A 143633-nucleotide genomic window follows, 5' to 3' on the forward strand; every position below is an offset into this window, starting at 1 on the left:
ATTGCTTAAGGAATCACAGGCTTTACAGTGCAAAGCCCTTTAGTTCTGCAGCTTTTCATCGTCTGCAGTCTGTTGTTTCTGTCAGTGATTCCCTGTGAGGGAGAGAGTGACAGGATATCATTACTAGAGGAGAAGGTGAGTGTTGGGTCAGGGATGGAACTTTAAACAAAGGAAAATACTCTTCAGGAAGTCTGTTTCACTGAGTCAGCTGGACTTAAGTCTGGTATTCCGAGCAATCCACATCATCACCACAAAGTATGAGGCCATCAGGGACTGGGTCATCCAGAGTCACACGGGTCAAACGCTGTCATATACGTCATCTCAGCAGAAAAGCTGACCTCTTTAGAAAAAATAATTATTGCACTAGAGCTTGGGTCACAAGGTAGCCATTTCATGTTTTCCCTGTGCCCATATGGTTCCTCTTCAGGTCTTCCTGTTTCCTACCACAATACAAAGACATGCAAATCATGTTAATAAGATGTGCGCATGCACAGTTATGTCTCTCTACGTTGGTCCTATGACGGGCCAACAATCTGTCCCTACACCTTACTTCACCCCAAAGCCAGCTGAGAGGCTCGTATACTCAACAGTCTTATTTTAAATCCAGAGGTGAACATTTTTCTTGTGCTAGACTTGTGTAGAATCATTGAATTAAAGCTAAAAGTCTACATTTCCACTAAGTCTTGATTGCTGAGATCCACTGTGGTGCTCTACAGAGGCAGTATTACAGAAATTATGTTATTAAAAGCCTCAAAGCCTAGCCGCTGTTTTAAAGTGTCCTTTTGATTTTGAATTGTTGTATGCCACTAAACTTTCTATCAACTTATTATCTTATTAAAATCAGAAATCCTATTGTTCAATCCCACAAACCGTATTAATATCACTGAGAGTTCTCTTGGCCCCTTGTCCACTAATGCAAAGCTCATTGCCAAAAACACAGGAGTTCAATTTGGTTAACTTTGAACCACAATAAATACATTAATAAAACCAATGTTTTCAAACTCAAAACTGGAGAAAGTCATTCCAACATTTATTTTCTCAAGACCTAATTACTGCAGCTCCCTCGTCTTTGGCATGAATGAAAAATCTCTCTCTCCTCCATCTGGGTCAGAAAGCAGCAGCTCAGCTGCAAACTGATTTTTGGAGACAGTGTCACATTTAGGCCCTTCTGGCAAAAGTCAAGAGCATGTTTTTGCTATCAGAGACCCTTCACTTTTAAACAAACTGCCTGAGGAGATTAGGCTTGGAAATTAAATAAACTCCTTTAAATCACTTCTTAAAACACATTTTTAAAGACTTGCTTTGATGTGGTTCCACATGTTTTACTTGGGAAGGGGATGAAGCAGCATGAAGCTCAGATAATGGACGAAGTGGACAGTTTTCAGTGATTTCAACAGTAGGTTTCAAGTTTCAGGTTCTGTTTTAAGTAGCAAATTTTAAAACAACAGACGTTAGACCAAATTGCTTTATAATTACACTCTCATGCAAACTAAAATGAGGAACAATAAATCCTTAAAATCTATTTAAAACTTCACACATTTCCAGGAATAAAGAAGTTCTTAATCTATAAAGAAGATTTAGAACCCCACAAGGTTGACCCTACAGTAATACATACAGGGAAAAACCTAAAAATCATATGACCCCCTATGAGCAAGCACTTTGGCAACAGTGGGAAGTAAAAACTCCCTTTTAACAGGAAGAAACCTCCGGCAGAACCAGGCTCAGGCAGGTGTGGGGCCATCTGCCACAACCTGTTGGGGTGAGAAAAGGAAGACAGGACTAAAGACATGCTGGCTTATCACAGCACACAGCTGCAACATGTACACAATGGTCTACAAAACATAATTAAATAGCACCATACCTCTGCTCAGGTGGTCAGTGCCTCACCTCATAAGAGCTGTAGTGGTTGTGACATCTCCTCCAGACCTCAAAAAGAGGAAACTGCATTTGTAGGTCATGACATCACTTCCAAACAGCTGCATAAGGTTGTGGATTTATCACCAAATACCTACGGTAGGTAGTGGCATCATCTCAAGACAAAGTGCTGTGTCAGTTTGGGCATCATCTCCAGACAGAGGCCACTGCTGCAAGAGATTATGGCATTTCCTCTAACAGAGGCAGCTGTGGTGGGTCATTGCATCACCTCCAAACACCAGTAGGTTGTGGTATTATCACCAAATAGCTGTGGCAGGTTGGGCATCAATTCTGGACAGAGGCAGCTGCAGCAACAGATCATGGCATCGCCCCAAACAACACTAGCTGGTCATGACATCTCCCTAAAACAGAGGCAGCTGCTGCGGGAGTTTGTGGTATCACTGCAAACAGCCAACGCAGGTCTTGGCATCATCCTCAAACCACAGCATGCACCAAAAATAATTGAGGGCTGTCCTCTAAGTGCCACAGTCAGCTGCCGCTGCCACGTTTTGACCCCAGCTTTGCTCCTGCAAAGCTCTGTGTTAGACAAACATACAACCCTGGTGGTCCCTCAAGGCAGTCAGATAGACGGCTCTCCAAGTCTCTAACTACATTTCCAGGGTTTGAATTGAGTTGCTGTGCAAAATACAGGAGGTTAAATATCTCCGGGCCTTGTTCACAAGTAAAGTGACATTGATGTGTGGATAGGTGCAGCGTCAGCAGTAAAGCGGAAGGCAAAGCTTTCCAGCTGCCGTCCTTGTTCCAACACTCATATAGTCACGAGCTTTGGGAGAAAGAATGCAGACGCCAAGCGCCAAAATAAGCTTCCTCTTCAGGGTGGCCCTAAGAGACTCTACGAGGAGCAGAGTTATTTCTCCTTTTTGCTGAACACTGTCAGTTCATGCCTCTTGGTTGCTTTCCATTGGAACTTGATCCTTCCAAATGGTCAGATACCTGCGGGTAGACCCAGAAGATAATGAAGAAATACTACATCTCCAAGGATGTCTTAGCCTAGATATTTAGAATAAAATGTATGAATATGGATTTGATGTTATGAGAGCTCCCCAACGAGGGAAGGTTATACAAACAAACAAAATGAGTGCTTTTCTGTGTACATTTTGTCTAACACACCTCATGACATCTCGGTCAGTATATTTTGCCCATTTCATCAGTTCTGCTCAGCAAACACGCCTGAACAATGTTTTTGTTTTTCCCTGCTTGTTGTTTTGGGGGGAAAGTAGGGCAAGAAATGCTGCAGGCTCATATAAGTCCCCGGCCTTTGAACACACACACTCACACACGCACGGATCAAACAAACACGGATACATGAGCTCTAATAACTTCACTCTGATATCGTCACAGTGGAATGAAGTAAAGGGATGGCTAAGCAGGTTATGTTAGTGGAATGATTTATTTTTTTCTTCCATCTCTGGGACTGTTTTCACGTATTCTGCTCTGAGGACATCAAAAGATGGATTTAATATCAAATGACCACATGGGTGTGAGTGTGTCTGCAAGATTTTGAGGAGACAGGGAGGCTGGTGTTGCTAGGTGATGGCTTGGCGCTACTGAGGGAGGCGGGATGAGACATGATCAGAGGAAATTCTTGCTATTGAAGTCTGAGGCTCTGACTCTCCAACACCTCTGCTGGCTGATGTGCCCATGAGGTGCTCTTAAGAGCAGACAAGATGCACTTTATTTATCCAAAAGTCAGGTAATTCCTTTGTCACAGCAGTTAAAAATGAACCATAATATGAATTTATATACAAATTTTGAGTAATAATAAATGAAAGAAAGAAAAAAAAAAACACAATTTATATAATGGCTTACTAAAGTTAGTGAAAACAAAATAGCAAATATAAAATGAAATTAAAATTGTGCTTTTTTTCAGGTCAATTAAGAAAAAAAACTAAACCTCGGACTTGTTGAATGATTTAAATTTACATACATTAGCTTTAAAACAGCCCTGAGTTCAGGTCTAAGACAAGTGGTTTCAGGTAATCAATCTAAGCCAGCTTTCCTCTGATTGGCTGTTCCTTGCAAACAGAAGGTTGGTACAAAAAGTGGGTGGAGCCTCTGTTTTCACAGTGAGAGCTGTGCGCCTTAAATGGAATCCGCTCTTAGTGATGTTCCACAGATCTAAGAGTAGGTTTAAAAGAAAAAAAGGACTAATGGCATTCATAAGTGCAAACTCACATACATCTATCATAAGATATAACAGTTCAAACACTGAGCTGCTATGTCTGCTCCCAGATTGACACTTTAATGTGAATTACAAATATTTTAGACTCCCAGAGACTGGCTTCAAAGTTTTTCAGTTCACAGAGTTGTTGCGTCAGACACATGAAACCTTCAGACACCACCACTGAAGGAGTCATGGAGATTACTTGTACACCCACTGACCTCGTATTTGCAATAAACAATATATGACAGGAAATAAGGAAAAGCATAATATTTCATCTTAAATCATTAAACCATTGTCTTTTGCTTGACATCGTGAGTCAAGCTCGACTATTGGGGACTAATTTATTTATTTAATTAGAGATTCACAGTGACCAGAAGAATCCCACTGACCTTTAATATCCCATGATTTCTCCTTCAGCACCATCATTAAGTGAACTGTCAGGACCACTACATAAAGGTTACCCTCTCAGTGAATTGTAATAATCTTGGGGTGTCATGTAACTTCATAACCACAAGGGGGCATTGTTGCCTCACTGCTGCTGTAAAACTGGTTTCCTTTGAGTTTAAAAGCTGGTGAAAGAAAAGTGAGGAAATATTTTATTTTTAGCATAACTGTGGGTTACATATTAATCCACGGGTGTGTTTGTAGAGTTCCAGCTATGTCTGGTATTTAACTCGGACTGATTAGGTCTTTAGAGAAGACACAGAGGCAAAGAGCTGATATCTGTTGGACTTTTTTGTAAACTTTACCTCAAAAGGTTTGCACAGTTTTTCTGTGGTTATGAAGTGCCCTGAAAAATATTTGCCCTCTTCCTGATTTCTTAGGGGATTTTTTTCACACATTTGTCACACTTCCATGTGCAGATCATCAAACAAAAGCTACCTGGTTGTATCTAAAAAAAGTAATTTTCTCCTAAATCTAATAATTTGTCGCCACTCTTGTAACAAGAACTGCCGTCCTGAAGCCATGAAACAACCCCAGACCATCACACTACACATGTTTGACTGTTGCTATGACATTTTTATTAAATCATGTGTTAGTGTTAACTTTTGTCAGTCCACAGAATATTTTCCCATGTCTTGGGAATCACCAGGATGTTTTTTGGCATACGATGAGCCTTTATGCTCTTTTTGATCAGCAGTAATTTTCACTACTCTCCTATGGATGGCATTTTTGTTCAGCAGCTTTCTTATTGTTGAATAATGAACTTGGAGCGAGGTCTGCAGTTAAAACAAAACCAAAAAACAATAGATAATGAAAAACGTTTATTGAAAGTTTGGGGGTTTTAAAAAACTGTATAGAAAACAGCTTCCCTGAAAGTTGAACCACCTGGGCTGTACCAAAACTGTAGCCTCTTGCACTTAGCTCAGCAAATACAATGCTGCCACCTTGTGGTCACTTGTAGCACCTGGGTCTTTAATGGCGATATCCACACTCTGGATCCAGACTATTCTAGATTTTGAGAAACGTCTTCAGGACCTGAAGCTGTGTGATCGATGTGATGTTAAGACTGAGGCTCTTTCTTCATTTCACAGCGTTAAGCTGTATTTGTGGTAAACCATGACTGAAGAAGATAACAGCTTCAAATGTTTTAAGTTCTCAAACAGATCAAACAGGATTCTAGTGCTTGTTTTTGTTTCTTCACATGTGAGGTATCAATTCATTTCTTCAAGGGAGCACAATTAGGGCCTAACTGTAACATCTACTCTTTACTTGTAGCAGTTTATAAAAAGATGAAATTAATATCGAGCAGAAATGATTTCAGCTCATTGGTGCAACCCTCCACAAAAATCCTAGTTTGTTACGTAGCAATTTGGGTGGATGGAATTGCCCACCCCTGCTCTAGATCATAGACTGGTGCAGTATTGCTATTTAAACTATGACATATCCCACGATCTAGCTACTCAGAGTTTGTCGTAGAGCTAGAGATAAATTATACAGATTTGAACATTAGATTGTGACACTTAGAGAGGGTATAAAACAGATATGGTCTTGAAGCATTCATGTGGTTCTTTCCTGTACTTGGAAAATTACGAGGGGTCACAAATACAGTATTCATAGTATGAATTTTGCACAACCTCATTACTGTACTAAAAGCTGATTCTGATCAGGTGAGACGGACCGACTTTTCTTCTTTCACTTGTCAGCAATGCAGAGTTTAGGCTGCACGTTTCCTCCTCCCCCTCTTTCTGCTCTTTATCTCTGAAACATACATTCGCACGCGTTATACAAGCAAATGTGAAACTGTGAGTCTTCGTATCTCAGTACTGACAGTTGTTTACTTACTGACTGAAGTATGGCTGCTTTCACTCTGATTATGAGCTTTATCAGTTGGAACTGGAGGCTTTGATGCCCTCAGCAGATATTTTGGTACATGCTGAAAAATAAGAAACATTTACACAGAGTTCAAGAACAGCTTCATGGGAAGATTAATTTATGGTGTGGCAACTTATAATTACATGAATGCAGTTTGACATCCTCCTCTCTGATGCATGACTGTTTATAACAATGTCTTAATTGAAGTCATGCACCATGAAATGTTTTATAGCACATTAATTCTTTGTAATTTTTTTTCTTTTGCATATGAAATGTGCAAAAGATGGATAGTGGATATACTGGACAAAGGATGTTGACTATGGAGCAGCCAGGAAAGAAAAGAAGCTTCATGGATGTAGTGACAACAGACATGCAGATGATCTGCTGTGAAGATGCCAAAGCGGCGCAGCTGAGAGAAGAAGAGACAAAATAAAAATGGAGAGAAAAAATGGAGACAATCCCACGCAGTAAACAGTCAGGCCAGCTGGGAGTGAAATCGTGGACTCGCTGCCGAGGCCGATCGAGTTACCCAAGCAGAATAATCTTTGGTATTTTGTATTGTTTTAGTTTGTTTTATGGTTTTAAGATATGTGACAAAAAAGATATGGAAACAATTAAGCTCAATTTCAGCTCCACATGTTTTTCCTCTACTTTAGTCCAAGGATCACAGTGCACAAACTTATTTATGATGTCCTGAGCCTCAGTTCATCCTTTGCCTAAAAAAGCGGTTTTAGCTCCTCCCACTTTAAGGCCAACCTCTCTTTAAGCCAGATTTCTTGTGATTGGCTGTCAACAGAAGGTTTTAACAGCAGGGTGACGGGGGCTTTTTCAGAACATGTAGAGCAGTCTGAAGCTGGGGCTCGGCTGACTTAACCAGCTTGACTTGGGGAACCTACTTACTAGTTACTGTTGGGAAAACCCACAAATAGTGTCACGCAAAAGTTAGTGAGAGGAGGAAAAGTGCACCCGATAGCTGACATATTTACTCTCCTCTAAGCCCATTCAAAGTTGAATCAGAGTCCTCAGCCTGCCCACAGACGACGACAATGAGCTTGTCCTCCATGTCTGATTGCTGGAATCCTGTTTTCAGCCTTTATTTGTTGAATTCATACTGAATTATGTCGCTGCAATGACTACGTCTGCTTTTTCCTTGGTTTTTTATATTACTTTTTGCTTGCTGATATTGCAGAGACTAAATCCTACACCAATACCAGATCTCAGTTTTTCTAAAACTGAGTAAGTGCATCAGCAATAAAATTAATTGGCAGTATTTAGAAGTACTGTAGCATATAACATGAGGCTGGGAATTACCAAGGAGGGCAGCAAGAACATCAGCAGGTGCATGGGCGGATGTGATCAAAGGTTTCCAGTCAGAGGGTAGGTAAGCAGGACTTTTATAGATACTTGCAAATTTGTGATTATTTCTATAAAAAGGTTCAAGGCCTCAGCCCAAAAGAGAAGAATTCATCACACAGATATTCGCTGACGCATATACTTCTGGGTCTACTAAACCTACAAGGAAACTGTACCATAGCATCACATCACTGAACAACTACACTGCAAACTGTGAAACAATGATGTGAGAAAGACATAAATGGTAAATGGATTGGTTCTTATACAGCGCCTTTCTACTCTAAGCTGGCAGCAAGCAAAAACAAAGGAAAACATTAAACTGCACGTACAGTTGTGAACCGCACTGCTAAACTGTGCCTTACAGTACTCTTATCTTTGCACATTTTTTTTTATTTTCTTTTGCAAGTCAGGGGCTGCCAAAGTCATTTCGTTTTGTTTTTTCAAAGCAAATTGTCAGTACAAATTCTGAATCTGCATCTCCATACCCTGAAACAGTTAACATATTCTATACATCTCAACAAAAGCATATTTTCCATTTAAATATGCAGAAGTTTTCCCCCTTCTCCTTTTAGAATGCATAATCTTGTATTGACTCATGCTGTTGTTCTGTTTCTTAATTTGTTTTTGTTTTTTGTTTTTTTTGCATTGTAGAAAAAGCAATTTGCAGGACTCTGAAGCTTGAACTTTTGGGATATAAGGCATATTCGTACATACTATTGTAAATGAGTATCCAGTATTCCAACAATATCTTTTTTTTTTTTTAAATAGGAACAAAATAAGGAAAATAATGATAGTTCCTTCCTCTAAACTTTTGTTTAGATGGGACAGCAGCAGCTGCCCTGTTCTTCACCAACAGGCCTACTATAGACGTGTGTGCAGATGCTTGACAGGTGGAAACATCTTCGTGCACCAACATTAGTGGCATATCTTCAGGAAAAAAAACAGTGAGCAGAGTAGAAAGTGTGGTTAAACACCGCTGCGCTGCTCATACAGTAACAAGTATGCACTGCACGATTGTTAACATCAGAGAAACCACGATCGAGGTCTTCTCTTCCTGAGTTTTTAACACCTGGTAACTTAAGTTAAGTAAGCATCCTTTGCTCTTACTTTTATTTTGGAGTCCTTCAACTTTACAACAAACCATCCACAGACACACAAAGAAAACCTAAACATCACATTAAACAGGGTCTAGGTGCTAGATTTGTGTGCATCTGTACATCCTGTTTTAAGGGTCACATGCTTCAGATATGAAGTCCTTATTTAAAGTGCACTGTTATTAAATAACTGTGATGAACTGCTTGTGAGACAACAGCTTAAGTCCTAACGAGGACTTCAATTATCTGAATCTTTTTCCTCAGTGTTTATAGGATGAATGTCGTTCTCTTCACTGTAATAGTGACAGAAAATGTGCTTCATTTGTGCAGCGAAACTATAGGGGACAATGGAAACGAAATATATTCAGCTCAATTTAAAAGATGCCTATGTCTTTACTTTTTTAGAAAAATGATTCTTATCTTTGCAATACACGATATTTACTATTTAGCTTGTAATTTGCATTAAGCCTCAATCACACAGGTCTAGGAACCAGTTGGTGACCCTTGGCAATCGGTTTCTCCTGTTGCCAGGGAAAATATGCATTCCCTGATTAGCTGGTGAATGGTTGCTGGAGGTTGCTGGTAGTTGCTGGGTAAAACTGGCTGCAAAGAGAGTGCTGCAGCAAAAAATGAAAAATTGTGTTTTTCCCAATTCCACAATAACAACAACAGTTCTTTGAATAGAAGCAGTCTGCGTAATACTGAACCCACCCAGGAGGTTTGTGGTCCATAGCTTGGCCTGCTGCCGCCTCTGTTCTGGATTCTTGCGCTGCGTCGCCGTTCGGTGGAGCTGCTGGGCCGATTTGTGGAGGAGGGCCGAAGACGACTGCTGGTAGAGGGAATTTCTTCCACTTCAGCCAGGAGATCTGTAAGTTCTCCATCACTGATCTCCTCCTCTGTCGGGGAGCTTTCTGTACAGCAACAAGTTCACAGAAATAAATGCGCTTTTAAAAAAAAAAGGAAACACTGAAACACTTTAACCTTGTTAAGAAAAGTGGTATATAAATAAAGTATTTATATACTTTATTTATACTTAAATAAAGTAAGTACACCCACGTCATGTGATCATGCCTGAGTTTTTGGTGCATTACATTGTACTTACAACAGGTGTCTTACCTGCTGTTTCTGGGTATGACTGGTCGCTGTTTTTTTGGCAGGAATGATACATCGTTTAGCCACAGTTCAGTTGTGTGTATGCAATCTGCTAATGGCCAAAGCAATTGCAAGGGGTTTTTGGTGCAGCACCGTATACATTTTTGGGATTAATTTCACTTATCAACAGCTTAAACCTCCAGCAACAAGCAAGTTGGGTAATTTTCTCCTGGTGACTGGTGCTTCCTGAGTGTGGCCTTTCTGAGATACCTGTCCAGATCTGATTTCAAACTGACAGCTGTTGATATTAACAGCATCATAAACATAATGCACTGATGTACATTTTTGCCCTCTTGAGAGGAAAAACTAGCATTTCTTATTACTGACACTGACCTTTGCTGCTCTTCTCTTCTGTTGCTGATTTTGTTTGCTATTGATAGGGCTGTGCGACATGACCAATGCACAAAACCATACAGTGTGTGTTTGGTGATCATTTTCTCCTGCTCTGTAGAGAGGAGTGCGTGTCTCTTTAATTTAACCATTCTGCCTCGCTGTGTCCTTTTTTCAACCTGGACACCTTTTGTTAGTCTCCTTCATCCCCTGGACCTTTTTAGGGGAACGTAACACATATATTTATAAATATATGTTGTAATGGCTGCTATCTCGTTATCTTCCTGAGTCTTTATTAAATGGCGTGCCGCTGGGAAAAGCCTGCTCTGACATTTCTGAGTTTTATTTTGAGCACAAAATAAACGACAGAGTGAAAAGATAAGCATTTTAATATTGTTAGTCGATATATTTCATCACATTGCACAGGCCTAGTTATTGGTTTAAACTTAGTAAAAATGTCATGTAAGTGCATATAAGGAACATAACATTTTTAATGGCTCATTATTCTAGCCACGAACCTTTAACTACACACTTTTTACCTGTAACATGAGGAGTCACCGCACACTCGGGACAAACCCAGTCACCTTCAGGTCTCGTGTTTAAAGTTGGTCTCAAGCAGTGCATATGATAACTGGAAAGAAAAAAATGTAGTTCTGTACATATGAGCACCAGCTGGGACACATGCAAAACACGAGTGGCGCTATTCAAAAAGCATCACAGGGTGGAATCATACCCTGAATCACAGAGTATGCACACCAGAAGCCGGTGCCTCCGGTCTCCACGACCACATTCCTCACAGATAACCGCAGCACTGCTCCCCTCCTCTTCATCACCACCATCTTCATTTTTTCGTACGCTCACTTTGATCTGGGGAAGCACAAATACCTCAGCCCACTGTTCACATATATAATGCTGGATTTCCATATGCCACCTCCATCAAACCTTCTTTTGAACGTCGTCTCCAGGGCTCCGTCTCTGGTAGATTAAGGTAAAACTGATGCGATCCACTGGGCAAGTGTTAGCCGTCTGAAAATCAATAGAAAGAAAGTAAATCTGTGAACACAGCAGTGTCTTAAAATTTCATTCACATATGTTTGTAACTACTCACTCACTATCACTTTAATCCATTATCAGGGCTGGCTATAATATGTCAAGAAAACAGTGGAAAAAACACAATTCTCAACACATTACATTACTTATATTTGGCCAACAGCATAGAACTTAATTTACAACAATTTGCAAAAATTATTTTATCAATAAAAAAAATAAATCAAATCTAAAATTCTCACCTTTAAACTGTTAAAATGATTAACTGCATTAATATTAAGTTCAGTCTGTGTCAGAAGAAGCCTTTTTGTTTATACTGTTTTTATGCTGCACATGCACCCTTTTACCCAAGCGAAATTTCCTATTTTCCATCAAATGAGCTGGTGTGGCTCTTAAAGAATGTTAAACAACATTTACGACTTTAAAGTATCTCTGAAAGGTGAGGCGAGTTTACCTGGGACCACTGGAGAATACACTCAAGGCAAAAGACGTGCTGGCAGTTCTCCAGAGAGCCCACAGTCTGCTTCTCAAAGGGATTCAGGCAAATGTAGCATTTCACTGAATCACACATCAAATCTTCGCTCTCTGCACCAGCTGTATTCAACACAGGGGATCTATCCATCTGTTTGTATCAGTTGAAACCTTTACTATGATATAAAATCAATATGACTGATGTCCGCAATACCTTACTGCCTACACACCGTTAAAACGGAACAGTTATAACCAAACTCCATTTCAGTGGTTTCTTACAAAGAGTCACAGATCGACCACAACAGCAGGTCAGCTAGCATTAGCCGCTACTATCATTTCCTGCTGCCGCGTTAATATAAACATATATCAAAATATGTGTAGCCTCATTATTAAGTGATTCGATCTTTACTTAACTTGTGTGACAGGATATCAATTATATTTAGCCCGTAAAATTAAATCTGTAGCTTCTTTACTACTGAACTATTTTCATGTTCCCCGCTACCCGTGAAAACATCCGGTCCTGTTCTTTCAGAATAAGAGCGGTTAATCGCGCTTGGTCTCTTTTACTTCCTGTAGTAAAGAGATGGTTATCTTAGAAACCAACGTTTACAAAATAAAAAAAATAGTAATTGAAAAAACCGGAATGATCAGTGATTGCCCCTCTGAAGTTTGAAACATATAGAAAATATTGTGTTATATTCTGAATCCCTACTGATTCAATTGACCCTGCAGAAACATACAGCATGCTCAATCCCGCCTATAATAATAATAATAATAATAATAATAATACATTTTATTCGAAAGTGCCTTTCAGAACACTCATGGACACTGTACACAGCAGAATAATAAAAGCAACACAAAAACAAGCAGTTTACACAATCATAAAAGCATAAGACATAAAACAAATTTAAAATAGCAGAGTGGGGAGGTTATGTGGGGTAAGCTATTTTGAACAAGTGAGTTTTGAGTCTGGACTTAAGGAGAGAGAAGGAAGTGATATTTTTTTAAATCAGGAGGAAGTGAATTCCAGAGTCGAGGAGCAGAGCAGCTGAAGGCCTGCTCCCCATGGTGGCAAGACGGGCAAGACGGGGAGAGGGGACAGATAGAGAAAGAGAAGAAGAAGATCTGAGACACCGAGATGGGATGGTGATCTGAACCAGATCAGAGTTATGGAGGGGAGAGATGATGAATAGTACCATCTACATTAGTCAAAGAGGTCTGCAGTATGCATCAGTGGGCAAGATACTGAACCCTGAGTTGCCTCTGATACATCTCCCAATGTTTCAAACTGACAGAAAAATAAAACTGTATTTTGGAAGTCATTATTATTCAAGACAGAAACGTGGGACTACCTTGCACTCTCTTTACTGTGTTTTGATAACTGACTCAAATCAGTCATTGGGCTATGAGTCCTTAAGGTCATGGAAAGGAGAGCTCTTGCTTTACAGTGCGTTGGCTGTGTGTTTGTGTCTGTTCATGCCTACTCAGTGAAGAGGAGCTTTGGGCCATTTCACCTTCTGACTAGCTTTCATTTTGTGACTAACTTCTAGGGTTTTCATCTGTGCTCTTTGGTGGGTATAGTGGCTTGACTGTCTCTTTCAGTTTAATAATAACAAAAAGAAACTATATTTCAGTCTGAATTTTTCCTAATTATAGTCTGCAGTATGTATCAGTGGGCGAGATGATGAACCTCAAGTTGCCCCCGATACATTTGTGTGACTGAGGGTATCAGAATGTTGTGCTTGTTATGCTTAGGCATAAAACTGGGTTCTTAATTAGAGTACAAAAGTACTCTATAATTATCCATTAATGGGTAAAGGTGGACCCCTGAAGTGTGTGAACAGTTACTTTTTAATATTTCACCCACTTATGGTGACTGCAGACAAAAATGTGTGCTTCACACAAAGAGATGATATGAATAGCAGCACTTATACCATATATTCACTTCCTTAAAAAACCCCAAAACACCATGCTCCATCACTTTTTGCACCCTGTTGTGATACAGACAGTCTGCAATCATCTGAAACGAAAAACAAGATAAACTTGCAACATAAAGGTGCAAAGATGTCATTCTTACCACTACAGGGCACAGCAGATTACTCAAACCTTGTTAATGAGAACTTTCAGTTTACAGTTTGCAAGAATGACTTAAATCACGTTTTTCCTTTACCATCATGAGTCACTGGGTGTATAATGATGCAGTTTCATTTAGTCAGTTTCACCTATTCAACAATGAAACTACTACACAGGCTAGAATGGATGTGTGTAGAATGGTTTGATTTGTCAGAAACGTCCATTCCAAAGGTTGTACAAATAAGTAAAATTTAAAAACACACACACAAAAAAACTGGTTTAACACCACACTCTGATTTTATGTTTCTATCTGCATGGCAAGCTTTCAGGTACAATATGAGAGAAAGTGAAAGATGTTTGTGTGTTTTGCAATATTAAAAGAAAAACCACAACACCAATATAGCAACTCTCAAAGAATGTAAAAACTCCATCCAGCCTGATGGAAATGTTGTCAAATTGTGGGGGAAGACTGAACAGCAAATTTCCATTCACTGCAACACTTTGTATATTTTTATAGTATGTAAATGATGCTTTTGGACTGACGCGAAAATGTTCTGCTTGTTTTACACATGCAGTACTAAGCTAACGCATTAAAAATACAATCAAAAATAACCACAAGCTGTTAAGCTGTATGCATTTACACTGAAGGGGGTGGGTGATAAAAGTACACTGTAGACTGTCATGCTTTGGTTTCCTGTGCCTGTCTCTTTGAAACAGGAAACTACACTGTCTGAGCAAAAACCAGCATGTTACATACCCTCTGTAGTCAGAGAGAAGCAGCACAAACAGGAGGTTTCATCGTGTTTTTGGTCTGCACTTTCTGCATGTGGATAGCAAACGGAGTCCATAAACGACTTGGTGAGCAACTTTATATATTAATGATAATATTCCACAAATATACATAATTTTAGTAATTTATCTATCAAAAAAAAACTTTAGAAAATGTTTCATGAAACCTGCCGAGATTGTAAAGAAATCACTCAGTTCTCTTAAACTTTACAGCAGAAAAGTAAAAATTATTAAACATCTAAGAACACTTTGTCATCGTTTATTATTAAAGATGATTTACTTTATTGGTTTAATTTGTGGACGGTGACTTTCTGCCTTGTTATGCTTCACTTTTGTTAATTCCTTGAATAAGTTAAATATAAAATCCTACATTACTCTTTGTTTTAATAAACCAGATGAAAGCGTTTTCTGGAGCAACAATAACGTGTTAAAAGCAGAATCTACTTTAAATGTTTCTGATCAGCTTGTGTTTGGTGTTGTGTGGAACTGAAAGTGGAAAAACTCTGAATGGAAATGTGTGTGTGTGTTTGTGTTGCAGGAGACAAACTGTGATGCTTCATTTTTGAGAACCATCCTACGCTCCTTTTGATATGACCAAGAAAAATACCAACCTGCCATGATGAATGTGACAAACGATGACTGCAACATCCAAACGCAAGAGTACGAGTATCATCTATTCCCGGCCGTCTACATCCTCGCCTTGCTTGTGGGTTTGCCGGGTAACCTGGCAGCCCTTTTTGTCTTCACCTTTAAGATCACTCACCGCACGGCCTTCAGTATCTACATCAGCAACCTGGCGGTGGCGGACATCATCATCCTCGGCGTTCTTCCCTTTCGGATCCACTACCACATAAACAGGAACAACTGGGAGTTCGGGGATTTCACCTGCCGCCTCACAGGGACTCTCTACTACGCCAACATTTACATGAGTATCTGCTTCATGACATGCATCTGCGTGGACCGCTATATGGCCACGGTGCACCCGCACAATTACCTGAGGATGCGGAGCCCCTGGTGCGCTCTGATTGCGAGCGTGGTGCTCTGGTGCATTGCCGGAGTGGCCATCCTGGTCTTCATACTCATGGGGCCTCTGAAAACCAACTCGGACAATTCTCAAAACCTCAGTTGTTTTGAAAATTTCGCCAAGATAGAATGGGACACTCGTCTGGGGCCATACAGCATACTGGGCCTCGTCTTTGGCTCCTTGGTGCCCTCCATAATCATCCTAGTGTGTTACCCGCTGGCCGTGAGGCGCATTTCCCTGATCCGAACTAGAACAGCCCAAAAAGCTGTGAGGGTCATCTACACCATCCTAGTTATCATGCTGCTCTGCTTCCTGCCTAACCACATTGTGTACTTGCTGCACATCCTTTACCGCTGGGAGATGATCCAAAACTGCTCCTTTGGCAGAGCCATCTACAACACCCGGCGGGTCACCATGGCGCTCATCACCCTCAACACATGTCTTGACCCTGTGCTCTACTATGTCACCACCAGCCACTGCCACTGGGAGCGATTAAAGATGACATGGCTGTGGGGAGCGGTGAGCCGGAGGAGGGGGGTTTATACCATCGCAGTGAACTGAGGACGGTGACAACAACACACTTACTGTAAATACAGCTGTAAATAAATAAGACTCTATATAAGCGTCATTATCACTGGACATGTAACTGGAGGACTGCAAAGACTTTTCTATAAAAGTGTTTATTTGTACATCAAAATAAAGGGATAAAACAGAATTCAAATGGTCTTTTTTTTCCTCAAAATGAGTCAATAATACGAAAAAAGCCTCTGTGTGGTACATGTAAATAAAGGCAGCAGCTCTTTTGTTGAAGTTTACATGTAGACATTTAAGTTTCTCTGCACTTGCATGGAGATTTTAACTAAAAATGAGCTTCTTCTAGTGTGAATGTCCTTTGAGGCTAAAAGTTGCTTCAGCAGATTCCAGATGGAAGACCCTTTTTCAGCAGGGATGAGAGGAAGCTCCCCAGGTCCTCATCCTGACGAAAGATAAGAAAACAAACCAAACATTTTAGGGAAATAAGAAAATTAGCATCATGTTTGTGCTTGGCACAAATTAGATTTAAGGAATTAGCTCAGGGGTTTCCAAACTTTTAACCTCATCGGGGTTTTCCAGCCTCATAAAGGGCCTGGCTATACGTGAAAGTATGATTGGTCTGCGTACAGTTAAGCAGAAAATCTACTTTTTTGTTTATCAAATAGCCTGAAATACAGGGAATTCACATACTTCTATCAGGTAACACGATGCTTTGCAAATCAATAAATAAAAGCCCCAAATATTTGAAATACAATTCTCATGATTTTCTTTTGAAGAAGGCCAAAACCTCCTTCACAGATGGAAACCTTACTTGTGGGTCCTTAACATTAGAGAATAACACCTGCCACAGATTTTTAAAAAAAAGATGAAAATCGCAATTAAAAACATAAATTGTTTCTTACTCTGGTCCATCTTATTATGACTAACTCCTGCTAAGCTCCACTGATAAATTACAGTGAATTTGCTCTGTAGCTAATGATTCTTGTTTGTTAACAATTAATCCTCAATTATATTTTATAATAATTAGATTGTTAATCAGACCAAATGAAAAGAAAAATGCTCATCAAAATGTCCTAAACGCCAGAGTTGTTCAGTTTTAATAGACATTACAGGCTGAAAAGAAAACCATTACATTTGAGAAGCTGAAACAAAAACATGGTAAAACATATTATTTTACAGACTATTTAATATATTTACCATTCAAATTATCTAGTATATGTGTATTTATCCTTTAAATGTCTTAATTTTAGTTAACCTTTGAAGCACACCTCATTGGATTTCATTTCATGGATTAGTAACAACATTCCTACAATCAACTTTGACAAGACCACATTTTAAAAACACTCCAAAGGGAATCTAACCAATAATTTACATTTTGGATCTTACATTAATACACTGTCGACATATCTTCCACTTGTTTTTTAGAGGGTGGTATCTTCATAGGAATTATTTGGCTTCAAACCTCCCCTGCACGGTTTGATACTTCATCTTTACTGTGTTTTCATGGAATGTGCAAATAAGTAAAATTAAACATAAAATATTAAAACAGTAATTTTACAATAATTTTGCTGTTAGTCACTCAGGCTTTATCTATATAACACTTTTAAAATAAAATGCAATTTAGAGCACTTCACAAGCAACTGATTCATCGTCTATAACGAAGTAAGTGGAGGTTACCACTACAACTCACCCGGTTGAGTTGGTAACCCATTATACTGACGACTAGAACCCTTACTGCAGATACCTGGAATTGAGTCTACATGTCTTATGTGCCATTTCTCTTCCATTTGTCTACTTTTTTCTCCGGTTTTGTCCTGTCCTGTCAAAATGAAGGCTAAAATTCCCCAAATCCCCCCCCCTCCAAGACCTGCTGCACATGAGCTTTTGCAATTCATAAATAACATTAATTAATTACACCCATACTTTTCCTGTCATCAAAAGGATCCTTCAGCCTTCTTCCTTGAGGTTCTCTAAAGTTCTCAATTACACCTCAACTACTAATCAAAGAGATTCGATATGTTAAGTCATCAAAAACTGTAAAAATAAAAACTTTCTTAGTTGAACCTGTGCAACACCACTTGAAGTTGCAAGACATAAAAGATATAAGAAAGAGGCATAAAATGCACAGTAGAATATTTTGGTTTTTTACCCTCTGCTCTTTGCACGGAACGCACAAAACCACAGAAACCTCTTTTCTTCTTTCCACTGTGACGGAGTTTAACAGACTGGTTTCCCCACCTTCTACTTTCCCCTTATTCTCACTTTCAAAGCCCCTACTCTCATACTGTCCACCTACGCGACGGTTTTCACTCCCCCTGGCTGAACTGCTCACCATCGGGCCTGTGTAGGCACATCTTAACAGAAGAACTGTCATCTCCTGAGCACTGCGGTCCCAATTTTACTTGAGTCCATCACTGATAAGAATCTAGGACAGTAAACCATGATATTTACATTAACCTTTATCCATCTTCTTGCACTCATTGCACAATGGATCCCTCTCTGCGAAGGTGGTTGTTGTTTCACGTGCCAAAATAAATCACATCTTGCAAATACAGTTGGCCTCGTTCTTGATATGAGCTGTCGGACTGCACTGTAACTCTTTGAATATTTCTGCTGCGTGCATTAGTGTGACCCAGCTTTAATTCCCTTGTACACCTTTAAAAAATATTTACAAAATTCACAGTGTAGCCTTCACCAACTTGAAAAACTGGAAAAATCCAGATAAAGTTACTAGAATTTAAAATTCCTTAGGAGCTGTACAAGACTATTGGAAAATAAAAGCAGGAAATAAATTATACCAGAAGCAAAGAAAACGTCCCTCACAGAGCTCACTGACTTCAGATCAGGAAGATTAATGCCAGATTTAGACCAGATCCTTTAGGTGTGTTTTGGTGGTATTTCATAGCGAACCGTTAGCCTCCACAGCCCCACACATACAAACTAACACACACACTTGGTGTTCGACAACAACTAAATCCAACCTTGACTTGCTTCTAATTTTATCAGATGAAATCCAAACACACACATTTAGTTCTACCACATCACATTTGTTGGAATAAACTTGTGTAAACTTCCCCGAGTGCAGTGAGTCACCAGTTCTATTTAACAGGAAGAGTAAAGTTTAATATCAAACACCTCCAAAACTACTGTGTTTTTAACACTTGCAAAGGTTAACGTTTGAGACCAATCTCATCCAAAAACCCCGAGTGTGACATTTACGTGCTCACTCTTTGGACCAGAAGACATCGTGATTTAGAAATAACTTGTAAACACATTTGTTTTGCATCTCTCTTTCTTTTTCTAGCAGTCTTTCTACTTATTGTTTTATTTTATTTTAATTTATTTATTTTCTCTAAATGATTTTTTTTCTTTCAAAGAAAAAAATAAATAAAGCGAGTTTACATTAACGTTTAAGAGGAAACTGGTAACTCACAGGTTGAGCATGAAGTTAATGTACAGTCATGATTCATTTAAGAAGGTGCAAAAAGGCATGACTGTATAAACTCTAGTCAACTGCAGCATAAAGAACAGAAATATGACATTTATATTTGTTTTTTGTATTAATTTCAGTGAAGGTACTTTCCATGGCACGACACCCTACCAGAGGTGCAGAAAGGAAACCTTGTTGCCACTTTCCACTGCACTTTGTGACACTTACTTTTGCTTTTCTTTTGGATAGGGCAGCTCCAATATTCAAGTCCTTACTATGTATTTGTGACTATATTATGTACTGAGCTACAGAAAGCTATCAGTCTAATCATCTTTAGCTGATTTTAGTCTGTGTTAGGTTTGTTTATTGGTAAATTACTACATGTTAATGGAAAAAAAGAAATTATAAACAAGGTTACAACTAAATATAATGTTACCCAGAACGAGAATATTTACAGGTCAGAGCAGGTCATCCAAGCCTTTATGTCTTCAAGATCTGCTGTTGTTTAATCTGTAGTTTAAAGTTTGGAGTTGGCAGAAGTAAAATTGTAAATATTTATTATGCTTGAGTTTTGCACATCTAATTCTGTAAAACAATAAGAAGACCGGAATTACCAAAACGTTACAACTATGTCTAATCCACAGAGCTGGAGGATGCTCAAGTTGTTTTTCAAATATCACACGCAACTTCTTTCATTTCCCTAAAATGTGTGTCAGTGCAGCGATGATTTTAGCCACCATTAAGACCACATTTATATTTGTTAACCTATAAAGAAATAGACCTTAACACTAGCACTCTCGGGGACTGTCATTTTTACCCCCATCCTGCAACTACAGGAGCAGCAAGAAGTTATTTCTTGAAGAAGTTGGTAATTTCTATCTAGTTTTTGTAATTGGAAGCAGTATTTAAGACTATGTTTTAGGGGTTTTACTAATGATTTTGATTATTTCACTACAGACTGCAAAGTTATATATCCTAACCAAAGCTCTGTAGCTAGCCACCTGGTAGCACACCATTATATATTAGCGTCTTCATTTAAATCCAAAGTGATACCAGAGCTGTGCGTTTTAGTTTTTTAGAAATCCCTCAGTCAGAACATTGCGTATCATCTCTAGATTGAAACAATCGAGCTAACACCCTGCTAACTTCTAACTCTGTTACTTTGTAAATCCTCTTTTTCATGGATGCCTGGATGATAACTTTGTTGTAACACCTGGAAGAGCAGCCGCTCTGATCATTTTACTGAAGATTAAAGAATCTGGACCGTTTTTAACTCTCAGTGATGCCACAGTGTTTGTTTGAATCTGGGAACTGAAGAAGAGTTTGGACCCAGAAACAGCTAATGACTTCAGACTTAAGAGGTGGATTAGCTAAGACAGCTGGATAAAGGAAAGATTTTTTAAGTAAAGGCTCAATTATAACCTGTTAATAAAGATCAAGCGATCATATATAATCTTTCGACATATTAAGTCACTATAACTTTTTTAAGTGCACTATGAGCCCCTATTTGGACCTCTTTAAAATGTTTAGTACCTCCTCTCAATTTTTAAGTCCAAAAAAATGGCATAAAATCTCCTGTACACTATATACATTATATCTCATGTTACATGTCTAACTTCTGTTTTCCAGCATCCTGTTGTTCCTTCACAGAATTTCATTGGAAAATTATTTCATATCTCAAAACAGTGATTCAATAACTAGATGATTAGGGGAACTACCAGGCTTTGACTGCATAGGCAGTCCTCTAATGTATCTTTTTACCACCCCACTGTATGTCTATCAGTTCTCTATCTTGTTGTTGTTCAGAGCATTTAAAAGAATAAATAATAACGAAACGCTCCAAAAATAATGTCCATGTTTTCACCTGGTAACTCCAGGAAAGCAGCAGGACTTTGGTGTTGGAGTCTTCGGCAGAGGAGGAGACTTTGATGACGATAGACTCCACGATGACTGTGCCATCAGGGAGGTGCTGGATGGTGTAGCCTTTTAACTCACTGAAGCAAAGAAAAGCAAAATGATCTAATTTGATAATTATACTGAGAGAAACTGAAATCAAGCAGACTTTAGAACAAGCAGATAATAAGGCCGACACATTTGCATTAATCATTAGCTAGTGGCAGATTAGTGACCTCACTCTCACCTCTTAAGGTGCGTGTAGATTCTGTGGAGCGTGTCGGCGTCGCTGTGCGGATCCTGGAGCTGCACGTGGCAGGTGAACCGTAACTGATGCTCATTGAGGCCCAGCTCCTTCAGGGCCTGCTCTGATGATACCAGCTTCAGACTCTGTGTAGTGAAAGCCACAAGGGGGTAATTATCATTATACGGTAAATTATACTGAGCAACTGCACGCCACAAATGAAAGGGATACAGCTGCCAGTTTATTAGGTACACAGATCTAAAGTTAAACCACACAACGTTAATGAAATATATCAAAGCAAGTTCTAAAATAACTAGACACAAAATTGAGTCCTGTTAAAGGTAGATCTTAATCTTCATGTATATTTTGGCGTTTCAAAAAAATTAGAATCTAAAAACGTGTTATAAACCATGAAGCTTACATTTTCCTTCATGATGAGCGTTCCGTGCATGGTGCGAGGTTTTTTGGGATCAGGCAGCGGCCCTACAGCACAGCACATAAGATACATCATTGTATAAACTGCTACTTATGGTCAAAACGAATAAAACAGTGAACAACAATACAAGTCCTGCAACAAAGGCTGTCAGTAGGGTGAAGTTCAAGAAAAGTGAGCAAACCTATATTAACCTCTTTGAACTAGAGAGGTGGTCTGCTAAGGAAGTTTCATAGGTTAGTGAGGTAAACTGAGGCTAAAGGGTGTCACAAAGGTAGTTTTAACATGGCTAGATCACCATGGTAATTTATGCTGAACATGTAGACTGGTCTGGAGAAGGTTACGTTCAGCGTTTCAGTTAGAAACTGTCTGGAAGCGCCACATGAATTCACAAGTTTAATGATTTCCTGCCAGCCTCTTCATTATTCTTTTATTTGAGGTTCCAGGGCTGACTTTTTCTACTTTATGTTTTTTATTGTCCGTCACCCATTCCTTTGATAATGTCTGACAGATGCAGGCGGAGCGCAATCTGTCAATTCTGTGTAGAATTAGAGCAAAATGGTGCGTCAAAGGCCCCTTTTCCATGTGATCTTTTGTGCAGAAAGCCTGGGTTAACACAAAAGGTTGATAGCCAGTGTTGCAACTGGGGTTTCAGGTATCATCAAGCCAGCAAACACAAAGAAAGCCTGGTTACGTTGAACACCTCTCTGGAGGCCAGGCACTATTGCTTATAAAACCAGTGTCATTTTAAAAGGTTTACCAAGGAGGGTGCTTTCACTGAACAGGCACCTTCTATAACTAAAATGAATGTGGCATTCGTTTGACTTCCTTTATAATGAATCAAATTGTGTTAAATTGTAGTTTAATATAAAGAATGTTTATAGCATTTAATGTATTTATTTTTTTTACTGATGAAGTAAAATTGTTAATATTTGCTTCAGTTGAGCAGTAACCTCACTCTATATTAGTGGTAAGATGAGTTGTCTTAATAGAAAATCCTCCCGAGTGTCCACAGAGCTAACTGTGGACACTCGGGAGGATTTTGTATTTACTCACAACACTTTTTATTTTTATTCCAGGTGGACATTAGAAAGAACAGCCTAAGGCTTATGGGGCGAATCATTCAACATCTAATTGGAATTAGATGTTGAATCTTTTAATATGACAAGTTGTTTTCAAATCTCATGAGCTACGACAAACAGATTGGCCACCATTAATCCCACATTTCACATTTTAGAAAATGAGTACAATGATCATCTGTTTCTTTTTTAATATGTACAGATATACTTTTAGTTTTTGTGCATTTATATATTTTACTCTTGCAGAAGTACTCATATTTTTTTGGGTATAATGTTTTAATGAATGACCATTTATGGCTCGTAAGTCTTTTACCTCGTTATCACGATATACTTCTGATCAGGAACTGAAGATTTACACTTACTAACTCCAAAACAGAAAATGCACTATAGTCTAAAATACCAGGAACTGGGACAAAATTCAGCAGTTCTTGGAAATCTTAAAAACTAGGTGACAGTTATACAGTCATAAAGCTGCTGCTGTTGTAATGTCCCCACTTACATGAGCACTCATCCTCTGAATGTCACATAAATGACATTTGCCATTACCACAGCTAATGTGGGTCACAATTCTGAATGGAGGTGGCACAAAAGGTGAACAACTATTTTCTGCCAACCAATCTCAGGACAAATAAAGCTAAATCTGAAGTGAAACTAAGTAGGCACATTGCACCTAAACCATTATTACCGCAGAAAACCTTTTACCTCCGAGAGCCATCTCCCTCTTCAGTAGGTTTAGTGAGATATCAACGGGCACGCTAGGGTTTGTGGTCACAGTCGTTGTCTCTCCATTAGCGGGCATGTAACAGTCGATACCTGTCATTAAAAGAAGGGAAGCATTAAACGTGAGCATGTTTAACAGATTTTAAGCTTTACTGATGAGTGGACGGTCTGCACTCACTGAACTCCTGCTCAATCTTCCCCTTTAGGAACTCCATTTTTACTGCCTCTCCGTGCACAAGCAGCATGTTGCGAGGCTCTGCCATGCGAATGAGCTGCATGATTCCTTTGGCGTCTGCATGTGCACTGAACGACATGTACTCAACCTGCAGCTTCACATCCAACTGTAAGAATCACAGAGAGATTTAGAGGCAATGTAGAGCGTTGGCTATGCTGATCAGAGACCTTACAGGATATTAAAGAAGACATTATTGCCTTCAGGTGGTGCAACTAAGCTTAGTTTAAAAACTAGGGCTAGTTTCAAAAAAATATTTAAAAGAGGTCTAACCCAACAGAACAATCTTTCTAATGCAACTTAGTTTCTTAGGCTAATCTAACTTAGTTTACTCAAAAGCAATAAAGAATGGCTCATTTAACCTAAAAAAGACACATTTTACTTCCATGCTAACTTTAGGAATGGTAATAATGAGTGACATTTATCTATAAGCAACAGTCAATAACAAAACAACAAAAACAAAACTTTCGTGGAAAATGTTATAGGTGTATCATCCTTGTAACAGTGGAATTCTTCTAAATGACAGTTTCTGCAAAGATAAACAGATAATCAGTAAGATACTGTCACCTCGGCAATCATTTTTTTCACCTTTAAAAAATAAAATCTTATTTATGACTATGCAGTTTTCTGTAATGGATGAATTTAGGTATCTATCTGAAGTCTGACTATTTGGTTAAACTAAACTATAGTCAGTCAAGGTCTGCTGTTGTAAAACCAGATACATGACACATTACCAAAAAACTCAGTCCTTTTCAATATGGTTATTGATAATAACTATAACAATTAAAAACTAAAAATATATCACATTATTGTTGTTTTTTAGTATAGTTTTCTAAAGGTTGAACGTTACTCTCATACTAGAGTAAATTATTTTCCAAGAAAAGCGACAAAACACACATTATTTTAAAAAAATTGCCATTAAAGAACAAAAAAAACTCCCAAAAACAAAATCCTGTCATTAACAGGAAATATTTTTTTATATATTTTGTCCCCTAATAACTGTGTAATGATGTGACAGGGCTCATATGTAACACAGCAGGCTTCCTCAGCCTATTAAAGTGATGGCGATCTGTTACTCAGGTCAAGGTCACTTAAAAGTTTATGTGGTTTAAGCCTTAGAGCTCAGTACATATTCTATGCACATGATAGTGCTGTGCCATATAATATTCTCTGCAATAATACCAGTATAAACCTTTATGGGATATAAAAGTGTCATATTGTTATGTGTTTACATTATCTGGAGAGCACAACAAGAAAATCTCACAGATGTCTGACATCTGTATCAGCCCCGTGTCAACTTCCAAGGACAATTAGTAAAAAGGGAGCTACTTCAGCGATCTTTAACAAAGCACAGGGGTTTGTGGAACACGTAAGGAAAGTCTTCCTGCCAAAAGAGAAAACAACAAACTTCTTTCACCCAAATAAACGTTATAAAAGCTACCGTGGATTTTATGAAGGAACACGAGGAGGAGATGCAAGCAGGTGGTGATGAACAGCACCGAAGTAAACAAATGACTCAGCCGAGCAAGAACAAACAGTGGATAGAAATTACTGATGCGGTTACATGGAGCCTCGATCCAAAAAAACATCGACCCAAGTTACAACACCAAGGGTAAAAAAATAATTTTCAAGTTCAGTTTTATTATGTTGCTATGTTACACTTGTCCACTGAAAACACTTCTACTGCTTTGTGCTTTCATTTGACTTACGGTCTATATACTGCTGCACCACTCTATAATGCTGCTGCTGGCACCTTGTGGCAATATCTTCACACTTTGAATCAGGCAGTCTATCATCAGTGACAGGCGCTAAATGGAAGAGGAGGATGGAAAAATGCCCTTCGTTTTTTATTTATTTAAATACTGCCACCTGCAAGCTGCACTCAAACAAATGTCTTTCTCTTTAAAGTAGTATTGCATATTTCCTTCAAATATTGCGATACACTTTTGAGGCTATATCGCCCAACCCTAAGATATGGCAGAGACAAACATGAGTGTGGCCCAGTAAAACTGTCTTTTCATGCTACTGTTGAAGGTTTTGTGAGAAAAACAACTGAAATGAAAGACAGACGTGCAAACAACAGCATTAGCCACTACACTCACATGTAGTGCGAAGAAGTGGTCAGAAAATATAATCGTGTGCATGCTTGAAAGGGACCATAACGAGCTTCAGATGTTTTTTCCCCCCAACATACATATATATATATATATATATATATATTTATCAACAGGCCAGAAAGAACAGGTACATGTAGAGGCCTTTTTGTGTAAGGTAAAACTGACCAATTGCCTTAAATATATGCAGACTAGCGGTGGTTATGTTTACAGCTACTGGCCAGAGGCCCATTTTGAACCTTTAGTGGTTCTGTTAGACAGAGACAAAATAGCAAGTCCAGTTTTTAATCTTTAAGCTAAACTAACATCTTCCCAACTAACATCTTCCCAGCTGTAAATGACTATTTAAGTGGTAATACTTGCTCATCTAAACTCTCCTCAATATAATGGAAAATTTGGAGTCACTCGTTTTAGGATGTTTGCTACAACCGAGTTCACAGAAAAATGAGACTGGATGGAACGACTGAGGAGGTTGTAAATAAACGATTTGACTTTATCTGCTCACCCCCTAATTTTTTTTTCCATCTTGAGAATATAAAGTAAGTCTTACCGTTGCTCTGCCTTCCATCTCCAGTTTCCTTTGCCCATTTAGGATTTTGTGACCGATTGTTCCCTGTACACAGTAGCCAGGCATGATAACCTAAAAAAACACAAAAAAAAGCAAACCTTTTAGGTTTTAAGTGTTACAGATTTCAAAAACGCTGTCCACTTCCTTACAATACTCACCATGTTCTTCTCATTGCCAGCCCATTTCTTGAATATCTGCAAAGACTGACCTGCATGCAGCATACCCGGTGTTGCAAACACCACCTGAAAGTGTCCACATTATTTTACTTCACTGCACTTTGACCTCTTGAGTGAGAAACTTCGCATACTTTTGATGTACAATGGGACTCACCATAGGACCGGGATTATCGGCGTAGGAGCGATCAAAAGCCTTGATGTGCTTAAATTCAAACATGTTTCTCTGTACAAAGGTTTTTCGAATCTTCTGGTTGGTCCACGTTATGAAAAGCTTGTAGTAATGATTAGCTTTCTCTGTCAGTCCAGTGGAGAAGTAGATTGGGGCCTTCAGGTTCATTCTCTCCCTGTGTGGTCAGAGGGAGCAATTAGAGCGTCTGTCCAAAGAGCCAGTGAAGAAGTTAATGTGCCACATTTATTCTATCAAGCTTAATAAATTGAACACCGCTACTTTAGGGAGCTGTCCAGACAAATATCAGCCCTTTTTGTATTGTAATCATGTGCAATTACTCCACACTGAAAGGACTTTTTATTTAATTGGAATGTCAACAATTATGTGCTAGAAAAATTGCCTTTATCTGATATCATTCAGCCAGAGAACAGACCGTGATTATCTTCACGCATCACTGTCTTTGCTCTCTTCTTTCTAGCTTTCACAGAGACTTCCTCCCTTTTTAATAGAACCCATACAGCAAACAGATAAAAGGCACACTTGCTAATGTTTCTGAAGAGTCTTTTAAAACAGATCTGTACCAAAACGTTTCCAGCAGGATGCAGAGTTCTTGTGCTCGACCGAGGGCGAAAACTGGAATAAGAACCTGGAAGGTTGGGAAGAAAAAAAAGATCTTAGAAAATATATAATACTAAGATGAAGAAAACCCGACTACTCCCAAAAAATGCAACATTCAATAAACTTTAACCGTTACCTTTCCTCCTCTTTCTATGCTTTCATGAACTTTCTTCAGAAAGTCCCGCTCTCTGCACCTCTTTGAGTCACGGATGGTGGTGGCGTATGTAGACTCAGAGATGAGGATGTCTGGGCGACACTTATCGATCCACGCGGCACTGTGAATTTACAACACCAGCATTATGAAACTGTCACAGTCAAAAGCTTGGAAAACCCTAAGAATTAAAAGATGTTTTAATTATAATTTCCTATTTTCTAATTGGGGGATAAAACTAAAGACATCAAAAAACATAAATGAAAAAATGTGGATTTATACAGTCAGCGCTAGAGGTTTAAACAAAGTGTGTATTTAATGTATGTGTAGAAAAAGTTAAGGCAATGGACTTAAAAATTCTCTCTAATGGCCAGCTATACAACCCAGACATTCAATGTCCAGGAAAACTTTCTTTTCTTGTTACTGCTGAATGTCTTGTAAGCTAACCAACTGAAACAAAAAACGAGACATGCAGACAACATCACCCACTCATCTGTGCTATTATCTTGTGGTCAGATGATGTAATCATATGCATGTCTAATAGCGACGTCGGTGCTTTCCTCCCTTATATATATAGTTATTAGGCCACAAAGATACATGCACAGTTGTTTTTTAGGTGAAGGTAACAGACATTTGAATCATTTTGAGCTTTTTTGTAGTGCTGCTTATGCTAAACTAAGACCTTCCTGGCTCCAGGTTGATATTTAAGTAGTACTGATTTGGTCATTTAAACATCCTTGAAGACAGTGGAAAGTCTGGAGCTACATCTTTCATAATCTATGCAACCCAATCCTAAAGATTACATTGCTTTATACCCCTTTTGACTACAGCGGGGCTTACACTTTACAAAATAAACAAGCTGTACTCAGTAAGACTTTAAGCTAACATAGAAAGGTCATAGATCAAGTGAGCAGTAAGTATGTGTGACTGCAATACATTGGTACAGATATATGTCCTTTAGTGCTGAGTAAAAGACTAAAATAATAAACTTTTGTTGACCAAAACTGAAGCATAAACATCTTGGACAGTCTGTCCCAAACAGGAAGCCATAATATTTTGTCAGATAGTTTAATCAAAATGCCGTGGCAGCCGTGCCATTTTTAAATATGTCACCAACAGTGTCCCTCACTCGGCTGTAACTAAAATCTGACATTGGGACCCATTCAACCAAAGTCATGATTCTGACTCAGCTAATGCCTATTTCTTGTATTTCTTAGTCCAGGCAGTACTTTTCTTCTAATTAGTCTCCCTCAGTAGTATATACACAGTCTCCTCCCTGCAGCTTATGTGGAGATCTGTCGCTGACAGAACTTTGGGAAGCATTGATGTGCCTTCTGATCTGAGCTGCTGTTAATTGGTGAAGTCTGAGCCCCTAATGAACATTTTCTGCAGCAGAGGTGACTCTTAAGTCTGTCTCTCCTAAGGCAGTCCTCACAAGAAACCGTTTCATCTGGGTGTTTGATGTTTAAAAGTTGTTTATATTTTCTGGTCTCACTCACCTTCATGTCTTAAATACTTAAAAGTGACTTTCTGTTCACTTTACTTGTTTGAGTTGGGTTGCTATTAATACCTGCAGCGGTCAAATAGGGCTATTTACCCACTCACCCCTCTGTTGGGGGTCCCTTTCCATGAATGACTGCATCAATGCAGCATACTGTGCAAGTGATCAGCTTGTGGCACTTAAGCTCATCTGCATTTATGAATAAAGTATTTCTCAGCTTCCTTTCTCAAGTCATGTAAGTTGGCTGGCCAATCAAGGACAGTAATGTCATGATTAGCAAACCTTTTAGTAGTAGTTTTGGCACTGTGGTCAGTTGCTAAGTCCTGCTGCGAAAGGAAATCTGCTTCTCCGTAAAGCTTATCAGCAGATGGAATAATTCATTTACCCTTTAAATAAGCTCAGTCAGATCCCAGCTTTGATTTTTTTAAACACTGTTTAGAACAAACAGACCGGCCTCTATGGAATATTGAAATTTATTACTGAAAACCTCCCCATATATTTGAATAGTTGAGTACTTGAGTACAACTCTAACACGTTCTTTAATAGTTTTTATGTTTTCAGTAATATTTTAAAAAGTGTGGCCACCAGCAGGTGAACTGCAAGAAATTAAATAATTATTTTTAATTTTCTACTCCAGTTTCTTCTTCAAGTCCACATGCAGTGAAAGGGTAGTGGAGAAATTAGGGAAAGGATGTTAAAGACTGAGCTGCAGGTTAAGAAGAAAAGAAGAAGCCCAGAGAGAAGATTTATGTATGTAGTGAAAGCAAATGCAGAGAAGAGGATGGAAGAAGATGGATGGAGGGAGATGAGTTGCTGTGTTGACCCCTAAAAGGGTGTAGTCAAAAGAAGAAAAGGATTCAAGCTTAAAAAAGAAACAGAATTAATAAAATAAAGCCATGGGATTCCAAAATTACAGCTTATTTTTCAACTTCTGATCAGTTTTTTGATCCAGAAGTTATTTTATTTCGCATCACTTGTGAAAAAAGCAATTTAACGGATGTACAATCAGTTAATGGAGGGTCAACCTCAACAAGCAAATTGTCAGAAGAATAAAATTACTGAATGAAAGCAAGAAAAAAATACTGCATCTTAGGCTTTTGCGCAGATCAGAGTTAAGATTTTAGGAACGACTCAAAGTAAGATTTTAAGAAATTCAAAATGGGCACTGGCAGTCTTAAATTTGTAAATGTGTTAAATAACTAAAAGAAAAACCTCAAACAAGTAGGTTTGTCCAACTTTCTGCTGACTGTGTTGACATAAAGACCAGAAGATTATCAAGAAACACAGTGAAGTTCACTTACCCTAAATGCCTGTCCGGTGTCATGTTATAGTCACCCTAAATTAAAAAGAAATTATTCTCAGATTGCAGTTGATAAATTCACCTAGTGTGACAGAGCACACACTTGTTTACACTCACAGTGTAGACCACAGACTCTGATCCCACTTTGATGTGAACCATAGCAGCTCCCAGGACATGGCCTGCATAGTACGCCTTGATCTCCAGCTCATCATCCACCTGCCACCAGCACAAAACAGCTTGAATTGCCATCAAAAGAGAAGAAACAGCTGGCGCAGAAGCGACTATTAGACATGTGTGCGTGTGTGGTCAAAAATGATGTCAGCACTGCACCTGGACAGTCTGGTGCAGGTTCAAAGGAATCACTTTCTTCATGCAGTCCTTGATCATCTGCGAAGTGAAGAAGTTGGTTTCTCCCTTTTTGTCAACGGTGATCTTCCGGAAATCTTCCAGTAAAATGGGGCAAATGGCTTTGGTGGGATGGGTCATGTAGATGGGTCCATCATAGCCCACCATCTCACTCATGTAGGGCAGAGCACCGCAGTGGTCCAAGTGGAAATGGCTGAAAAATGTAGAAAGGTGTACTATGTTCCACACATGGTTGAGATTATTTAAAAAAAGGTGCAATATGAAGAACATAACAAATAAGACAACAAACCTGATGATCACACAGTCCAAGAAATCTGTCAGACGCCCGTTCTGCGTTATATAAGAAAAGTCTGGGAAACGTCTCTGCAATGATAAAACAATCTGTTATAGGACTGTTACTAAATGGAAATCATCTTCTTTCAAAGGTAGAAAACAGTGCATTTAAAAAGGAGAGTCTCTTTTTTAGAAGGACTGTTTCATAATAGCTGTATTTTAAAATTCAGAATGTACAGAAATACCAGCAGTTTGCACAGAGAAGCCCAGCCCACCTCTGCCAGCTTGGTCACACCTTTACTGCCAATGTAGGCGCTGAATAACAGAGTCCCACGTCACCAAGTGTCTGGGTATTGTCATCTGTCATTTAGTGCGCAGACACAAACGATAGTCACTGTGCGTTCCCTGACTCAAAGCTGCAAGGAAGCAACCCTCTCATCCATTGGGGAAAACCTCAACGCACAGGTAGGGAACACAAGCTGTCTGCTCTCACCTACTGTAGGGCAACTCAAGGGGTTCCATTGCCTGAGCCACTCGCTGAGGTGAGTCCAACTATATCAAGTTTGAATCTCTCATCCTCACACACCAACTCAGGCTCCTTCTCCACCCAAAAAATGATGTTCCATATACCACAAGCTAGTTTTGGAAACCAGGGATCGTCAGACCTCAGACCACCGTCTGATCCACCAACTCCCTATGGCCCCACTTTGTCCTTTTATTGCAATAAATTTGATGGTAAGGATTAAAGACAGTCCAAGACAGTAACAACTGTGTTATACTGCTAACACACCATTGGTTCTTTGAAAACATCCCGCAGACAGCAGGCTAACACAAAAAAAAATGAAGAACCCAAAGTTATGTTCAAGCTGAGTGAATGCAGACCCAGGCCCAGCAGGTAGAGCCTGATCTTCAACATGTAACGAAAGCATTGATGAGCAGTCAGACTCTTCTCTCCATCTTCTTAAGTAGAATCACTGTGGTGACCCCTTTTAAGCCTCTTTGGGCTGATTTTCAATTTTACTTTGCGTTATTGTTGGTTTTAAATAAGAAATATCATTAGTGTCCTCATTAGGATAGGTATTTGCGTCAGTGTGTGGGACTGTAGTCTCAGGTTTATATTAAATGATAATTATGTGACACTGTATTTCAGGTCAAGTTACACAGGAATGTGAGAGTGATGTTTGTAATTGCAGTGTAATGAATTAACTTCTCCAATGAGTAATATAGAAATATACTGCATTCATTTTACAAAAAGTAGACAGTAATGTGTACCACATTACTTTTCTGAGTAACAACTCCAAAACTGCATATAGATATCTGCTGGCTCCCCAAAAGACCCAAAACATTTGCCAAAACCTGTATAGCACACATCAGCAAAATAGATGGGTTGGAAATTGCGCTTCAGCCCTCAATGTGGTAAAGGAAAACTATATGTTAACAACAACAACAAAAAAAAACCCCAAACACTCCAACATGTCCAAACGATCTCAGCCTTAGCTCTTCAAATCACTTAACATGAAATGTCTCTCAGATGTACTAATTTCTAATCCTAATGAAAATCTTAACTTCTTCAGACCTGCCTCCTATCTTTTTGTCAGCAGATCTCACTACAGTCTTGTAAACCTTCCCAGTGTAAAACAGCCTAGGTAGTGTTAACTTTTACTGTCATATTTGAAACACTTTAGAGTCTTTTATTTTGCCTCATGTAAGTCTCATGTAGGGTTTTGATTTGGGATTCTTGTCAGTATGCTATGTGCAGGTTGCTTATAACTACCAATAAGATAAAGGAAACCAATAAGGGTAAAAAAAAAAAAAATGCCATTGTGTTTAAATTACATGACTGTAATGTTTGCTATAACAAATGCATTATGTCACTCACATCATCGTTGTAGCCCATGTGCATCCCACAGTCCAGCATTATGTTTTTGCCTCCGATGGAGACGAGGATGCAGCTCCTGCCCACATCCTGTCCAGCACCTTGGAAAGGCAGGACAGAAGATAAAAGTTCAGAATTACACTCCTTTAGTAATGGTAGTAAACACACAAGTGCGCAGCGGTAGGATTTAAAGGCTAAGTAGCATCACCAAATACAAAAAAATCCCGACGTGGTTTCTTTTCATAGCAAGGCAAATGCTTAAATAGATCTTAAAAGTTTTCCAGCTCATGTACAATATGAATGTTGACGGAACTGAGGCGCTAGCTAGCTAGCATCTGTACTCACCGAGTGGCGTTACTTTTATTTCAGGCATGCTTTCTCATTGGGCAGCCTTTTTTTTATATACACAGGTAAATGACACCAAGGTGACCTAAACGTCCAGGCTCTGTCAGCTGAATAACTTCTGAATTATATGAGAAGGTTTATTGTGTGTAGCTTTAAAACATGCAGCTAATTTCATGCACTGACTTTATTTTTTTTAGCAGCGTTGGGCTAACACGCAGGACTTCCGGCCAGTGCTTTCACAATAAAACCCTCTTTGCTATGAAAGCCTGCAGAAAACAGGTGGAAATGACCCGGGTAAGGTTTTGAAGACTATTTCCATATCTCATTTTGATAATCTATACTTCCTTTCAAGCAAACCTTGAAAACAAATTCAACTATCTATATTTCTTGAAAAATACTATGTCTTCCACTTTTAATTATACTGAACTGATAGATGCGTGAATAGATTTTCAGCACAAGGAATATGACACCTCTAAAAATGATTAACCAAGAAAAAGTGGCATCACGTAGTCTGGATAGCACTAAGAATGAAAGGGAAGGTTTACAAGATGCTAATAAGACCTGCTATGGTTTGGAAACTGAAACAGTGTCACAGGATAACTGGCCACAGTAATATTTAAAGTCCTCTCATTCTGCCTTGCCTCTTCTTACTCTTTGCTTACTTATTATGCGTCACTGCCTACACACCAGCTACCATTTCAAGTGACATTCCAGGTAGCAATTCACCTGTCTGGAGCTCTTTTTGACCTAATTTCAGCACTGCCTACAGGGATTTCAGGTGCATTCATTTATAAAAGTTTATTTCTGGCATACATAGGCTATGCTGTTTGTCACTTTTTATTTTTCACACATCAGTGACGTTTATGCAACAAAACTATTTGTTTAAGTGCGGCGGGATCATGGTTTGGGTTATAATAACTTCTTTCTACAAGTCCAATAAGCAATCAAGATACAAATTTCCCTCGCTTTTATTTTGAAGATAAAGTCGCCAATTTAGAGCCTGCGCAGTAGAACCGGATAAGAACAGACAGGATCTGTTGCTTCACGGTGTCGAGAAAAAGAAATGCGTAATTTTCCTTTCAATTTTAACTTTTCTTGTAGGTGACGAGTTCACTTCTTGATCGTTTACCACAGGGCTTACATTTTTACCCAGTTCCGGTTTGTTTGTAGCCCCGAAATACATTTTTTTCATTCATTTTTTACGTGCCTGTTTGTGTCATTTGCACTTCCTGGTAGAAACCATGGCAGGCTCAGAAGACCAGAAGTTCTCCCTCCAGGAGGTCCTAGACACTTTTAAGTTGTGTCTGTCGGAAAATAAAGAAGTCTATCTAGAACAGTACGTCGCTGGATGGCGTGGGCTTGTAAAGTAAGTGGTTTGGGGGTCCAAATATTCTCTGTGTTCTTACATCAGTGTAGAAGTAAAGTAAGGCGAGCAGATCACAGCAAGGTAAATGTAGGACAGAGTGTTTACTATACGCTAAGATCAAGTCTTGAGATTTATATCTGATCTAGCTGACTCTTCTTCTTTTTTTCTTTTTTTAAAAAAAAAATAGATATTAACTTTCGTATGTGTAATGAATAAATTAAAGTGTCACCTTCATGCCATGAAAACTTTCCAGGTTACAGACCCTCAAAGAACATAGGGATGGGCTAAAATTTGCTGCTTTTTAATTAATTATTTTATGAGTCCTTGCAGCTTCATAATTACAGGAGATATCCACAGGTTTGAAAAACACATTAAAGCTCTGTTCAAAAACAAATAAATTGTATAACCTGAAATCAAATCCCCCTTTTGTTCAATTCTGTTTTCTGACTCCAACTTTGTGCCTCAGTATCATGTCTTCTTTCCCTCAGCCCTAACTGCTTGCACCAGATGGCTGCCCCATGACTGAGCCTGGTTCTCCCTTTTTAACAGGTTTCTTCCTGTTAAAGGAAATGTTCTTTCCCACTGCTGCCAAAATGCTTGTTAATAGGGGGTTGTCTGATTGTTGGGGTTTCTCTGTATTATTGTAAGGTTACTGTACCTTATAGTGTTAAGCACTTTAAGGTGAATTTTTTGTGATTTTAAATAAATGAAATTGGACTGTATTGAAAGTTATATTGTAGTTTCAATTGCAAAACTACAACAGTCGAATGTCTGTGAAACAAGGGTCATATCACAGGCTGAGATAGGTGGCTGATCAAAACAGGTTATAGCATATGAAAGGGTCAACTTTACCTACAGACTGATCCCAGGATCATATTCCTGGTAATAGTGTGCCTTCTTGGCTAGGTCTCTGTGGAAAAAGAGATTTTATTCTCAGTGGACTTTCTGGTTCTTAAAAAAAATCAATAAAATGTGATGACAGAAGCAGGCCGACAACACAAAGTATTTGCAAAACTGGTAATACAAGCATGAGTGTTCCTTTTTAAAGCTCCATGTTTTCTTATATAAGAGCAACTAAAAAATTCAATAGAAAAAAGAAACAAATACCAGAGCCGTATAGTGAGAGTTTTGTTGCATTCAAAAGGCAAACAGTGTTTGTTTATCAAAGAGTCAAAATATCAATAAAATTCATTTAATATTTGTTAATTAAGGTAAGACAAACTCATTACCTTTACTATACATCAATCGATTGTGCTTACGTGCCCTGCCAGGCCCTTTTAAAGGCCTACTCTGAACCACAAAAATCCTGAATGTCACACAGCAACAAACTGTGTGACTTTCAGGGCTGTTTGATTATAAGGGTTAGTTAGTTAGGTTCACTGAAATCCAACTAACTTAAAATTCAACTGACTAAAACACACAACAGCTTGACGGAGGGTATAGTTTGGACTCTTTTCAATTAGGAGCAAAAAATAAAAGTAAAGGAATCAAAGGCAACACAATAGCATTACGAATCAGGCTGAGGCACAATAATAACTGCATCTTGATAATATTTTAGAAATGACTGGAATTTGTAATTGTAATTGAAATTCAAATTGCAGCGGCTTTCATAAATGTTGCATTTTTATTGTAAGAAGTTTGAAATATTTTTGCAGCAGGAACAGCATAAAAGGGAAAGGGTTGAGCTTCAGCTCTGGTCTGTGAGTGAATTCTTGGAATTTCTCATGTGAACTGAACCGATTATAATTTGCAGACATTTACTGCTGTAATAGTAGACCAAAAGGACACCCAGGTGTTAACTGAGTGTGTTTGTACTCCTTGTAATAGGTTTCTGAACAGCTTGGGAAGTGTCTTTGGCTTCATTTCTAAGGATGCTGTCAGCAAGATCCAGATCCTTGTGAATTATATGAATGGTGAGAACGCTTCTCACTATGCTACTGCGCAGTCGATGGTAAAATACGAACTGGACAATAATCTCGTGGATGTGAACAAGAAAGAAAGCCACCCAGAGTCTGGCTGCCGTACTCTGCTGAGGCTCCACCGCGCTCTGAGATGGCTGGAGCTCTTCCTGGATCGCCTGCGCACCAGCACAGAAGACAGTAAAACATCTGCCCTGTGTGCAGAGGCCTACAACGAGTCCCTCGCCCAGCACCATGCGTGGATGATCCGTAAGGCTGCGGGCATGGCCTTCCTCGTGCTTCCTGGTCGCCAAACCTTTTTCGAAGTAATGAATGTTGGCCCACCTGAGCAGGTTGTGGCCAAGCTGGGGGAGGCCCTACCTCTCATCTCTGAGGTGTACCAGATCACAGAGGACCTATATGCTCAACATAACCTGCTTGATTTACCTTAGAAGTAAGAAGTGTTAATATCTGACGCATCATACTTCATATAATTAAATATTTGTAACTTGTCCTTGGTGAAAGGCTGCTGAACAAGATGCTTCTGCTGCTTGGTGAAGGATTGTGTCATAACTAGCTGTAATACCACTAAGATTAATTTTGAAACTACTGTATACATGTTTTAACATAAAATTCTGTACATTTTCCTCCACGTAATGGACCTTTGAATGTATTTTTATTACCTCATCTTTTGCTTTTAAATCAACAGTTCCCATTCTAGGGTCAGAGATCATTTACAGTATATTAATTAATATTAATATATTGTTTGTAGTTAACTCCGATTTTGAAGATTTTACATTTTTAGACATAAATATATAATTTAAAAAGCTGCAACTTTTAAACTTTTGACCATCCACCCATCAATCTTTCTGAGTAAATGAGCCCAGCCATCTCTCAGAGGAAGGTTAAACATGTAGGATAAGATCCTGTTGGTTTAATTCTTATAATATTTAACAGAATAAAATCCTTCTTCTAAAATAACCAATCTTAAATAATAAAAATCTGTTTATTTCTTTTTAAATCCTTCAGGACTTTTTGACTTGGTTTTTAATTTAGTTAAAAATTGCAATTAGATATTTATATTTGAAAAAGAAACTGATCCTGAATTTAACTTAAATCCCTTCATTAGTTAGATTTTTTTTTTTAAAGTAAAGCTGTTGGAGAAACACTCTTAGATGATAAATTAATAAAAGTTAAAATCTAAAAGAGTTTTTAGACAGAATTTCAATTTTCAATTCTCTCCCAACAGTCAAGATTTAGAAAACAACACGGCAAAATAACTGGTCTGCCCTCCCTTGTCTCCTATTATTCAAGGAGTTCCCCAGGGCTCCATATTAGGACCACTATATATAACTTTTCCATTAATTTCCGTTAATTTATTAAATGCTGTGTTCTGTTTTTATTCAGTCATCTATTGTTATAAATTATTTACTGTTATCATTTACTGTTAAACTCCTTCAGTAGTACAGACCCTGGAATTTCTGTACTCATTCTTTATGTTCCCGCTTAAAAAAAAAAAAAAAAATTAAGTTTGCGTTACATGCAGACAATTCCCAAATTCATGTTTTTCTCAGATGACCAAAAGCTCATCTTAAAACTTGCATCTTTGTTTATTTCTTTACTTATGTTTGTATTTGTTGCAATCTGCACTGCCTTCTTGGCCTTGTCTCTCTTAACAAGACTGTTTTAACCTCAGTAACACTTTTTACTTTGATTTAAAAAAAGAAAGAAAGAAAGAAAGAAAATGTGAATTAATGAAATAAAAGGAAATATTGATCTGCTTGAAGTTATCAAATTTTGGATGGAGGATGTTCAAATTACAGTTTTCCATTGTGGTCATGTTTGGGAATAGCTGCTTTGGATTGTTTTTTTTTTGTTTGTTTTTTTAAATTAATTTAAAAATATGAAGGGAACTACAGTGGGTCCCTGAAGTCTTGGGCTCCCGTTTAAAGCTGCTGTTTTTGCAACAACATTTATTCAAAGGAAATAAACCAAGTTTGCATTTTGGATTTGAGATTTCAGCATTAAGAAGTAATGAAGAAACAATGAAATGACAAATTAATTAGAAGTTAACAAGTGTTTGGCTCTCAGATATGAAAACAGGCTGAAGAGATTTAATATCTTAAGAGGATTAACAGAAAAGTTATTTGCTGGCACGATGATGATATTTTGTAATGCTTAAAAGACCAAACATTTAATTGGGGAAACATGACACAAAGTAATAATGAATAATAGTGAGGTATACCAATTATGAAAATTGTATGGAATAAAGTAAACTGTTACGTCAGTTTTTCAGCTGCCATGCAGTATTTAATCCAGTGTTAAAATGTTGAACCTTCTGTTGCTGGTAACCATTATTAATGACTTTCTATTTAGATATATTACAACATATTCCATAAATATGGGATGATGATATATTACAAATGCAAATGGACAAACAGACTTAATTGGGAAACAGCATGTTGTAAATCATTGATTAAAAAGGTTTAACTCTGTACATTGTTGTTTTCCATAAATTCATATCACTTCGGTGTTTTACTACACATCTGATTTAGGTTTTTGTTACGTGCAAATGTTGATTTATGTCCACATGAACAAATGTTTTGCATTATGAATTGATTTATGATTAATGTACAAATATTATGATAGAATATTGCATTGTATTTGGAACAAGCATGTTCTGTATTCTGTGTTATTATTCACTCAAACATGTAATAAACATTGCAGGTGAAAAAAGACAGATGTTCCCTTTTGGCCGTGAAGGATGTGCTTAAGGTTTCTTATTTTGTGAATTAAACTTTGTCATGTGATTTTTTTTTATTTTAGAAAATAAGTCATTGTAACTGCAGCCATCTCACTGTCCTTAAACACCATCTTGAAGGTGACAGAAATGAACACATAGCATTACTATGAGACTAAATACACTCACCGGCTACTTTGTTGGGTACACCTGTTCATCTACACATTAGTGCAAATGTTTACTCAACCAATCACATGGCAGCAACTAAATGCATTTATGCATATAGACAAGATGATCAGCTATAATTCAATCTGAGCATCAGAATGGGGATGAAAGGTGATTTAAGGGACTTTGAATATGGCATGATTGTTGGTGCCATATGGGTTGATCTGAGTATTACAGAAACTGCTGATCTGCTGGGATTTTCCCACACCACAGTCTAGAAAAGAGAAAATTGATGATTAAGGCTAAGGATGTTTTTCCTACATTATTTTATTTTAGGTAGTTTTGTGAGAACACATTATTGTTTCAGTTAGTTTTGGTTTTGATAGTGAACACTTTTTCAAACCTAATTTTAGCTTTTAGCTAACTAAACGATAAAATAAGCTTGCCACCTTCTGTTTGCATTAATGTATGAAGCTGCAGTTGCATATTTCCAACAGCAGGGGACTCCCACTCTCCAACCACAGGTCGTCAAGGCAACCAGAGTGTCATGGCAACGTTGCTGACGCTTGAGAAAGGACTTAATACCCAAACTGGGAAGTAAAGCGCACAAACGCTAATTTAACTTGTTGACCAGCTACGGAAGGGTACATTTATACGTTTAACCAGTGCGATAGTTTTTTGTTTTTTTTTTAAGAAAAAAGCTGTGCTCATAGCCTTTAGAACAACATAAACTTTCTTTACTCCTTTTTGTAAAGCACTTACGCCGAAACACAGCTGGAAATCTTCAAAGCAGCGGATCTTCGATGCATCTAACAAGGCCAAAATCCTCTAAGGGGCGAAGCAGACCTGCTGTAGACAGCTCACTGCATCCAGGGGAGGCGAACAGCATCCACAGGGAGCCGGGGTCTCCTGAGTTCCGCAGGCCGGACAGAAACCTCCGCTCCCGGTCTCAGCCCGTCATGTTGCAAGCTAACCACCTGAGCCAAGAGGAAGTTTTGCACATGCTGCAGCGTACTCCTGCTGCTCCGCCACAGTCCTTAAACAAGTACAAAGTCCTTCCGTCAATAGAGAAGAGAAGGCAGTCAGAGGTGAGCCTGCACAAAGACGTGTCCAACCTTAACCTAGCAAAGGATGGTGATGATGTGACCAAGGTCTGCAGCCCCAGTGATTCAACGGCAGAAGCTGGCAGTGGCAGTTTGCTTCTTGCTGTAAGAGCTCCATGCGGAAGGAGGTTTCAGCAGCCCTTTGACCCCACACACACTCTGCTAACAGTGAAAGCCAGTGCAGAGGCCAGGTTTGGAACCAGGTATGAAGATGCTTGCATTGAGACCATGGAGGTGCCACGCAGGACCTTTAGAGACCTGCGTATGACTCTGGCACAGTGTGCCATTCCTAACAGATCCGTGCTGTGCATCTCTCAGAAAACTGACACTATGGGGGGACAGGAGTAATATGTGTTCTTTGAGGTCTGTAATTGTGCATTTTGTAGCTTCACTTGGATATCTGAACTTCACTGTGCAAAGTTTAAAAGGCTTCTTTCGCACCAATCTGTAGCCTCTAAGATTTTTAATGCCAAACTTCGCCCAATATGCACCTTACTCAAGTAAAATTAAGCTTCTCGTGCTCAGGGACTGTCTGTGTAGCAGAAGAGATGTTTTTCTGCATTGTGTGTTCATGAACCTGCACGGAGTTTTGATTCTTCAGAGTACTTTGAGATTATATACATTTCAGGATGTATAAATAAATGTTTCATAACTCTGGAAGCTCAATGAGCAAATGGGGTTATACATTTGGAAAATAAAATATTAACAACTATGTTGATTCTCAAAAATGATTTAGGTGGTCTTTACGCATGTAAAAGCTCCGTTTTGCAATCTACATTTAATAAATTTTAGTATAGCTCCTTTCAATTTGTTTTCCCAAAGTGTTCATTAAAACTAACTTATCATAATCAAGTTTTATTATTAAATGAAGGAAAGTAATCTTTTGAATCATTTGATTAAATTTAAATTAATAAAATGTATCCTTTTTCAGGCAGTTCATGGCATGGGCAAGCAAGTATAACATCTTCCAAAAAATAAGTTTAATGACAAAATGGTATAAGTTTTACATTCACGTTTGCAGTATGTACCGTTTATATTTAGAGTTCAGGGTGCCTCACATCCCACTAAATGATATTTACTAGTTTAATTGCTTCAGTAAGATTTTGCAAGCTGGAATTGTACAGCCTGGTCCTGAAGGCATCATCAAAACCTTATTACTCAGGTGTACTCATTAAAATGTAAGCTATTAGAACTACGCCAAGGAACTTGGAGTTTTTTACCCGAGAACTTTTGAATCCATTTAAGTTGCTTGTGTGTTTGACTTCACAGAAATGGTAGTCAACACCAAAGTGAGTCAATTAGTCTGCTTAACTGAAAATACAGTTTTAAATTTTAAATAAAATTACGCTCAAATGTGTTTCAACAAACTCATAATACCATTTGTGCCAACTCTGGAAAATTTATTGAAACAATCACACAGTAAAGTTAAAGGGGGGAAAAGCTATCAGGTTTCTCCCTCTGTCTCTCTTTTTATTAACTTATTTTTTAAACTTTAAGTCATCTTCTCAGCAGGCTTTAACAAGATTTTTTTTTTTTAAATCCACAAAAAAACTCAGCAACATCCTCACATGAAATTATGACTCCCGCTACAGTAAGACAGGCATTTTAAACTTTTAAAATGCTTTAAGCCACTCAAGGATAATTGATCAAACTCAAGTCATGCAAACATATATACTAACTACATTAATATTTCACTGCACAAATAAATTAAAGAACACTGCAATTCAACACTCCTGTATGCTTTAAGGTGACGTCAGTGAACAAAGGCAAACAAAATCAAAGTGCAAACTTTCTGTTTTGCACAGTTAACACACGCATGCATCTGTAAACAAAAAAAGTGCAAATAATAAATCCTTGGGGGAAGGGGGGGTCATTAACATTTTAGGCAACATGTCTGGTTGTTGCAACTTCAGCTTATCAGGTTCTCCATTTCCTCCAGATTGGAGGTGTCAAGTTTGATGATTTTCCTGTCTGTAGGTGAAAGGAAAAAAAAGAGGACGCGTCATTAGGGTCTGGATTCTCTCAATTGTATCAAGCTCGAGTAAAAAAAATGGAACATACTGAAATGCATCTCAATCTGTTTTATAATATCCATGCTGTGCTGGCTGTCCACCATATTAACGGCAAATCCACGTCGGCCAAAACGGCCGGTACGGCCAATGCGGTGAAGGTATGTGTCATTGTCAGCATTCCCGTCCAGATCAACTGGGAGTTCGAAGTTCACCACCAAAGACACTTGTTCCACATCAATACCTGCAATCCATGTAAGCAAAATATTAAGTGCTGATTAGGGCTGTTCAAGATGACGATATAAAAACGGCTATTGTTTCATTTTACGCTATTGCTTGTTTTGTGGTGTCGCAAAATAAACTGTTTACGGCAATATTTTCTCATCGTTTTGATGGTCACTGTAGTGGCTATATTAATTTCTTAAAGTTCTCTCTTTCGCTTATATTTTATATAACCACACTACGGACGGACAAGCGCCTGTTTTTATGCATTGTCGTTAGCAACAACGACGGTAAAACCTTTGCGTGTCCGCTTGTTTATTTTCCACATAAACCTTTCACATTAAAGCTCAAGATCCTGTTGAGACTTTAAAAAAAAACCTGAATCATGTGAAAGAGTATGCAGAGTATTTATGGATGAGAAGCAAAAAAGAGCCGTCAGGTGCTAAAAAATAAACCTTAGACTCAAACATTAGAACAGGCTTTTCTCCGCAGCACGCTATGTAATAAATACTCAAAGAAAACGGCGGCCGGTGCAACTTATGTCTAAAAATGCATCCTTTAATGCATCGGTTAAAACACTCGACTCCAGGTACACGACACCCAGCTGGAAACACTTCACGCAAGTCAAGCTGCCCGAGATTCACAGAATTTACAGAAAATGTTAAATCTTTGTGATTTATATCGTTATCGGGACGATAGATGTCTTATATCGGGATATGAGATTTTCGTCATATCGCACAGCCCTAGTGCTGATGGACAATGACTTCAGGGATCAACAGTGGTTAAAGTGATCTACACTGGCTCACTGATAAAGAAAGTTTTTTAGACAATTTCCCCACTGATGGATTAAATAATAAACATTTTAATAAACTGAATCTGCCTCACTTTAAAATAGAAGTGTCCACCTCTAGCTCTACATTAATGGGTGCACACTTACTACCATTGGTATCAATCATTGGCAATCACGCTGACATTCCCTCCCAGAATGAGTTTATTTTAAACTCTCACTTAATAGCCGTCTTACCTCTTGAGCACACATTCGTGGTCACAAGCACTTTCTCTTTGCCGCTCCTGAAGCGCTCAATGACAGCAGCTCGCTGCTCCACTGTCATTTCACCACTTAGCAATGCCACCTGATGGCCCTCTTTGGTCAGACTTTCTGCCAGCCAGGCAGCCATCTTTCGGGTCTAAAGAAAGCGGGTAAGAAAAGAAGTTATAACCACTCATACTTACAATTTAGACACTAAGGTTTTTGGGTTTTTTTGGGTGGTGGTGGTGGTGGTGGGTGTGTGTGTGGGTGGGTGGGTGGGGGTGTTGATGAACAGTGCTGACCAAAAGTGTTGTGCTTGTGTCACATTTCTCCCCTCAATTTTAATAGCACTCTAGTTTTCACACAGTCATACTTACTTTCTACATCTCATTCACTGACATATACCAACATTTGCACCACTCAACAGGTCATTTTTAACACGGACAAGCAGGGAGAGGCGCAGGTGGGTCCTCTACATCCCATTTTCCTACACCCTGCCTGGTGCCAGGTTTGGCTGGATCACTGTTGGCTTTTTTGCTTTTTACCCCTTAGCTTTTATATCTCATCGCTCCTTCAGCCAGGTGAGTTAAAACTGATCATTTATTAAGTGAAAAGGTCACACGAGTCTGCTTTTTCTAAGCTCCAGCTTCCTACCTAGAGCTACAAGCAGCCACAGCCTGAAAAAAAAGGATATTTCCTCTGTCAACAAAAACACCGTGTCTTGCAGCCAAATAAGCTCGGGGCTCATCATGCACTATTGCTCTACTGCTAGTACTGGTGTATTCAGCTACACTTTATCCGTAGATTAAAATTTAGGATACTAACTTACTGACATAAAACCCTTCTTTTTGTGAGCTCTCTCCTTCTCACGAGTTACAGTGCTTTCAGTGACAAATTAAAACCATTAAATCATAGTTTTTGTTAAGCAGCTTTAAAAACACCTGACTTACCTTGCAAAAGATCATGGCCTGTGCAATGGTAAGGGCCCCGTATAGATTGCAGAGTGCCGTGAACTTGTCCTCCTTCTCTTTGCAGTTAACATAGAACTGTTTGATGGTATCCAGAGTCTCCTCCTCACGCTTTAGCCGGATTATATTAGGTTCAGGAACAATTTGCTCTGCAAACCTCCACACAGAGTCCTCAAATGTTGCAGAGAAAAAGAGCATCTGACAGTTCATCGGCAGCTGTCTGCATAAGTGTGGAGACAAAGTGTGACAAAAAACACTTGTTTAAAGAAACAACAAAGAATGTTAAGTCATTAGACTTCTCTTTTCAGTTTATTGTTGTGTACGTTGGTATATTGAGATGGAGGAATGTTAATGTGGCTTTTGATATAACTGATTAACAAGTGTTCCCTGTAGTACATTTTTACATTAAAAGAAACATAAGGTTCCTGAAATAAACCAGACTGATCTTAGTGGAAAGCAGAGCAGCATGCTGGTACTGCAGGGTTCAAAACTGTGCAAACTATTAAATGTAATACAGAGATGGCATGTGTGAATAAAATATATTAATCAACAAAGAAAAGGCTGATGACGCCAGCAGTAAAAAATAAATTTAAAAATGACAAAGTTGTAGTTCATGGTGGAGCTGCAGCCTCTCCTCTCGCACTCACAAAAACACATGCAGCAAATCTGAGGCCAGTGACAAAGGGGATTTCCAGAGTCAAACAGAAGGGTTCATTACTGTGACTACAATTAGAATCAAAAGAGGACTGTAGTGGAAAATTTTACATTTGTGCTTCCATAACATAACACAATTAAAAGAAATCATTTTTTGTATGCTGGTCTTTAAGAGTTCCTTCCTGTGAGAACAAAGTCTCCATGTTGCTTGGCTCACATATAAAACTGTTAGCTTGCTCTTTTTGCTGTGAATCATACTTTATATATGTATGCATGCATGTATATATTATTATCAATTTCCACTTTGATGGGCCACCTGCTCAACAAGTTTAAATATGAAGTGATCTTTTCACTGACACTCAAGCAAAAAATGCTGTTTAAGAAAAAGTTAAAACGACAAGATTGTATGCAGATATAAATATAGCGGATATCATGTTAACTTGGCTGCCAGCTTACATCGTCTCTGCTCGCTCTTTAATGAGTTTTAAATGATGTGAAGTCCTCTCCATGACCCCTTTTAAACTCATCCCTGCATGCTTCAGGTTATCACACAGACACAGAGGGAAAACTGCTGTCAGCTCTTGCAAAGCATTTTGTGACATCAGATTTAAAGACTGCGTTTATCTGCACACAAGGGTTTTTATTCTAATTTGTTCTTTATTAGCTTTGTCGCTGCAAGAAGGAAATCAAAGGTGTATGGGAGGAGGTGAAAAGACTCCTCTACTCACACAGGTGGTTTAATAAACAATACTTATGTTCTCATTGTGATTTTAGGAACAAGCACTGATGCTGTAGACTAGAACAATATTTCTTCTCGTCCACCTTCACTATCATCTTGGTAATAATGCTGGCTCTTTGCATACTGCCATGTGTGTTTAAGAGGAGAAGCTTCAAATACAACAGGATCATCTTCATTCCCGCTGTGTTATGAAACTTTGTTGAGAAAAGCACAAGTTGCCTAAGCCGAATCCTTTTTCCCACATCTCTCTCCCACAAGTAAAATCCACGTGCATGTATATTTAAGTACAAATGTGAGTGGAACGCCTGCACTGTGGCATCAACCAGTACTGTCTTCCTACTGTGTTTTCAACACCAAGAACAGGTTCTGTAGTTCAGAGGTATATCTTTTATTTTTAAAACTGGCAACTGAATAAATTTTTAGTGAAGATTCACTTTGTTGGAAATAAAGTTACTGGCCACAATAAGCCAGAAGCAGGCTAATCTACCTACCTGATGTGCTTTTGTTGGTTAAGCTGAACCTACTATGACTGATAAAATGAACTATGACATTATAGATTATGGCACCAAATACTAAGTAATTAAAAAACTGCTTCAGGTGAACTGTACTGCATGCCATATTTACCAGCCAGTGTTTGTTATTGTAAAACTCTGGAAATAAAAATATGAACATAAAGACCAAAAGGAGTGCACCTGTGGATTCGAATGCTCTGGTCCCGGTGGCCCTGGGTGGCGATCATCACATCAGCCTCATCCAGCACAAACATAGTGATCTTTTTGGGGTCAATGAGCTTGTACTTGGTACACCAGTCGTGGACTGTGCCCGGTGTACCAATGACAATCTGCTGTTGCAACTTGGCTCCTCGCTCCACTGAACACAATGCAGAGAGGCATGTAGTGAACACAGACTGGTGACTAGAAATCTTTTCTTCAGAAGAGAGTACAATTACTATCACATTCTTACTTCTATTTCCCCGAATGGCATATGCCAGCTTCACATCTGGACAAAATTTCCCCATTTGCTCAATGACTTGACCAGTCTGCAATGCGAGCTCGTACGTCGGTGCGATGCAAAGGCACTAAAAGAAAATTTTTTTGACCTAGTGAATACATTTCAGGGTCTGATAAAAGGATACCAGCTGTCTCAAGAGATTGAAAATGCTGTGATACTCTGAAGATGTTCTGCTTACCTGAGTCCACTTATTGTCAGGGTTTACATGGCTGAGCATGGCCAGAGAAAATGCAGCAGTTTTACCTGTGCCAGACTGCGACTGTGCAATCAGATTCTGAGGTCTGAAAGCAGAAAAAAGTAGACATGAAGAAATGAATAAATCACAGAAAAACCTGATGTGCTGAAGCTTTGAAAGGTTTTTTTTTTTAAATTTTGACTGCTTAGATTTTTTTTTATCATTACAACAGGACAAAAGTCCATTAAAAAAAAATAATCACAAACTAAAGTTTTATTAAGTAAAAAAACATACCCCATATCCTCAAGCCTCACCTCCTGAAGCCAGGGTTCCAACACACAAAAATGTGCATAAACATGTGTATTTACTCCCACCATTGTTTCAATTATTTGTTGTTAGCAGATTAGACTTGTGACACTTTCATCGCGTAATAGCTGACAACAAGCTGACTAAACAACAACAAGCTATTATAGGCTTACAAAATTATGCCTGCTAATGTTGGGCTTGAGTGTCCTATAATTCACCATTTCCTTCTGATAAACAGTTGTATTACATTTCCACATTTTATGGGAGATTATTTGCCAAGTGTCCCAGTCCAACAGCGCTGAATTTGTCAACATCGGCTAACAGCATTTATCAGAGGCAAAAAAGCAGTGCTGTCACAATACTAGAATTCAAAGTCAATACCAATACCCAGGAAATTATTCGATACCAATATTTAACGCCACACACCAGATTTTGACCCCATCCTGCAACACCATTAATAATGGGAAAGAGATCATAACTTGAAAAAGTTCATTTGTTACATTTTCAACTAATCTTCCCAATAAATTAGATTTAACAAAATAAGTATTTGAGATTACATTTAGAGGTTTTATTCATTTTCAAAATTATTTAAAGCATTTAATCACAGATCGTGAAGGTAAAATATATTTTAGAACCTACTAATAAACAACAGGTACAAACAACACAATAGCTAACACATCTAAATCGTTTCATTATTGTAGAAGAAGAGCATTATAAAAAAAAAAAGTTACAAATGAACTTTGGATATTAGTTATGCCAAAATAAAAATAAAAAGTAAACATCAGAAGCACTAGCAGCAGCATCAGCCTTCTTTCCTCGCAGACTAACGTCCACACAGCTGTGAAAAATGTTATGCTTTGCTTTACAACTTCATATCAGAAAGATAGGTGCTGCTGTCTTTTAAGACCTGGCTAACTGTGGGGGGTCGGGGGGGAGCTCCTAACATCAGAACCAACAACCACCTTTATTTATAAATAAAGTAAAAACAATATAAAAGACTAATAAGGGCAGAAAAGTATGTATGTCAAGTTGACTATTCACATACAATTATGGTAGCAGGTATAAATTTTGGGGCATTATACACTATATGCAAAAAAGAAAATTAATGGTTGTTCTTTTATAGATAATCGTGAAGCTTTTATGCAGCCATGACACTAAACAAGTATTTTATTCTTTTTTCTCGACTCGGTCATTTAATTTTCCATGATTTGCTGGTTTGGAAGTCTTAAAAATAGAAGCAAACTTGGGGGTGAATTGTCAAGCTGTGCCCTTAATGACTTTTTGCATCTGTATGAGCCTCTCAAAGGCACAGATCATCGTTTTGGAACCTCAGCTTCTCTTACATGTTGAGTTCCAGATGTTTCAATCAGGTTTAGTCTCCCAAAGGCAGCAGAAGTAGATCCAGCCTGTTATTTACTCCATCTGCTCTTGTTTTTAAGAAACATTTTAAACAGTTGTCTTCCATTAATTGTGGCAACAGTGGGAGATATTTGGATCATGTACTTTGTTTTTTTCATGGCCAACTGTATGTATGCATTTTGCTGGACTGTCTGTACAGCATTTGTTAATTTAAGGTTCCTATATGTAAGGATCTTTTAAAGAGTAATTAAATATTTAAATATTAATAAAATAGTGCTAAAACTGTTTGGCATAAGGCACCGTTATAAATGAACACAAGTGTGACATCCACACACATCTTTAAGATGAAAAAAGGCAAATGGTTAATATTTTTCTGAAATAAATAACTTAAAATTGCTGTTAAATACATCTCTTAGAATATTTATCAAGTTAATTGTTTTGGCACAAATTCAAAAGGAGTGAATATGAACTCACAGCTGTGCCAGCACAATGGGCAGCTAGCCAACTAGCATTACCCAGCATGTCTTTTGGTGGTGTAATTTTCTAAGTGAGCAATTATCAGTATTAAAAATAGGTTGTTTTGTTTGTTTTTTTTAAAAAATCACTATGCCCCATGTTTCCCCTGATGAAGTGTGTTAGTTTTAAGTTATTAATTGTTGTAATCTAGTAATTTATTTATTTCATATGATTAGAAAAGTGAGAGAAAAATACATTTAACACAGGACCCCACAGGAACCGTTTCTCAGCCCTACTAGTGGTCAATAATGCAAAATACACAATAATGTAAACCACTTGAAAAACCACAGTGCACGTTTTTTCTGGCCACTGGAAATTATGACTGTAAAAATCTGACTTATTATAGTGTTGCATTTTCTAACTAGTAGTCATTTTCCTTTTCCATTCATTTTCTTCCACTTATCAGGGTCATGGCAGGGCTGGAGCCTATTCAAGCTACCACTGGGCGAGAGGCAGGGTACACCCTGGACAGGTTACCAATATGAGGCAGGGTTAAAACAGCATTAGTCGCATTTTCATTTTGTTTTCAACTGAATTTGCCATTTCAGTATAGTTTTTTATTGTTTTGATGTTCGGATACTTGTCAGAGGCAAGATCTAAGAGGTTCAGAATAGCAAATACAATAAAACAACACTTTGAGAAGGCAGCTTACTCATGATCACTCACGGCCTCATATAATTAACAAGAATCTCCACCAGAGCCTCACCAAGCTCAACAAATTGGACAAAACAAACAGTAAAATTAAATGGAATTCCCTTGTATCTTTGAACTTCATGTAAATCAACAAATACAAATTTGAAACGTAGTTTTTTTTATAAACGGACTTACGGCTGTGCCAACATCATAGGCAAAGCGTTTTCCTGGATCCTTGATGGTCTGTTAAAGCCCATATTGTACACCCCCTTCAGCAACTCAGGCTTCCTATTAAAAATACAAAATAAGGTAATTTTATAAAGGTAACACACAAAGCGAACGAGCATGATGGAAGTTTTCCTTGCAGACTCACAGTCTCAGCTCCTCAAAGGTCTTCACAGAGTACAGTGGAGAGTTGGGGTCCGCCTGCAGGACCTCCACCTGGTTTCTGTTCCTCACCAGTGAGCGGCGGATGAGTTTGTTCAGCAGAGACTGCTCGGCCAGGTTGACTCGCTCCTCTCCCCAGCCTCCATTTCCGGCCTTCACGGGCATGATATTCCCTACACAGGTGGCAATACCAGCAACAACCATGACAGCACAATCATAAGTTAGCAGTTAATTTAGTTAGATGTGATTTTAAGGAGGAAAAACGAATAGTTAAGTTACCGTTTATGTCTCCTATCATGTTGCGTGGACCACGAACTCCACTGACTTTTTTGGAAAAGTCAAGCTGGTGAAAAAAACCAAAACATGTTTGAATTTTTTTTGGCGCAAATAACGCAGCAGTGACAGCGAAGTCAGCGTTAAGCTAGCTAGTTAGCCCGCGTTTTGACCCAACAGTTTGGAAGTTGTTGGGTAACCTTTAAAAGTTACCTGTGAGGATGTAGCCTCCTGAACATCCACTGCAGCTGCCCAAGAGTTTTGGGACATTTTCAGGCAGTTTTTGTGTAGTTTTTTTTCGAGACGAGCAACCTTTTTTCTTTTTGTGCAAAAGTTTGATGTCAGCATGAGCGATGTGCGTGAGCGCGCCGCTGTCCCGACCTGAACCAACCGCAACCTGCTGCTGGACCACGCGTGTCGCATTCACAAGCGTTGGAAATATTGACTATATTAAAACTTCAGCCCACAGACGCAACTAATCAAAGCAAAAACAAGCTGAACAGTGGTGCTTTCGCAGCGTTTCGTTTTGAAGGCAATTCTTTGACGTTTCTTTAGGTGAAATGTGTGAGAGAGCTTTTAATCAAGTTCCATCCACAGATAGTTTATAATGTGATAAATATTTATAGTAACTGCGTCATTTTCATCTTTCTTTTTGTGTGATACAAGAAAGTAATATTTTCCACAAGTTTGGAGAAACATTTCGTTTGTTTGTTTTGAACTTTTAACGCTTAAATACAAGCGACGATACATTTACGCACTTTCTGAGTGATACGTGAATGCACCACACTGAACTTACTGACACACCCTTCATAGAAGACGCAACCAATTACTGCGCATCGACAGGTATTTTACATTTTATCACTTAAACTGCTAAATGCAAAAATACAGCACTTTATAATGTAAACGTGTGTTTACATACGTAATGTTTTAGTGCTAGTTTACTAAATGCGACTATTTTAATGTAAATTAACATTCATTATTTTCAAGCTAAGGTTCGTGTTAAAGTTTAAAAATAGATGACAAGGCACTACATGTTTAAATTTAATTAAAATATTTTCTAAAGATCCATATTTTCTAAAGATCCTTGTTAAATTAATGTTAATTTAATCCGTATAGGCTATTAAGGGCACTTCAAGCCACTTAAATTTACATGTTTCTATTAAAGGGTTTTTTTCACACAGAAATGACCGTAAAGCGAGTCTGCAGTTACCAATTATATGCACTTTGGTTTACAAATTACTTATGTTTTTGATAAATTGATTTTTCACGAGCCCTACTACAGACTGGCAACCTGTACAGGGTGTACCCCATCACTTGTCCTATGGCAGCTGGGATAGGCTCCCAGGGACTTCCATTCAGCCCCAGTGGATGAATGGAAGAGGGTGAAGGGATGGATGGATGGATGATTTCTCATGCGTCTTCAAAAAGTTTAGAAACCACAGAGAAAGTTGTAGCACAAGACCAAAAAATCCCTGTGTCACAACTTTTAAGCTGAAATTAAGGCATTTTGTTTTTATTTCTGCTTAATAAACAGCGAATTAATGCTTTCATCTTTCTGTCGATTGACAAATTCACTTATCACTTACACTCTAATACACAGCAGCTAAATTTGGCAGCTGCTTGTGGCAAAAGAAAGACTTCAGCGGTATAAAATGCATCAAATGTTAATGAGAAATTCCCGTCCAGGAGTTAATAACATGCTTAATTATCTTGTGTGTGTAACCGGTGTGTTCCTGCGTTGTGTCTGACAGTGAAAGGTAAAAAGAAAGACCTCCAAGTAAATAACTTGCCCCCTCACGCTCCTATAACCAAATATAAATAGTTGGGACGAGGGTTAGCTCAACCCACTACACTTTCCAAGCTAGCCAGAATTGTCGCTTCATGCTAGCATTAACGGTGCCTGTACACATACGCGGCACACACGTACCACATATTCACAGCATCTAGTAAAGACAGCGGTAAAATGGTAACAATGAACTAAAACACACAATCAGAAACATCAGGGTGGATACAGATATAATTAATGTTGGGAAAGAAATGACACCAACCTCTCCCACAGGGGAATTGTAGAAAAGGGGAAAGGCCAAAGTGGTACCCCAAATTTATAGGGTTGCACCAAAGAGGAAGAAGAAAAGGATGAGGAGGGGCTCTAACTGATAATGAAGATAATTACAGGTTTGGAGGTCCTAAAAGTCAAGTATACTAGGAACAGTTTGGGGTTTAGAACACATTTTGTGTAATTATAACAATATGTAATTTATGACCCAGTTACATGTGTGAGATGGACGAGTCCTCTAATTCATGAGTCAGTCATTTAAATAATTTTTCAGTGCAAAACTAGAGACGGTTTTATCAGCTTTTCAAGTGTGAGGATTTGCCTATTTTTTGGTATCTTGTGTCTTTAGAAAGTGGCCAAAATAAGCAACCAACATTTGGGATTTTCTGACATCTTATAGATCAAACGATTAACTGAAGGATTAATCAAGTTGAAAGATGACAGAAGCAGTTTTTATTTTTGCAAAAGAAAAGCTCTGGATTGACGTGGGGTTTTCCTTTACCATTCATGCCATGTGGATGTGAGAAATAGAGAAAGAGAGGTCGAGAAACAGATAGAAAGGAAAGCACGAGGGAAGGGGGGAGGAGGAGGGAGCTTTATTGGCTGCAGGTTAATTCAATTTGGAGGCGGATGTTGAGTTTCAGCCAACCCACACGCACACAGACAACGATCTACATGTTTGCAACTATAGTAAAATGATTTTATAATGACATATTAATTGTCATGGTAACCTCAAGCAGAAAACAGATGGATATAACCGAGTGATCGCAAAACAGAGAGACAGCCAAACGCCCACACTGGATTAAAAACATTAAGGGCTTTCCAATCGCACCACAGGAGAGATTCTAGGTGATATGAGGGAGACCTGTAACGCTGTATTTCCCACCTCTCTGCTCCTGGTGTTACAGTACATGTCAGTCACTGATCTCATGTTATTAAAGAGGATACCTAACACACTGTCATCGAGGGCTTGAATGAGTGGGTGGTGCTTTGAATGGGGATGGGAAGGGGGATGTTTGGACCCTGTGTCTCAGACCCTCTCTCTCTTTCTGTCTGTCTATCTCTGAAACTCCAGCGTCCACACAGTCAAGAAGAGGAGGAGGAGGAGGAGGAGGAGAGAATAAATGAAACAGTTTTTGCAACCACATGTTGCTGATTGAGCCGCTGCAGCAGCTACCCTTGCTTTTCTTGTGGCCGCTGCATGTGTAGTTTCCACCACCTGTGGCCACACTCCTATTTCCTCTACGCCACAGAGAGAGAACAAAAAAGGGGCATCTGAGAGAGGTGGAGGAGGAGGATATCTTTCACGACAAGTGGACTTCTGATAGAGAGAAAAAGAGAGAGCGAGAGGGAGCTTACTGCATGCCAAGTTAACGCAAATGAAAGGTAAGATAATGAGAGATCAAAAAAAAAGGGGATCTGCATATCAGATATGTTTTCATGCTGCAGAGTGTCTCTCTGACGGCCCACATCTCAAACAAGCCTGTCATTTGTTTTAAATGAAGAAAAAAGGTCAGCCAGTGTGATGATGATTAAAACTGCCAGTGCTGCATCTCAGTGTAAACAGACTGCGTTTCAACAGGTGGTTTTCCACAGCATCTGCTCTCTGATTCGACACTAATGAGTTCAGAGGACGCTTGCATTGCTGATAGAAAATGTTCAGAGTTGATGGCAAACCCCAGAGTGTGGCAGTAAGATTAATGCGAGTGAGTCAACCAGGAGAGAAGCATCCTGGGACTGCCACTTTTTAGCACTAATTACTATAAACTGAGGACCCTAAAGAGAAAGATGCTCACTAAGCGCACTGAAGTGAAGCTTTTTAAATTGACTTTTGAAGAATAAGAACCTATTCCATGACAGTAATGCTTTATTTCCAAGTAACTTGTGATTTTATAAATATACGTTGATGTGATTTCTCCTTGTAGTGTTTCTTATAATGACATTTCAATAACAGAAAATGAATCTTTTGCAGTCTTGATTTTTCACTTTCTAATCTATAGAGTGACATATATGTATGTATGTATGTATGTATAAAAATATCTATCTATCTATCTATCTATATGTGTGTGTGTGTGTGTGTTCCTTCTCAGTCAGTGGTTTACTGAGCACATGATGGCAGTGTTGAGACAGACGAACAGAAATGCATCTCTGACCTTTTCTTCGCAATAAACAACCATGTGGCGCCTTAAAACCTAGTTGGACAATTTCAAATACTGATCAAATCTGTTTTGTGATTCTCACGGGCGTCCAATGTAGTCAGAGAGTGTGGATGTTGTGCCTGAAGTTTGAATTTACTTAATTTCTATACGATTTTATGGTTTGTGTGACCAAAAAGTGCAATCAGCCCCTCTATCACAAATGAATGCACACTTGGAGACGTTACTGGTCAGTCTGCAGGCAAGCAAGCAGAGCTGTCTCTATGGATATTGCTTTCGTCACAATGCTTCCCATCAAGCCTGTGCTAAGCTCTGGTCATGCAGCAGATGCAGACCCTTCACAGCGCATAACCAAGATTTCTGGTGGAGGAGACACCATTAACAATGAAGCACAGCCCAAAAGAAACACAATTTTATTGAATACTTACTTAAATAATTAGCAGCGCTGTTTCCTTTTGCGAGTATATTTAAAGCACATGAAATTTCTTTTTTCATGTCTCATAGCACACAATGCAGTTCCCTGTCTTCTCCAGCTACAGCGTATCAGTGTTGTGTTGCAAAAAATGATGGTGCTTTAATTGTGTTCTGCTGCTGACCTTTTCCTGAAATGTACTAAACACTTGTACCAATTTACCTTAGGCTTTGTGTTTTTGCATCCTATCAAAAAAAAAAGAAGAAAAAAGAAGAAGCTCCGATCATGTAAAAAATGTGCTGTACTGAACTGACATCTAGATAGCCCCTTTCAGATCTAGTTTTTAGTAAGAATCTGTGATATGTTTTAGTGTTACTGCTGGGAAAGCAAGCAATAAAATATAAGATTAGAACAAAGATAAGAACAGAGAGAACACCAAAGCATTCAAATTTGAGAGATAATACAGAAATATATGTTCTAGCTTCATATTGGTCAAATCTTGGCAGCTACAACCAAATTGAGCTATAGATGTAAGAAGTTTTTGAATTATTTAACAAGGCTGCACATGCTAACTAGCGGTATATGCATTTGCTAGTGGCAGCTAGCAGCTAATTGACTTAATTGACTTGTTACTGTTGTAGCTAACAGAAGCCAAGTTCCTAAATTTGGTAGCCATTATTGAGCTTACTAGCTTGAGAGAGGCTAGCTACATGTCAATGTGGGAAATTCTATCATGACATTAATAATACAAGGGTTTTTTTTTTAAATTTCAACCTTAATAACAATAGTTCAGATTTTAAGTTTCAAGTTTTCCTGTTATATTCACATACCTAAGGAGCCCCGCAGGGGACATGGGAGAAAAAAAAATTAAGACGCTTTTGCGAGATCTCGCAAAACAAACTCGGGATCTCGCAAAACTTTTGCGAGATCTCGCAAAAGTTGAATTCCAACAATGGCGGCAGCTACTTAGTTGTAATATTAGTCTTTCTGGGTCACAAAATACACTTTTAAGATATTTTGAGGCGTGAATGTAGTTGTGTAAACGCCAGATACCTGCTCGGTTTATAAGACATCACATATTTGCAAAAGTCCAAATATGTGATGTTTTCAGAGATCTGACACCCAGTAGCTCGAAGCTAACGGGAGGTCGAGACCTACTACAGCCGGGAGGAACACCGCTTTCCCGGCACATCGTGCCTCGACCTCCCGAGGCAAAACTTTTGCGAGATCCCGAGTTTGTTTTGCGAGATCTCGCAAAAGTCCGTCTTAATTTTTTTTTCTCCCATGTCCCCTGCGGGGCTCCGTACATACCACTGGAATATCATTAGCAGTAATTAAATAGTTAATATAGTTAAGTGGATACATGTCTATGTACATATACATTCCTATATATTTACAAACATTTAAGGGGACTTTGTTTTTAAAGTGACTCTAACCGTACAATGAGTGTATAAAGAATAGAGACTGGAATAAAGGTCAAGAGAGGCAGTGGGCAAGGGTCCAGCAATTTCAGTACAAGTGCAAGGTATTTAGATTTTCAGCAGCTCAGTAGCCAGATGGCTTGCTGGTAGAAACTGTCCATCATCATCAGTACAGGAGTATCAAGCAGATCTTGATGCTCCTGTATGAGTCAGTCACATCCATACCTTGCTAGGGTTTTCTAGCTTCAAATGACCAAAGGGGAGATTTGAAAATGCTAAGCTTCAATGTCGATCTATTTTATTACTACATTGCACATAGATATATGTACACACTTACATACCTAATTCTCCCCATTTGCAAATGTTTTATGATTGATGAATGTTTTCTTTTCACACCAGCATCCTAAAACCACCACAATGCCTGGACTCATTAACAAGGAGAACCGGGGCGCTCTGCCACTCAGTGTGTCTGACATCAGTTCCTGTGTCAGGGGTTACACTTTGGCTCTGACAGCTTCTATGACCTATGAAAATATTGAGGATCATGCAATTGAAGGTGAGTGAGACTCATTTGTCACTTCAGTAATTTGATGGCTCACCACTTTCGGTCAATTTAGATTAACCGCATGCTCTTTTAGGCACTTGTAAAATTCATCATTATCGACTGAATAGGAAATGCCTGGTTGGTGTGTCTGGATAAAGCTCTTCCTTATTTTTGTTTTGTGTCTCTCTCTTACTGTCTTTTAGGGATCTTCATTTATCCACTGGAGGAAAATTCTATTGTTGTAGGCTTCGAGGCTATGATATCTAGTCAGATTATAACACTTCAGATCAAAGACAAGGCAAAAATCGACAACTGTTATGTGGATTGCTGCGGCACTTCTAATGGAGCTCTCCAGAGTGGCAGCGGTAAGACCAAGCAGCTCTAATCAATACTGTTATATTAGCAAAAGATCAAATGAGATGAGTGAAAGTTAAAGGTGTTCAAGTTGAGGAAACCACTGAGAAGCATTACTCCAGTCTGCAACTCCCTGCCAGCTTTGTGGAGTGGTTTAGGCTCGATTATATCTTTGAATTAGTTTCACAGCTGCAGTTAGAGGGTGTGTTTTGTTATCTTTCAGAAACCCCACAGTTTCCTTTTTGGTAATCCCTACCAGATGATGCCAGAGCAGCTAAAAGCCAGATATTTCCCTCAGGAGCTGGTGGAGACCAAAGCAGAGTAGTTATTGGATTCAAGCCATTAGACCTCCACAAAACAAAATAAGATCAAAATATATCAGTCATGTCACCACAAGGGGTAGTGCTTAACCTATCAGGCCCTGTGAAATATGCATGGTACAATATTTGCTTTTGCTCTGGGAGGAGTTTGCTGCCATCAACAAATGGGCTTCAGGTGCATTAGCATGTATGAGGGGATGCAAAATTTACCATGTAACAGTGGATGTAGCATCCAGCTTTGTACTAAGCATGGGAAGTCAGTTTACGCTCCACCCGGCTGCTTCAAGTTTGATCATTCTTTGCTTAGATAACAGAAAAGATTTCTGGTCTCCTTTTTTTCTCCATTGATAATCAAGTGAAGCAAACTGCGTCATTACTTGAAAAAACAAAACAAAACAGAGATACTGAAAGTGACTGACATTCAATTTTGAAGTAACCCTAATGATTTTTCAATGCTGAGCATTAGGATTGTGCTTAAAGTCCTGTTCTTAGGAAAGGTGTACATTGCCCCAGAGCTTGTAAAAGGTCAGGGAGTCAAGAGACATAAGTGAGATTTTATACATCAATCAATCAAAAGAAAGAAAGAAAAAAGAGATAATTCAAGAAAGTAATTTGTTGTAAGAAAACAGATGAACAGTTTTGTTTGATATTTTATACATGCAGGATCGTAGTTACTGTGGTTATAGTTTAAAAATCTGCTGTTTCCCCTTCTAACAGGACACATAGTGATGGATGAGGATTTTGAGAGGACCGTGTTAGTGGTTAACCTTGGGATCATCCCTCCCATGGAGACGGTCCACATTTTGGTCAGTACCTCCTCTGAGCTTTCCACTCTGCCAAGTGGGGGCATCAGAGTCTCATCGCCACCTGTGTGTACGCCCCGGGTGCAGAGGTCCATCAACGAGGAACAGGGACTGTCCCCAAACTTCTCCAGAACGTAAGAAAGTTGAAGAACAGCAGAAATCACTGTCTGGTTGGCTTAAGATGGTATATTTCTAAATGCCATCTGGCACTTTAGGCTCTTTAAACTCCAGTTCTCATACTTCTATATGGTTTTAACATATCTATAATTTTCCCACTTTTAGGCGGGACAGACAGACCTCTGCTTCAAGTCCTCATGACCAAACTCCCAACACACCTCAGCTTTGGTTGGCTTTACTGCTGGAGGAGGAGGCCATCAACTCCATGGACTATGAGTTTAATTTCCAGCTTGAGATACGAGCTCCCTATCTCCTCGCAGGTCCGTCAAATTTCTCTCATGAGAATTTCTTGAAAGTGCATCTGTCTGCAGTAAGAAGCAGCACATTAAGACGATTACTGCAGTGAAGTGTGAAAAACACGTGTTTGCAGAGATTCGATCCTGCTATACATTTTCACCGACTCTTCTAAAAGCGGGGAGCTAGCATGGATTTTTTCTAGTACCAGCAATTCTGAAGCTCTCGAATGAGCCTACAAATATTAAAATATCAAGTGGGCACTAATGCTTGACTAAGCTTGTGTCTCACCATAAAGTTCTGAGATATCTAGTTAAGACTAACTAGATATCGCTGGTTTTGCTGGTTTCATTGTGTTTTTTTGTTTTCTTTTTTTTATTATCCTGGGCTAAACTTAAGTCTCATGAATGAAGCTTCATATTTAATCTACAGATTTGAAATTAGTACAGTTCTCTTATTATGTACTGTAAGTATTAAAAGAGAACAAATTGACCATTATTATAGGCAGGCGACCAAATTAAGCTCTGGACAGTTCTGGCGGATCTGCTAATCTCAGCCAACATTAGCTGATGGCTCAGCAGGTACCGCTGTGCACATCCATTTGGCAAGTTACATAGCCCTCTATTTAAGCTGCTGTAGTCTGCCTACTGTTGCAGCACATCTGCAGGCCTGCTTTCATGCTCTACCTGACTTAATATGTTTTGCTACTGAAGATGTTCTGTTCTTTAGTGGTTTCAGTTTAGAGGACTAACAACTTGTTATTTGATCTGCTGTGGATGACGCTCTGCGCAGGTGTGGAGAGCCCTTCTCATGCCATCCGAGCTGATGCAGATCCTCTGGCCCGCTCTGCTACCAGCATTGTAATCACTCTGGCAGACAAGTATACTTATGACTACCCGGTCGTAATCCTCATCTACCCAAGCGGTAAGTCTTCAACTTAAAAACAGCCCCACAATTTTGTTCTTCCACCCTCAAGTAAAACAAAACCAAAAAAAAGTTACTTCAGCTCTGTGAGACTTTTACTGCAGCCCATAATAAGATCAGTGAAAAGGTGATTCACTGCCTCACGTTGTGTTTGTGAGTGCCTCTTCAGGAAAAAGGTCTTCTGTTATTAATGTATGACATGCCAGTAGAGCCAGACTCTGCTGTGTGGGTGGGTATTGTCAGTTTTCTGGTTCTTGTATTTTCCTCACCGTTGTCTTACCCTGCAGTGTGTGTGTGGGCCGTTTGTCTCCCAAAGGGAGGAACGAGCCCCGCTCAAACTGATCCAATAGGCCTCTTATGAAGGCTTTGTTCACAAACAGACCTGCGGCCAGAGTCGGGCAATTTAATTCATCTCATACGAGTGCTGCAGTTTCAATAACAACATGGACGCTCAGCCAGACCAGAGAGATGGAGGAAACTGAGGTGCAATAGGAAAAGAGGAACAGTTGGGTTTCATCATCAGCTTGGTTGATTAATTGCCTAATTGTGTCAACTTATTGCTGAGTTTCTGAAAGGTTCAACCTTTAAATGTAAGGATTTTAATATTTCATGTATTGGAAATTAATATCTGATTTATGACCAGAGAAAAATGCATATTAATAAAAATTATAAGGAATGAAAAAGTATTTCCAAATGTTATTTTCTATTAATAAACTGAGCTTATCAGCAGCATAAAATGGATGGATGAAAGGACTGGTCGCTCAACCAAGAAAATATCTAATTAATTGAACTTCCTCATGAATTTTAATGTCAGAAGTTTTCTTTAATAACACAAAAGCGCTTTTCTCTCATTGTCTGCAGAAAGCTAGAAAAACATTTTGGGCATTTTAGATATGCTTTAGATAAGCTTTTTCAAGACCTGCAAAGTCTATGCAGAGAAGAAAAATAACAGTTGAAATCCCCAAGATTTGCACAGATGCCTGAGCATCGTTTCTTTCTTTTTTTATCTGTCACCTCTCAATCCTAACAATAACACAATGTGTCTGGTTCACAGGGAGAGGAACTAAACACATATAGGTGCAAGTTTAAAGAAATAATACCAAGCCAACCCATCTGAGAATTGGTTAAAATTTCAGCACTTTAAAGGAATAATTTAACCGTGGAAAGACCTCCTACGTCTATGAACATGTATTGGGAAATTTAGGGATTTTGAAAGAATATACAATGTCTGACCCAGCTATGTGATCATTTCCAGAGGAAGTGTTTATTTAAAGAGTTACAGTTCATCGCTGAAACTGCTCTAGTGAAGGATACTGAAGATCTTTGTGCTCAACCTTGTGCTTGATCTTTGTGGAGCGCATTACCATTGATCACATTTTGCTGCAGAGACAATGAGTCTGCAGGGTTTTGTGCATACTTCTCAGTATCATATTGTGGTCTTCCATTTTTCCCTCCTACCTTGCAGCTTCATATTCAGCATCCTTTGTTTCATATACTGTATTCACTATCCCTCCTCTGCACATGTCCAAACCATCCTCGACTACCAGGCTTTGTCTCCAAAGTTGTCCCTCTGATACACTAATTTGTAATCTTGTCCATGCTGGTGACTCCCAGAGAAAATCTCATCATCTGCAATCCTGCCACCTTCAGCTCAGCCTCGTGTCTTCCTGTTAGTGCAACCATCTCCAAACCAACCATCATAGTAGGACTCACTACCATCTTGCAAATCTTTCCTTTCATTCTTCCCTTTCTATCTTTCTGACTCTCGTCTCCACCTGCTCCACCCTGCCTGCAGTTTCATCTTTATCTCTTTCTTCATTGTGCACTGTCTGTTGCTTTGGTTATTCCCCTCCAGGGATTTAAACTCATCTGCCTTCACTGTCTCCACTCCCTGCCGCTTCTCTGTTACAACTATACCTATAAAAACAAGATGATGCAAATTAATTTGTTAAACTACAGACATGTCTTAAGGATATAAAAGCCTGTGTGACCTGTAATTTTCTACTCATAATTTCCCTCTTTTCATTAATAAGCCACTACTCCACTACTTTTATTCTTTCTATTGTGTGTGTTTGGACCCTGGTTTCTCTGTACACTCCTTTTCTCTCTAAGGCAGAGGGCAGTGACATTGTTCATAGGAAATCATGTGATTGTTGTGTTGTTTTCTTCAATATTGTAGGATTTTGAGACGACTGCTGTTTTGGATTGGTGGTATATAAATAAAACTTAAAGTAGCACTTATCAGGATACCTGCAGTAGTACATCTTATTGCTTATTGTGAGTGATATCCTGGAGCATTACTCTGTAAGTGGTATTTTATGCTTATAACTGTAGATGGTGGTGGTTTACATTTTAAATGATGTGTTGGGCAATGTTGTTGCCATAAAATATGAAAGGATAGGGTGATAGAAAGTACGAGACACAAAAGGGAAGAATGAGGAAAAAAGTAATAAGGCCAAGACAGTGAAAATCTGTATTTTTAGATTTCCGCACTTTCCTTCCCTTCAGCTTCAGACATTGTCCATCTGCTTCATAATCTTGTCTGAGGCATTTATAGTAATGTCTTTGCCATGACCAACTGTGCCACTTTAGAGCCTCATGTGCCGCATGTGCTCATTGAGAACGGGGACATGACACAGGAGGAGTATGATGAGTATCTTCACAGCCGGAGCGATTTCATCAAGGCCACCAAGAAGGACTCCAGCAATGAGAGGAAAGTGAGTGTCCATGACATGAGCACCACACCTGAACTGATAAGCACAATATCACACTGCTTTCATTTTGAGCATGATATCACAAATAATTCCCTGCAAAAAATATTATTTATTTGGCTATTTGTTGAAATTTAGTGTTGTATAATACAATGATATTACGCACTGCGGTTTCAAAATAGGGTTGAATTGGCTCCTGTGTGGCATAAATACTGAAACTTCCTTTTTTATTATGAAACTTTATTGAAGTTGATTTGAAGAAGATTTTTTATTTAAACTGATCTAACGACAGTACACAGTGCCTTAAAACCCAGACAGGTAAAGAAAAAACTCTACTGTGTTCTTTTAGTTATATTATACAGTTTGTTTAAAGAAATTTGTGTGATAATCAGCATTGCTGAAAATCACATTATAATTAAATGTATATGTTAAAACATTAAATTTAATATTTTAAACCAAGCTTAATGCTGAAAAGCTACTACTCCAAAGCTAAGATGCTATTAAATACTACTCAGTTACGCTAGTTAGCCGTAACTTGAACCTTTTTGTGAGACCAATCTGCGGGAACAGACTGTGTGTAGTGTGAATAGTGGACCCAAACGCAGACAAATGAGTCTTTATTACGGCTAATTACATGAATGCAAAAACAAAGCAACACAAACAGTGGCAAAAACTAAGCTAAAACCTAAACTGGAAAAGCTAGGAATTACTATAACAACCATGAACGTGATTTTGAACTATGAGACCGAGAAACATAAACATGCCCTGAACAAAACTCTGGAAACCTGACGAGATGTGGTGGGAGGTAACACAGACGACCTGACAAATACTGAAAGAAAACACACAGACTAAATAGACACAAGAGGGGGTCAGAGTGGAAACACATGGGGAAACAGATAATACAAACAAATAATCATAATGACACCAAAGGGGAAGTAGAACAAAACACAATGAACATGGAGGCACCTGACTCTTCAAAATAAAACAGGAAAACACTGAGAGACATGACAACACAGGCTCGACAACATGAAAACACACAGACAAGAAATACATGAGACTAACATAGAAGACCTAGGTGAAATATAACTACACTACCCTCAAGGCAAACGAATAATAATCCTATAACTCAACATTATCTCAAGATATAGCATAAGAACTCAAAACATAAACTGAAAACACTGACATTTTGTCACTCATGATTACTTCCCTGCCCTTAAAACTTGTACACAGTTAGCTGTTCCAACAAGACAACAATCCCAAATGCATAAGAAATGGATAAAGAAGGCTAACATTAAACTTTTAGAATAGCCTTCACAAAGACCAAAGAATAGGGTTCTATTAAAAAATTATGGACTATACTTAAATGCCAGGTGTTTGCTAGGAAACCAACCAATTTAAATGAATTCTACAAATTCTGCCAGAAGCTTGTTCATGTCTACCAGAAGCATCTGGTCTAGGTGGAATCTGCTAAGGGACATTTAACCATAATAGTGGCAGTATTTGTATATATTTGAACCTGTGTGTACACTTTTGACCCTGTGTGGATTATGGAAAATCCCAAATAAATTCAAATAAGTCCATCAAACTCTTTTTTTAGAGTCATTAAAGATGAAGATTGTACAATTATTCCTTTGCTGGAAAAAGAACAATTCAACTCCAGCTATGTTGAGCTTTTGCCATCCAGTCAGTTAGGAAGCATCTAACTGATGCTTCATTCTAATATGTAATTAAAGCACTGCTAACTAAATGTTTAAAGTAAAACAGATAATATTTTTATGTTAAATAGCAAAAATCTGGGTCCATAGTAAGTAGAAAAAAAAAAGGCTCGTCTTTTAAGTGGCTACAAATAACTGTTAATTGGTAGTACTAAGTGTACCTACACAGTAAACCTCTGGTCAAAAGAAACATGCGATTCTTCTTTTGTGAGCTTTGCTTGGAGATAAAGCACAACACAATTTAGGTAAAAGACAAAGTGTTATTTGATAATGAACAAAGAGAGACTTCTCTGGGCTTCAGCTCGTTAGCTCCACTTTCACTGCTGCGCCCCTGGTCATGCATGTGTCCATTCACGTCTCAGCTATGATGAGGTTGTTAAGTGACCAGCAGCAAACAGGAGGAGGAGGAGAGAGCACTTAGCCATAAAAATGTGTTTCTATGGAAACACTCCAAAGGCTCTGCACAGTCTGCTTCGACTTTTCCAGCACATATACATAGAATAATTGATGTGATTCTTCTACTGACCTGATAACTTGTCACCTTTCTTGCTTCTTCAAACCTTTAATTTAAGCCTGAGCAAAATTGTCAGTCAAACCGAACCCCATTTAATTCATGTTTCTGTTTTGCTGCCTTTATAGGTAGATATAATTCACAAGAGACTCCATAAGGATATCCTCCACAACCCTGTGGTTATGCTTAACTTCTGCCCTGACCTCAAGTCCATTTGCTCTGACTTGAGGAAGGTTCATGGCGAATTCATCTTCCTCATCGACCGCAGCGGCAGCATGAGCGGGGTTAACATCAACCGTGTGAAGGTATTTTAATCTCAACGCGCCATGCGTTGCTATAAAGGTGATCTGCGAGCAAACATTAAGATGCATGCTGATTTACATATAAATTACACAACGTATCACATGCCGTCAAGAGTTTTTTCATTAAAAAGTATTACAGTTGATGTCAAACACATCAATATACATTTTCCAAAGAGATTAAATTCAAAGTTAATCAATCACATGTCGTTAAGCGCTTTCAAATAGCTTTTGAAGCTCAGGGTCTTAGTGTTTCTGCTATCTGTGAAGATTGTATGTGCTTAATCAGCTGTAGGAAGGCATGCATTCAAGGATATTGATCGTGCAAATCATTCACTATCCGCCCATCTTCCAGTTGCTAGGATTTGAAGTCTAATCGGTCTTCAATAGGCTACCTATAAAGCAAACTCGGGGTCATTCAAGGTGGATATATTTTTTACCATGTTTATTTGGCTGCTTGTGCACTGAATGTGTCCTGCGATGTGATGCTGGCAGGTGTGCATTTGTGACTCATACCCTGGGTTTTATTGAAGGTGTTACTACACAGTCTGGGCTTAAGACCAAGGTGAGCCTGACTGCGATATAATGAATATTTACCAAGAAGTACTGCAGAATAGCTTTTAATACATTTATAAAATTGGAACATTATATTTCTGTATTTCTGAAACTGAAAAAATGTTTGATTGGAGATTGTGCAGTCGATGAGGTATTTGTGATATCCACCTGAACAGAGGTTGAGATAAGTGGTATTCTTCTAGAAACGGCTCCTCTCCTGTAGAAGAGGCGGTGATGGACGAAATGATACTGTATGGTGGCTCTCACTCCTCTCAGGCAAATTCTGCCGCGGAGCACTGACAGCTGTGTAGAGCACATGCTTCCATTTAACCACGCATTAAGCAGAGGAGTGTTTTATTTTTTGCTTTTAGAATTTCAGATTTCACATCAGTCTTTGTTCAGGTCAGGAACTAATGCTGCTCTCGGCCTTTTTTTGTAGGATGCCATGGTGGTTAATCTGAAAAGCCTGGTGCCTGGCTGCGTTTTCAATGTCATAGGATTTGGATCTACATTTAAATCACTATTCACGACAAGCCAAAGCTACGAGGAGGTAATGCTGCTCTTTATAACGATAATGAGATAATCATAGCTAGTTTATCGGTCATGGGTTGTAGAACCCAGAGAAAGCCTTCAGGGGCAGGAAGTAGGGTAACACTGTGCAGCTCAGAGTGGACATAAGTATGTGTGCGCTTAAACGCCACATAGCCCAAACTACAGATTCTACCTTGAAGATGGATGTAACCTCTGGATCTAACTCGTTACCCAGCGTAACAAGTCAATTCAAAGCCATAAGCTATGAAGATTTTTGTGGAATATGATTAAAAATAAAAAAGATGTACAAGTTAATGGACAGAATCCCATTGAAAACTCATTACAAGACTAAACAGCAACTGAAATTAGTATCAATAACAGTTTTAAAGGTTCTAACTGTCTTTAACTCTTTTTGTACTTACTTGGTGAAAAAGCTGGTAATGTTGCATTCAGTTAAAACAAGCAAAATGCCTCTCGGGATCAGGTATATGTCCTTCTCACTCATTGTTGGGATTTAGTTGGCCAAGCTTTAAAAACCAAAACTGTTACTTCAGCCAGGCCGAAAACATGTTTGTTTCTGCATTAAAGTTAAGCATTTTAACACATAAGCCTATGGCTACGTTCACACTGCAGGTCTTAATGCTCAATTCCGATTTTTTTGATCAAATCCGATTTTTTTGTCTGCTTGTTCACACTACAAATAAAATGCGACAGCAAACGCTCCCTAGTGTGAACCCTCAAAGCGGCCCGCATACGCAAAAGAAGATGTCACACACAACGCGCTCTGTTTAGAGCAAACAGTATTGTTTGACTGATGGCCCTTAATATAAAGACTTCGGACTTTACGTTTCCCAATTTTTGCTTTAAGTAATGTAAATAACCTAATAATTATCCTTATTGCTGTTTTAGAGGAGCGGTGCTTCAAAGGATAGTTCCAGACTTCTGTCAGAATCTGCAGATTATTCAGTACAAATAAAATGTTCACGTTTCTCCAACGTTGTCTTCCCAACAGTTTCACTGACATCTACATGGGATGGCCAGGAAGTGTTCGCGATGTCTTCTCGGGCGCTGATAATTGGCGTCTGTCTTGTGTCAGTGACATAAAAGACGGATTTAATGCGACCTGACCATTCACACAGCAGTTGCTTTCTAAAACATCGGATATGTATCGGATTCAGTACCACATACGAAAGTGACCAAGATCGGATTTGAAAATATCGGATTTGTGCCGTTCACACTGTCATACCATGATCGGATATGGGTCGCATAGGGTCAAAAAAATTGAATTTGATGCGCATTCGCCTGCAGCGTGAACGTAGCCTTTGGGACTCACTTTTGGATCTAGCTTCAAGCGGCCATTTGAGGAACTGCAGCTTTTAGGACCCTTTTCTGCATTGCCCTTGTTTGTTTTTTAGCCCAGTGCATACATCTTGTGTTTTTTCCCTTCCTCCAAAGGAGCTCAGTGCTGTAGCCACCCACCAGAAGGCTATCAACATATTTTGGCTTCACTTCTAGGAGCTGTCATGTCTTGACAGCTCAACAAAACATCAGACATCCCCATACACAATCCACACAAACAGTGTTTTATTTTAACAATGAATCCCATTGTTCTTAACATTAAGCAGGAGGATATTTTTACATCAAACTCCAAATTAGTTTCTCCGTGGCAAAGTCTAACAATCCCTGAATCACAGCCCTGATTAAGCCTAAGGACTTAAACTGTAGTTTACCTTTTATTTTGAAGGCTTTTATGATTCACTTTGAGCAATCTTTATGAAACAGCCAGCTCATTTTAGCTTCAGTGCTGATTAATAACTGCTCAAATCCTAGAAATAATACAACCCTGTCTTCTTATTTTAACACCTCCATCCTTGAGAGCAGTACAAACAGTTTTTTCTGACTTCAATAAATATACATCTTTGCATTTTGTGTGTTGTGTGAGTACAGCAGCATTATGTCTTGAATTAACATCTTATTTTCATGATCCAGGATGCCCTGGCCATTGCTTGCGAGTATGTTAGAAAGATAAGAGCTGACATGGGGGGCACGAACATCCTGGCACCGCTCACATGGATCCTGAGGCAGCCTTTGATCAGTGGACACCCCCGCCTGCTCTTCCTGCTCACAGACGGTGCTGTCAGTAACACGGGCAAAATTATCAATCTGGTCCGCAGCCATGCACGCTACATCAGGCAAGTATTAATGTTAACACACGCTGAATGTTAGACAGCATAACGAATAGCATTATTAGGGATATCGTCACTGTAAAACCTGTTCTGGTTTCCAGACATATACAAGCAACCCATTTGATGCTAAAGACACTATGCTGTTGTAATAAATCCTAGCTTCTTATACAGATAGCAAATGTGGAGCTTGTCTATACTATAAAATCACATCTCAGGGTTAAATGTAGGACCTGATTCTGCAGCTGTAATCCTTTCAAAATGAAATCTGGCAACATGCAGCCTGTGTCATTTCATTTCAGCTTCGAATTCTGATTAAAAACCAACAACAAGTCAGTGTGAATAAGGAATTAATAAAGAAAGAAAGGAAGCATGCGAACACCGGGTTGAGCTGCCGAGTGAGAGGGAGCACCAGTGGAACAATAGACCTGCAGTATGCTGGGAAATCATTTTATTTTGCCACCTGCATCTAAGTCTCACACTGAAAAAATCCTGTCCTGAGTCACTCTGGACATAATTGACTTTCGTCTACTCCCTTTTAATGGATGCCTCCCCCCAGACGATTGCATTAGGCACACGGAGCTTGGCCAAACCATCAGCACTTCCTGGGCCGTAATCGCTCTATGCTTGCAAATAAGAGCCGCAGTCAGAAACAGGCACAAACAACGATCGATCTACATTTTTGTGAATCCACGATGGATTTTTAACTGTGTCGAGGGAGAAATTTCTTTTTTCAGTCTGCACTCTCTGATTTAATTAAAAATGCAAGCTGGTGCAATGAAATTAGGCAGCTCATCCCTCTGTGGTAAATGAAATATGAATTGTAAAATCGTTTGTTATCAGCCAATCTGCCTGGAGAACTATTTCGACTTCAGTTTCACCAGAAGACATTGTAGGTTTTTACATAAAGCTACTGAAGAATTCTATTACTTCTAGTTCATAAATGTTTTTGCAGCGTCTCGTTAGTTGTCTTTGTGTTGTGCTCGCATTTTGGGAAGACGCTTGTTGTCATGTTCGTGTGTTTCGTGAGCTATCCATGGAGCTGCAGCGTTTAATGTCTTTGTGCAGATGTTTTACGTTCGGCATAGGACAGAATGCTTGCAGGAGGCTGGTGCAGGGGCTGGCAACAGTTTCCAAAGGAACAGCGGAGTTTCTCGCTGATGGAGAAAGGCTTCAACCCAAGGTACTAATTTCCAGCTTTGTGTTGCTTTCCTAACAACAGCCAGCTATTCCGAGGGCCGCTGGAGAGCCATTATGCAGAGGTTTCAAAGCACCGAGTGTCCGCCACTGATACCAATTAGGAAATCATATCTCAGAGACACAATTCACTTTATGTTTTGGTCAGACAGAAGCTGGCTTTTATAGTGGAAAGTCTTTTTTAGTTGGCTTGTTTTCACTCCACAGATGATAAAGTCCCTGAAGAAAACCATGTCTCCTGTACTCAGCGACATTTCCATCGAATGGCTCTTTCCTGAAACCAAAGAAGTGCTGCTCTCCCCTGTGGGCAACACTTTTCTGTTTCCAGGGGACAGTCTGATTGGCTACAGCGTGGTTTGTGATGCCACCCGCTATCACGACAACCCCAAATCCGTAAGACACCTCTTAAAAAGTGGCAAATGACAGCATGCGTGTTGATATTCTGTTTTGTAAACACTTCAGAAAAGGAACATCAGATCACACCATGTTTTTCTTGTGTCTATGTTCAGTGTGATAAATCATTTAATCATTGAAGTAAATCCTGATGGAGATGTATAAAAATATAAAAGCAGCTCTAAGGAAGCTTTTAATCAAACCTTGTGAAAAAGTCTCTTTTTGCATGTGTCACCTACTCAAAATCGAAACAGGATAAGAGGAGGCGATACAGCATGATGCGCTCTGTTGAGTCAGCCAGCTCAGTGTTTTACCACTCTCAAGAAGAGGATCCAGTGAAGACAGCTGGTGACAGTCTGGGTTCACACAGGGAGGGCCATTCTGGAACTCTGTATGATTCCTACCAGGACTCCATGATAGACAGCAGCCCTGTCGGCACAGACCATGACCCCATGGGTAAGAACTTACGGCAGAAATGAGTGGTTGACTCCTGAATGAGGGGATTTCTGTTTTTCTAAACTATAGGTTTGCAGAATGTCAATTTGTGTGCTCCTATTCTTGCAAATTGCTGTAATTTAGGTGTAACTATGATTTCCATCCAAACGGCTGAAGTAGTGCGTTAGTCAGACTAAAACGTGTGTTATATGATTGACAGGGAATTTTGCGCAGGTATTCACAGAACCCACAGGATGAGTCATATTGAATTTTATGATCCTTTGACATTTTTCATCCAGCGCTGCTATGAGGTTTATATTTGTGGTTTTGATTGAAATGCCTTGACAGCTGTTGGATGGATTGCCCCCAAATTTAGTGCAGATATTAATGTCATCCTGAAGGTTTTTAATAGCTGTAGGTGTCCTTTAACTTTCTATAAGGTTAAAAAAAAATTGTCTAGTACTTTGCTTTACCACCTAAAACCTGCAAAACTATTCCCAAACCCGCCAGTCTAATTATACCTCAAAGTGTAGGAGGTGAGTGTGCTGATACGCTAATCTAATGGTCCTCAAATGTTTTCTGGCATGTCCCACTTTGGAAGCTGAAAAAAGGTCATCCCACACGCCACAATTTTTATTGATTGCAATGAACAAAGGATCCATATTTTATTACGTTTTACTTAAATAAAAGTGCAAATCAGCACAGACTCACCTTAGTTTCACTTTATAGATTTTACCTGGCTGTTTATGATGGCTGCCCCACAGTTTGAGAACAACTGCATGAATCCAAGCATGGTAATATTGCCATTTTTGGCAAGTTGCTATGTGTGTGTATTTTTTATTTTTTAAGATTTGGCCTCAAGAATCCCAAAGAGAGATGTTTGTCACAGATATACATTAGTCACTTGCAACAAAATGACTTAGGTGGGGCCCTCTTAAAGATGTGAGATTTATCCTACTATCACTGTTAAATTTGCACATTGATTGCTATGTCTGCTAATCAGATGTGCCTGTGAAGGTTCGCAGTCATCCAGGTCATTGTAGTCTAGGGAGCTTGGAAAGAAAAGTATCTGGACTTCTTTAAGTTTTCTTGAAGATGTTTCACTTCTCATCTGCGAAGCTTCTTCAGTTCTAAGCGCAATTGGTGGAGAATCCTAGATTTTAAGCCTTATGGGAGTGTCCACAAGAGGGTCATGGACCCCCTATTGATCTTCTACCTAACCATGAGCCAAGGTGTGAAAAATGAGTGTAGTTCACAATCAGCCAAGGTTTCAGGTGAACCCATTGTGATGAGGTCAAAAGGCCCAGGATGTTAGTGGGCGTTGAGGTTTCTTGGAAGGGATCTCAAAACTGGATTATAGATGGCAAACAGTTGGTGTCGTAAGCCAACGTTCAGTTCAAAAATGGTCGTTCACAGTGGACATAGATGGCTTCTTTCACTCCTCTTTCAAACCATCTCTCTTCTCTGTCCTAAATGTGAACATTCACATCCTCAAAAGAGTGACCTTTGTCCTTTAGATGCAGATGGACCGCTGAGTCTTGTCCCTTGGAGGTGGCTCTTCTATGTTGTGCCGTGCATTTATCAAGTGACTGTTTGGTCTCTCCAATGTAGAGGTCTGAGCATCCCTCGCTGCACTGTACAGCATACCCTACGTTGTTAAATTTGTGAACTAATCAGATAGTTTTAAAAGAGCTCGGTGTAGGGCTGTTGTTCCCAGACTATGGGGCCTAAAACCTGCAGTAGGAGTTCTGCAGTAAGGCTAAGCAAGAATGATGCATTGCCCTGCACTGCCAGAAAGGCAGGGAGTAGTTTGTAAAAGGAATGCCAGGTTAATATCAAGCAGATGATGAATCATTTTACAAATACCAAAACAAACACTATAGCATATGGAGAGCCTTATCTTACCATTGGCTTACCCACACGGTGGGTAATGAAGAGAGAACACAGTGTGCTCAGAGTCTCAATATATTAGCTTCTGACTGTCACAGTCTGGGGGAGGCAGACTGTATGAATTGAAAAAAGGACCCAAAACGCAGACTCCAAGGAACAGGGAACAGAACTTGAATGTTAACAAAGGCTGGTGAAAAAGGTACAAAGAAAGGGCAAGGCAAACTGAAGTAAATTAACATCAACCTAAAGTGGGAGAACTAAATAAACAACAAGAAAAACCTAGACATGAAACATGGCATGGAAAACATGGCACGAACACAGACAACCTGACAGCGACACACTGAAAACAGAGGACTTAAATACACAGGAGGTGATTAGGGGAAGTGGGAACACATGGGGAAACAGCTGACACTAATCTGACATAACGAGACAAAGGAAGCAAAGTTGACTACGCTGACATAGGACACAGACCTTCAAAATAAAACAGGAACATGAGACACAGACAAGACAATATAACCTTGACGACATAAGACACGCAGCATGAAACACATAAAGGCAAAAGGAGACTAAAACACAGGGGTAGAAGACACAATGGGAATCTAAATAAACAAATAAACTTAGATAATCAAATGAACTTGAAAATAGACGATGAATATCAAAATAAACTCAAACTTAAAACGCTGGGTCAAAAGACCCAGGATCATGACACAAAGCTGAGGAAGGTAGGACGCCAGCTGAAGCCTTTGTTTGTCTATTTTTTTTTCTAAAGTTGTATTTCATTTTTACTTTACAGCGAGTGCTTTGTCTATAAATCAGGGAGTTTGCAACCAGGGATGTAAGTGTGTTTAGGTCCATTGGAAACAAATGTGGTGAACTTGGCATTTTGATTTAGTAATTACCATTTCAGTATGGTGGAACCTACAATTATGTGTTTCACGGTGTTGTGAATTCGTTATCTTTGTAATTTTGCGGGCTTTTTTCATTTTTGAACAAAACATCAGGTTTAGATAAGACATCACCAAGAAGACGTGCCTATAGTACCAACCAGATATCAGACTACAACCCAGCGAAGAAGGTCTACACTCCCAGTGACTCCAGCTCTGTGGCGGTGAAGAATCCACTGAGGAGAGCCAAAGTCCAGGAGCTGATAGGCCAGATGAGCCCTGAATATGATGCACAGTGGAGGAATGACTACCAGGTGAGCTTTAACAGTAACAGCTTCCTTTTTAGTTTGCGTTTTAACTGATTTAACGGCTAAAACATGAGCACAAAAATAAACCACTATCAGCTGTACAGGCAGGAGACTTTGATGATGATGGAGTTGTCATGATGTCATTGTATAGAAATTGATATTTATATTCAGACCCTGCTGACAATTAAACCGAGTCTTGTCTGGACTGAAGTATAATCAAGGACGCACTAATGCGCTCTCTTCAGTAATGAAGGGCAAAATTTATGAATTGCAATTAAGTCCGACTATTACTCAGGGAACGTGTCAGTATAACTAAGCAGAATTCACTGGACTGTAAAGAAATGATCTTCTCTTGTGAATCCAGTTGAGGATTCAATATATTATTGCTTGATTAGCTGAGTAAATATAGCAAATTTCAATTTTCTGCACAAATTAAAAGACTAATATAAAAGATTTGGATCCCTCAGGCTTTTTACACTAATCAAAACTCAATGCTGTGATGGCCATTCTTCCTTTGTTACGCTGACATTTTCTAAACTAGAAAATTGTCAGTTGCCCTGTTGCAATACAACGCATGGTTTGCAGAGTCCTTATGTAATTATTCACTTGAAAGCCCCCTGGAACCTGAGCCTGAGTGAGCACACAGAAATGACCAGAATTACAATTAGTAGGCGAGGTTGCAAACCTTATTAGACCTGTGATAGGACCAGGGTCTTTCGAATTAAAACTCCTTCTATTGTTTTCAGCCGCAGCCGGCAAGTCTGGGTACCACATCTACCAGGGGGCGTTCTGCCAGCTGTCACAAGCCGCTCCTTCAACAGGAGCTCTTTCTGCAGCAGGAAGCCGACTCTGAGCATCATTATCCCGAGCCACAGGACGATCCTCCGCCCAGCGGCGGCAACGTGACGCCTGTGTCTCGCAATGCTGCCAGGGAAGATGGATCCAGATCTTCCACAGACAGCCCATCTCTTGGGAGCATTGGAGACACAGGTGAGAGGGAAAGTAGAACTGTTTTGCATTAATAGAAATCTCTAAAAGAAATTAAACATTTTGAAGTTGGCCTTATTTTTATAGTGTAGCAGCTAATGGGTTGAATGCGGAGTGCATCGTTTTAGAGGGGCTTAATTACAAATGCACTGTAGCAGTAAATTAACAGAGTTAGAGAGCTAGAGGAGAACATAACCTCCATCTGTACACATATATGACTTACAGTGAGAAATTGGCTTGGGCAGAACGGTGGTTAGCACTGTTGCTCTACTGCAAGAAGGTCCTGGGTTTGAATCTAGAGCTGGAGTTAGATAATCAGTAAATTGGCTGTAGATGTGAATGTGAGTATGTATGGTTGTCTGTTTCTGTGTTGACCATGTTAAAAAAAAGTATTTATTTTTTTAAACATGTTTAAAATGTTGATATTCAGAGGGAACCCGTGCCACCTTAAAATGATGGACCTGTCCATAGTTTACTTGGACTGTGGTACACATGTAGGGCCAGCACAGAGCTCCAGTGCTGCATCAACAACAGTTTAAGCCATAAAAAACACAAAACAAACAAACAACAAATCTATAAAAATGTCTTTATTAAGTAATTAACAAATGTGTAAGAGGTCAGTGTGTCACCGCTTCCCCAATAAAGCCACCAAATGCTGAAATGCATGAGACCTATGTTCTGTAAGAGTCTGGGTTGGCACCAGAGCTGGATGGGCGATCGACTTTGATAGAGGGACATTTGATTCAGCTCACTTTGCTGTTTCATTAAAAAAGAGAAATGTGAACACAATTTAAAAAGATGCATGTCATAGTATAAAAACAAGATACTTTTTATGATGAGACAGAAGTAGATTAATGAACTCATCACATACGAGGTCACTGTGAGCACTGAATATACTCAGGATATTAAGATTTGTTTTGCAATTTTCAAGTCAAATCATGCTGTAAAGCCAGCTGCACAAGCTGGTGAATAACCTGTTTTTAGTTCCAAAGAGACACATGAGGGCTACTTCCCAAACTCTTGACTTACATAGGCCCGTCCACTCCAAAAAACTCCAGTGTTCTTGTCAGTTAGTGACCACAATTGGAGCACATGTACTAAGCTGCTATTACCCAAACAATTGACTTGAGCTTGAGCTGCAATACCTAATCAGCCATGAGAGTGTTTTAACTTTTTCATTATCAAAACTGTACTTGTAGTTGCAAAAGTATGTCAGTAGAATTCAACCGAATTCAAAAAGTGACCTTTTTTGGATAGGCTTGGATCCCAAAAGTCCATAATGTTGATGTTGGCAAGAGTGCATTTAAAAAGCTTATGCGTGCACATGAAAGAGAGAGGGATATACATAAATGAAATGTGCTACAAAAGCTGAGATGCTGAGATGTGACATGTTTGCAGCTTGGATTGTTAAGGGCAGCGTCAACACAGGCCAGCAGGGAGTCAGGAGAATAGCATGCTCAAGCATGGCATGAGGTAAACATGATCGTAAAGCTAAGCTCGGACACTCAATTCACGGGAAGAGCAGGAAATGTTTTTCTATGTCTGGGGACAAAGCACAAAATTATCTAGGAGATGAATGATAAACAGAAGAGGTAGAGTTTTAGAAAACAGTTATTAAAGTAGAAAATCAAGCAGACAGAAGAGCTTTGGAAACAGGAAATAAATTAATTCAGCACAAATCCAGTTCCATACGAGCAGCAGCAGGTAATAAGCTTAAGAGAAATAAGAGGTCCTCGCACGGCGGGATTGATAAATCCACATCAAATCTTGCTCCTGTGATGTTTCAGATGGTTATGGACACCAGTTGTGCCGAGCAGAAACCCCACAGGATACCCACGCTGCACATCTGGATGCTGCCAACCAGCACAAAGGTGTCTGCAAGGCTGTGGTGTCTGGACTGCTGTGCGGAAAACCAATGAAGTGGGAGGTTGTGTTTGATATCGAGCCCTTTCTGAATGGCCGTGAACGCGAGGAAAAGGTTCACGAGGAGCTGTGGAACGAGACCTTCCACCACCTGGCCGGCCGCTCCATCATCAACGACTTTGAGCACATGGCCGATAAGGAGTGTGAGATTGAACACGGTGAGCTCTATGGGGATTCCAGTGTTTGGAAGGAGACAGGGGTAAATTTTAAGATCAAAAGACTTTGCAGCAGTAGGCCTCCTGCTAATTCAGATTTGATATTTGGCTCTCTGTCGTCTGGTTTTGGCCTTTTAGATATAAAACTTTTCACAAATAGTTTGACATTTTGGCTTTCTCACTTTCTCACCAAAAGCTTTTAGAGAGGACTAACATCACGGTCGTGTCTATCCATTAGATACAGTGTTAGGTGGTAAGAGGTCCTTTAGAGATCCTGTTATGGGAATTTTTTCCCTTTACATGGAGCCAAGTGAGCTGTTTCTTCCTCTTTCTAAAGCAGTGTAAATTTTCTCATTTACTTCCTAACCAGAAAGTAAATGAGTATATGTCATTTATAATTGACTAATGTTTGGACTGATTTTATTTGATGTTATATATATAATATTATATATAATGCTCATTGTGTTTCACAGGGTCTGGCAGGAAGTACCAGTTATACGGTATTCACACCAGCAAAGCCTGCAATATACTGAGCAAATACACAGCGTTTGTTCCGATTGACCTGGACACAAATGAGTATTTGCAGACATGTATTGAATACTTAAACCCTGGTAAGTAAGACAAATTAGGTGTGACGAGGTTCCCTTAAAAAATGTTCAATCAGCTGGTTATTTTTTATAAGACTGCTGCTGTGCCTGACACAGCAATCTAAAGTGGGATATTTTTAGAAATGCCTTTTCTTTTCTTTTGCACAGCATTTAGAAGAAAATATCAATGTCATTCTAACGTCTCGCTGTCAAATATGAAGCATGAGATGAAAAAAAGGAAACTTCCTATGGCATTTATAGTCATTTTTTTCTAAAACATCAGTCCGAAAGAGTATCTAGCCTTGATATGGGCATTTCAGGCACAGCTCATTGACATAGCCGCATTAACATCACACACTGGTTTCAGTATCCACATTTTGAGGGTTAAGCATTAGTATTTTGGCTGCTATCATATTTCTTTTGGAGCCAGATGCCTGTACAATCCACAGAGACCAAAAACATTTTGTGTACCAAGCTGTAAATATGCTTTTTAGGGCTGTAAACTGTTTAACATCTTCTTCGTCTTGGAGCCAGCTTTAAGTGACACCTGAGGTACTTTATTTTTTAGCACATCTATGGTGGCTTCATTTTTCCCTTGTTTGAACCTTTCGCTTGTGAAAAGCAGTCAGTCAGAAGAAACCTGTCTTAAAGGAATCTTTGCCTTTTAAAGGAAGATGTGCTAACATGACATGTTTCAGACAGTCAGTGACCTGGAGAGCTGCATTAAAGCTCACTATTGGGTTAACTGGGATTACCTTGAAGTTTGAGTTATGCAAAGCTGCTCCAGGAGAGTCCAGAGCTGGAATTCAGCAAGATAGGCTCCCAAGACCCCAGAAGCGATTTGGCAAATTGAGATCATGAAATATAAATTAAAGTAAGTGGCATGTAGCAGAAACAGACAAACAAACAAGACAAACTTGTGATTTAAAGTGGGTGGATACAAAATAACCAGGTAGCCTCAAGCAGTCACGCATCTACCAATGGGAGTAACAGATATCTTTAGTAAACATAGGATGGCATGTAAAAGGGGCTGCTTGCACAACCAGAGTGACGGAACAGGGAGTGAGTAAATTTGTACATTTGTGGCAGCAATCTACTAAAATAATTCAAAACAAAACCACCGTGAGTGAGTGGGGCAATGTATACCATATTATTTTAAACTTCTTGCCTAATTATATATACTTTTTTTCTTAAAATATCTGCATGCATCTATTATACTGATACTGGTTCCTTTCCTTTTCCTGTAAAATGCACTAATGTAATTTGTAATTTACCATTTTCATTCATGTTTATGCAGAGAGGGATCATTTATACTCTATAAATACAGGATAGAAACCCCCAAGACTTCTGCAACAATGGATTTTGTTAGCCATGACTAACTGCAAGACATCGCAATGTAATAATTCAAAGTTGAAAATTACAGTAAAATCAAAGCCTATAATGTTGAAAAACATATTGTTGCCACACCACATTACCAGCATGTCCAAAAAACCCCCCCAAAATCTGTGAAGCAGGTTTAAAAAAAATAATGGTAGAGAACATTTTCATGATTAAATTTCATGTCTAGAGTTTAAATCGCTCTTCTGGTTACTTAAAGGTTACAATGTGTCTATGCAGCTTAAATTATCCCATGTTTATAATAAAGTGCAGATTTCTTTCTGACTGAATTACACATCAGATGCCCACAGCAGGCTTAAAAAATGTCTCACGATCAAAAATTTGTTTTCAGGTGATGGTCTGAAGAGGAACTCACACTCCAGCTCTCGCTCGGGGAGCAGGAAGAACAAAGGTTACTCCATCGGGCTTGGCCGCTCTCAGTCTGGCGGCATGTCGGAGGAAGTCGAAGATGTCCTGCTGCACAACAGTAGGCTGCATTTTTTATTCTTGGCTCACATTTCAGTCCTAGGGAAGGCGCTTTCATTTCTGGATCAATAGCGAGCAAGAGATAAAGTAGAAAGAAATGAGACACGAAGAGGTCTTTTATTCTGATGCAAGCATGGAGTATATGATCAAAGAAGCAGTTACAGGAGCATTATTCATTGAGGAAAGAATAAGAATCATGTTTATTAACTGAAATCTTGGTTTATTCAACAAGGGAAAGGTTTCGATCTTGCTTCACCAGCTCTGGGAGCTGTGAGATGTTGAGCTCGAAAAGCCGAGTGCTACTTTACATTAAAAATAATCCAGCTTCAGCAAAGGGTCACAACATTTTAAACTGATTTTTCAGTGGTGGCATAGCAACAGCGGGAGCTAAGACGAGCACGCCACTCGAGCATCTGCTTGGCACTGCCGGTTATAAAAAGAACGTGCACAGATACAGATGAGTTGCATCTGCATTATTAGACAGATACCACCCTTTTCCCACAAAAGAATGCCCTCTTAGGTTTGGAATGATAAGAAATAAAACTGAGCACAGCTGACAGTTAAAATCTTTTTCATCATCGTCTCAGGTGGAGAAGACGGCGTCTCTCCGTGCAGCACCCCCTCCTCTGCCGGCTGGGAGAAGTGTAGCTTTGCGGAGGGTAAGTGTTACACATCAAACGGTCAGTGAGTTTGCTGTGCCCCTTCAATTTTCCCTCCATGAAGACCTTTGACATGCACTGTCTGGCACTCTGTTGTCGTTTTCTCTGCGGCGCGGCCGCGCTGGTCCAAATGAGAAACATGAGATTATTGACATTTTTAGTCCCTGTGCTTGTAAGTGACGACAGAAGTCGACAGAGTTTGGTGGCTCGTATTGACAAATGCCGTCTGGATCTTTTTTGGAAAAAAATAAAGAAACAAACAAGAAGAGTTTCACCTGGAGAGGAGAGGCAGCTATGTCTTCTGCTGTCACTTAATTATCAGTGGGTGTTTTTCAGCCATTTATTATTTCACACTTAGGAGGGAAAACTAAATAAGGTGAAAAAAAATGCACTCCCTCACTTCTCTCTTTTCACTTGGCTAACTCTGCCTCTCTTTGTGTCTTGCTGTCTCCAAGTCTCCCAGAGGAGTCCCTCTGTAACCTCCGACCAATCACAGAAATCGGTGGAAAGCCTTTTTTCTGCCAGGTGGGTGACTGGAGGCTTGCTGGCTGAATTAATGTGCTGAGGCTGTGCTACCACTACATTAGGAACTAAATGGGTATTACAATTCGACTGCTTCACAGGGCAGAAAATATTCTTAACATCATCTTTATCCATTCCTGTCAGCTGATTTTGGCTTTTAGCGTAAGATGTACTGAGGTTAATGTATCAGTTGAATGCAGGGTATCATTAGCTGTGACCCTGAACTGGTGAGTTACAATTTCTTCTCCTCAACACAAAGAGTCCACAGCCATGCTTGCAGCTCTGCCAGGATGTTTTTAGGGCTAAGACACCGAGGTTATACAATGTGCTGATGCCTGCGCAGAGTGAAACACTGTTTAAATGAATGAAAGAAAGAGGCCAGATGGCATAACTGTTAAAAAATATACAATATTTTCAGCTAGTCTCTAATGGAAAATCTCCATAGCACTGGATGAAAACTGACTGATTGAAATAGCTGAGTGAAGTCTGACTTTTGCTCACCTCGTCACAGGCGGCCAATCATGTTAGTTAGATAAAGTTTTTAAAAAAATGTGTTTGGCTGGAGGAAGAAAGATTTGGAGGTTTGCTAAAGGTGTTACTTCTGGGAGGGTATACCACTCTTGCAGGTAGAACATATGTGCTGACTGATGTGTAGAGAGTATTCTCTGAATCAACTCAAAATGTGACCTGATTTTGGTGTTAAATAACAGGTTAAAAGAGAAAGTTACTTAAATACAACCATACTTAATGGACAATGGAGATTTGTTAAAACGAGCAGTCAAGTTCAACATCTAAATATAACAGATTTAGCCATACGGGCAAACTTTTGTCTGCAGTCGCTTGCAGGTTAACATTATTCATTACTAGTGAAGAAAAACCAAAAGTACAAAAGCATTTGAGCGCCGATAAGAGACAAAATCATGTAAATGTTGAGACATTTTGCAAAGAAAATAATTTGAGATTATGTATGTAAGTCAGATAAAGCCACTGCTACATCACTCACAGAATCTAAGCTGAGCATGTTGGTCTCACCCATATTACTGTAGTTAGATCAAATGTTGAAGCTGATGGGTGAACATGATATACTGCATTCTCAAATGAAATAACTCTTAAATCATAAGGTAGCCATGCCCTAAGGCATACCCTGCATTTTTGTGTCTCTCTTTTTGACCTCACATGGGTACAGTGAGTTATATGTGTTTTTATAAAACACAATATAAATGTTATACAGTTTGTTACATAAATATTTGGACATTTTGGGTAATCTTGCATCTCTACGTCCCCACAGTGGAAATTTAATGAAGAAGTGCTTGAACTCTAAGCTTTAATTCAAGGGTTTAACAAAAGTATTGCATGAACAATTTACAAATTACAGTCACTTTAACACCAAAATACTTTTGGTCTAAATGTAAATACTTTAAATGAATATCCTCATATGTGGCTCTCATTTTTCTTAAAAACAAAAATAAGGTAAAAAAAAATCTGGTAATTCTTTGTTTTTACATTCATCGGGCCCCAATATGCCAAAATATCAAAGAGAAATTAAAAATGCATGCCGTGGAAGAGTTCGGGTCTTAGGAGGTTAAATATAAGGATTGTTTGTAATACTTGAATGAAAATAATTTGCAATCAGTAGATTGCATAAAGTCTAAGACCATGAAAACGGGTCTCTTTGCCTTTGGTTTTGTATTTAATAACTAATAGTTTAATAAGAGGTGGTCTCTTTGAGTGCAAACAGGTGGATATACAATTTCTCTGCTTAGAGAAGCTCCTTGATTGCTTTTGCAGTAAGTTTTGGGTCACTTTCCACTTGCACTGTGAAGCGCTGTCTGATCACTTATGCAGCATTAGGCTAAATTGGAAGGTATATTGCTGTGCTATTTTTTCCAAGTATTAAAACCTTAAATGATGTTAGTTTGCCTAATTATTTTATGGCCTTTATGCATCAAAAAATGTAATTTGTAAATAGTTGTTTACAAAACATTTGTAAAACCCAAAGGTGAGAGCGTGCAGCGTTTGATTTCAAATCCACAATGATGGAGTACAGAGAGGAAATTATAAATTACAGAAACACTTTCACTAAGACTTTAAACTAGTGATTGAGACCATAAACTCATGAGGACAGTGTTTACAGAGCTCATAAAAAGTGAGCAGAGTTGTTATTTTCTCATAGATTTCTATACAGTTGTACTACTATGACTAATGGTCATATAAAGGAATGCCGGTCTAAGGCAATTCTTCACTGATTTGACTTTTTATACCTTGAGGCTAGTTCCCCTTAAAATGTATGTGGTCTGTGCAGTTTCATATCAATCCAATAAACAGTCGTTGGAGATATTTCTGCATAGACGAAGACATTTTCCATCCCTAGAAATGGAGATGCCCAGAGGCTAAAAAAACCCTCATTACCTGTAAAAAAAATAATTTTCCATTTTTTATTGGGTTATAAAACGTGTAAACTTTTACATAAAAGAAAAGAAAGAAGTTGTTGCCATTGTTTTCCCTCACAATCAGTGGATTACACCTAATGGTGGTTTGTGCTTCACATACTTTACACTGTAATTTACTTCTGCACCCCCCTCTCCTCTTTAAGGCTGGCCCTCAGCAGGACTCGTCTGCTAACTCGAGCTGCCAAAGGATTCATGTGTCGATCTCACAGCAAGTCTGGTGATTCAATTGGAGAGAGCGACAACGAGAACAAAGACTACATTCCTCTGGTGGGCTGCAAATCTTTACATGTGAATGTTTTTTTAACGTACACTAACTCGAGCTGACAGAGAGCTGTGAATCTGTCAGAGGCTGTTTAGACAGAGCGAACAATGAGTTCGCTCGTTTAGGCTGCTCTGAAGAGCCCTGAGGCGTAAGGTGCACAGCACGTAAGCATGCTGTATTGTAGATTTAAACGTAGCGTGTCTGCAGTGAGACATTATATTCACTCAGAATAAAAGAGACTTAAATGAAATTTCTTTCTGTGTTGCAAAAGAAATGGGTATGATTGATGGATTAATAGGGTGTTTATAATACGCTTCCACTAACCAAGACCTTAAAGGGAGCTCTAATTGTTCAGCACATGGCACATTGTCCGTATATTGTTTGGCACTTCCCAGATTCAGTGGAATAAAATATGTGTCAGAAATGAATAGCTGTAGAATAAAAGATATGTAGAATAGCTGCCCATGAAATGATTTCCTCTTCTTGTAACAGCGAGGAATCCTTGGTCAGAGCGCCTCACAACAAGCTGTTGATTGGAGCAGAAAAAAACCCACATTGCAGAAGAACAGCATGAATTTGAATCAGCTGTGGACTCGCTCCCTTAGTCCTTATTTTCTATTGATACGCATAAAGACAAACACACAGTCTGCCAACTGAAACTGATTTTAGATGCTCTCCAAATACATGCTGCCCTCTGCTTCACTGCTGAATGATTAAAGACTGCAGTAACTAAACAAATTAAATACTTTTCTAATAACTTCTTCTTCTGTACAGGTGTTGTTGCAGTTGGCTTGTGGTGCATTTCCCCTGGACGCAGCTCTGTGCGATGCCATTAATGTGCCCATGGACAAGCTAAAGTGGACGTCCCCCTTCACCAGTCACCGCACCAGCCTGGGCCACTTGTCTCACTCCAGCAGCCGCCGCGCTGAGAGTGCTGATGACGGATGCAGATCGCCGTTTGAGCAAGAAACATATCAGCAGTCTGCAGATCACACCGCAGGCATTCACAGCCTGTCTCATCTGTCCAGGAGCACCTGGACGGATGCTGGTCCCTCCTCGTTAGCCAGCCCATCTGCCGCTGCCAATCCCCCGCTCTCCACACTCTCCCGGGTGGATAGTGCACAGAGCGCTGGGTCAGGGGGCTTGGAAACACCATCGCCTGTAGAAAGCATGGTGTGGGCTACAGCGGTGGCCCTTGCCTGGCTGGAGCATAGCTCTGCCAACTATTTTATAGAATGGGAACTGGTAGCCGCCAAGGCCAGCATGTGGCTGAGTGAGCAGGACATCCCAGAGGGCCGAGATTTAGCATCAGTGAAGGCTGCTGCCAATCAGCTTTTCATCATCCTCAGACACTGGGATGAAAACCTGCAACTGAACATGCTCTGCTACAACCCTAACAGCGTCTGAGGCCTGTCAGTCCAAGACTGCAAGTACTCAAACCCTAACGATACTATGCTAACTGAGGCCATGCTATTCTCTGATCAGCAGTTTGTCCTCTGGAGTCTGATTTTGCGTTGCAGTCGTGAACAATGTGTGTTTTCTTCTGTTTGTGTGCTGTTCCTCCAAACATATCACAGGCTCTTCAGAGAAACTACAGTGTGTGCAAGCTGTTACCTCGCTGGTGCCATATGCTGTATCTGGATCACTATTAGCAATGGAGCTAACCGAGTTATGCCACTGATTTGTGTTTGAAAGAGAAGAATGCCAGTGTTAAATTTGTAGCATGCCATCAACCATCATCATCTGAGAAAAGCTATTACTGTCATCACATTGATGTAACAAGGAGAATGCTGCAAAACTATGGTAAGATCAACTGTTCCACTAATTAGTACACGCCATTTTTACAACAGTACAACATTTTCTGAATTGTTTGGATTGTGCTGAGGGGAAACAAATGTTGAAAATAATAATCTGGTTACTTGCCCTGAGTACTGGCACTCTTTTCTAATGCTCAGTGCCATTACAGTGTTAGTACTATTTGCCATTTTTGCAGTTTAATTGTAGCAGAGAAAGAAAAATATGCAAAAAGCTAGAGAAAATATGACATAGCTTAACAATTTGTTTGAAAAAATATATATGTGGTATATGTGGGGAAATGTGTGTATCTCTCTAGCATGTGATTTACTGTCTATATTTCATACAGTTTTTATTTTCCCGTACCTGATTATAACTGTTTTAGAGTATAAGATTTATTATTTCTTTTATTTTTACTTAAAAAGAAAAACACAGATGTGGACCTGGATGCACCAGCGGTTTGCAGGTTCAGAATTATCCTCATAAGCTGAAGGTTTGCTAAGTAATAAGGAAATTTACACTAATTTAACTCTAATTCACACAGAGATTTGTTTTTTAATATTAATTCCCTGTAATTTACCAGGTTTAACTGCTGTAAGCTGACATAAACATTGTTATTAATCTGTTAGAATAAAAAAGTGATTAAGCTTTAAGAGGTTTTTCTAAATGAAGCTTCTCAAAAAATAGCACGAAACCTACAGAAATAATTAGGCTTTTAGCACTAAGGACCACACTTGACTTAAAATATATCAAAAGCATTATATAGACAAAAGCATTGGGCCATGCCTCTTAAACTTTGAATTCAGGTGCCTTTTAAAATGGCTCATTCTAAAGAACCCACTGAATTCAAGCATGGTACTGTAACAGGATGTCATATCTGCAATAAGTCAGTTTGTGAAATTTCTTCCCTTCTTGCTGATTCCCAATAGGCTGTAAGTGGTATTATTGCAAAGTGGACGTGATTAAGAGCCACAGCAGCTCACACAAACTGGCAGACCATGTAAAGATGCAGAGTGGGGTGGCTGAGTGCTGAAGTGCATAGTGCATAAAGTGGCAAACACGGTGCTGACTTAATACCTGTAGAGTTCCAAACCTCCACTGGCATCAGCACAAACCCTGTGTGCTGAGAGCTTCAAGGCATGGATTCAATGACCAAGGAGCTCCTGTAGGAGGGGATTTGTATTTCTGCATTAATACATGCATCATAACCGCGATCTGTTCTGTAAACCTACGCTGTAACCTTTGCCATAACCTGACATGCTGCTCCCTGGAAATGTAACTACACGCCCCGTTGATGTAGCCCTCCCTTGTTGTAATTGGTCCGTTCAGGAGATTCCTCCCCTGAGTTTCTGGCGACCTTTTTGCTGTGGTTTTTGAATGAATCAATGGAGCCATGTGCATACAACCACGAATGTGGACGTCGGGCTCTACAAGGATTCACTGCAAAAGTCTAAATCAGTCTAAATCAGCCGTAATGTGTAGTTGGCCCAGTTATTTTGTCCATGTTGTGTTTTTATGCACTACATAAAGATGTAGGAAATACAATAGTAATTGCTAGTAGTATAGTATAACAGGCAATAAAGGAAGCTAAAAGTTATTCTGTGATACTGGCTGGAGCACACCTGTCTTTAAACATAGCCGTCATCTTTATCTCAGTGTTATAGCTCTTAATTTTCATTATTGGGTCTTGCACAGTTGCAAACTGAAAAACTTGCACCATAAAAAGAGAGACAGACAGATAGAAACAGCCAAATTACTAGGAATTAGTTGCACATCCCGCTGACATCATAATCACATATAAACATATCTATCTATATGCACAATTAAATTCAATACTTTTCTTTCCCCAGAAAGAGCTTTACTTTATAAGTTATGTTATTTGAATACAGATTTTTATTTCAAAGAACAACTCACATTTGAAAACACTGTTTTAATATGAAATCACTCCCAAAACTATAGTACAAAGTCTGGAAAGATCCCACTGTGGACTACAGGTGGATGCTGGGGTGTTGTAGAGTTGAAACCAGTAGACATCAATGCAGGGTTAGATGGTAAGTTCTGCATCTTAAATGGGCTGCCAATTTGAGAGCATGTGTTTGGTATATGATGGGAGAGCGAGGCATGTTATGTGTGCACGATGCAATCCTAAATGAGTTTTCAGGATTTAGTCGACTTTTTTTTTTTTATTGGAAACTATTTATTTGCACATTATAAAGCAAAATCAAAAACAGTTAAACCCACTTGTAATGATGAATTTAATTATCACTTATGTTGGACCTTGGATTTGCAATCAGCTGGTGCTGCCTACTCCCCAATAATATGTACAGCGACCAAAAGTCCTGCTCCTGAAATCAAAGATGAATGGCCCCTGCTAATTATCACTGTCAAAGCTTCTTTACCTCAAGTGCCTAAACAAGGTTTAAATCAGCTGAAAATGTAAAACCTGTTCATTGCAGTAACAATTGGTTCATTTAAAAAAATATACACAGTCGATACCCTTCTTTCTGCCTTTTTTATTCTTCCTTTTCAGTCCATTTGAGCATGTTTCAGTATTAATTTTCTATTTTTTCCCCCTCGTTGCAGTGTTGCTTTACTCAGGTATTCCTTTTTCCACTCAGGCTGAGTTGCATACGTCTGTCTGCATGAGCACAGGTGTTTATGTTATGGTGTTTGATGATTCAATTGCCACATTGGAGGCAGTAGTGCAGTATTTCCCTCTCTGAACTGAGAAATACAATGTAGATGTCATATAGTAATATTTTTGTCCTGTAATTGCAGTATTTAGTGCAGCTGTAATTGAAATAAGTATTTTTTATGTACTGAGTCAGGTGTATGGTGCAGTATCTTTCAACTTGCTGTTCGTGCCTTTATAAATGATTGTTAACTGTTTGAGGCTGCTGAAAGCTTTTGCTGTGTCTTTATAATTGTGAATGCTCTGACCAGCTCTGAAGGTGCATGTAATAAAGTAAGTCTACAACCAAAGAGCTGGGGCTCAAGTCATTATTGTTCCTATGCTACCATGAAGGCAGACCTCATGGACTAATACTGTGACCCTTGTCTTTTTAAGGATCTCCTGCTATGCTGATAATTCCAGATTTACCCATCGGTGTGTCTCACTAATCTTCCTCCAAAATGAAGGAAGCACAAATGTCAATTACCAGTGGAGATGTCCATTTTGCATATACTTTATGGTGACTGGACAGTAAGTGCTGTGGGGCAAACAAACATGAACATTTTTTATGTTGATATATTGCCCAGTAATGGCTTTAGAGAAATGTCATCAAATCAAATCATATTATGTAAGTACACCACAGAGAGCACTCGATGAGCTGAGGGAAGCACTGATCCTGTGCTTCCTACCTGCAGGAAATTCTATATTAATAGACATACGATTATTGCCAATATTATAAAAATGTAACCTGTAGTCAAGTACCACAATAAAGCTCTACAGAACATCTTCAGTCACATTGGTCTCACAGCCCTGTCTGACTGTGGCCTGCTGTTTATTTCAGTACATCAGATAATTACTTGGAAACATGACACCACGGTGGCCATAAACCAGCTGTGAAATGGAGAGATTTTATTAGCGAAAAAGGATACGCGTTGCACAATGTGAAGAATTAAACTGGGAAAAAAGTAACTCTGTATGTACCTCTAAACCTATCAGTATATTGATCACCCAGCCTCAAGTAAGAGACCCACAGAGGTGATCTTCAAAAGGAAAATCAGGAGGAAGCTCCCAGAAATATTACCATCACAAAAAGATTTGGAGACAAGACACAAAAATCCTTAAAAAAAATCAATGGTCTACACAGGCAACAACACCAGAGCAAAAATACTCACCTACGACCCTACAACAAGGTTTTACACCTCATACATATGACCAGGATGCTACACCTGATTAGATTTCGTAAATGGAAACAAACCTAGAAGCTAGAAATCTTTCTGATCCTGCACTATAAATGGTGTAATTAGAGGTCACTTATTTAGAATAATGGTCCATGATGGTACTTTTATGTGTTCATCAGTTTTGAATAGGTCTCCAACACCACTGGATGAAATGCAGCCCCAAACCCTGAAGGAGCCTCCACCAAAGATCACAATTGTACCTAAAAAAATATCTAATTTTGGATTAATCTCATGGTTATCTGAGTTCTTGTGTCATTTGGCATACTTCAGCTGTTGGGTCTGTCTAGCACAGGCCCACCGCTGGAACGAGACAATTTAACTACACAGCAAAAGCATTGAACACCAAGTAGGCAAAGTTCTTCGTGTTACTCATGCATGAGGGAGACCTGCCTGGAGCCTTTGGGGAGTCTTCACAAGATGTGACCCTGTGAAGACTCCCCAAAGCTGGTGCCAGGAGTCTAGCGGTCCATCTAAACAAAAGGCTCTTAGCCTAAAACTGACATAGCTACGTTTATCCTACCATAAAACAACAAGACAAGGTACGACCTCTTCCCATGCTCCCAGGATGTAGGTGTGAATGCCAGAACACTCTGGAATGCACACAAAGCCTTTGCAGACTATTAAGGATCACACATCCTATCACTACACAATCGATTATACACCTCTAAGCATATATGGTTAAATATTTCTAAGCATAAATGACAATAAACAATACAAATCTAACATCAGCCTTTTCTCTTCATTTTCCAATTCAGTAGATGGATCAACAGAAAGACCCGATGCATTTCTCAGGTCCCGTGTCAGGTCTTTGCTGTATTTCTCACTTGACAGGAGAAAAATGAGAACGTTTGGAGAAAGGGAGCAAAGTTGTTGGACTTCATGGTAAGTTTGGACAACATGCTTCTATAACTTGGTTCCAGCTGATAGCTGCACTCATCCTGCTGGTTGCTAGGGGCTAACGTTTGTATGAGTAATGATACATTCACAGCAACTGGAAAATGAAATTTTGCTCTTGCTTTGACTATAAAAGCACTCTGTGAACTTAAATTGTGATGCTGGAAAGTTTGGAGAGCAGTCTATTAAAAACTCTTTGGGCTTCACATTTCACACACACACGTCTTACAACATTTTCCCATCACTGAACTGAAGTCAAAGTGACCTGAGCTACACTGGTTGTATTCCTTCCCCCGAGTGACACGGTCTCATTAACAACAAAAAGCAGCCATAATGTGGGTCCTTGAAATCAAAGAGGGTGATAGTAATTAGGATGACAAGGCACCATTTACACCATCCACCCTATTACAAGGTAAAACAAGCCTGGCGTGAGAGGCAGAGGGTGCATGAACGAGAAATGGGGGAAGAGAGGGCCGGCGAACGGAGCACCGGGTAAGAAAAATGAAAGCTCATTACTGTTGCGCTAATAACCATCTTCACCCCTGTTTGAGAGATCAAACAAGACTCAAAGAGTTCCTGACAGTGTGCAGTGCTTTGAAGAGCATGCACACAAAAACCCGTATTTAGATCACGATATTTTCTCAGGTGTGTGATATTACGCAGCACGCCTTGATTCCAACAACAGACACGCACACAAATTAAAATCACCTTAGAAAAGTTTGAACTGCGTCCTGTTGCTAAGCTACTGACTATAATGCATGTGAAAATGTGTTGTTTGAACTAATCTTCTGTTATTTCATTTACAGTCCTATATACAGATTAGAATGTAGCATGACATGATCAGTGAGAACAGTGGTGGGTTTTTGCAAACATAACGCTGATGGGAGCCAAAGATTCATTTAGATTCAGGCTGGAAAGCATCAAAGTGCTCATTTAGCTCGACACGCACATCCATCTTCATGTTTTTTCCCCGCAGGTCCATTTACTCGACATCTTCAGTGACAATTATTCTGTTACATTCCAGCTACTTAAACTCGTCTGGCTTTAGAAAGGAGGCTTATGTCTGATTTAATCCAGGCCACTATATCACAGCAGTTTAAACTGGACATAAATAGCATACAGAACAAACATAAGTAATTGCAGTGTCGGGCTGACCGCTGGCCTAGAGGCAGGTCGTGGGGGACAATAAATGACTAGTGTCTCAGCTTTGGGGTGCAGAACTTAAGATCGCGATTAGCAGTTGCTGTGCTACGTTTTCATTGCATAGCAACTGTTAGTCAGAGTCTATCTTTTTCTCAGTAACTTATGTTTATTAACCTCAATGTAACAGTCAATCCAGGACTAAACTTTGAGCCACAGTAGTCGCGCTGTTGATAAATTATTTAATATTTATTTAATGGATTATTTATTGTTAAGATGACCACATGAGGAAACTAAATGTTTATGTATACACACATTGGCCACTTTATTAAGTACACCTGTTTGCTAATGAAAATATCTAATTGGCCTATCGCGGTCAAGATGACCTACCGAAATTCAAACCAAGCATCAGAATTGGAAAAAAAGGGATTTGAATATGTCATGGTTCTTAGTGCCAGATTGCCTTGTCTAAGTATTTCAGACACCGCTGATCTACTACAACCATTTCAAGGGTTTACAGAGAATGAGTCCAAAAAAATGAGCAGTAGTTCTATTTGTGAAAATGCCTTGTTGATGTCAGAAGTCAGAGGAGATTATCCAGACTGCTTTGAGGTGGTAGGAAGTATATGGGAACAGTAACTCATGTCGAACATTAAAGGAGATGGGTTGCAGCAGCAGGAGACCACACCGAGTGACATTCTTATCAGCTGGCAGGAAACTGAGGTTACAGTTCACACTGACTCACATTCACACTCACAAAAAAATCGGACAAAATAAGATTGAAAAATGATGCCTGGTCTAATGAGTCTCCATTTTTGCTGGCACATTAAGAATTTGGTGTAAAAAACATGAAAGCATGGATCCATCCTGCCTTATATGAATGGTTCAGGCTGCTGGAAGTGGTGCAATAATTATCACTTTGCAAGTGAAGAACAAATATTTTCTTTGAATGAAACTTTCTCAAATCCTCTGCTAGAACAGTATATTAATGACAAAGGTAGATTTTGATTTCATAGCCCTGAAATCCTCATATTTTCATGTTCTGTCCCAATAACTGATGCCAGATGTTTTTCCAGATGATATTCTGTGTGGTAGTGATCCCTGAATTTTAGCAGGAATGCACTGATTGGCACATTTCTTTTGGAAGCACATTTCTCGTGAGATGGGCACGTGCTCTGTCATTTCATGTCATATTCTGCTATGCGCATGATTGAAAAATAACTGTCCATTCTTAGTCTTTATTGTAACTGCTTTTGCCATTCTTTGGGGTGGTTTCTGCTATTTTCTGCGAAACTCTCCTTTCAAAGTCGGGAAAAATGGGTTACAGGTTAGCCTCCACTTAGGCAATGATGACAGCCTTCCCTGCTTTACTTCACAGCCATTAAATAGAAACCAGAATTTAGAAAAATGTCTTTCCTGCAGTCTTGACTCTTGAAAACTAGACTCAATCAAAATATCTGAATGTGGGCAGAATAAGAGACAGAAATGCTGTGTTCCCAGCGATTTGATGTAACCCCGACCCTTCATGAAACTGATCAACAAAAAGTGGTGCAGATCATTTCACTGTTAATTACAAGTACATTAATAATTTCACAAGTTGGTAGTGGTTAATACTCTTTCCTTACGCTTTCTTACACATGAAAGATCCTTGTTTTGAGACCCAAACCCATCCTCCACAAATGTCTCTTAAATTTAGAGCTGAAATATGAACATCACGCTGCTGTAATAAAATCTGCTTCTTATCGAGGTGTTGCCTTGAATGAAAATACATTTTTTAAAAAAGCTCTTGAAAATCAAGTTGATGCACTTTATTGTTTGATCAAAGTGTGTCTGTGGTTCACTATGGTCCAGTTTGCATTAGTAATGCACATCCTTGCACCGCCAGCCTCTAGGCATGATTGTCATTAATTATTTAATACATTGAGTGAAGGGATTGATGGAGAGAACTTTACTTTGGTCAAAGAAACACTAAACAAGGATGAAGAAAAAACGTACATGGGATCATCTCTCTAGCAGGAAAAAGAACCCCCAATATAATAAGCTGTATGTTTCTTTTTCTTGAAAATTACAACCTTTCTACTGAAATGTTATTCCTCATCAGTGGTGAAAAACTGTTTTGTAGCCCATTTCTGAGGGTTGTAGCTTCAGTATGGTAAATATTTGTTTGTTGCTGACAAAGAACAGCACAGAGGCTCTGAACATGGCAGCACAAGAACAGCCCCTAAGCAGATCCATAGGGGTAGGCATCAACCCCAACCACAGGTCCCAAGACTGTGCAAAGGTGCCCCAGAGACTGTCCAGCACATGTAAGATGCAGTTGGGACAGTCTACACCGAGTCACAACCAAAAGTCTGGGATAGTGGTAAGTAAATGGCAACTTCTAATCCATATTTGGCAACATGTGTTCCACATATGGATCAGAAATTTCCAAGCTGTTATGGGAGATGGTACCAAAAATGGCTGAGAGCAAAATTGCAAACAGACAAGCAGCTGGTGGCCAATCAATCAGAAACAGTGGCGACTGACAAGCAGCAGCAGATTTCCAGTTCGCTGGATGTGGAGTCCCAGTTAACTGGAGCAGAAGTGGAAGGTAAAGCACAAAGGGGTCACAAATCACACCAGGAAATAAAATTCAACAAGAATCCAGGAACATCCAAATTTGGGTGCGTTAGTAATAATATGAGCAATACAAGACATAATATAAAGCCTCCATTCACTAGAAAAGTACTTATACTTTAAATAACTTCAAGTTTATTGAGCTAATAATGCTAAAATGCATGAATATTTACGTAAAACTATAAATACAAGACTTCCCTTTTATTTGAAAAAAGTGTTTTTGCATTGTGCTTCTTATACAGTACTACCTCATGTATTACCTGTGAAACATACAGCAGTCCCAGTACTGTAGTTTCAGCTTGATATAAAAAAGGAAGAAATAGGAAGCATAATACAAATTACAGAAATCAGAATAACATCCCAGGCAGAAATGATTAGTAAATCTCTCTCATTTTGAGGCGCAGAAACCGTGAAGGTTTTGATTAACCTTGTTTTTATTGCAATGTGCCAGCCATTTACTGAGAATATTTGATTCTTTTGATGTAGTAGCACTCAAATACGTGAACTGAACAGCGTGTCACCATGTCTGGAGGCTAACCGCATCCTAAAAGAAAAAGAAATCAATCCACTGCCTTCCCAGTTAATAACACTTCTCGGGGAAAAAAGGAGCGCTAAAGCAATTCAAGGTTTCCTCTCTCTAATAAGGCACTAGCAGAGAAAAATGCCATTTCCTCTTATTATAAAGAATAAGATAAGTTTTATGTAGTACAAATGTGATACTCAGAAGTCTACAGTGTAATTTGTCTGATTATTTATACTGTCTGAGAAAAACGTATCAGATATGTTATTTGAATCAGGGCCAGCTGGCGCCTGAGCAGGAAAACGCGATATCTTTTAAATGGCAAATTTCATTTATAAAATCTACTCTTGGCTGCTCCCTTCTTCACATGAGGCCACACCAGCAGGCAGCTCCACATATTTGATTAGGCAGATGCTTACACTGGATGCCCTTCCTGACACAAGGCGTTTGTGACTTCTCAAAGGATCAAACCAGAGAGCTTTGGTTAGTCAGGGGAATGTGTAAACTACTGCCCGGTGTAGCCTCCCACCTCAGAGTGCAGCAATCATTTCACTTCCATCAATAAGCCTGTGTGAAGCCCTCACGGTGCACTTCTTGCACAGTCCTCATGCCGCATTGACATTCAAAACTCTTAAGCGGGAAATAATAGAAGGAATGTCTTTGATGGTTCCCTCACTGTCAGAACGGCGACTGCCCCTGATGCTAAAAGCGCTGCACGACTCCACTGATGGGTTTCCATGGTGTTGAACCAGCGCTGCTGCTTTCATGTTTGCAGCATAAAAGAAAAGGGTTGTTTGTTCATGTACCACTATTAGATGAACAATAATGTTCTTACAGATGTGATCTTTTGGTATCATTGCTTGTTTTTCTTTAAGCTACATTTAAAAATAAAGTCTGTGTGGTTAAAAGAAAGTCTCGTAGCGACGATTTAAAACTGAAAAGTTCAGAGAAATAACAGAAGATTTTGTCTTTAAGTCACACTGAACAGCAGTCTTTAGCAGTTAGAGTTTCCCTGTAAAATGACAACATTAAAGAGTTACAAAGTGGGACATCTGTTAAAGCGAGAGCAGCATTTAAGATGTTCAGCTTATAATATATTGGTTTCTGCTATTTTCTGCGAAACTCTCCTTTCAAAGTCGGGAAAAATGGGTTACAGGTTAGCCTCCACTTAGGCAATGATGACAGCCTTCCCTGCTTTACTTCACAGCCATTAAATAGAAACCAGAATTTAGAAAAATGTCTTTCCTGCAGTCTTGACTCTTGAAAACTAGACTCAATCAAAATGTCTGAATGTGGGCAGAATAAGAGACAGAAATGCTGCGTTCCCAGTGATTTGATGTAACCCCGACCCTTCATGAAAATGATCAACAAAAAGTGGTGTAGATAATTTCACTGTTAATTACAAGTACATTAATAATTTCACAAGTTGGTAGTGGTTAATACTCTTTCCTCACGCTTTCGTTACACACGAAAGATCCTTGTTTTGAGACCCAAACCCATCCTCCACAAATGTCTCTTAAATTTAGAGCTGAAATTTGAACATCACGCTGCTGTAATAAAATCTGCTTCTTGAAAATACACTTTTTGAATGCACATCCTTGCATGTGCATTCAAGGATGTGCATTCAAAAAGTGTATTTTTGAATGCACCGCCAGCCTCTAGGCATGATTGTCATTATTAATATAATGACAGATGTTCATCCCAGCAGTGGTCTTTGGTTTCAGTTATTTCTGTTTTTGAAGGTTTTTCCCTCTTCTGTGCTCCACAGACCCTGTTTGTGATTTTGAGGCTCCTCTGAGCTTACTTCCTGTTTTATTTTGAAGGTTAATTCCTCATGTGTTTATAGAGCCTTCCTAATGTTAGATCAAGTTCACCTGTACTTTATTGTCTTATATTAATCCCTGTAGTCCTCGGTACCCCATCTGAATGCACATCCTCAGTTTCTCTCCTCTTTTTGTAGTTCCTTTGCTCTACAGATGCAAACAGAAGAGGATGTGATAAAGGAGATGAGTCGAGGCAGTAGGTTTTTAAACATTTTAAGCATGAAAATTTGGCATACCTGCATAAACATTTGTTTTGGTGCTCTTTTATATATATATATATATATATATATATATATATATATATATATATATATATATAATGTGACAAGATAATACATTTTTTAATGACATAGATAAACAGTGTAGGACCCATGGTTTGATTGTCTTTAAGAAATGAAACAATATGTGTTTAAAAAGTGCAAATTCTTTAAAGAGTTGCCTTCTCCCCTTGGTTTTTAAAAAATACCTCTCATATCCTGTGAAGGTAAAAAAAAATTTTTTTTAAAGACTACACCTGTACATCGCCAACAGTGCTTCTCTTGACAGTCCTTTCTCCTCCAGATGCATTTTAGGAATTGAGATATCATTCAAAATGGCATACTGAGACTGATTTCTGGTCACAGACACGAGGAAGGAGAAGAGGAGGCACAAATTAAAGAAATGAGAAAAGCCTGCAGTCTCTGATCTTTCAGTCTTTCCATTTCTTGCGTTTGATTTTCTGTCATCTTTTTTCATTGATCCTATTTGCACGCTGTGTTTTTCCTGCCATTTCTGTGCAACACTTTGTTCCGCGTCAGTAGTCACTAAAAAGAACACGCCTCCAAATGTTTCCCCATTTAAAGTCTAAAGAAATGCTTTTTGAAAACAAAGAGATAATCACCCTGTGCGTTCTGCGGAAAAATATACCATTTCAACAATTTTCTTCATGTTTTCCCACATTCAGTAAATACACTTTAATTATATGACATTATGTTATATGACATTTTAAATTATATTGCAATTTGTAGATCACTGTGAACGTAGAAAGAAAGCACCACACTGGTCAACTGCTATTCACTGGTAGGATCTGTCAAGTGTGCCATATTACCCAGCAGGAGCTGAAAGTCTAATGAGTCTAATGAAGGTCTAAATCAAACATTATTATCTCTTGCTGAATTTCCAAATGATTTTCAAGCAGTTTGGTTTACTATATATTAAATTTGGGTTTATTTTATAGCCAAATAACAGTGATTGTTACAATGTGTACTCTTAGTTCAAATTGCAAGCCAGGATAAAAGCAGAGGCTTGCATCATGAAGGCTAGCCGGTGTAAAGTCTTTGCCAAATCAAACAGGTGGCTCATCTGTAAGATTTCCATCCCGGATCAGTGAGGATATCAGTTAGGACAAAAGAGAGGAAAGACATGTTTAGAGGAAGTGAGTGAGAAGGTGAAGTATAAACGTGGAGGTGAAGGTTTCTTTCTTGGTCAGTATCCTCACAGTGCATGACGATGTAAACATCACTGTGTGCTCAAGCATTTTCCCATTGCAGGCTTAAGCCTTGGTAGCATCTAGTCCGACATATCTAATACTAGAAAAACTAATCTTTATATACTTGGTTATTCCCTTTTTATATTTCAGTTACTGTTAAAACCAAACTCATACTCTTACCTTCTTCTGCTGCCTCCACAGATCAAAGCATTTCTTATGAACCACATTTATCATGATGTTCATTTTTGTAATCAGTCAAAATGTGGAATATAGTCTCAACACGTGGTAACATGATAGAAAAATGCTGTGGGGGTCACATGTAAATCTTTTTGGGCACCAGGAGTGTCCAAACTAAAACTTACAGCACTGCCAATCTGGACTGAGCCAAAGCTGTGCACTGACAGAAAAACTGACAAACCTACAATCGCATTCCTGCAGAAACACACTGCAAACATGTAAATGTCAACAGCAACACTGCAAGAAAAAAAATAGCATCATGAATATTTGTAAGCCAGTTACAGTGAGCGTTTAGGGGCCATCAGTACATTCAGCAGGAAGGAGTGGATAATGCTCTCTCTGCTCAATTACACTGTATGTCTGACATTTAGCTCAGGTTTCTTTAGAGACCATCCAGCCCCCAAATAATATAATAATAAATAAATCCAGCATATCTGTGGATTGGCTGCTGAATACTAATGTAATGATAATGCCAAAGCTCCAATTCAATGTTAAATAATACATTTGAGGTTTCATGGCATCAAGTGGGAGGACAAAATTTGATTTTTTCCCTTTCTGTGAATAATACAGATACATTTGAAAACACAAAGGGTATTTTTATGTGCTCAAATTGCTGTAAGATGGCTTCCTCTGGAGGCACATATGAATCCCTGCTGGTCTGAAATTGAACCGTGCACAAGCATTTTCTCCTACTTCTGATCTAACATTTTGATTTTCAGTTTTACTGACTAAAATTGAATACAGTCATGCATTTGTCAGTGAAATTATAGTTTCATACCTTTACCTGGCCTCAAGATGAAACCTTTTGGAGCTCTAAAGTGAAACAGCCAAATGAATAAAGGCATGATTCATCTGGCATAGGGAGGCAAACAGAATCCTACAAACGGCAGCTGGATTTGCGCTATTCAGAAAATAACTATAATTCAGCTTTAGATGTCACATTTTTATGCCTATTCATGCTCTTTAATTCCAAGATCTGAATCACTGGTTTCCCTCACAGGCCAATACCTCCCTCTCCTGGCAGAAATCTCCACCAGCTGACTAATAACAAAAGTGAAACACCCTTTTGCTTTTGCTCCTTTTGTATTTAATGAGGTTTCAGCTGCAAACAGTCAGCAAGTTGATTTCAACTCCAGCGGTCAGTGGTTATTATGTTTTCACATGTTGTCCCTGCACTGTTCTCAAGCTGCCACTCTCTGTACTGTGGCTGAATGCACTAAAGCCCGAGCACCCGCTGCACGCTTTTTTATTAGCAGTCATCCAGAGGAAAGCAAAGAAATAACACGACAGGGTCAGCTTGATCCCAGTCTTCAGAACAAGAACAGAAAGTTGTACAATTATCCCCCCCGTCACCCACCTTCCTCTCTGCGGTGTGAATCACAGCCTTTGGTCTGCCTCCTCCGCACAGATCACAACCTGGAATGAACTGCCAGACCTTACCAGTGCTAAAACAATACGACTTTAAAAGCGTCCTGCTATGCTTTTCCTCAACTACTGTCATAAATGTGCTGTTACACCAATGGGTGCTGGTATTAAACATGAGATCAATGCATGTGCGACAGATCCCAGTGAGCTAAAAGCTCAGCCAACTGCTCTTAATGCTCAGCTTCAAACTGTTTTTTCTACTCCCGTCTCTCTATGGAGTCCCAAAAAGCTTTTCAAGGAAAAATATTTGAATGTCACTGGAAACTGTGCGACTCTTCTTCGAATAGTACCCCCTACCCCAAACTGCTCTCGAAAGACAGTGTGAAGTTGTACCACACTTTATCTGGCGCCGTTTGCACTGGACCTAGTTCATTTTTAGTTTCTGCAAGAAAACATTTCAATAGCTGTACTTGTCTTTAGACTTGCATGTTTCTCAAGTTTGCACAGTAACATCTACTATCACTACATCTCACACGCTCCGAGTGACATGCATAGTTTGTTTAAAGGTTCAGTATGCTGGATTTATAAATACTACTTTTTGTCATATTTCCTCAAACCGTTGCTATGTTCCAATAGTATGAATACAACACAGATCACCTCATATGACACCTCTTGAATACCGTTTGCAAGGATCAACCATGCCTGAATGAAAACAACCAATTAGAGCGGCGCCTCCAACACACTATCAATAACTACTTGTGCCCATGCAGAGCAGCGCCCCCATGTTCAGCATATGGTCTCACTCAATCTAGTGCAGATTCTGAAGTGGGAGAAGGAGAAGTTTCAGTAATTCATAGGCTGAAAAACAACAGGCAGCAGTGATGAAGTCTCTGCAAACAGCTTGTAGGTGCCTTATCACCACCTTCTGGCAGTAGTAATATATTATCTTCTACCAGGCATCCATAAAAACAAGGGGAAATACATAATGTTTTACTGATTTTAATATTAGATAAGCCTATCCCAGCTGCCTTAGGGCGAGAGGAAGGGTACACTCTGGAAAGGTTGCCAGTCTGTTGCAGGGCTAACACACAGACAAAAACAACCAGTCGCACTCACGTTCACACCTATGGGCAATTTAGAGTTTCCAATTAACCTTTACCCACTAACTGCATGTCTTTGGACTGTGGGAGGAAGCCGGAGTACCCAGAGAGAACCAGACCTTCTTGCTGTGAGGCAACAGTGCTAACCACCGTGCTGCCCAAAATTACACCGTGATGTAATTTAATATTTTAATAGCCAAAAAAATCTCGCTTACAAGCCAATTGTAAGCAAGATGGCTAAAAGACACTTTAAAAACCTTATACATGAACTAAAACTATCAACAGAATTCACAGAAGCTTTGACTTTATGTCCACAACATGTTTGTTTTGTTTGGAACAGATAAGTGAAACTTTCCTAGTTATACAGGCAATTGGGATTAGGAATTGGTGGGAAAGAAAGGTTAAACAGCAGCATCCACTATTAAAACACTGCCCTCTGGGTGGTCAAAGTTTTCTTTAAACCTTTAGATGCTAATGAAAAAAAGTACCTTTATAAAAGACGACAGCTTTAAATGTGGAGGAGCTAAATCAGCTTGTTTCCGACAGTGAAGAAACTGAGCAGCTGCACCAAGGTCCAGTATGAGATAAATAATTTCGACCATTGAATTATGTAAAGCTACTTTAATAGAGCCAAAGAATAAACACAGAGCTAGAAATGACCACAACACGTCCCCTTAAAAAAATGCTAGCAGGAAAACAAAACAAATTAAGATAAGCAAAATGAGCCCGTTTCCCAAAAGCACCTTAAGGCTAAGCTTATTGGATTATCCACATCAATAACAAAAGTTTCCCAAATGCAAAATAACTTACAGACATTCTTAGAGATACTCAAACATTGAAGTGTGCCTTCTGCTCTGGCTGTGAAAGGCTGCAGAAGGGCCTGGGAGAAGTTTTAACTGCAGCTTTTATTGCTTATGCTAATTTCTAAGCCCTGTGATGATCTTTCAGAAACACAGATGAAAAACAGCTATATTTTGTACGACGCCCATTTTCTCTTTGTAGCAAATTAATGTAATAACATGAAACAGAATCAAACCGTAACCGGCGATTGACACTTTTAATTTGACTTTTCTGACTAATATAACACTTTTTTGTTTTGTTGAGTGTCACGTACTTGCACGAATGACAGGAAGATGTTGATAATAAGTGCTCAAATGCATATATTTATAGAAGTGCTGTGACTTAATCTTCACTAACTTCCTAAGGGTGTTGGTGTAATTTGGCAACAAGCAGAGAAAGCTGTTGACAACTGCACTTTAAGCTGTGTTTTCCCACTGAACAATCACAAATGTTTCTACAACATTCAAGCTTTTTAACTGATAAACTGCATTTTTATCTGCCTCAGAAAATGCTTTCAGAGACTTAGATTATCAGGAAGCAGGGCCAAGATTTGTGAGAGTGTGAGCACACAAGACCTCATTTCCTCTCTGAACACGACAAGAGGAAAATCCATTTTCTCAATCAAGATGAATTTCCGCTTTTCAATTCTGATTTGAACATTTGATTGGAGCTGTAAATGCACTATTATTCAACAGAGATTTGTCGCAGGAAAAGCAGAAACAAGTGCCCGTTTTGAGCCTGAAAAGGCAGTTTTTGAAAGATAATCTTCAAGGTACACAATGGCTGCAACAGGCTGAGAGGACTCTTGCACATTAGCTGTTGTAAAGAGGCACCACCCTGTCTATAGATGCCCTGCAAATGGGGCATTTCTTTGGCTCTGGCAGGGCCTCGTAGCACTGGTTGCAGGTACACACATGACCACACTCTAGAAACACGCAGGAGCGATCCCGGCTCAGGCAGACAGTGCAGCTGGTGGGGGATATGCTGCTTTCCTCTATGTTAAGTTCTCGCAAACGCTTCCTCTGTTGTTCCTTGAACTCCTCAAGTATGCTCCTCTCCTTCTTGCTCTGTCTGCGATGCATGTATTGCTTCCACAGGATGTAGAGGAGCGTGGAGCAGGCAGCCATGCCGAACACAATCGCCAGAATCCTCCAGAGTCTAACGCTGGTCCCCTGCTTCCGCAGGAGAGACTCGTAGTCCAGCCGAGTGAGGAAATAACAGAAGCCCTGTTTGGGTGGTTGGAGCTTGATCAGGTTGTTATCCAGGACCAGCTCTCCGACTCCTGTGATGCTGTCACCCACACGCAGCATCTCCTCGGTTTCGTGGATGCCTTTTGGTCGCTCCCCGCTGATGAAGTGACCAATAACACTGGACAAGGATTGGACTGTGGGGTGGAAGTTCTCGTAGGTGGTCTCCAGATCCAACTCCGCTGCATCTAACGGGCGTATAACTCGGACTGTGGAAGCGATATCGTCATCATGTGACCCGAGGGCAAAGGGAACCGTGTTAATGCGCTGATGGATGATTTTCTCTGTGCTGTTCCTGTGTGGAAACATTACATTACATTGATTTATAATTACTATCCATGCATCAGAAAACAGCAACAGTCCAAAGCTCAGCTTATAAAGACAAACAACCATATTTTGGGCTTTTTTTTTTAATTATTAGCTCTTTATTTAGGCTCTAGTGTATTTTAAATAGTATCTTTGCATGACAATAATAATCTCAGATTATTCGGCGATTTTCTTATAATCAAATTATGTAAAACTGCCAAATAAACATTTTTAAAAGCTTTTAAAAGAATAATTTAAAAAGACATTTTTAAGAGTTTCAAGTGCGAATGACTTTTTAAGTCATCTTTTCTCTGTCTTGTTTTTTCCGACGTGTAGGGTCGATTTAATAAGAAGGATATAGGTCAGTAATGGACAGTCATTGCTTTTGCCTCAGCCTGTCAGTCACTGCTACATAATCTGAAGACCGCATGCGTTCTTTGCACACCGCCTTTGTAATATGCAATGACCTAATGAACTTAAGGCAATTTTGTGAGATTCAAGCTGGTATTTTTTTCCAAAGTTACTGAAAATATTCAATTACTTCGGCTGAAGAGCATGCACGCCCAACACTTGCTTTTAATGCACTGCACTTTTACCGCTTGCACAGAGTCCGGTATGCTTTGGACAAGAGATATCTGAGTGTGAAGGCTGGATTTTACTAGTCGATCAACACTCCTGCCCTCACCTGTGACCATGACATGTGGGTAGAGACTGAAAGAATAAGAAGACCGTGAGAATAAGAATAAGAAGGAAAAAAGCTTTCTCCGCTCTGACTCTCTTAGAGACAGGGGAAAAGAGTAGAGCTGCAACTCATCCTCAATGAAAAGAGCCAGTTTGAGGTGGTTTGGGCATCTGACTAGGACGCTTTCTAGGTGAGACATTTAAGGCAAGTCCAACTGCGAAGAGACCGAAAGGCAGACCAGGACATGGTTGAGAGATTATGTCTCTCAGCTAGCCTTGAAAGGGCATCTCTGCTTAGACTGTCACCCATGCGACTCAGTTAAGTAGCAGAAAATGGATGCTGGGACTCACTAAACAGTTGGTAGCAGTTTTTCTTTTCCCTGAATATTTGGTCATGCCTGTGAAAAAACGTTATTAGAGAAGAGGGTGACTTCAGCATGAAATAAGCTCAATTTAGTTACCAGAGTATTTGGCACTTGAGTTGTTTAGCAGGCTGCTGTCTGCGTCAGCATTACCATCTGCTCTCCCTCTAACTACAACACTGACACAACTGTTTTTCCCAACAGCGAAACGTCAGCACGTAATCCTGTTCTCCGCCTACGTTTATGAATGAATTTGATAACTGCATGCCATCATTAAGCCAAAAATCACTGAGCATAAATAGTTCCCCGTTTTTTAAATTAAAAAACAGATGTTTAGCGTGGAAAACAGAAAATGTTATTTATTTCAGCTGAATAACAAAACATTCTGTTTGTAAAAAACATATTTTTTTAACCTCTTACCAAATGTGAGTGGTGCGGTTCCACACCATCTTCTCCTCCTTCAGCGTCAGCCTCTCAATGACACCTTTGCAGTTATCGACAAACTGGCTGTTTAGTGTTTCCTTCACAGATCTCACCACACCTGCAGTGTGCAATAAATAAGTGTCAATTATTTTTCAGGACTCCCAATAAAAATAAAAGTTACTTTATTTAGGTTTTCAGCACGGCTCAGCAAACCTTCTATGACGGCATATGGGATACATCTTCCAGGAGTTTCAGACAGGATGGTTTTCAAATCTTGGTCAAGGGAGACTTTCTTTGCTTCCTGTAGAATAAAAATAAATATATACTAAAAACATAAGGAATTTTCACCCTGCATACGATAAACAGAGAAATGCAGAAATATGTCTGACCTTTAATCTGGCAACTATTGTAGCTCTGCTTCTGTAAATGGAATAGAAGAATGCGGTCAGAGCCGAGCTTGTGGCTAAAACCACAATCTGTGCCGTTGAGGGCTTCCCACTGGAGTCCATCCTGAAATCTACAGCATTGAAGGTCGCTGTGAGAGAGGAGATGAACACATCAGGAAGTTATCATTCATGTCAGTCCAATAGGCCACAACTGTCAGAGTTTGTCCTACAAAGCACTTTCTGGAACTCACTAAAAGACACTTTAGCCACAGAAAAATGATCAGCATTGTAATATTTTTAAGCACACTGAAGATGAAAAAAAAAATGCATAGATTTCTGTTGAATAAAGCAACAGACTCTTTGCTTTTGTTTTCCACAGTCCGATCAACCACAAATGTTGGAAACTGTCCATTTACAAAGTCACCACAAAGTGCAATTTTCATTTTCTGCACTTGAACTCCACATTATAGGATATCATTGTTTTTACTCCAAAATATTCAATTAGACTCCACAATATGGACACCCTACAAATAGTTTTGACTGTGCAGCAGTTCAAACTACCAATAAACCACATTTACTATGAGATTACAAAGAGCAGGAAATCCTCACAACTCAAAATTTTAAAAGAATTTTCCGCCAATCAATCTCAAAGGTCTTGTTTGTTCTACCAGAAAAACTAAACATATTAAGTTTATACTCATTTTAAATATATATTTAAAAAAATAAACATAAAATATATGACTTGGGAGTTCAGTCCTGAGCTACACACGTGGTGGAGACTGTCATGTCCTGTGGGGCATGGCAGCTGCTCTGTGGGAGAGAAGGCAACTCTGTTGAGGGTGGTGGAGGCTGCACAGAGGATGGTTGGATGCTGCCTCCCGCCACCACCACCACTATAGACATCTACACCAGCAGTGAGACTGCTGAACTCTAGTGGTCCCAGCCAAAGGTAACGCCACTTGTGTCTTTGAACTATACACTTTTTGTTTTTATTTATACTAAAGAACACTGCCAATTTGTTTTAGGGTGCTTGCTTCTGTTTCTTTTCTCTCATTCTCGTTGGCTTTTAACCAGGACCTCAGCGAAAAAAATCATTTCACCTCATGTGAGTATGTGTTGCAATGACAATAAAAATCCGTAAATATATGCAGACTTTCACCACTGCTGTTGCTAAAAATCTACCGAAACAGGAACGTCAGAGCAAAGGTTGCGTGGCATCTCGTTACAACTTAGAGCAAATTTCAAATAGGATCATCTCAAAAATAAGGCATCATTGAAACTACCTATAATTGAATGCGTATAGATAAATACTTTTGAAAAAGTCACGTCTGCGGTTCCCTAATGTTTTGCTTTTCTCCTTTTCATATCTAAATGGACTGGAAACCGCTCACAGCCTAAACGGTAAATATATAGTTTATGGTTACTCCAGTCTGGACACTAAAATAGCCCCCATTAACCAACACGACAAGCAAGTTAGCTTCAGCAAACACAACATTACTCAGTGCTAACAATTAAATCATCAGCTTACATGGTAATATCAGTCTTTGTCAGTAAATATCCTTTCGTTTAAAGCGAAGTCGTTGGCTGGAGTGTTGGCTGAAGTTATCATTTCCTTCACTTCCTCATTGACATTACTAGCTAGCTTGGCTAAATTAGCAGTTTGCTAGCTATGCCTTGACTGGAAATTAAAGGACGGCTGAGACATTTGTTTGAAATAAGCTGCAGCCGTCATATAAGGAGACAACTAAAAGCAGCTTTAACGGACTGTACAGCCACACATTTACACTCGATTTCCTGTCAACAAACCTGAAACATCAGCAGTCTCCACAGCTAAGACAACACCAACACCGGGAAAGACACCGACGTGCACTTTGCCTCCCCACCAGTAGATGGCAGTGTGGCAGCGTAATCTATTCGTGAACTTGACGGCCATACCAGCTCTTATCCAAGGTTAAATAAAACAAAAGTAAAAACTAGAAGGAAAAAACAAAACAAAAACAAACAAAAACACTTTAGATACCTAAATAAAAAACAACAACAAACAGATGTTGCAACTCGACAACAACAAACTGAAATTATATTAAGTGCTTACAAAACTAGATAATATAAAAAATTGTACATGCTTTAGTCTTTATCAGTGTATCCAAATCTGTCAAGCATCAGGAGGCTTTGGTGTATTTCTTTAGTGAGACTGGAATGTTTATATGACATTAAAAGTATCTCATCTATATCTGAATCTGACTTCCTCCACATTATAGTCATAAAAATGCTCAAAATTACACTGAAATTGGACTGATTTAATAATAAAAACTAAAATGAAATGTGCATAATCAGTCTGGAAATTAACAGAAACGGAAAACTGTGAACTGAAAATAAAAAGGTCAAAATGAAATAAAATACACTTTTAAAAAGTGATTTAAAAACATACTAACCCCCCCCCCCCCCAAAAAAAAAAAAAAAAAAAATTAAAAAATCATCTACTCAAGAGGTTAATTGAAACAAAAAGCCAAGGTTAAACTCAAGAGCTTAAATGTCAATAGACATAATTCTATGCAAATGAAAATGAAAATCAATCATAACAAACAAACAAAAAAAACAAGAGCAACAGAAAAAGCGCATCTATAAAAAATGTGTTTTAATAAGTGAAGTTAATATGAAAGCCTTATCTCCAACAGCAGATTTTCCCATAGCTGGGGCAGAAGCAGGGTCACCTTTAGATTTAAGCCCCAGAGAAGCCTCATTTGAGAGTCAGGATTTCTGCTTTAGAATTGATCAGTGAAATTTTGTGCTAAAAAATTCTAAAACAAACAGCGATCCAGTGGAAGGAAGCCAAGATGTGGGTGTTTGAAAACCCAGTAAGAAGCTGAGCTGCTGAATTCTGTTTGAGGTGAGATCGAGAGCCACTTTTCCTCAGTGCCATAAAGAGGGAGTTGCAGTAGTCAGACCTAAACAAAACAAGTATGTCAGCAACTGTTATGTTTTTACTATGTGTTTACCTTAGCTAAGGCACTGATACCTATTTTTACAGCAACAAAGTGCAGCTTTGATTTCCCCCCCCTTTTTTTGTATAGGGACAAGCAGCACTGATGGCACTGATGCCATCTGATAGCCACGGGTCTTTAAAATGCATTAAAATCTGCAACAAACTAGAGACAAACAAGCATAAACTACATACATGCATACAAACATAATGACAGCTTTGGGCGTGCCAGTCATGCAAATTCTAAACATCATAATGAATGTTAGTTACACATCCTCACATTATATCTCTTTTAGGCCTGCCTAAGAGGGCTTCCCTTCCAGTCTGGGAACCACTGATCTGATTAACTTTTTTAATGTTCCTGGTGTTGTTCTGCTCGTGTCTTTTAATTCTCCTGCTGCACCATGAACATTCTAGTACTGCTGCAGAGGACATAAACTCAGTGCTACAGTTAAAAAAAAGATATATATTCCAGTCCATAAAGATGTGAAGGTGTACCCAAAAGCCTCCTGGAAGGTAGGAGGGCTTCCTTGTCCTGGGGTGACCCTCTCTGCCTGCAGTTTATCCAAGGCTGCATACAAATTGTGTTTTCTCGGCTAGCATTCATGGCACTCTTTAACCATGACTTTGGGTCATCTTATAAATCACTCCAGTATACACTCATGCACACACTTATATTTGGATAAAACAAACAAAACAAAAACAGAAAAAGTGGCGTCAGACAAAATTAAGTCCAGTTTGAGTCAGTAGATTTATAACAGTAAGCCCAGTAGAATGGGTACGCCTTTTGTTTTGATGGATTTCTCCTTAAGAACCATATTTCAACTAAATGACCAAATTATCTTTTGTTGTATATTGCCTCTTTGCACTTTCCCATTGCATCATGTGCTTGGTGTATTTCTTGTGTGTTGTGGTTTCAGCTGGCACAGTTTGTAGCAGGAGGCTCTTTAGCCTGAAAAGCCATGCCCTGCTTACTCAAGCTGAATCTATCAGATAAGGAGAAGAGCTTTGATGAGGCAAAAATCACTGGAATTAGGTGCAATACTGAAACTTAGTGCATTGGGTGTATTGAATACATTTATACATTTTCAGATTATTATTTTTTGGCTACTCTGTATATCTCTAATCTTTTCTGGGTCTTTGTTTTTAGACCAGGTCAACCAGCTGTCAAAACCACCCCGTACAGCAATCCATTAAAATGGTGGTACTGCACAGTGTTGGGAGTGAATTGCCTGAAAAACATCAGCCAGTTTCACTCAATAAAAGTGCTGCTATCAGAGCAAGCAGAGCTTTGAATTAAAAAAAAGGCTGTTTTCACACGTTTGATGCCGCTGGTTGAAACAGCATTTTAAAAGAATTTGGGTCATGCTGGGTTGAATAAAGTGGAAATCCTATAAAAACAGTGAAACTGCAGAAAAGCAGTTGATTTTGTAAACACGGTATCAGAGTTCCTTAAAGGCGTTTTTTTTAAAACTACTTTTATGATGTTTCAAATATAAAAATATGAAGCAATGATAAAAAGTTGCAAGATTAAATCCCTGCTGGTATTTTGTCCTTTTTAGATACTTGTTTGTTTCTTACGGATGTGATGTCACTCAGAGCTCTGTCCACTGAGTAAATGCACATCTAGTGTCTACTCCTGTTTCTTTTCACTGTCTCTCCTTGCCTTTGGGATGTTTTACGACTTCTTCATTTGTGGGGGAAATAAGAAGAAATGGATGTAGCCACCACGATGTCACCTTTTAGCTAATTATTATTATTATTATTATTATTTTAATAATACAGAGAAAACCCAGAGAAAGCAATCAAAAGACCCCCCCAGGAGCACGTAATTGGTGACAGTGGAAAGGAAAAACACCCTTTTAATAGGAAGGAATCTCCAGCAGCCATCTGCTACAACTGGTTGGGGGTGAGAGAAAGAAGACAGAACCAAAGACACTGTGAAAAATTGCCAGAGCTTAATAATGTTTACTGAAACCATAGAAAGGGAATGTTGGTATATTTTTTTCAAGAACTTTGCTACAACCGGCCTTCTTCTTTGCAACCAGAGGAGTCACCACCTGCTGGCTTCATTTTTTTTTTTAGATCTGAAAGCTACATTTATCTTTCATACAGTCTTTCATCTTATAGAAATAAGCGACCCAAACTCCTGGGCTGTTTCTTTCCTCTGTTCAGTTACTAAGAACTCATCCTCCACACTCCAACATGAAAGATAGCTTTCTTTATCCTTTTACAATGTATTTATCTATTTATGTTTAGTGAAACAAAGGTCTGCATTTACAATTTCATTCTGCAACTTTGTAAGTCCGAACTAAAAATCTGTCTTCTGCCTTCAAATAATGTATAATTCTTATTCATATTATCAGTTGCTGTTATCTTGCACTCAGCTCATTTCACATCAGTAATTATTTGCCAGACACACCGCACAGAAATGCTCATTGTAATTATTCAGATGGGCTGTTTAAAACGTAATGAATGAAGGAAAGCAGCAGGTGCAACGGCCTTTAATGGTGCATTTCTTTTTACTCGTCTAATCTTTACATTCACTAACTGCATTTACTTCTTGAAATGTCCCTGAAATGCACTTCATCCTTTTAGCGTCCCTTTTAAAATCTTAAAAATTCAGCAAAGTGAAAGCAAAATCTGTCACAGAAAACTCCCGTGGCTGAATCAGTCTGACATAATCAACCTGACATCTGAATGATCAGCCTTCACAAAGTCAGGGAGCTCTGCTTCTCTCGGGAAAAGTTGCAGCCTTATTTTCAACCTCAACAAAAGAGCAGGGATGTCCTGGGGGGGTTCTTTTCAACATTAGTCACCTTATTTTGTGGAGAGATTCTACCTTTCTATTACCCCCCTCTGCCCGTGTAAGACTACCTCATTTTGTTTGTGTCAGTCACAGAAAGACTTCCGTTCAAATGCCAGCCTGACACATTCACATTAATTTCAAACAGACAGAAATAGAGATAGCAGATGGAGGCAGCAGCTTTATAGGAGGAGTACTAGAGGCGAGAAGAACATTGTATGTGTCCTCTTGATGCTGCACCGCTGAAAGGACGACATTTGGAATTTGCTGCGACTGATTCAGAGAAGCCTGGCATTTCGCCTGCCTGTGCAAAATCCACAACACCCTTCCTTTTCACTGTTACACAGCAGGCACATTCATTTATTGTAATACTCTTTCAAACTTACAGTAACTTACAGGTGCTGAAATTACAATATACAACTGCAGAAGTAACCACTGGACCTTTGAAATGTCCAAATACTCACATGCGGTTGGAGGAGTATTAGCTTTCACTTACTGGGCCACAGTTTCTGTTTGATTTTTAACTTTAAATTTTAAAACGGACACATGCCATCTCACTAAATTAAAGACAATATCAGTTAGAAGACTTTTTCTTTTTACTCTTCAGTACGGTGCCTTCATTGACAAAAAATATTTGGTGTTAATAAGCTAATCAAAAATTAGCAAACAATCAAAAGATTTGAAGAATTTAAATGTAAAACATGTTTGGAATACTAACTGCTTGTACTTCTGCACATGCATGCAGGCTGCTTATTCATCCACTGAAAAGCATATTATTTGAGAAAAACACTGAAATGAGCCGGCGTTCTGCAGCCGGAGGACTGCTTTGAGCATTACTCAAGAGGAGCACAGGATGTATAATGAATGTAGCTGGCGATGACTTTATTGTGGCGTCTCACATATTCTGCCCTTGAAAGCATGAAAAGGTTTTAGCTGCAACATGCAATGAAACACTAGTATTCCTGATACTGCTGAATATACTGGTATGCATAATGTGCAGTTATCATAGTGCGAATATGAGATGAAGGAAAATGCAACATCCAAAATGTGGTTTAAAAATAAATGAACATTTCAGGAAAATGCTGCATGTTTATGTCCATTTTACAGCTAACATGAAGATCAATAGTAATCTTACACACTCACGGGACACTTTATTAGGTAAAACTGCATTTTAATGCAAATGCATCAGGCATGTAGGCATGGTTTAAACAACCTGATGAAGTTCAAACTGAGCATCAGAGGGAGGACGAAAGGTTTAAATAACTTTGAATGTGGCACGGGTGTGTTGCATGTTTAACAGGCAGCTATTAGCTGATGCAGACACTGAAGGAGACAGAACTAAGTTTCAAACAAAAAGCGAGCCTTTTATTGTCGCTGATAACATAAGAACAAAAATAAAGCGAACGGTAAACAGGCAAAACGAAACTATGATAACAGACCAGGAACATATGAAAAACTAAAACATGGAACATGACCTGAGCAGAATCATGACATACATGAAACTTAACGGAGGAAACACAAACAACCTGATAAAGACTGAATGACAACACACAGACTAAATACACACAGGAGGTGATCGGGGGAAGTGGAAATACAGTGGAAACAGCTGAAACAAATGAACATAATGACACCTCAGGGGAAGAATAAAACTAAGCACGCTGAACATGGAAACACCAGACTTTCAAAATAAAACAGGAAACATTGAGAGACTTAGACATGACACACAAGCTTGACAACATGAAGCACGCAAACAAGAAACACATGACATATTGACAGAGAAGACAAATGAATCAGGAATGATAGAAGAAACAAAACTAGAATGAAACACAACCAAACCCTAAGCACTAAGCATATATTCAATATAAGAAATCAAAAAATACAAAATGAACTCAAAATGCTGGGTCACAGCAGAAACTCAAATAACCACTTGTTACAACCAAAGTATGAAGCAGAGCATCTCTCTTGCTGACTGTGTGTCAGGGTCTCTGAGTATTGGATCGCAGTTCTAGGTTTTCTGTAAATGATTATTCTGTTAACTTTGCATTTTTCTAATAATAGTATTTCTTTATATTTATATTTCTCTGGGTTTAGTTCTTTTGAACATCCAGTTCTGTTAACGGTTACAGTTTTGGTTTATATTCAGTTCATTGAGTTTCTATGTATTCCTGCCTCTCATGTGTTCCGTGTCTTTAGTCTCTGTTTTTGTGTTTTGTTACTTCCTGTTTTTATTGTTGTCGTCTGGTGTCTTTAGTTTACTTCCATCTGAGTCATTATGTTAAGAATCCTCAGCTGTGTTCCCACCTGCTACTTTCCCCCTCATTATCTGAGGTGTTGTGTCTACACATATTATTATGTGCAAACACAACACTGGTTAGGCACATTTTATGATTGAATGATTCACAGGACAGTGTTAAGTAGATGAGACGAATAAATAAAAAACATTCCTCTAAAAATGGACAAAAATGAGTAAAAAAGCAGCTAATGCCAAAGAAAATCTCTGAAAGAGTCTCAGAAAGTCTGTTGCTCAAGACCACTTTAAAAAACTTACAAGAAAGTCTAGCTCAGAGGAACAAATATTAAAGTAATGAGGGATGGTTCAAGACTTTTGCCCAGTGTTGGGTATAGCAGAAATGAAAGACATACATTATAGGTCCCCTTTAAAAAGCATATGAACAGATATCAGACTCCTCGTATGTCTCATTATTATTATTTATTATTTATTTTCTTGTGCTAAGAATCCACATCCAGATACTTAAAATAATTCTAATTAACATGCATTAATTAGCCCTTGCTTCTAATGTCTTGGCTAATTGCCTCATTATTTTTGCCTTATTTTTTCACTGACCTTTAAAACAACCACTTACTGCAGCACAGCGCTCTTCCACTTCTATAGTGCAGGATTAAACGAGGGAGAGTTGACCTGCATGCCTCCTGTGACTGTCCCCTTCTACTGAGCAAGGACGGGAATGAGCCTCCTTTCTATAATGTCCTGCACGTTCCCTGTTCATTAAACTATGATTCACTTGAACTGAATTACGTATTCAGCCAAAGCTAGAGAATCTATAGTATGGAAATGAGGTGATATTGATTTTCATCCCTTGAGGCTTTTACTTCCTGTTTTTGTAAACAAAGAAAAAGGCTTCAGCTCTACCAAACGTTCTGTAATGCTACTTTGTCATTTTTTGTCAGACTAATTTTTGATTGGCCGTGGGTGTGTTATTGATAGCGGCAGTCTGATGCGTGAAAAACACAGCAGCCTTTCTGTCACTATTCCCTCTCGCGCTTTCTTCAAGCTACGGCGGCCTGCATTGCTGTCGCTCTCACGTACAACCATAAATCAGCCATGTAAGAGCTGGGCCCCTCTCTGCCAGGCCCTGCACATTGATTACACTGCACTGGGTAAGTGTAGCGTGATGAAGAGAGAGTCCAATTCAATTAGGCTGCCTTGCTAGACAGAAATACGTAGAATATGTTGGCCTGGATAAAAGGATGTCTTCGAGAGCAACGAGACGAAACTTGAGGATAAGGAAAAAGAATTTCAGAGGTGAGGCAGGGATGTCGCTTAGGGAAAGTAATTGGTTTGCTACGATAACCTTCTGCACCCTGGATTGCTTGTGAGTTGATAACTGATGCACATTTTCAAGGGTAGAAGAGAAAGTGATATGATGATGATAAAAGATTTGTTTTTTATTTCCTGCAACTAACAGCGAATAAACACATTTTAATCAACCTTAGGTCAAAGTCTGCTTGCAAATCTTCTGACTTTGTCGATCCCAGTTTGAACAGATTTCAAGAAGATACATTGTAACTTCTTAAGTGAACCCAGCTTTTTTCCCCTTGTACCAACAAGATGCTATTTGTGAATCATACAATGAAAATTGGCACAAACATTCATTTACCCCTTCGGATTAACTAAAAAGGAAAAGATAAATTATAAATCATTTTTATTAATTAAAGTTTTTTTTTTCCAAAACTTGCAACCAAATAACTGTGTAGCCATGACCGAAGTATCAAAAACTTCAGTTCCTTGAACTGCTGCTTGAGCTTGGCTCCAAAAGGAAGTCATTTCCCACAGGCCCCCAAGTTAATAGCATATTTACAACATGATGCAAAAGCTGTTTTTACTTCTTTAGATGGTTTGCCCTTTTATAAAAGCTGAGTGTGTTAAATCTTTATAACTCATCCACCTGGATACTGGAGTTAGGGACATGGAAGGACCGATTGACAGGTGTCCAGATAAGGCAGCTCCATACAGTGAGCGTCTGCTGGCTCATCCAACTATCCTTCCATTTTCTTCTGCTTATCAAATTCAGGGTAGCATAGGGGACTGGGGCCTGGAGTTTTTCTAAGTTAAATTCTAGCCTTTTATTAGTACATTACAAGACAGCTCATTTGTATTGCAGAACTGGATCTCTCAACCATGATTATTTAGAGCACGTTTAATGCAGTTAGTAAAACAAGACTTCTTTTGGGTTTAATTGTACAAACAGTCCATCCTCCAGTTTTGGTAAGCAATAAAAAATGATTTTGGGACTTTTTAGCTTTCAGGGTGATAGAGGCATAAAGACAGGAAAGCTGGAGAAAGACATGCAGCAAATGTATTAAGGCAGGTTTGAACTTGGGTCTCTGGATTAGCCTTACAGTATATGGATCACCTGCTCTACCCGGGGAACTAAACCAGCACCCTCAGTAAGTATTGTTTGTATCCTGTTTGAACTAATTAGCAGTCTGTGCACTTGCACCGTGTTAACCATGCTTGTTAGCATTAACTGATCAGTTCATTTTGTTCCACCCTGACACTATGAAGGTTAAAGGCTCATGTTAGACTGATTTTTTGTCATAACACAGTTACTTTGCATTATCCAATAAGTATAATATTAAGTGTATTATTTTATATATTGTATCTATTTTGGACAAATGTACTATTTGTTACATTGCCACATAGGGTTTAGCAAATGTTTTACTTTTATTTGCCTGGGCAAATAAAAGTACATAAAAAGTTCACAGGAAACAGTTCAGCAGTTCTAAAACTAAAAGTCCAATATAAGTTCTTGAAGTCCAATATTAACCTTGAATGCAGACAGATATTTAAAAAAATGCACCACACTCTGTCTGAGAGCAGTTCATACATTAACCAAAATAAGAGCAATGGGTGAAAAAGTTGTTGTAGTTTTACTAAAAGCTGAAGGACAGAAACACCACATGATAAAGAGACTAAACACGTATTACACTAATTGCACTTAAGTGCATTCTTGTATGGGATGATAACTCACGCAAGTCAATACTTAATACACAAATCCATTTCTTTAAAATCATGATGGATCTTTTCAGTTTAGTACATCAGCATCTGAGAGGTGATTTATGGGCCCACAGATTCTTGGATAAGGCCTCTCAATCTTTCTTTGAGTCTTTGGTAACTCAAGGAGTTAATTCTGGATCAGATCCAGTCTTCATTCACTAAATGTCCAACATCTCTTAATCATTTGACCCACTGTGGTGTCTCCTACGTGGTGACTGCTCAGGCATTTCTAAGCCCATTAACTCAGTTTCAACAATCCCAAGTCTTCCCTTTCAGTAAGCCTTCAGTGACAGCTTGGATGCACTTAATTTTGCTCTTGTAGTTATAATAAGAGGGATTTATGTGTGTTATAACGCCTCTAAAGCTGTTCAATCTGTTTCTCCCCGCGTGCTTTTTTTAATTCACTGCACACACGACGGGAGGAAAGAGGGACATTTATTTCCCAGTGTTGCCACAGTAACAATTCTCTAAGCTAAGAACTTCATCCACCATGTACACGTGACAGCTCAGTCCATTCTGCCCAGCACAGCTTGCTGGCAGACACATATGATACTTATTTTGATTCATTGAAGCAGAGTCATCCAGCCAGTAAACAGATGTCTGGACACAATGTGGTGATGTCGGACAGATGTTCATGCATTTTCATCTTAGCCATGTCCACAGAACAGAGCTGAGACCTGGAAGTGTTGTTTACATACTACTAATGTGCAGAACACAATACATTTACATTTATAAGAGACATGTTTTTGACAACATAATAAAGAACAATAACGTATCTGTCAAAAGGTTGATTCTCTTCATTTTATACCTTATCATTGCTTCACTGATGCTGCATTCAGATTATTAATAACCTTTGTTGGGGGTTTATTTGTATGGGTGGAGCAACTAGCACTTATTCACCTCCTCTTAACAAAAGCTAGACTTGCTGTTCTCATCAATGGAAATACACTCACTGGCCACTTCATTACTTACACCTTGAGAGTACTGGATTGGACCCCGGTTTTGCCTTCAGGACTGCCTCAGTCCTTTGTGCCACAGATTCAACAATGTGCTGGAAATATTACTCAGAGATTTTGATCCATATTTACATGACAGCATCACACAGTTGCTGCAGATTTGTTGCTGTGGATCAAAGACGAATCTCTTGTTTCACCAGATCACAAAGATGCTCTATTGTATTGAGACCCGGTGACTGTGGAGGCCACTTGAGTACAATGAGCTCACTGTGATGTTAAAAAAAAAAACAGTTGTAGATGATTTGAGCTTTGTGACATGGTGTGCAAAGAAAGTACCCCCCACATCATTGCACCACCATCACCAACCTGACTGTTGATGCAAGGCAGGATGGACACCATTTCTGACTACACCAGCAACTGGAATTTAGACTCATCAGACGAACATTTTTCCAATCTTTTATTGTCAAAATTTTGGTGAGCCATGCAAATTGTGATGTCAGTTTCCTGTTTTTAGCTGACTTCTCACGGATTATTTTTTTTCTCTTTTTAAGACCTATTCAAAGTTATTTAAATCATCTGTATTCCCCATTCTGATGCTCAGTTTGAACTTCAGTAGTTCATCTCCACCATGTCTACATGCCTAAATACAATGAGTTGTTGCCACGTGATTGGCTGATTAGATCTTAAGCAGTGGCTAGTGAGTATAAATGCAATGTGGGAACTGAAACTTAACTTTATTATGTATCCGTGCAGAAGCCAGTGTGGAAGTGCGAACAACTGCAGTTCCTTCAATCACCGTTTGAAGCTGGCCACAACTTCCGTGATGAAATCAACGGGTTTACAGCCTGATACCTGAATAGTTTGACAGCTCTTGGGGGATTTATTTTAAAACTTACCTGTTTTGCAATTTTTAAGATTTAAAAGTAGGTTTGTGATTGCTTTGATTGAGAAGTGGGCTAACAAAGGGAACTGAAGTCAGCAGCTGTTACCTCCTACCTCTGCTAATTTGAGTCACTGCACAGTCCTTTCTAACCTTTTGTGGTATTTGTGCCTTTTGGAACAGTTTGATAAAATTATGTATTATGGTGTGCACTGTAGTACAGCCTGTCCAAGAAGTTTGTCCTTGCAATGCAATATATTAATTATTTATATACAGTTATTAATAAACAGTCTGTGGTCATACACGGAGCTTTAGCTGCATGCTAAACCATGCCAACATGTTCAAAATTACATTTTTGACACTTACGTGGTTACTTTTGTATCTTAGCATGCTACCAATTCTTAATTAGCACTAAACAGCTGTGGTCAGTGAGAATATTTTTTTTTGGTGTTATACTGGCCCAAATATTTTCAACAAGTAGAAATGTGACTTGATGAGGATGATGGTAAAAAGAAATTCCAGGGATTATCAGAGTCATTTGGATTCATCATCAGGGATCATGGCGAATCCATCTGGTTGAGATATTCCACAAAATAAGTTACATTTTTAGTCCTGGGGTAGAAAATGTCAGGTTAATGGGGTTAATCCTTGAAAGTCTGCACCGATTTTCAGTAACTGCTGAGAATTTCTTTCCAGCAAACCGTCTGGTGGGTGTTATCGTCCATCGAGTCTTTCTGCTAAAGTGGATGAAAGGTGAACACTGACCTGGAGTCTGAAAGTGGTAGTGTTGACTCTTTTCAACATTTTTAACATCTATAAAACAAAGGCTATATTCAGAATATGGACTGCTCTTCTCTCACTGCTGACAAAATGTTTCTATTGATCCTTAAAAGTACAGAAAAAATCCAAGTGTGTAGATATAATTTGTGAAATAAGAACGAACGACTAAATGTATTAAGCAGGCATGCATTAAAGCATGACATATAGACATTTTCAGTTACAAAAATAATGGGATTCTGTATTTCAGAAGCATAATTTAGTGCTTATCAGCTGTTTTGGAGTTTTGGAAACTTGCTCTGTCTTTGAAAATGTTTTTAATTATGCAGTAATATCACTCAAACAGAATTTTTAAGTCCAATCCTAATTAGCCTCACTATTATATCTCAGATATCTTTGCATAATACACAGTGAGCGACTCAGCTGTGGAAGGAAAATTCTGCTAGTTTATGTCTGAAGTAAACTGCTGGTGTAAACAAACCTTTGACAGGATTAAATGGCCTTACAAATTTATCTAGTCTTAAAAGAGGGGTTAGAATCATTCCAGAAATAAGGGGTCTTCACTGTGCAACACTTGCAACATCGATCCAAAACACTTGCATCCTCGAGCTGTTAATAGGATAAGATAATTCCGCTGATCCTACTTAAACAAATCACACTTAACAAGTGACTTTTACAACTCATAATAAGTAGTTACTTAAGAGGGAATACTTGTTTTTCTCATGTTTACAAGAAACATAGATAGAGTGATAGCTCAGTGCAGAGCTGGACGGATAAATACTGCTTTGGGACTGAGCCATTTGGAAACAAAACAATAAAGCAGGGAGGGGGTTGAGAGTGCCCGAGTGCCGGGCTAAGGATCCTGCACTGATCAGCGCTGCATGATGCAGAAAACAGATGAGAAAGAGGAGGAGGAGGAGAGGAAGGAGGAGCGAACTGGGAACAGACTGGCTGAGGCTCGCAGCTCTCAGTCTCTTCTCTGTGCTTCGCCAAGCAGCTTCTCTGTGCTTTCCTCTTTCTCTCTCGCCCTCTCTCTTCTTGCCTGAGCTTACAAGAGGAGACGTAGCAACAGAGGGGCTCGCTCACTCGCTCGCACCAACTTCGCACACGCCATGCTGCCCTGGAGAAGGAATAAGTTTGTTCTGGTGGAGGATGAGGCGAAGAGTAAACCCAAGAGCCTGGGGACTGGACTGACCTACCACTCCATCCTCTCTTCTCTGCTGCGCTCCTGTCCTGACTTGCTACCCGACTGCCCCTTTGACTGGGTGGGTAGCATCTTCCACACAAAACGGCAAAAGGTTGAACTGAATAAAGAGGAGCCGGTTTATAATGTGCGCTACTTGGGAAGTGTGGTCACCATTACGGCAAAGGGAGATGGCTGCACCCAGGAGGCGGTGGCCAAAATCTGGGCGAGGAGCAACTATGGGGACCAGAGTGTCAAGATGAGGTTAACAGTGGGACCACAAGGGATCCGGATGAGTGCCGACAAATCCGGGAAAAAGAAACCCATCCATCTTTACTCCCTGAACAGGATCACTTATTGCACCGCTGACCCGTGCCGGCCCAAGATCCTGGCTTGGATTTATAGGCACCAGGTCAAGAACATGGCGGTGGTGCTCCGGTGTCACGCAGTCCTGGTTAGTAAGTCGGAGAAGGCCCAGGCAATCGCCCACAGCCTCTACCAGAATGCCACCTCCGCCTTCAGCGAGTTCAAGCGGCTGAAGCGTCAGAGTGATTTCCGGCACTGCCAGCAGCAGCTGCTCGGTGAGGAGGCAGTGCCCCTGATGCCTCTGAGGAGGCTGCTGAACGGGCAGTGCCACTACAGACCGCCTGCCGACAACCCCGGAACTGCCACCCGTCTCTGCTCCATCACAGAGGAAGAAGAAGAGGAGGAGGAATGTGAGAAGGAGAGCAAAGATAGAAAGGAAGAGGTGAAGGAAGCGGAGGAGGATGTAAAGGAGCAGCAGGACAAACAGAAGGTTTTAACGACAAACACAGACCCGACTCAGTTATTATCAAAGTTGGACATTGGGGATATTGCCCGACTGGAGCAGTGCCAAATCAACTTTGTCAGTGACAGCAACAACAATACATTTACCTTTATAACCTCTCTGGTGTGACTGTAACACAGTTTAAAGAGTGCAATTCTGCACTACAATGACACATTCCTCTCTCTGCCCTTCACTGGTACCCCACTCAGGCTCCCTCCTGCCCCAACCATGTAATGCAAAGTGTTTACCAGAAACTTCTCCAACTTACCGGGTGGACAAGAAGAGGCAGACGATCGTTTTGTGGGAGTAATTTCTACTCGGCCCGGATGCCTCGGATTCGGGCTCGACTGTAGCAGTTTGGGAAACTGCATGTTTACACAGGAGGGCTGGTGATGCACAGACTAACAGCAGCACAATGACAAATGAGGACACTGGGTTCAGAAAACACGGGAGTGCTGAGAGACGCTGAGATCGCTGACATTTGTGTCACATATTGACTGCAGCACCGATCAGGATGTAATTAGTAGACCTCTGTCTCTTATTTTTGTGAGTATATTTCAAGGCTCGTTTGTAAGCAGGGTCATTTTTTCGGACTGACTTGTGATATTTTTCAGGGAGGTTCTTTGTAAATTTGTGTAACTTTTCTAAAATGACAATCCTCATTAAAATGACTCGCAGACTGACCTTTCCCAGCGAAGACGTTTATTACGGTTTTACTAATGATAGCAGCCGACTAATGAATAAGGCTATAATTTAGGAGGCAAGCCATTGAGTCGACATGTTTATTGCTGCCATTTGTTAAGGTCCTTATCATTTATGCATGACAAGTCAGCAGTAACCTTTTTCGTGCTGAGCTATTGTCTTTTTTCTCATGACATCTTTGATCCTTTGGCTTTTAAAATGAACACTGTGATAAATGTGTGACCAGGGACTATTACATAACTGTTCACGCAGCATTGATTAATTCTTATAATGCATCTTTTAAAATATATATTTATGATTTGCTAAAGCAAAAACAAACTGTTTGCCACTGCTCTGCCCGTCTTAGTTTTGCTAATGCAGTTTTTCCATGAGCCCTTGCAAAAATGCAAATGACCCTCACTATTGAACACAAGTGTTTGAAATATGACTGTAGCTGATTTCCTGTTAATAATATCTGTGCTACTGTCCCAAGATGCATTGTGATTACTATGAGATGAAGCTATTTATTTTCCAAATATGATGAATAAAAATTACCCTTGCCTGGGTTTCCTTCTTGAATCTCAGGAGGAATGTATTTCAAGATGGTATCAAAGAGATTATTCAAATGAATGCAACAGCTCTGCATTCCACTAGTGTACATTTGCATGTTTGTGATGTGAAAATATGTCTCACCGTCACGTCAAACACAAGAGAACAGCCTATTTACATCAGACTAATCTGCTTTCAAACTGTATAGAAGGATAAATAAATGTTTTTGCCACAGAAAAGACACTAAAATGTCAACTTTCAGCTGTCAGTTTCATTAGATGTTAATGTGGTTTGATAAATTTCTGCAAGCCTCGCAGTGGCTCTGCATCGCTTAACCCTAAGGGGAGCAATTAATCAGCGGGTTAAATTGTTCAGAAAAGGAACATAAAGCACCTGCCTCGACAGGACGGCTGTCAGGCTGACGAGTGATCCAAAACGGGGACCAGGAAGTTGACTCACTAATCAAGCATATTGCTGCCAAAATCAGCTATTTCTAATGAAGGCAGAGTGTTTAACTGGGTTTACTGGGAGGATATGTAACTATACCATGTTTGGATTATATCACCATAAAAATAATAAATATATTAATGTTGAAAAGCTAGTAACAGTTAAACAATTCATGAATTCATGTCAGGTATCAAACATCAAAAGCCGTTTGAGCTGACTTTAGAGATTTAGAGATTCTACTTTTGAAGAGCTTTGACTTTATTGCTGCATGAGAAAGCAAAACCATTTGGAGTTGGGTTGAATTACTGAGACGGATTGCTCTGAGTGGAAACCTTCAGCTGGAACATTTGAGATCAATAATTTTCTTTTCTTGAAATGAACTACCTCGGAAATAGAAGATGATCTCATGTCAGGAGATGGAAGATAAAGGATTCATTTGTCCTTGCAACAAATCCATTCACAGGAGAGATTACGGAATACTTTCATTTATGTGATTTTTTTCCCCCTGCATTTTAATCCTCAGACACACAAAACACAACGCAATAAAGTCACACTGGCATTCTGCTATGGGGTGGTTAAGCAGAGGAACCACTGTGTTTTTACGCAAACATAACTCTTGTCAGGCAAACATAAGAGAGGGAGCAGATGGCAGCAGCAAGGTGCACGCTGAGCTTTATCACACTCGTCTTCCAGAATAACAAGGGCTCAAGCCCATATCCGGAGCTTGTTATGTTTTGTCACATCGTCAGCCGCAGGAGATGCTCTTTAAAAACATAAAATCTAATCAAACCCAGCAGACCTGGGCCTGTCAAATATTACGTATAACCAAGCTGTGCCATTTTACAGCAGGGTGTCTGAGGAGATCCAAATAGATGCTTCCGCCTGCACACATCTGTTCTTAGTCTTTCTCATCCTCATGCAGTGTCTGTGAGGCAAACACAAGGGTGTGTGACAGTATGTCTCCACTGCGACGAGGAGGAACAGAGGAATAAAATATTGTGTCCCAAAGTAACTGGCGGCAGGCAGCAGTCCATTTTATTCCAGGGAGAAAAGTACAAAAAAAATACCTCCCAAAAAATAACCACACACACAAACACACACAGCTTCCCCAAGAGCACGACAAAGAGGAAGAACAGTCCACAAAGCCCAAGGAAGGACACTGTGAATCACCGAGACGTTGGCCAGTACTGGGAGAAATGAACAATAATGAAACTTTATGAAATATAGCTGTAGGCAGCAGTGAGGAGGGACAAGCAGTTCAGCAGGGCGCAGTCACTATGGCAACTTATTCTGATCGTGTTAAAAGCCTGTCTGTAAGCACTGACAAGAAAACCATGGAGTGGTGCTGGCACGAGGTCATTTCGGGACTCTGCATTTTGTAGTCTCAGTGTTAGCAATTTATGGTGGCAAAGGTGACTGTGGTTTGACAAAAGGGTGAAATGGAGTTATTAGATAACACTTGCAAGCTTAGTTAGCAAGCAACATCCACGAAACGTACACATAGAAGCACCTACTTGCTAATTAGTAACACACCACAACTGAGGCACAAGTTTATTGGATGGGCTGTACCACATCACACTCCAGAGGCAACATAAACATGGATGAGTGGTCCAGTTCATTAAGCTGAATTTGACTGGCTACCAGTGCTGTGCATACCACAAGTAAATGCAGGGGCAGCATTGCCAATGCCAACACTGATACTGATAGTGTTAACGTATAAAGGCCGCTTATGCAGTGGAGATTGTTGTGTTATCACTTATGAAATGAATGATCATGATTTTGCAAATTATGAAGTTTAATGGTGTAATTTTTACTTTCAACAATAATTAGTTAACAGAGTAAAAGACACCATTCAGCTTTTCATGCATTTTGAAACTGCTTTTTTTGAAGATCTTGTGCCTGTCTGTAAAGGGTCAGCATGTACTGTGGGTTAAAAAAACAAGCGGAAATAGACAGACTAAACAAAAAGGTTTGGACTTTTTTCATAGTACATTTTGAGGTATATCTTTTTTCATTTCCAAAAAAATGATTCCTTTAACGAGTCAGCGGGCTACATACTGAACTTAGAGGGTAGCAACAAAATATCGATACTATCGCACTGTATCGATCCAATCCGATACCAGGATTGGCATTAATACTATCGATATTTGAATTGTTCCGCCCACCTCTACTGGTTAAGCCCATATAGACATGTATGGGCTTCAGCTTCCGGTGTCAAGGCACCTCGCAATCAAAGCAAACACACCTTAAGCCAAAAGAAAATTGAAACGTAATTATAAAACATTCTCGTACTGTTCACTTGTTATTGTGGGATTCTTTGTACCCAGTTATAAATACTTTTAATGATGATAATTCTGCTTTTGAAAACGGTGATCTGCAGGAATTAGCTAAATTTTGAGTTTTAGCATTTCTCTGTTGGCTGCATTTTAATAACTTATTTCTAGTCCTAATGTTGCTCCTTGGTAGAAAAAAATAATAGTCTTTCAACAAAATGCAAATTAAACTAATTTGGGGTCCAGTCTTAACAAGTAGTGCAGATATGTGCCAATTTGGGGAAAAATAATCAAACTTTGTGAAAACTTTGACAGTCTTTTCAATCCTGTGTGGTGAACATTGATATAAGATACAAATAGATCTGTGCACACCTCCAATTTTGAGCCTGTGGTTGCACTAGATTGCTTGGTGAAAAGAATGAGGGCATTGACCCAATTTATTGTGCCAAGTTAGTCTTAAAGACTTTACTCTGTCCAGTTTCCCAAAAAGGCACCTTTAAAGGTACCATCTGAATCTCAGTTATCTAATAATACCATCAGATTTCCTTTGACCTTTCTCACAGCTATGACGTTTGAAGAAATGTTGCATCACATTGTTCCAATACATTAGTTGCAGCTATCTTATTAAAATGAACTTGATTAAAGGAAACATGAAGACAACTTTAAATCACATCCTATTTTCCATGCAAAAGATCCCAAAGTATTTCACCTTGTGATTTGTTTTGATTAATAAAAACCTGACTGCAGTATTTCCTCTGGCAAAACTAAAAGACACCATTGAAAATAACATTTCACAAAACATATTTTCTTGCTGGATTCATTACTGTCTCTTGAGACGTGTGACTGGAAACATCCACAGGTACCTTTTTTACTTGGTGAAGACCTCAGCTGTGGTGGGTGTTTGTTTTCCCAGGTAGATAGAACAACAAGGACACCCATCCACACAACTCAATAAGTGACAAGTTCTGTCAAATAGCATTTTTCAGTTCTATAAGAGAAGAGACCTGAAAAAAGTGTTATTTTTTGCAGTTAAACTGCAGTGTATGCTTGCTTGCCAGAGCTTCCCTCTGAGACCCGTGGATGTATTAAACAGAGCTGCATCGCCTGCCTCACAAGCCATAAGTTTTCCAGTTACTGGGTTTGCTCCCATGGTTTCCAGTCCACTGCACAAATGCTTTAGCATGTTCCTGAATATAAAACTCATTTTACAGGCACTGGGGAGGTTTTATAAATATGCAGCTCTGTGGATTAAAAATTCATAGCAAAAATGGTTACGAGACATACCAAAACCAGTGGGAAAACCTTTTTTTTTGTGGTCACTGGGACACACTGTGTCCCACTGATCTCCACTTCTTTCATTACATCTGTGATAACAGATTCATGCAACGATTAATAAAAATCACTTCCTCATTTGCTGTTTTCATTTCTACAGCTGTTTCTTTGCCTGATCATGAAAATATTGGTGCTCATAACTAAACAACCCATGCTGCTCCAGAAACCGCGCCTTATTTTCTGCTGCTGTCATTCTGCAGTTGCAGGGAGTTTACAAGTTCAAATGATCACAGCTAACAAGCATCATTTCCCCTACTGTGCAAATCTTATAACACCTTCTGAGAAAAATAGTTGCATATCTAGCAAGTTTCAGATGAGATGTGGTGGGTTTTGCCGCTCAGCATCACTGTCAGTATCACACTGACGCTCTTGAACAACAAAAATGCACTGCAAGATGCACATTCAGGATTTTTCTTATAACTGCAATGCTTTGTGTTTAATATTTCAAGATGCAACTGCCCCACAAGATCCTAAAGTGAACCAGAACTTGGTAGAATAAACTATCAAATAATCGCTTGAAACTTTTTCATTTTTCCCAGATTCATAGCCATGTGTGTACTTTACTGCTCCTGCCCGCGCTACTTTATTGAAACTCAGCCTTCCCAACTCATTAAGATGACATTTGCAATATTGGAAAAATTGCCCCTTTAAGATTATGTTTAATAATGTTACACAAAGGAGAAACAACACTGGGGAATGTAATAATAACCCTGTCACACACCACCTGACGTCTTTATACCACACAGTCGGAGGAATGCAGGAAGGTTGCACAAATTACTCGTGCACTGACGTCACAGGAGATCCATTACAAGGACTAATTATGAAATCAATAACCCAGGTGCATAGGTTTGTGCTTCTAAAGTGTTCTTTTATGGCACCCAGTTTGAGGCCGTGCTGCTTACGTCCTTGCAGGATCTGCAATTGCTTTGGAGTCATTGTGATTGTGCGTCTACTGCTTCACTGATTGCCATAGTGAGATCGAGTTACATGCTGAGTCAGTCTTGTATTACGCCTGTGATGTACGCTGTTAGAGTTGCATCGTGACATCAGCGGCGATCACAGAAAAACAGTTTTGGAAAGAGTGAAATAAAAAAAGGTATTTGAAGGAAGATTTTAATATTCTGAGAAATCCACTAATATACTTCACAAGACTGGTGAAAATATCAATACTAGAGTGATTTAGCAGCAGGGAATTCAGGCTAATAGCCTTTGAAAGTTACCTCAGAAAAAAGAAACAGATGGACGGATGAACTGATGGGCATGTTTGAATTTATATCTAAATTGGGTGTTATAACTCTCATATTCCGCAGTACCATACGTAACTTAATTTTGGGGTTTCTCCCATTTTAATGAGGAACAGATTAAATAATATTTTTCTCTTATTTCTAAAAATTAGTTCGAGTTCACAAACAGGCTTCTAGCAATCTAATCCTCTAAGACAGAAGTCTCATCTTAAACTAAATGTTGCACGCAGTTTTTATATATTTATTTATATAGCACATTTAATTACAACAGGAGCGTTGACCAAAGTGCTGTACAAGAATACAACATACCTAATAAAATAACAAATAACTCTCATGCTGTATTAAAAGCAAATAAATAAAAATGTGTTTTAAGATAAGATTTAAAAAGATTGACAGTGGGAGCCTGTCTGATGTGTAGGGGTAAATTATTCCACAGCTTAGGCGCTACGACTGCAAATGCTCGATCGCCTCTATGAACCAGCCTCGACCTTGGTACAGCTAAAAGCAAAAGATCACTTGATCTAAGAGATCTAAAGGGGGTATAAGTCTGCAAGAGGTCAGACAAATACCCGGGAGTCTGTCCATTCAGGGCTTTGTAGGTCAACAATAAAATTTTAAAGTTAATTCTGAAGCGGACAGGGAGCCAATGAAGAGAGGCGAGCACCGGGGAAATGTGTTCACGTCCTTTAGTACGTGTCAGAAGACAACTAGACACTGAAGAATATGTTTTCAGTGCTGGGCTAGAGGTATTCAGTGTAATATTTTAGTCAAATAAATGGATCCCTCCAGTCATAAAAGGTAGGTGAAGCTTCCTGCCTTGAAAGGTGAGCCAGTCTAGAATTGCCTTAAACTGCCTTTCTACTGCCCAGCAGAGGATTTGCAAAAAATAAGTTAGATTGTGTTGCAGTCTATTAGAAATTCTCCCTTCTGCTTACTTATTTGTGACTTCAGCAAACATTTCCACGATGATCTGATTCTCTAGTTTCAAGTCTTACTTTTTTCATTTGAATATTATAGTCCCATTTATAGCCATAAAGGAGGATGTTTTATGGTGCGCCTGCCTTGTGATTGTCAGTTTCTCAAACTGATTTAGCCCTCGCTCAAAGTTTGAGGTTCAAAAGAATAAGCTGTGATAAAAATGCCTTGCTCTCAGACTTCCCACCCTTTGCATGTCTGACATGTGCTTTGTACTCTCTGTAAAGCAGGGCAAAAAAGCCGTGTGACACACAAGTAGAGCGTCTGTTTGCCAGTTTGTTTTAGTGCTTACAAACTTAGAACTGGGTATTTTGTAAAATTTCTGTCATCTGTAATCAAAAGGATAAAAAGAAGTTGTTCCTCCCCACCGTCACTGAGGGCTTGCTCATGCGGGACTGTTAGATTTGCTCTCTAATCTTTACGACCCAGAGTGCCTTGAAACGACTGTTATGCACTGCGCTCAATATACACTCCTTCTTCTTTCAGTTGCTCCCAGCTATAAGGGGTTGCCACATTTGATCATCTACCTCCATCTGAACCTATAGATTCCTCTTCGGTCACAACAAACCTCTGCATGTTATTACATCCATGAACCTTCTCTTCAATCTTTCACTTTTCCTTCTTCCTGACAGCTTAATATGCAAGGCCCTTTGTCCAGCATATCCACTATCCCTCCCATCCACATGTCCGAACCATCTCAGCGAAGCCTCTCTAACTTTGTCTTCATAACGCTCGACCTGAGCTTTCCCTCCGATATATCCATTTCGACTCCTGCCCATCTTTTTGTCACTGCCTCCCAGACATACATCATAGCAGTTCTAACTATCATCTTGTAAACCTTCTTTTTCACTCTTGCTGCTGTCCTCCCACCAAAAATCACCCCTGACACTCATCTCCACCCACTCCACCCTGTCAGCACTTTCTTCTATACCTGCCTTGTGCATAGTCTGTTGCTTTTGATGTTTGAACTCAGGTTCTTAAACTCATTTACCTTCACAATCTCTACCCATGCATGCTGAGCTTTTCACATGTCATTTATTTTCTTTCTAGTGCATACCTCCACCTCTCCAGGGACTCTTCCACCCACTCCAACTCTCACTACAGACTGCAAACATCATAGTCTGTTAAGACCTGCCTGACCTCACCTGTCAACCTGTCCAGCCCATCGCCACCACTACAAACAAAAAAGGGGCTCAGAATCGATCGCTAAAGTAATCCCACCGCCATCTTGAGCCCATCTCTCACTCCTACCACACACCTCACTACTGTGTGGCTGTCCCCATGCAATCACTAAACACTACACTACAATATACACTCACTAACAGTTTATTAGGTACACCCGTTCAACTGCTTCCTTTAAATGCAAATATAAGCTAGATGACCTGTTGAAGTTCAAACTGAGCATCAGAATTGGGGGAAAAAAGAATTTAAGTAACTCGGAGGTTGTTGGTTAGAAGAGAAATGCCAGACTGTTTGGGCTCATGGAAAGCTCAAATATAGATAAATCTCTAAATGCAAAGCATTTTCAACATTTAAGAAGATGAGCTACAGCAGCAGAAGACCACGCTGGGTGCAAATCCTGTTAGCTAAGTGTCACGGTACTGGGTGTAATTGTAGTTTAAGCTATATTCTTGGATTTGCTGTTTTTCATGGTTTTGGTTCTCTTTATTGTTTTCTGCTTGTGTTATATTTAATCTCCCTGGTCTTTATTTTTCTGTCACGGTGCCTTCCCTGTGTTCCACAGTTAGTTACTCTTGTCTCCGTATTTCTGGTTCCCTAGTCTGTCGTAGCTCCATGTCACAGTGTCAAGTCCACGTCTTTGTGCATGTTTCTTGTGTCCTGTTTTACTCTGACAGTCTCGCATCCCATGCTCAGTGTTTTCAGTTTTGCTTCCTCCCTGTCTTTTTAATTCCCTTGTTACTCCCTTGTGTATTTAAGCCCTGTGTTTTCCTCTGTGCTCCTAGTTTCCCTTGTTGTTTCTTGTCAGCTCCTAGTTTCTAGTTTCCTTGTTTCCTAAGTTGTTAGTTTCCTAGTTTCTAGTTTTTTAGGTTCTCTTTTCTTTTCAACTGTTTGTATTACCTGAATTTTGTTACAGCATTAAAGCTGGCTCCTTGAGTTCACTCCTTTGTTGTTCGTGAGTCCTTCATCCTGTCTGTCACACAGCACTAAATGTGACACTGAGAACAGAAAGATAAGGTTACAGTACACATGGGCTCACATTTCCAGCACCTTGTTGAATCTGTGCAAAAAAGCTCTGCAAAACAGCAGTAGGAAGCTGTAACTAAACAAAGAGCATGTATAAATACAATTTAATAGAATGGAAAGAAGACAATGCTCATTGTATACTATTACACCTCTACTTTGGGTCTTGGTATTGTTTTATTTTACTTCCAGCACATTTACGCCATGCTACACTGCATCTCCTGACTGTATTGGTAACAAACAAGGGTAACACTATGTAATATGACCTGGAATCTAACATTGGGCAAACATTTTTATAGCTGATTTCCTTTTTTCTGTCTACTTTAATTGGCTGCTGGTAGTATAGCTTATTAATCATTTTTGAAAAACTTTTTCTTAAAGGAGCCTGTTAGGGAGAGTTTGAGTCTGCTGCATTTCTCACGTCTTTCCTTTTATGTTTCCTACCTCTGATTATTAACATTGACCAAGAATTAAAGATCATGTGAACTTTCTGCAGAGGTAGAATATTCCAGTCATGTTATTTGTTCGTCTTCTAAAGGCATTTTATATTTAGCTCTTTGAAAACACTAGGGGGCAACAGGAAAGTAATGCACTGCAATTATCATCAAACTCACCGCTATTTGCAGGAACAGCGGAGGTGTACTTGTCATTATACCTGTGGCTCTCCGAGTTCAGTCTGATGCAGCATTTTTAGCTCTTTGATGTCTCAGTGAAAGGCATGACTAATGTAATGACCCAGCAGAAGCACAGTGGAGAAAGTCTTATGAAACAGAAAGAAACAAGGCTCTATCAGAAGGAAGAAAACATCCCTATTTACCCCTTAAGCACTTTGGTGGACGGTGCAGAGGCAATCAGTCCAACATCCATTTGTTTCCCAGTTTTCTATTACCTAGGGAATGGAGAAACAAGGCACGAGAGAGCAATCACTTAGGCACATATGCACACACACAGTCGAACACACACACAAGCAGTCATGAAAGAAACTGGGCCAAGACACAAACAAACGCACATAGAAGGCTGAGGGCATTTCATTTAAGTAGACAGTGTTTGAAGATGAGATAAGGCTTTTTTTTGTCTATTTGATGATCTACAGAGAGTGGCAGGTGGATAAAAGGGGCAGTGGAGTGTGTGGATTTGGCCGGCATGTGAGTGGGTTGGCACATGACACAGGAGCCAGTTTATGGATATAAGCCAGCCATGGCCACAGTACCTGAATAAACAAGGATGCACAAAAACAAACAGGCTGGACCTCTGCAGCCTATTAGAGAGGACACTCCTGGGGTACAGATTTATTTTTGGCATCACTACACTGATGATCAAATTTCAGCATCAGTAACTGATGACTGATTTTTATTCATTTATCCCATTAAAGAAAAAAAACCTGCACACACTATACACAACTAGAGAAAACAAATGTGTAGTTTTGTGAGTACAGGTGTAACGTGAAGCTTATTCATGCATTTTATCTGAATATATTGAATGGAATGCATAAATTAGTAACACTCTCAGTAGAAAGACGTAAAAGTATCCCTTAAATAATTGGAGCACTTCAGTTGCTGGATGTAATTGATGAAATCTAAAAATATTTCATTATATTTTTAAGTGGTCAGTTTAGGCTGTTTTTTCCTTTTTAAACTCGCTGACATTTTAATCAACTGCATGAAAAAGTGGCCTTGATCTAATGAGGTCTAATTGTTAAGCTAACAATGAAGCAAACATCATTTGATTATGTTGTGCTCTGCAAGTACTGCCTTAACTGGATTATGATACATAATAACATTTTATTATTAAAAAGAGAGGCATGACTACAATTTTTGACTCGTTGTTGTTGTTGACATGTAAAGTCGACATCAGAGTGCTTGTCTTTTTTATTTTTCTGGTAAAATCAAAATATGATGACCCTCTGAAAGTTAGATAATGCATGCAAAAGCTAGATAGGGTCAGACATGATATGCAATGACTTTTTCCTCCTATGCATCTTTAGTATTTGTTGAGCCAAATCCATAGCTTAGCTGTCTGAAACATTTGGCATGAAAAGAGACATTTAAAAAAAAATTAAATAAAATCCATATGGAGGTGCAAGGCATAAATCAGGCTATCAACATTACCATCAGTCTCACTGATGCCACCTCGGGAATAAATGGAGATATGACTGTGATTTCCCTTTTACAGCCACTTCCATAGCTTGGACAAAGTAGCTTGATTAAAGGAGTAATCAAAACATTCTACCTAGCCACATAAAACCCCTCCAAAATATCAGAAAAATTGATAACTGAATTGAAATATTTAAATTACCGCTATCATTCAAAGAAATCCATAACAGTCTGTCTTCATAACAGTCCGACATGTGCAATAAAGGCCAAAGATGAAACACATTGCACTGAAACAGAACTAGAGACTCATTGCCTGAAGAATTTTTAAGCATAATGCTGGCTCGTATTGATTTTTTGGGGGGTTGCTTTGTTTTTCTTTTAGGATGCAGTGGGCTGGATTGAGAGGTCTGTGGGTTGGTTGCAGCCCTCAGGATGTATTTTGTATTTGTGCATTATATAGCAAAAGTCAGACGCCTACCTCAACTTTTGATGTGGAGTAGTAGCAACTGTACTCCAAGCCTCTCCTGATGACTGAGCTCCTCACACTAAGTCCAAGGATAAGTCCAGGCACTCTTTGGAGGAAGCCCCTTCATGCTGCCTGTTAGCTTCAGCTTTTGTACAAATCTTTCCACATGCTCAGATTTTTCACAGGCTAAAACATTTGATTGATGGTGGCACAAAAAGTGAGGAGGTCACAGCAATTCAGCTGGATTGATGATTCTCAGTGTGCAAAATTCAATCCAATAGCCAGTCCATCTAATAGCTATTATGGATATTTAGGCCAGTATTGCCAAGCCGAGGGCCACAGTGCTGCTGTCATGACTTAGAAGTTAAATAAGGCTAAGCCTCTGGGCAGTTTTGAACTCTCTGGATACTTTTTTCAAATCCGTTCAACCCTTTTTAGAGCTAAAAATTAAATTAAATCCCAGAAATTAATTGGTATTTAACAACACATACTCACGAGAATTTAAATATTTTCTTAGGCAATTTCCTTGAGACTAATGACTCCCTAAACAGAGGGTTCATTTGGATGACCCCATTTGGCATTTTAAGATGCATGACAAATCCTCTCACTCCCTAAGACAGTGCACTTGTTCAGATGGTATCAGGAGTATGTCATTATAAAACCTGCCATCTTGGGGGGCGGGCGGCAACTAGACAGTGTAACCTTGAAGCTTAAGGAGATAAAATTGGCGATATTTATGGAGTAGCAAGAGTTTGGCATGGAGACTTTATGGGGTGGCAGAAACTAAAAAAGACTCTCAGCTTGGAAACATGGTGAAAGTGCAAACTCTCAAACACTGAGCTATAAAGGAGCTGTCACTGCTTTGCTGACTAATGTGTCTTTTTGTTTCGATCTTGGAACAAATAACTTTACTGCTTTTTAATCTGGCTGCTTTGCTTTTGTCTGCAGAATGAGCAGTTTGAGAGATTGCGGTAGCTGCAGGCAATATGAAAACTCTTTGTGCTTGGGTTTAGTCGGGTTTAATCCATCCCTGATGCAATCAAACATGACTATTGCTAAACATGACACACTTCAAAAAAAAAACAACCTTGCCGTTACCCATCTAACAGTGGAAGTTGGCAACCCTACAAACACATTTAGCAGGGTAAAAAAAAAAAAGCCATCAGCAGCTGTGACTTGGGGAGGCAGCACAGAAAGCTGTGGGGGCTGAGAGAAAACGGAGGGAAGTGCAGGGGCAGCTAGCAGCAGCTGGGTGTAATTGGTCTGTTACCAATACTGTGTCCTCCCAGGGCTACTGGTTTCGTACAGTGGCACAGCTGTTTGTTTCTTACTTTAAGGGCATATAATTAATTTTTGACCTTCTCATCTATGCCACATTTCCTTCCCATCTTTACAACTTCTATAGCTTAGAGTGTTTTAATTAGCTTTACAGAGTTTGCATGCTTTGTCGAGCCCTTATTAGGTTGTGTAGGCAATACTCATAAGATAAGATAAGATAAGATAAAACTTTATTAATCCCTCGGGTGGGTTCCTCTGGGAAATTTGTTTTCCAAAAAGCACAGCACCGACAGAAGTTACAAGTTAAGAATATTATATATATATATATATATATATATATATATATATATATATATATATATATATATATATATACACACACACATATATATAAATACAAAGACATATATAGATAAAATATACAAGGGGGATAAATAGAATAAATAGGAATAAAAATAAAAATAAAAATACAAGTGAATTGGTATTGACAGATATTGATGATACAACATTGACAGTGTTGTATCATTACTCAGTAAAAGTAATGTGTTACATATAGTATTACTCATTACTTTAAAAAAGTGATATGTTACCAGAGTTATTTAGTGCCTGTAGAAAGTTATGTGTTACACGGCTTATCAAATATGCAACATGGCCTGAGATGCACTGTCTCATAATTACCACTTAACATAGACCTTAGGCTACTATCCTGCACAATATCCAAAGATATTATCCTAAGATCATCATTTTAATGCTTTTTAATGTTTAAGCCAATAGCAAGTTGTTAGCGAGCCACAACAAACAGGACTTCAGTGAAAAAAGTTTTTAGCGCTTGTTTGTTTTGTTTTGTTTGCTTGCAAAGTGTTATTGTTTCGTCTGCAGAATCTTTCATTTTTGCAGATGCTTGCAAAGAGTTGATGCTGTGTGTGGATAGTTGTTACTGGCTTGGGCTTAGTTTGCACTGTGGGCAATAAAAATAAAAGCAATATTAATATCTCCTCTCCTTTTTAGGAATGTATTCGGATGACATAGACAGCATGTTTTTCAAAAGCAGAGAGCTGCACAACCATGAGAGAGCATGGAAGCTCTAGGGACCTACATGGGTTTGAACCATAACTAATGAGCCACACTGCCGCCATTATTCTCCTCCTCCACATATAACATGAGATTGTATTTGATTTGATTGTATTTTTTTAAGTCCACCCTTTGTGCAGACGATTAAAGAACATTTGTGTAGTAATGCATTAACATTACCACCTTACAGAAAAATGTTCCACCCAGCAGTGCTCATTGTCTGCTTGTAAGATAATGAAGCATTCATGAAAACCTTTTAATCATTTCTTAATAAGGACGCTTTTATTTTTCTGATATTATAATTTTTTTAATAGATGAATAGTAAATTCTCATTTCAAGATGGTTTATAGCAACAACTTATCAAGCACTTCAACATTTCTTATTTTTTAGCTGGGATTAGCACCCTAAATCACCTTGGTAATCTTCACCACAGATAGAGGAAAGATGTAACATCACAAAGGTTTATGTCAGGCCAAACGCTTTACAATATTGGTTTTATTTTTAGCAACAGTGCATCATGCATATCTGCTTGAATGTTCAAACGTCTATAAATTCATCAGATCTCCTTACTGGCTCTCCCCCAGCTCACACTCATTGGCTATGTTTTACTTTCTATTCAAGTGAACGTCCTTGTATCCAATTTTTCTGTTATCTCACCACCACAACATCACACGGCAACACTGTTCTGAAAATGTTGACAAGCACTCGAGGGGAATACTGATGTAGTCGCCAAAAGCAATGCGCGTGCACGCACGCATGCACACACACACACTTACAAATTCTAATTCATGTATAAAGCTCATCAGCTCCTGTGCATGAGTTAGGGGAACAAACATCACCACAGATGATTCAGGGAAAAAAGATCCCTGAATATCCTCCAGCCACCTGCAGATGCTGTGCTTGAGTTCTTTCATCAAGGGCCTTTATTACCTTTCCCAGGTAGAACATGTTGCAGCTGTTGCCTCGATTTGACTTAAAGTTAAACTGAAACTCAGCTGATTTTCTTTTCTTTTTTTTAAAACATGCATAGACTCTTGTTTAGCACAGCAGTCTCCTTTTTATTGGTTTGTTGTGACGACGTCAAATGATAACCAAAAGGCTAATTGGTTTCCTAACTGGATTAATGCATTTTTGGCAGCTACAAATTAAACATTCACAGCATTGTCCACGTTTGTTACTCTGTAACAATCTATGTGTTTGAGTATGTTTGAGCAGAAAGCCTATTAAGTTTAATATAATACATATCTTATGCAAGATCCCAAGTTTTGCGAGATGTTGCAAAAGTTCATCTTCATTTTTCCCCCTCCAATGTACTTTGCGGGGCTCTGTAACTTTTTCTTGTTGCGCGTGCATGATGTCCTCTTGTGGGACCTCTCTTGACTGCAGGAAAAGCTCTAAATCCTCCTCCATGTCTACTCCGTGGACCCTTCTGTACGGACAGAAACAGAACCGCTATCAAAAAGTAGTGGGATCTTTTGCAAGATCTCACAAAAGTAACTTGGGATCTCGCAAAAGTTCTTCTTTATTTATTTTTCTCCAGTGTACCTTGCGGTGCTCCATAGAAGTTAACTAGAAACTGGGAGTCCATGGGGATTGATTCACTTAGGAGCTAGCCTCAAGTTTCCACTGGAAGATTTGCATTTATGCACTAGCTTCAGTTTCTAGCTTCAGACCTTCCCATTTGATATACTTGTCAAACTACATATGAAAGAAACACACTCAAAGATGGGGGGGAAAAAAATTCATCCTTGGTTGGTTCCTGACCAGTACTGATCATTTTGTGAGAAGACTAATTCACCTCATATGAGCTTCAAAACTTGAAAATGACCCCAGAAAATAAGTTTTATCTCCTTCACAAGTAGACTGCATCAAAATAACAACTTGTAATGCTAGCTGTAAGGTTTCCTTTGGAAATGATAAATGAGGAGGATCAATGAGTCTTCTTCATAGCTCAGAGCTGCTCTTCACACTTCAAACACAGCCATGGGTAAAATTAATATCTTTACCGTCATGAATGGAAACTAGACTTGTCACTTTTATCAGCTTCAGACACACAAGACAAATGAGTAGGAGGGGATCTGAAATATTCAGTTAGGTACAAATTAGAAAGCCACGGTGTTTAATATTCTGCTTTGCAAGAAGGGAAACAGTCAGTGGCGGTGTAAAGTATGAGTGGGAAAGAAAAGTCAGAATGAGGATGATTGATAAGGCAGTGATAGAAAGGGAGAAACAGTAAAAGATACAGACAATTAATTTACCAGAAATTAACTTTATTTTTGATTTGATTCAAATTTCTGTTTAAACCAACAACTTGTTTCTAAAAGCTGAGCCTGTCCTCAGGCAACGCTTTCTCTTTGGCAGACTGATACTTTCCTTTGATGTACAAGTACTCAGCTACCGTAGATCCACACTGTCGTAGCGCTGCCCTGCTGTATCTGCTCTGTTCCTCCACACTGGCTGCATGAAAAAGAAAGTGAAAAAGGGGATTTAATGGCGATTTTTAATGGGCCAATCTAATGAAATGAAATAGCCGGGTCACTTATGTAACAGTCATTATTGCATTCAGAGTGTTTGAGTGTCTGTATTATGCACAGAACACCTACAGTAAGTGCAATGTGAAAGAGCTTTTTAAGGATGACATTTGTGTCTCAATTCGGAGAGCACAACAGGGCATTCTTATGAACACAGAAAAAGACGCCTTCCAGGTAAATAGATTTTCTATGGAAATCATCCTGCAAAGGATCATTTAATTCAAATACAAATTTATTCAATACTTCAGAGGGCTACAGTCAAGGCAAAACAGAAATGCAGTAAAGAGAATTTGTTGCTGTTCATCATTTTTGCTGGTAAGATTTGTAAGAGCGTTCTGGTTAAGACTGGAAAGATTAATATGTTACGGCAGAGAAAGTTAGTTAGCTTTTGGTAATCGCAGCATGAAAAACTATGTAGAAAAATCAGAGTTGTTTTTGCTCAGATTTAAACCTACAATAGAAGTGACAATGGCAATTGCTTTAGCTACTTAGCTGCAGCACAAATGATTATATCATGTTTCTTATGGTGATATGGTAAACTTACAACTTACACAATAATGGCTTTTAGACACTTCCAGATCAATAGGGAACTCGCAAGGCTAATAAAATGAAACCACCAAAAAACTGCAGTTCTCTGAATGGCCACTTGAGGCTCGCTCCAAAAGCAACTCTTAGGTTAAATTGCCCAGCTAAATAGCAGAAATAAACATGTTTACAGTGGTTAAATAAAAAACAATCTTTTTAAACCTGACAGGTGATGTTGGTGTCTTTTGGACTGTTTTCAATGGCCCAAAAGGTTGCTGGTTTTGTTTTGGTAAGTCAAGTTTTTTAAACTGTTGCGATAACAAGCAGATATCTGTGTTCATGCATTTTAAAGTTGGAGTTTGTGGATGTAGTTTGTGTCAGGGTATGTGTTTGTATGTCCGTGTGTACTGCTGTCACTTCTAGTTGTTAACGATTGGCCTGGCCTGATTGATTTCACCTGTGTTATATTTCCCTGTTCTCAATCACACTCTTGTGTTCAATCTGTTAATCTCCCAGCAGTGTGTGTATATATAACCCCCAGTGTCCTTTGTGTCTTCACAGATTGTCTCGTTCAGGTTCTTTGAATCTTTTATGTACAGTTGCAGTTCTAGTCTGGATACAGATGGTCTTTGCAGCTGTGCACCCTTATCACCTTGTAATAATTATTTGCTATCTTTACTTGCCATACTTTGTATGATATGACTTTTTCTGTTATACAAAATAGAATTTTGAGAGTAAATAGAAGCAATGAGCTCAGTGTGAGGTTATGTGATAATTATTTTTTGTGTTTTTTGTCTCGATAAACATTCTCTTTGAAAATTCAGTCCTATTGACTTTCACAATCATTCAGTTATTGCCACTTTTATTTATTTTTTTCTATCACTTTTCATGAATAGCAAAATCTTTTCTGAGCTGTAAGATGCTCGGACATTAGATGAGTATCATATAAGTCTGTGCAGCAATATCTATAATTTTCTTCTACTTGTTTCCTCTCTGCATTGTGGCTCTCTGCCTCTTTATTTAAAACAGTGCTTCTTGCTTGGCTTCTCATGCAGATGAAATTACATCTGTAGATACTGGGCAGGAAAGAAATCCTGTAGGCCAGGCAGGTTCAGCATGGCCAAGAATCATCTCCCTTTAGCAATCAACCAGCCTTTGCTCGGCAGTGTCCGGTTAGCTTCCAGGGGACACTTGAGTCAAAGGCAGCTGCTGATCTGTGCTCAGCAGGCACGGAGCTGTGAACGTCTGCAGTCTGCATGCTCGCTGCCTTAGAGTATTTAACAGACAGAAATATCATTATCTAATGCAGAACACATCCAGAGTCTCATTTAAAGAAGAAAGCCTGAGTTTAGATGCAGTATCACACAGTTTTGTCTCATTACTCATAAAAAACACAGGAAAATAAATGAATGTATAAATGTAATGGTGAAATTCTGAAATGGCTGATGTTTGAGTTGCTAGCAGAAACAAGTCAAGTCCATTGGCCAAGCTGATGTGCTTTGCAGTTCCAAAGCTTAGGTGCTACAAACTGAAAAGCATGGTTGTCCCAGGATTTCAAACAAGAGACTGAACCAGTTCTGATCAGATGACCAGAGAGTTTAATTCTTGGAATAAGGTCTCAGCACATCTCCATAATAGGTTGGAAAAGCAAGAATGTATGAGCTCCAAGTTGAAGATGTGTGGATGACTGAGAAATTGGTGCGAAAAGTAAGTTACAGTAAAGTAGATAGGAGAAAATTTTAGATTATGACTTTCCTTGGCTCTAACCAGATCAGATAGCTGATGTAATGGCAGCCCTCTTTAGAAGCTATTGAGCTGAAATTGAGGAAATTTAAAGATATCTAATTCACCGAGATTGGAGAGGCTCTTAAGGTTGTCAGGCTTGTTAAAGTTGTCATCAGTATAGCAATGGTCAGAAAGACTATTGAAGCTGTTGAGTAGACAATCTACAGGTAACATATTATGAAAACATAAGTGGTCCAAGGACCAACCACTGATGTCGCAAAGAGAAGAAATGTAAACTTTGAAGGTTGTTAGGTAAGTATGACGAAAACCAATTAAGAGTAGTGGCAGAGATGACAACCCAGTTCAATAATCATGTCCTTCTAAGTCGATCAGAATAGCGCGATCAATAGAGTAGGCACGCTGCAGGCATGCCAAGCATAAGTAAAATAGAATATTCAGCTTTATCTGAGCATAGAAGGATGTCATTAGTTATGTTGAGTAATGAACCCTAGCTTTTTCCAGAATTTTAGCAATTTACAGAAGTTTTGAAATCAGTGATAGGTGACGAGGGGGTTTTAAGTATAGTGAAGACACTGGCTGAAGTAGTCAAAGATGTAAACAGATGAGAGAAATGGATTGATAATTGAGAGAAGACGGGGGAAATTTGGTAGGCATGATGTCAGATGTGCAAGAAGTGCACTCATGAGTAACTTTATCCAGAACATCAGTCATGGAAATCAGATTAAACTGGAGTGACAGAACAGGATGAGTAACTTGGTCAAGTTGATTTAGGCTTCGCTGAAACGTGTTACAGTTGGTGAAACAAATAACATGATAATAATGTCTAAATTACTCCAAGCTTCTTTTTTTCAGTTGTTTTCTGTGATTTTTTTTTTAAATATATAAATTGGCACATATTGAATGACATAGATAATAACGACCAACCAAACATCTGGCCTCTGATAGAAAACATGAAATACAATGCAAAATGTGCCAGTTCTAGCAGGGCAAACATAAAACATCACAGAATTCTTATTCAGAAAGTTTTTATAGAAAATATTGTGAAAACTTAATGAGAAAAAACACTCCAGTGACCTCAATCTGCAGCTGAAAACTTGCTAGAGTTACCAAAAAAAAAAAAAAAGCCTCAGTAGTAACATCTGTTCGTGCCACATCGACAGCAGCTCTGTCTGGAGTGAAATCAAAGTCTAAGCCTGTACCTCACCACATCCATCCTGTTAAGGAGGGTGGGCCACAGCTATACACCAAAAGCACTCACTTTAAAATTTCATCAACTAAAGAAAAAAAAAATCTGTGTCAACAACCACAGTAATTGTCAGGAATCTGACAGAGAGAGATAAAGTGAGCTGCTATTCACTGGGGGTTTTTTTTAATTCATTTTTATTTTTTTTTATTTGCTGGCAGTTTATTTGAACCTATTTAGGTTTTTTAGTTATGCACACGAAAAACAATTACTTCCAATCATGCGAGGGAAGGACAGAGTTGCAGGATGTGCCACTAACAAGGTGTTTAGCAGGAGAAAATGAATTCTACTGTGCACACTGCAAGCTGCCTGAAGTCTTCATTACTTATTCCCCTGCACTGTTTGCTGAGAAGTGGAGAGAACACTACATCCTCTGTAACGACCTGAGATGGTCTCATTTATCCGGTGGGTAAGGTACTGATAGGTACACTTGTGTCATAGGAATACATAAATTAGCATAATTGGGATTTGCTTGCAGTCCTGGATGTAGGCAAAGTATTTTCTTAAAGCGTATACAAGTTAAAAGAAAAGCTGGAACCCAAAGACCCAGCGCCTCCATCTGTGCAATCATCAAGGGACCGAAACTCAGAGCTGTTTCACTAATAATTAATGCATAGAAGGATTTGAGGGACTCAGAGTTTAGCTGAGTCTCTTACATTCAAATGAGCTTTTATTTTATTTTTTAACCACAGTGCTCGAGGCTTTGATCTCAATAAAAAAAAAAAATCCACATATCACCAGATTTTTCCTCTCGCTGTCATTGAAGCAGCTGTAGGATTTGTCTTTTTTGTTGTTTTTTAAAATTAAGACAGCCTCTTGTGTCTATCTAACATTGAACTGTCTTTAAAGCGCCTTAAGGTGAGTATTGAATGTGTTAGTGCTCCATAAACAAAAAATTAAGTGAACACTTAACAATAGTCCACATTTAATTCATATTGAACTAATTTGTAGAATTTACATACAATTTAGTTCAATATGAGTAGTATATGTAAATTTTAAGGTTTCTGTTGTGGTCATGCTTTTCAAGATTATTTTCTAATCTGTGTAACATGTTTCACATTTTCCACAAGGAACAGGTGAAGCAGTCTTTCCTTCCTGAACTTGACAGTCTTCAGACAGAAACATGTATAGAAAGAATCAATTATTAGATCATGAAATTGCCCCAGTTCTGCATTACTGCAGGCACTAATGTCATCTTAGGTAATGGAAAAAGAAGCGGCTTTGTATTATGATGGAATAAATGTAAAACTAAAAAAGTAATAATTAAATTTGCTGTACATAATACTGTAAAAAAGAGATCTAAAGATATTGGAAGTTAAAAATGGAACTTTTAAGATGGTTAAAAATAATCCAGATGACGTGTTCTGCTTTATATGAGAAATTAATTAACCTTCGAGATAATGAACATGACACCCAGCTAATCTGAATTCATTTGATTAGTAATACGTCTCCATTGTTGGCTATTCTAATCAGTGGATTAGCAGTCGGTGAGAATTGGAGGAAGTCCTGGGAAGCTATTAGTTGGTGTGGAGGCTCCGTGTCAGCTCACTGCAGAAGAAATTGGATCCGAAGGATTTACGGCATACGTGATTGCAGCGGCTTGGGGGTAATGAGAACCTTTTAAAATGAGATTGCCTTTGGGTGGGAGCATTGCCTGAGGGCCTAACCTCTGTCGCTGTACCTTACTCAGCTCTACCTGCACTGCAGATGCTTTCAGTCATTGCCTCTAGCTCACACTCCTCAGATGGAATAAACACACCTGCCTGTCATGGCCTCCAAAAAGCCCAACCCAGGCAACCTCCATTTACTGGGTCTGCTGTAAATTCAGCAGCAGTCATATCAGTGCCCAGCAGTGGCTGTGGCTCAGCTAATCTCCTGAAGCTTTAAACAATGTGTTTGTCAGACGCAGCTCGTGCCAAGCCCCTCAGCTAAGCCGAGCCTCAAAGCGACAAATGATCCCCAGCAACACTCGTATCTCTCCTCTGTTGTTTTGTATCCAGATGTGGAGTGGAGAAATGTGTGGCAAAGCATCAGTGCAATGCAAGAAGTGCTTGAAGCAAGTCAGTTACAACAAAGTAACCCGGTTCCTCCATCTTTAACCAGTGTGAGCTGTGTGGCATTGGTCGGTCTGTTTACGACTAAATAACACCGATATTCATGGTGTCCAGAGAACAAAACATAATGTCTTTTATTGATTTTTGACTTTTCCTCTAGCAGCACCTTGAGTTCCATTGTCTACTGTTTCCATTGTGCATTTGTCCAGTGAAATTTAAGGAAATTAGATAAAGAAAACCTTTCCCCAAAGAATGAATCCTCCTGCTTCTAACATTCTGCACAGCCAGCCCGGTCTGATTACAAATGATAAACTAGTCACTAAAGTACACTTTTTTAAACATTCAGGTCAACTTTGAAGGTTTTGTCTGGAAATAAAT

The 143633-nt window shown here is 39.2% G+C and overlaps 9 protein-coding genes across 11 annotated transcripts; 5 read left to right on the forward strand and 4 right to left on the reverse strand.

The window, feature by feature from the left end:
* Nucleotides 1-852: 852 nt before the first annotated feature.
* Nucleotides 853-12403, reverse strand: LOC146494268 (PHD and RING finger domain-containing protein 1-like). Of its 2 annotated transcripts, XM_085146617.1 has the most exons (7): nt 11846-12403; nt 11287-11370; nt 11078-11211; nt 10884-10975; nt 9574-9773; nt 6386-6476; nt 853-6301 (listed from the first exon to the last, which is right to left on the reverse strand). In XM_085146617.1, the coding sequence occupies exons 1-7, from the start codon at nt 12011-12013 to the stop codon at nt 6258-6260; spliced, it is 813 nt and encodes a 270-aa protein (XP_085002743.1). In that variant the 5' UTR covers nt 12014-12403; the 3' UTR covers nt 853-6257. The 2 variants fall into 2 exon arrangements, with proteins under 2 accessions (XP_085002743.1, XP_085002744.1); XM_085146618.1 differs by lacking the exons at nt 853-6301; nt 6386-6476 and adding an exon at nt 6483-9479.
* A 228-nt stretch (nt 12404-12631) lies between these two features.
* On the forward strand, nt 12632-17135 carry LOC146494269 (lysophosphatidic acid receptor 6). Its single transcript, XM_085145666.1, has 2 exons — nt 12632-14793; nt 15263-17135. Exon 2 carries the CDS (start codon nt 15341-15343, stop codon nt 16307-16309), a length of 969 nt encoding a protein of 322 aa, XP_085001792.1. The 5' UTR covers nt 12632-14793; nt 15263-15340; the 3' UTR covers nt 16310-17135.
* On the reverse strand, nt 16414-34001 carry ints11 (integrator complex subunit 11). Its single transcript, XM_085145664.1, has 17 exons — nt 33771-34001; nt 33429-33526; nt 31566-31639; nt 31241-31469; nt 31028-31126; nt 30912-30946; nt 28095-28233; nt 27922-27986; nt 27326-27515; nt 27154-27237; nt 26978-27067; nt 24260-24422; nt 24064-24174; nt 22271-22332; nt 21853-21995; nt 21577-21706; nt 16414-16724 (listed from the first exon to the last, which is right to left on the reverse strand). Exons 1-17 carry the CDS (start codon nt 33796-33798, stop codon nt 16659-16661), a joined length of 1806 nt encoding a protein of 601 aa, XP_085001790.1. The 5' UTR covers nt 33799-34001; the 3' UTR covers nt 16414-16658.
* A 762-nt stretch (nt 34002-34763) lies between these two features.
* Nucleotides 34764-37679, forward strand: cptp (ceramide-1-phosphate transfer protein). The gene is made up of 2 exons (XM_085145667.1): nt 34764-35136; nt 36964-37679. The coding sequence occupies exons 1-2, from the start codon at nt 35012-35014 to the stop codon at nt 37484-37486; spliced, it is 648 nt and encodes a 215-aa protein (XP_085001793.1). The 5' UTR covers nt 34764-35011; the 3' UTR covers nt 37487-37679.
* A 2954-nt stretch (nt 37680-40633) lies between these two features.
* Nucleotides 40634-51749, reverse strand: ddx19a (DEAD-box helicase 19a). Its single transcript, XM_085145665.1, has 11 exons — nt 51538-51749; nt 51331-51394; nt 51038-51224; nt 50860-50952; nt 47854-47956; nt 47628-47742; nt 47357-47534; nt 45254-45491; nt 44298-44460; nt 43104-43295; nt 40634-43013 (listed from the first exon to the last, which is right to left on the reverse strand). The coding sequence occupies exons 1-11, from the start codon at nt 51745-51747 to the stop codon at nt 42952-42954; spliced, it is 1605 nt and encodes a 534-aa protein (XP_085001791.1). The 5' UTR covers nt 51748-51749; the 3' UTR covers nt 40634-42951.
* ubxn10 (UBX domain protein 10) lies at nt 40743-41770 on the forward strand. The gene has a single exon (XM_085145668.1). It carries the CDS (start codon nt 40743-40745, stop codon nt 41388-41390), a length of 648 nt encoding a protein of 215 aa, XP_085001794.1. The 3' UTR covers nt 41391-41770.
* Nucleotides 51750-54375: 2626 nt separating the features above from the next.
* Nucleotides 54376-89840, forward strand: vwa5b1 (von Willebrand factor A domain containing 5B1). The gene is made up of 22 exons (XM_085145663.1): nt 54376-54766; nt 57769-57925; nt 58117-58278; nt 59305-59524; nt 59673-59827; nt 60594-60725; nt 63318-63442; nt 65791-65967; nt 66956-67066; nt 69037-69239; nt 70299-70413; nt 70635-70820; nt 71075-71276; nt 74147-74343; nt 75084-75327; nt 77112-77405; nt 77876-78013; nt 79719-79853; nt 80440-80511; nt 80967-81036; nt 83627-83750; nt 84520-89840. The coding sequence occupies exons 2-22, from the start codon at nt 57787-57789 to the stop codon at nt 85150-85152; spliced, it is 3834 nt and encodes a 1277-aa protein (XP_085001789.1). The 5' UTR covers nt 54376-54766; nt 57769-57786; the 3' UTR covers nt 85153-89840.
* An 11377-nt stretch (nt 89841-101217) lies between these two features.
* mul1 (mitochondrial E3 ubiquitin protein ligase 1) lies at nt 101218-106790 on the reverse strand. Of its 2 annotated transcripts, none has more exons than XM_085146861.1 (5): nt 106663-106790; nt 104860-105005; nt 104684-104771; nt 104468-104588; nt 101218-102993 (listed from the first exon to the last, which is right to left on the reverse strand). In XM_085146861.1, exons 1-5 carry the CDS (start codon nt 106787-106789, stop codon nt 102264-102266), a joined length of 1212 nt encoding a protein of 403 aa, XP_085002987.1. In that variant the 5' UTR covers nt 106790; the 3' UTR covers nt 101218-102263. The 2 variants fall into 2 exon arrangements, with proteins under 2 accessions (XP_085002987.1, XP_085002988.1); XM_085146862.1 differs by lacking the exon at nt 106663-106790 and adding an exon at nt 106385-106645.
* A 12661-nt stretch (nt 106791-119451) lies between these two features.
* Nucleotides 119452-121805, forward strand: fam43b (family with sequence similarity 43 member B). Its single transcript, XM_085146611.1, has one exon. It carries the CDS (start codon nt 119667-119669, stop codon nt 120672-120674), a length of 1008 nt encoding a protein of 335 aa, XP_085002737.1. The 5' UTR covers nt 119452-119666; the 3' UTR covers nt 120675-121805.
* Nucleotides 121806-143633: the final 21828 nt, after the last annotated feature.

Source organism: Neolamprologus multifasciatus, chromosome 20 (assembly GCF_963576455.1).
Source record: "Neolamprologus multifasciatus chromosome 20, fNeoMul1.2, whole genome shotgun sequence".
Classification (NCBI taxonomy): Eukaryota; Metazoa; Chordata; class Actinopteri; order Cichliformes; family Cichlidae; genus Neolamprologus; species Neolamprologus multifasciatus.

What these genes read in the sequence shown, in the direction of transcription:
- LOC146494268 (XM_085146617.1), bottom strand. Translation starts at nt 12,013, where the DNA reads ATGGATAGATCCCCTGTGTTGAATACAGCTGGTGCAGAGAGCGAAGAT. An exon ending in TGCATACTCTGTGATTCAGG is followed by an intron (nt 10,976 to 11,077) that starts GTATGATTCCAC and finishes TTTTCTTTCCAG; the next exon opens with TTATCATATGCACTGCTTGA. An exon ending in GGTGACTCCTCATGTTACAG is followed by an intron (nt 9,774 to 10,883) that starts GTAAAAAGTGTG and finishes GTTGCTGTACAG; the next exon opens with AAAGCTCCCCGACAGAGGAG.
- LOC146494269 (XM_085145666.1), top strand. Translation starts at nt 15,341, where the DNA reads ATGATGAATGTGACAAACGATGACTGCAACATCCAAACGCAAGAGTAC.
- ints11 (XM_085145664.1), bottom strand. Translation starts at nt 33,798, where the DNA reads ATGCCTGAAATAAAAGTAACGCCACTCG. An exon ending in CTGGCAATGAGAAGAACATG is followed by an intron (nt 27,068 to 27,153) that starts GTGAGTATTGTA and finishes GTGTTTTTTTAG; the next exon opens with GTTATCATGCCTGGCTACTG. An exon ending in GAAGATTGAGCAGGAGTTCA is followed by an intron (nt 24,175 to 24,259) that starts GTGAGTGCAGAC and finishes TTTTAATGACAG; the next exon opens with GTATCGACTGTTACATGCCC.
- cptp (XM_085145667.1), top strand. Translation starts at nt 35,012, where the DNA reads ATGGCAGGCTCAGAAGACCAGAAGTTCTCCCTCCAGGAGGTCCTAGAC. An exon ending in GGATGGCGTGGGCTTGTAAA is followed by an intron (nt 35,137 to 36,963) that starts GTAAGTGGTTTG and finishes TCCTTGTAATAG; the next exon opens with GTTTCTGAACAGCTTGGGAA.
- ubxn10 (XM_085145668.1), top strand. Translation starts at nt 40,743, where the DNA reads ATGCATCTAACAAGGCCAAAATCCTCTAAGGGGCGAAGCAGACCTGCT.
- ddx19a (XM_085145665.1), bottom strand. Translation starts at nt 51,747, where the DNA reads ATGCGACACGCGTGGTCCAGCAGCAGGTTGCGGTTGGTTCAGGTCGGG. An exon ending in CATGATAGGAGACATAAACG is followed by an intron (nt 51,225 to 51,330) that starts GTAACTTAACTA and finishes CCACCTGTGTAG; the next exon opens with GGAATATCATGCCCGTGAAG. An exon ending in CAGAGCATTCGAATCCACAG is followed by an intron (nt 45,492 to 47,356) that starts GTGCACTCCTTT and finishes ACACTTATGCAG; the next exon opens with ACAGCTGCCGATGAACTGTC.
- vwa5b1 (XM_085145663.1), top strand. Translation starts at nt 57,787, where the DNA reads ATGCCTGGACTCATTAACAAGGAGAACCGGGGCGCTCTGCCACTCAGT. An exon ending in AGCTCTCCAGAGTGGCAGCG is followed by an intron (nt 58,279 to 59,304) that starts GTAAGACCAAGC and finishes CCCTTCTAACAG; the next exon opens with GACACATAGTGATGGATGAG. An exon ending in TGGGAGCATTGGAGACACAG is followed by an intron (nt 75,328 to 77,111) that starts GTGAGAGGGAAA and finishes GTGATGTTTCAG; the next exon opens with ATGGTTATGGACACCAGTTG.
- mul1 (XM_085146861.1), bottom strand. Translation starts at nt 106,789, where the DNA reads ATGGCCGTCAAGTTCACGAATAGATTACGCTGCCACACTGCCATCTAC. An exon ending in CAATAGTTGCCAGATTAAAG is followed by an intron (nt 104,772 to 104,859) that starts GTCAGACATATT and finishes TTTATTCTACAG; the next exon opens with GAAGCAAAGAAAGTCTCCCT. An exon ending in AACCGCACCACTCACATTTG is followed by an intron (nt 102,994 to 104,467) that starts GTAAGAGGTTAA and finishes GTTTCCACACAG; the next exon opens with GAACAGCACAGAGAAAATCA.
- fam43b (XM_085146611.1), top strand. Translation starts at nt 119,667, where the DNA reads ATGCTGCCCTGGAGAAGGAATAAGTTTGTTCTGGTGGAGGATGAGGCG.